Below are 122,842 nucleotides of genomic sequence, written 5' to 3'. Positions count from 1 at the left end.
TTTTGCACTGTCGGTCTGGAATTTCTAGGGACGCACAGCAGTTTCCCGCCAAAGCACAGGGGGGAGCCTATTCGAGAACTCGCAAGAACTTCTGCGGCGCCGGCTGGACTGCTTATCTTCGAAAACAACAATAGTGCGTCTGCAAGATGTCATGGAGATGGATCTAGAGTTGCTAGACATTGAAGAGGAACAGATTCTGTTAATGAAGGTTGCAAAAAGACTGATTAACCTTTCGTTGTAGTTGTCCATTGTAGTTTTTCCTCAGTTTTTAAAAATGGCGCACCCCGGCACCGAATCGAGAAGTACAACGACACAGACAGCCGGGAAAGGCATACCAAGGACCAATTACAGCTGCTTTATATCTGCGCACATCCGCTTGAGGTCTGCTCGGGTTTGCAAATGTCTGACGCAAAGTCAGGATTTTTTTTAGGTGCGGGATGACGGTTGCAGAACCTCTGCGCGGGGGGCGTGGTCACACACAGAGACAGATTTGACGATTGCAGAGGCTATGCATCAGAAGCATAATTTATCCTTTACTCTGTACTTGTCTGACTTACAGTATCTGACAGAGTCCTGTCATCTGCAGAAATACTCAGATTACTCTGCAGTCATTAGGTGCATGGTGTGGGAAAAAATCATCTGATCCTGAATGTCAACAAAGCAAGGGAGATGATTGTAGATTTCAGAAGAAACAGGAAGTAATTGAATACTGTTAATAGCATGGGAGAAGAACTGGAAGTGGTTGAGGAGAATAAATACCTTGAAGCACACCTGAAAAAACAAACTCATTTACCATCTTGACTCAACTGTGAAGCCATCTACAAGACGGAATAGAGCAAATTGTTCTTCCTAAGGAAGCGTAGGTCCTTCTGTGTTTGCAGCAAGATGCTACATATCTTCTATAGGTCTGTTGTGGAGAGAGGCATCTCTTATGCCATCATCTGCTGGAGTAACCGTATTAGAGCATGTCGTGGCCTTCTGTTCCAAAAAGCCCAACATTTCCAACTAAGACCATCGGTGGTAACAGATGGTTTTTGGATTTTTACGCAGTTCCGACTTGACTGATTCATTGTAAAAGCAGAGACAATATAATTACTAAAAAGTATTGAAACTTAGTCGAAATGAAAAATTATATCAAATTAATGTTTGAAGCTCTAAAAAAGTGGTCAAAAAATCCTTTACAAAACCTCCTGTCCACACCAGACATTTACCAAACAATCCACCTCCACCCAGCACCCGGTGCGTTCTTAATTACTGAAATTAGTGGGAGAGTCTAACAATTAACAATGTAATTGTATATAATTACATTGTTAAAATATAAGAAATGATTTACAAATTTTGGTACTAAATTAAGTATATTCTATATTCCAAAGAAGAAAACTAAATAGGTAGAAACTACAAACATTAGCAAAAATGGCCACAACAAGACCTAATGACTTAAAAAAGGCTAAACCTGAAGAAAATTCTGGACAACAGTGATCATCCTCTTCAGAAGTTTGTTAAACAACAGGGAGTCTTCAGTAAAATTTTGACAGAAAGTTAGTCCCGAGTGATTTGTTCCCAGGAAAAGAAGTGAAGAGAGAAAGCTTCAAGGTGTAAACAGAGCTTTCCTCAACAGAGGCATTCATACATTTCAACTCAAGTGGCCTTGACTTCAGACCTTTAGTTGCTTCACCTCCATAGTTACAGATGTGTGCTCTATGTGTAAATGATGCTGACAAGCCTAACATGCCTGGACTCGTCTACTGGTGACTGATTATTTAGATATTTAGTTACAGCTAAATTAGCTACTTATTAGAGCGGGTCCAGAAAACAACATCTAAGGAGGATTTTAGCTCCACTGTTGAGTCTTCTAAAGATCTGTGAAGGGGTTAATCCATATGATCCTCCAAAGGATTCTAAAATGCCCTACAGTTACTGCTGTAATGACTTAGAGAGATTTTATTTTGTCATTTTGTACACACAAGTGTAAACAAAAAGAAATGTCATTATTGTTAATTAACAATTAATTTACAAATATTTTTAATACAGTGTATTCAGACTTATGCCCTATTTTGTAATTAATGTGCCCTTGGTAGATACACTAAGTTTTTCTCTTCTAATGATTTAGCTTTAACCGTGTCAACCAGAATATATCTATGTATAGACAGACAGACAGACAGATAGTTAGAGATAGATTTGAAAAAGAAAAATATACATCTGTGCAAAGTTTTAAGTTTTGTATCTTTTCTGATACATTAGGCCTCTCCATTAAGTTTTTATACATTTCTGTGTCAAGTAACGAAGTACAAATACTTAGTTACTGTACTTAAGTACCGGTACACTTTTTAGGTATCTAATCTTTCTTCCTACTTCTACTCATTACATTTTCACACAAGTATCTGTACTTTCTATTCCTTACATATTTAAAACAAACGTTACTCATTACTCTTGGCTTCGGTTTAATGTTTATATTTTTTTCACGTTATGTGCGCCATCCAATGCAGATCATTGGTGCCATCCACATCTAGTGAAAACTAATGTAATTGGATGAGTTGTATAACGCAAACACTCATTGGTTAGCTAAAGGAAATCATCAGAAGCAAGCAGGTGTTCTTCAAACTGTAAACGTAAATTGTCTATGCCATGCTACAATGTTGGATTCAGAAAAAGATGTTAAAATGTCTGAAAGGACAGACACGGGCGAGAGCGTATCGGGAGATGGAGACCAACAAGACCTCCCTCATCCTTGGCCCTATCTCAAAGAATTTTAGAAATAGTGGAAAAATTGAGCTTTGAATTCATATAGTGGCATCTGGCTGTTTTTTTAAAGGTTACTTTGTAGTACTTTGTTTTTATAAAGAGGTCAAGTTCGTACTTCAACTTTTACCAGAGTGTTTTTAAACTACAGTATCTATACTTCTACTTAAGTAACAAATGTGTGTACTTTTGACACCACTGTTCGTTATATAAGTCTGATTATATACTTTCATATTTTTCAAGAGAAAAAATATTTCACTCATAATGTAAAAGTCTTAAAATCTTACAGGAACCCTAAACACCAACGTTTTTGATGGGAACTAAAGCTATTGACTAACCCTGTAATGCTTTGAACCCACATTGGACTTGACTTTATCCTATAAAATAGAGCTATACAATGTCCTAATAAGAATAGAGATAAAATGGGAGTCTATGTTGACTGTGTGGTGAAATAAATAGTAAAGATCATTACCCAACCACCAAGAAATCATTGGGTGGGTGTCAATGAATAAATGACTAGATAAATAAATGAAATAAGTCCCTTTGAGGAGGTAGAACGGACTGTTAGACCGATTTGTGTAAACAGAACCCGTGTGTGTTTGGATCGTCCCCCATCATTGAATGTCCGGCAGATTAATCCAAGTGTTGATGACTGATGAGACGTCCTCAGTCTGCCCTCATACCTGGAACAGATGCAGGAATAAAGGGGAACTGAAGTTGCAGCTAAACCACTGCCCTCATCAGCACACTTAACATCTAAATAATGAGATCAGCACTGTTCTACATAGCACAAATTATCTTCTCACTGGTTTTAACAAGCTTTCTTATTATTTCTGTTAAAGCTACAGTGTGGAATTTTCAGCGACGTGTCAAGGACTGCAGACTGAAGCAGCATGTATTTCCCCCAACTCTTCTTCCCTTCCAACAAACAATTCAGAGGCCTTCATGGTACAAAATGGCTTCCACAACATCTGCATATCCTTTCATGTCAAGTAATGACGTTTGTTTTCATTACAGATCCACACATCAGAACTTTGGGAATCGATTACCAAAATCACTATCTGCTGATCACCGATTTCTGTAATATTGTGTTCTCATGTACATTACCACTGTATTAATAAGTATAAAAATGAGGAGATGCAAAAGTATTATGAATTGACCAGTGTTTTAAAGAAGAGGCAGCGAAGACAAGCTTTTATTTTTATTAAAATGGAAGGAGGAGGAGATAATGTTGACAAAGAAAGAATCAGGGAATGCTCTAAGGAGGCGCTTGAGTGGCTTTTCAAAAAGCTGTTTTAATTAAGCCTTAGAAGGACTGTTCGTCTTCCTAGAACCAATGTTCTTGCAATGATTTCCCACTGCTGCATGGACCAAGCACAGGAAAAATGTATTTACATAGATAACTATATAATAATTATTTTATTAGCACATAGATTTTAAATAGGCCTAACTTGCTGCAGTCACATTTGAGCGTAATGCCAATTTCTCTATTTACTTCTTTGACAGCTCTGCGCTGCCTTAGCATAAAGATGTCTACCTCCATACAACTGCGACCTGCTCCTATGCAGTTATAGTGATTTCTAAGGCAAAGTGAACATAAATATTGAGACTTTTAGTCCACAGATAACATATAAATACTACATTTCTGTCAGTAAATCCCTGAAATTATTACACATTAGTTTGAAAAGACTGCGTTATCAGAACATGATGCTCCCACCCTCATGTTTTATTTTGAGGACATTGTTTTGTAAGTAATATGCAATGAAGCGGCCATTAGGTCCTCAGAGGTTTTGTGCCAACAGTAATGCTTGATTTATTTCATTTTTTAGATTTGGATGGTGTGGACATAAACCCAAGACAAAATTTCCTTTGAGTGTGAAACTGTAAAAAAAATAATAATTTTCAAATCAATTTATTGACATTTATGAAATTATCTTTGTGATTCTTATATTTTTGCAGTTTTGAACTTAACTTTTTAAAGCTAAAATTTGAATTTAACTGCTGTATTGCTTAAAGTTCTGCTTTTGAACAAGGGTTCTTCCAGATACTGTTCAGATATAACATCCTTTCAAATAGAAAATATTGATCAAACACCATGAAAGCATACATTATTCTGCTGATGATATGCCCAGGTTAGTTTCTTAGTTATTTGAATTATATGAAATTATATTGAATTATATATAAAATTATACTTCTTTTTAAATTCATATTCTAAACTGAAGGAAGCACTTATGTTCTCTTGCTCATTCGAGAATCACGGATACATAAATGTATTGCTGTAATGTGACAAAATGTGAAAAAGAAAAATATATATATATAAAAAAAAAATCCTAGTAATATTTCCCTCCATTTCAAAACAGTTGTCAGTGTCCACCATGTAACTAAGGGACTGGTGGTCATCTGGAGGTTACAGGAGCTGCAGTGGAATGAAACAGAAGCTGTTGCTCTATTAGCACTCCAATAGTCTTGGGTGTCTCTAAGAATAATCGCTGTGCCCATCGCTCCGTTTGTGCGGGCATGTGTCCGTGTGGCCAGGCGTGTGTTAGGGAGTGTCTGGTTTCTAATGATGGTCATCCATAATTGAGTTTTGCCTCACAGCGAGGGGTGGGGTGGCAACTGGGTTTCAGCTGCTCTCTGGGACGGCGTGTATGTGTCAGGGGGGGTCAGCGGCGCACAAAACGTCCAGCAAGACTGGACAGTAACTCGAGCCCAGGGCTGTTTTATAGATGCCACGTCTGATTAACTGTCAGTTCAGGATCAACACCAGCTAATTCATTAAAGGACGTCCTGTCCAGTTTGGGACACAGGCTGCTAAAGCTCAGCGCATGACTGCTCAAAGCACTCAACAGGCTAAAGCCCAAAACAAAAACAAGCCGTCAGTCAACGAGGATGTTTATTGTCCTTTATTCTACCAAGTTTTTAAATATATCATCTGCATCAGATGCAGGCTGGAATTAAATGGATTGAAACACAAATCCCAGGGCAGGATTCAGTACAACAAGGTACCTTGAATGAAGAGTATGATCTACTGCAAACACAGACTCTCAGAGATAACCAAGGGTTTCAATCCAGACTTTGACTAGGCCATTCTAACACACATTATTTTCCCTCCACATTAATGATTTTATTAAGTTTTAAACTGTTTGAATTATCTTTTCCCACACATTTAAGGTGTTCTTAACATGACCTGAAGCACAAGAGATTCTTATCTTGTTTTTCTTGCTACTCTGCCATGTTAAACAGATTACTGGGATGAACTTCATGCATTTTTTATGCAGTCTTCTCTAAAACCTTGCATCCTCGCTCAGCCTGCGAGTTTAGTTGGACCTCCACGCTTGGTTTGGTTTACAGTTGTGCCATACTCCTATTTTTGGATGATGGACTGAACAGTCCTCTTAGATATGGACACTGGTTTATAACTTAACCTCCATCTTTAAAACTCTCCACAGCTTTCTCTCTGACCAAACTGCCATGCTCCTTGGTCTTCATGATGCTCTTTGTTCAGTAATGCTTAATAGAGGCATAGCTAAATTTCTGCTGAGGTTGAACTTAAAGAAGGTGGACTGAATACATTTGTGTTTTATAAATTAGAGTCAGAGCATCCTGCAGTATTAGCATATTCTCTGAAAATTAAGTTATTTGCAGACCCAATGCACAAAGGAACTTCCCAGATTAAATAGAAGGGTTGGGTGATTATATAAGACGTTAATTATAGATAATCTTCAACTTTTCTCACGATTCTTCAGGTAAGTCCAACTATTTGAAGCTTATTTACCTCCACGTCAACCTTCCCCTGTTGGCCTTTCATATCTTCCCAGTGAGACTGATTTAAAGCTTTCTATGTGTGCTAATGAGGTAAACGAATAATAAAAAGATAGGAATAAGCCATTGGTGCCAGACAAGCTTGCAGGCACAAATATCTATCAATTTCTACACAGTCAGTTAAAGAGAGCTGAGCTGCATGAGTCAGAGGTGTTAAGTTCAGCACATGCTTTTCATACTGTAAAAAAAAGCCAAATGCTGCTTTATCTGTGAAGCTCATTCAGGGGAAAAACTGTGCTGAAAGGATTTTTATGGCTTCCACTTTAATAAGTGCACAGCTTTAAGAAGCAGAAAGAAGGCAGAAGTCTGCTGATCTGAGACGCCACCTCCTGGATGTTCTCCAAAGCGCAGATTTTTGGATTCTGCTTCTTTTATTTGTTTTACCCTATAAATTCTAAGTTTATTACTAGTTAATGTAATACATCATGAATAAGAACAGAAGCAAAGCAGCTTGAGAGCATTGTTTGAATGTAGCCATATGTAAGGATTCATGTACAGAGGGATTAAAAGTATGTTATTCAAATCTTATTTTGGCACTATTATGGCATTCAAAGGTTTCACATGTTAGGATATACATTTTGCATGTTTTTTTAAATCAGCAAGAGCTACAATGGAGGAAGGGTGAATTGCTTTAAAGAGTTTGTGCACCAACAGGCACCAAGACTGTGCCCTAATGAAGACTATAATGGCATAATGTACTGCCAGTGCAGAGCTGCTAAATATTTAACTTTATTGAGAAACACAGAAAAGCAAAGACTGGTATAAAAGTATAACTTTAAAAATAAACTAAAGATCTGCAGGATTATTAGCGGATATTAGCAGAGTACGAGTCTAAAACCTAAAAAAGTGAATTCTTTTTGTTTAATCCAACGTGCTGGGCTTGCTTTTGATTCAAGGAACTTTTTTTTTAACTGTCCAAGCAGGCTGTAATTAAAAAGCTGGATCAAAATGTCTTCCATGAGCTACTTGCATTATAGGACACGTCATAAGGGAAAAAAACTATAAAAATTACGAAATTATTATAAAAATGCCTCATAGATCTGAACAATGATGTCAGGAAACCTATATTAAAACCACAGACCAGTTCTTAGTAAATGAATGAACCTGATTCATTCATTGATCCCAATTTGCTAAAAAGAAAAAAACTGTTAAGTTATTAAATTACTCAAGCTGTTCCCTTTTCTCCTAAAAATACATACATGTAAAAACACAATTTGTAACACTATAAGACCTTTTGGCCATGTTCATTTTAGTCTCAAACATGCCTTAGAGTAACAACCAGCCTGGAGCCTGATCTTATACTAAGATCAAACCTTGATCAGAACATTAAGCTGCAGACTGAGGGATCCAAAGCTTATAATCGGGTGCCAAAATAAAAACCTTTTTCTTTTAGTGAAGCCATTTAAGATTTTTTTTCATAATAATGTTAAATAAAACATGCCTTAACAATACTCATCTAAAATTGAAATAAAACAATATAGATCTACTGCTGGAATAGTTTCTCATGAGGTTGGTAAATAGTTCACTGCAGCTCTCTGCTGCCCACATGTGGAGACTAAAGGTAAAACAAGCAGTATAAGGTCCATCACCTTCTGAGAAAAGATTCAATTTGTTTCGGTTTGTTTGTTTTTTTTTTAAAGAAAATTAGCTTTATTTGTGTAGGAGCGCTCCCTATCTTCACCGTTAAATACGACAACACAGAAAAAAACCCACCACGATGCTCCAGAGTGGTTTCCAGAGCTGCAGGACACCAACAGCGTAGCTGTTTTTTAGACAGAGAAGCCCAGTGAGGGGTTTCTTTATAAAACAGAAAAATTATTATCCTTAGATCGTTAAGGAGCCAGGACTGTCAGCTCAGCAGCATGAAAACTCATTCTCTTGGTTTTATTAAATGGCACAGTTGTTCTCTCCCAGGTTATACCTGATGTACAAATCCCTTACTGCATCCAGCAGTGCTTGTAGTGTTCACAAGGCAGGACGTTCCATCTACAAGTACTCAGTCTTTTGACAGAAAATCCCACTGGAAAACATAATGGATTTGATCCAAACAGACCTTAACGAGGCAAAAATGAAACAAAAACCACAGAGACAGTGTAAGTGCTGTAGACAGCTTTGTAGATTGCAGTGCTGATTGGCATGGTGTCCCAACTCACAGGAGAAATCTGCCTACCGTTTAAACACTTGGTTTAAAAATGAAGTTAAATAATAAAACAGTATTTACACAGACATTCAAACATACAGCGTATACAGTCATACTTCGCAAACAGATCTGTACACATGGAGCTGTACAAAGCGGACAGTGCATATACCCATTAGAAATCACAGCCTTTAACACATAACAACAATCATCAGTGTCCACACAGATGGGCTTTGTGAAAGGAGCTATTACAATGCAGCCACTACAGCACCTCAGTAAACCACAATGAGCCACTTAACAGATCGTAACTCACGTTAGGAAAAATGTGCAGCGTTGCTTAGTAACCATTCGTTCATCTGCAAAGCATGAGACAAATGCGTCTCCTATTCGTTTCAGATGGAGCTTTGAACTAAACAGGACCTCATTTTACCACTTGGGGAAGGCTGAAAGAAAAACAGCGTTTTCAAACTAAACTAAAGCTTTTTAAAACTAAAACATTTTTTGTTACAAACTAACAGTTTAAAGTTGTTCCTAAGAGGTCGAAAATGACTGGATTTTTTTCCCCATTTGTAATAAGCCTCTCCCCTACTGATTGCTGCACACTGCTGGTCAGCTGGCTGAATGGAATAATAAAAACGACACTCATTGTCTGGGAACAAAGTGCGCCACCTTCACTGAATAAAGTTAGCGTGGTTTACAAGTTCAGATGGGAAGCTATAAGTGACGTGGCAGTTAAACAGCCAGCTACAGGCCTTTTTCCCTGGACCATTAACCAGAAATAGCAGATTGTTATTCCCTAAAATAAAAACAAAAACTAAATGGAAACTAGGGATAGAATTTTGTGAAGTAAGCACCTAAAAACAAGCTTTAAATCAATTTCTTGTTTTAGACAAAAACATGTAAAATATGTTTTTGTTTTATAGTTTACCATCAAAATACAATATTACTCCCTCTAGGCTATAATGACATTCGTTACTCCATGGTTTAAAACAAGATGTTTAACATGATCACATTTTTATTCTTTAAAGCAAAAAGGACATCCATATGCATTCCCTTCGCTGCTTAAATAATGCAATTTATGGATAATTAGAGTTGAAACAATAACATCTTATTAATTTGTTTTTATATGGAATGTTGATACAGATTGAATACAGACATTTTTTATTAAAACATCTGATAAGGTAGGAGTGGTTTCAGGTTCTTATTTCACCAAACATCCCTTTTATTATGGAGAAAGAGATAAAAGCAGCCTGATCATTCAGGCTTTCTGTTCAGGTAGCACTTTCCAAATAGTCAAAATTTGGAGTGACAAGTTAAGAAAATTAACTGCCAGCAGTGCACAGCAACAGGTAGGGGAGGGTCAAAGCCATATTTCTCTAATAAAAACCTGGAGAACATGTATTATTCCAGGACTTTCCTGACTTAATTTGAAACTTGTTCTCAGTCTTCATTCAGTGCTTTGTAAATATTCTGACTTTGTTTATAACTGATCCTGACAGACGCACTGACTGGAGCGTCTTTAGTTCTGAGCAAGGATCCGTCTCAACAAACCTAAACCGTCCTAAAAGAACACCTTCCAAATCTGAGACAACAGATGGAAAAAATGCAACCAGACAAGATCTACGCCGGACCGTAGAAAACGAGCGAGGTAACGTCTGCGTGACGGCAAGCAGCGTGTTTTTGCGCTGTTCTGTGCGGAGGCTTGGTCCCTCAGAGTGAGTCCGCTCCACTGGCGGTTTTTGGACGCACTCTTCATTCAAGTGCTGCGCAACATAACAACTAACGCTGACACAAATATAAGTAAAAAAAAAAAATCAAACCAAAAGAACGAATCAGCATGAAAACCACGACACCTCAGAGGGAAAGGGGAGAGCTGGTACCCGGATAGAACAAAGGAAGGTTAGCAAAACCTGATTGGTTTATCCCAGTTAGTAAATAATAAAATCTGCTGTAACCACAGAGCCTCATGGAGAATTAATTAGAGTGAAAGGTCTATAATATTTTACAGGAGGAAATCCTCGTTTGAGCTTCTTTACTCAATTTTTACAAACCCCAAACAATGGTCTTAATATATATATATATATGTATATGTATATACACAAGAAGTTATTAACAATTATCACTGATGGAAGATTAAAAAAAAAAAATAATTAAATTCTGGACAAAACTAGAACCGTAGGAATCCAATGTTCTGTTTCCAGGTTTGATCGACATCACTCCTTCAGACGGGTCCCCTGAAAAGGCTCCCCCTCAGGGCACTGCTCTACATCCATAATACTATGTGGGTTCTCTGTATTTAGAGACAGCTTACCAGTATTATCTTCATTTTCAATTGTGCAAACCTGATGGAGCAGGCTGTACGGAGTTTAAGATGTTGATTCAGGACTGAGGTTAAAATTAGCTTCAGTTTGATTATTGAGGTTAGAATAATGAGGTCCTGAATGCTCTGGGTGATGAGGGCCTCCGTGGAGTGTGTCTTCTCACTGCTCAGGTCCTCACCATCGAAGCACATTTCCGTAGGAAACAATAGCACCTCATTGGCTCAAGTCAGCCAATCAGCAGTGAAGGAAGCCTGAGGCCCCGGGGCCAACCCCGTTGTTGTGAACAGAGTCTGATTAGTTGCTTTGGGAATGTGTATTTATGAGGAGGGCCACTGTCTGTTCACTCGAAGCGTCATTGTGGGGGGAGGGACGGAGGGAGGTGGGGGGTTTTAGGGTGAGGGTGAAGTGTCGAACAGAGGAGCGGTTTAAACCTCTGCTGCTGTCAGGCCGATTCGTTCCTCCTCCTGTCAGTCTCGATTGGGCTTCTTCAGCGAGAAGGCAAAGATGTTGAAATGATCACTGAGCTGCTGCACCTGGCAACAAAAAACAAAAACAAATCTATTTCTAATTCCAGATATGATTTCATGATGACTTTAACAGGGATGGACAGAGGTCTGCAAACCACCAGTGAGATACAGGCTGTTTTTCAAGCCTTCTGCTCAAATTTGTCTTATTTCTATTGGTTTCCATTTAATAAAACTCCAAAAAAACTCCTGGCATATTTTTACAGAGTAAAAAGTTATTTACTGTCAAATAGAAAGTTGATTGTTTTAAAGTAGGGATGCGGCCGTTCCAACTGTTGCATTTGTGCAAGTGAGAAAAAGTGAATGCGATTGGTCATTTATCAAGGGGGCGGGATTGTTGTGGCTGAAGGTTCACAAACAAGTTTGACTGCAGCCGGTTTATCGGAAGGATCTTGCTAACCAGTTAACCAGTTAGCAACTTAGTGCTAGTAGGTTCCCAATGGGAAATTACATTGGGACCAAGTAGCACTTAGAAACGACACTGTCAAGGAACGCTATGGACAGCAGAAACATGCAAGAGGAGGAGAGTTTTGTGTCAGAGGTCGTCGATGAGTCTCCTTCATCATACAGTTATTATTTAGAAGAGGAAAGTGGGGAAAAAGATGTTGTGGAAAAGGACGCCAGGGCGGCAGAAGCTTGGTTTGGTGTAGAAGGCTTACAGCCGTACATGTTTGAGCCCTTCCCTCACAACGCTGCCAGTTCTGTTAGCTCTACGCCTGCTGAAGACACAGACGTCCATCCACGTGAACACTGGGATGGAACTCAATAGTAAAGTAAATGATTCTTATTTCAACCGTTGCGTATATTAGGTGAAACATATTAATCAAGATGCTATGACAGAAAAAAATTGATTGACAGATGACCGTTAATATAAGATTGGCCAAATTTAGGTGTAGCAGCGGACGTATAAATATCTGGCCTGCATAAGATAACAATAAACCCCAACAGCCAGAATGATTTGACATTTTAATATAATTTCCCTACGACTTTAAATCATCGAATTTAAATGAGCATGAAAAGCCCAAACAAAGTACAGCAGCAAACATTCTCTGAGACTTAAACAGAAGAGTTCCCACAGTGAGGCGTTCAGGAACTTTCTGAAATAAAACTAATCATCTAAGAATATGTACCACGGCTAATCAGCTTTTCTCATTTATTTCACAGAAAATACACCTTGTTCTATTCTAACTGATGTCCAGGGGCGTCTTTTTAAATCAGAGTCGTACTCAGGGTGTGTTTATGGTCATCTCACAGTAATTTAGTTAACGATCTATTCTATCTTCAGTTTTAATGGTCCACTAGTTCACCCTAAATTGGTAACTTTAAAAGCTCATTTAATTCCTTGACATGTGTTTTAACAGAGTTCAGCCAGGCTCATATGGAAACCTTAGCCTGTTCTAAATTTTACACATATAGATTTTATACATAAATATACTTTATACAATAAATAATTTTGCTTTGATGGTTTAATTCTTTTTGCAGGTTTAAGCCCATTTATTTGATATAAGTTTAGATAGGCAACTTTTTTATGATACTAAATCTTCATTCTAGTATTTTCTGCTTTTTTAAAGATGTAGAAAACACACTGTGCTTTAAGGATCAGCTGTTCACTTTTATTTCTATTTATCCATTTACTGATGACCAACATAATGCCAAACAATTGGTTTTAAACTTGTTTTGTCATCAAACTAAATCACTGACAACAATTAGGTAAGTCTTTAACAGACACTATTACCTCAACAGTTCAATCTCAATCTAGTTCAACCAGGTTCCTCCCATAGAAATGAGGGCTGGTCATATTCTTTGTAGTGTTGCACCGATACCGATACCAGTATCGGACGGGCCCCCGATACTGCCCTTAAATGGTGGTATCGGCGAGTACCGACAAATAGGGCACCGATACCATTTTGAGAGCCATAAGTTTATTCAACTATTGTCACCCACTCCTGGTAGGCAATAAAAAGTTCTACTGGATTCACTTTGTATTAGATTTTTTCCTGCTTCACAAAGGTAGGCAGCAGCTCGACAAAGCCATGATGGCAATTATTTTACGTTTTTATGGTATCGGCCGATGCTGCACAGCCAGGTATCGGGTATTGGTATCGGGGCCAAAAAATGGCATCGGCGCAACACTAATTCTTTGTAAGATATGTTTATAATGTGAGCAATTTAGGAGCTCAAATAAACCTGCAGCTGAAATTTGACTTCTTGTAGCACATTTCCCTTATCATCTTTATTTTTTAAATAGACTGAACCATATGCAGAGACTACAGCTGTGCCATATATCTAACCTAAAACAGAAACTTACATTTCTTCTTCGATTGATTTATTGAGTTTTTGGAGCACATCGTAGAAACGGAAAGAAAGAGAAACATGTGCTTCATATATCATCTTATAACTGGTGGAGTTTCAAAGATCTTATATAACATCCACTATATGTCATCATTTGTTTCTATGCTTGACTTCCCGGCATACCCTAACATAAGATTAGAATTAGCTTAGCCGCAGGAAAGTACGTCATTTATTCCAATAAATACCATGTGATTTCTACAGTAGTGCATTCCTGCTATATATAATCTCCAAGCAACAGTTTCATGAAATTATCTTTTCCACACAAAAAGTTTAATCCTAGTTTAAAGGCTAATCTATGATAAAATTGTGACTGTGTGTGAGTGGGAGCTCTTACCACAGATATACCATAGTGTATGTGTGCGAGTATGACAGCGGCGGTCCACAGATAAAGCAGCAGCGTCTCGTTGGTGACGACCCCTGTGACAACTGAGCCCACAACCAAGGACATTGGCAGCAGCAGCCAGGTCAGAGGCTGGCAGCGTGTGTTACTCATCTGACACACGATGAGCTTGCACTGAAGCAGAAATGCAAAAACATTAATAAAAACAACTGAATATAATAGTTTGGTGACGAGGGGAAACAAAATAGGTGAGGTACTCACAGTGACATTTGCAAAAGCTGTTCCCACCATGAGGTAGTAAATTCTGGGCTGCAGCTCGAGGATATTGGACGGAGAGAAGACAACCCAGGTGGTGGACAAGACGAAGAGGAGGATAGGAGAAAGGAAAGGCAGGAAGGCTTCATACAGGCTGCTGTGCTTCAGAGTGTTGTTCCTGTAAGCCCTAGGAAATAAGGTAAAACTTTCTCAGTACTGTGACCTGTTTGACTTTTTCACATCGTAACATTAGACCCAGAACATTCAAGGTGCTGTGTGGAAATCTTACTTTAGAGACAAACACAAAATAGAACATAAGTGTGAAGCCAAAGGTTTTTCGGTGGCTTTATTTATATTTATATATATAAATAACAGTTGAAAAGTGTCCAGAGTCAATGCTTGCTGATGCAGTTCAGTAGTAAGCCTTTAGGGGGCGTGCTTTTACCACATTTGGAGACAGAGACATTTCTGATCAATCTTTCAAAAATAGCTCAAGGTAAGCGCAGATTGAGAGAATATTTAATATGGATTTTAATTTGGTTTAATGTCTGTCAAATTGTTTCTGTATCTGGCCACTTCAGCATCATGAATCCTTTAAATTAACTTTAGATTTTATCATTTCAGTCACAAAGAGCAAACTGCTGTGGAATTTTAACCTAACTACCATTTATTTGCAGTTTTGGCTACTTTGGACACTGTAAAGGAAGATGTACTTCTACTTTATGACATAATGTCTCTGAAGTGCGGGATAAACTGTCCCTGGTTGGAGTTAAAGTTTTCATGTGTCTGGGCATACACACTGAGCAACATCAGATGTGCATGCTAAGGCCTGTTTACAACAAGTTAAAAATCTGCTTTTACCAATATTAAACTGGTGGTAAACTGGGTATGATAGCATATTACATTGTTTATTAAAATAATAAGATTACAGCAGCAATTTCAATTACTTTACTTTTAAGTGAAAAAAACATGTTTTTCATGAGGTGTGCATTATGTGAGAGTCCAGGTTTGGCCAGGATGAGAGTGCTGCTTTGGAAGAACCAGAACATTTTGCTGACATTAAAACATTCACGTTTTGCACAATCAAATGTGTCCTGAAGCCTGAGATACGGTTTAAATTCCTCTTCCTCAGATTCTTTGTCTGTAATTTTTTTATTACAGGTTTTTAGCATTCCCGCTAACATAAATTATGTAATAGTTAAAGCATTTCACGATTATTATCAATAAATAAAAAGAAAAACTTTGTAAATGAGGACCTAGAATATTAACAAATCCGATTTAAATGTCATCCCTTTATCTGTAGAGGACTCAAAATGTCCCATAATGCACCGTGACAGGTAGTGTGCATTCATGGTGACTAGACGAGCAGATATATCCCAGAATGCTTTGCAAGAGCTGAGAATGAACAAAGATGGGACCGGCACAGAGTGGGAAGGCAGAGTCACGTGACCAAAGCAAAGTTGACAGTAGCAGAATCTGTCTGAATGGTCAGTTAACTTTTTTTTTCCTTTCACTTTTTAAAGCACTAATGGCTCTTTTTTTTTTGGACAGTAGGCTGACAGGAAAGGGGTTATGAGGGAGGGGGAGAGATATGCGGCAAAGGACCACAGGTCGGATCTGAACCCGGGTCGGCCGCGTCAAGGACTAACTCCTCTGTACATAGTGCATGCGCGCGAACCACTGTGTCACCAAAGCACGTCCTGATAGTTAACTAAATTCACTATAAAGTCCACTGTAAAGTCCCCGCTCTATATAGTGATTGAGGGGTTAGGGGACACAGGAGACCTCTGCTGCTGATGGCTAGTCTGTCCCAATTCACGGCTGATCACTTCCAGCCTTTGTTTTTTATGGAGGTCTTCCAAGGACCCGGTCTATGTAGCCTGGGTCCTTTAAAGGCTGCATTCCCTGAATTGGGTCACAGTAGGGGACAGGAGGAGCAGAAAGGGAGAGAAATAAAAGAAATAAGCATCAGCCAATGATGGAGCAAGCACTGCAGCTTCAGGCAGCCTGCCCTGCATGATCACAGCAGACAGAGACAGAAAGTGGAAGGCGGACAGAGGGATCCACTCACTCAAGACAGAGTTTGATGCTTTTTTGTGTTGTCGCCAAAGTCTCCATTGACATAGAAAACAGTCACTACATTTGGCTCTATGTGATTTTCTAAAGTCAAGCAACTACAGACATCTGAAAAGTTGCTAAATATAGCAACAAAAGCACTAAGTGGGCAACACTGTTGTGCTGCTTTAGGCTGCTAGAAATCTTTGAGGAACCAGTGAGGTTTCATCACTTGTTCCCTAAGTGTTTTCCCCGTACAAATTTACCATATGACTTTTTAGAAATTCCTTCTGATTATTATTTTAAACAAAAGACCAACTGATATATTGCTTAAATCAAGTCTGATTTATTTTCTGAGCAAAATGTGAATGTGCAACATGTTTCTCTGTAACTAAAATAGATAAGAACAGAAATTTATAATACTCACTTCCAGACGTTGTAGAGGCTCATGGGTAATGTCACAGCAAAGGAACAGGCTGGAAATCAACAGAACGCTTATTAAAATCCGCCAACGGAAGAACATAAACTCATTTTAGAGAACAAACACAACTCACATATGATCATAAAGGTAAAAAGATCTCTATAGAGAAAGGTGAAGATCACTGGCTGGTACCAGGTTTCCACTCCCACTACAGCAGTGACCAAGTAAACAAGCGAGATGGTCTAGAAGGATACAGGACAAAAGGACAAAAAGGGTTAATAAGGCAACCTACTGAAACCACGATGCCACTGCAGGTGTCATTCTGCATGGGTCCTCACCACTTGGCTCATGTCGTATCCCCAGGGCAAAAACAAGATGCCCGTGTTGTATTTCTCCCAGTGGGACAGGATGAAGGAGAACAGCACCACCCACAGGATGTAGTAGAGCACACCTACGCTTACGCCACTTTCCCCACGCCCAAATATGGAGTACACCGTGGCGACAAAGAAGATGCAGGCCCAGCTGTCGAGCCCATGGTCGAAGAGCTCCCCTAGTGGTGTTGAGGAATTGGTGCGACGAGCCTGCTTGCCATCAACACCATCTGGAACAAGCAGACATTCATTTATATGTTTACAGCTGTAGTTATAGAGACTAATAGTACAAAATGACATATCTTATACCTCAACTCAGATTCCTACATCACCACCTATGAAACTGCACACAATTTTATTTACTCAGATTCCTGCAGCAGACTTAAAAATAGAATTCCCATTAATCCAATAGCTAAGAGATTACTCTGCAAAGTCTTTGTAAAAATGTAATTCAAAAGGCTTAAATCGAAGTCAGCAGTGAAACAGCATGCTTAAAAAATACAATCGGCAGCACACAGGCTCGGGTATCATCTCAGATATTGTGTGTTCTGATTTCTGACTCCAAATGCTTTGTTCACACGTGCAGCTCATCATCCAGCTGCTGCTCAGTGGGACGCCCAAAGATGATGAAGGCAAGAGAGGTCAGGGGAGCTGCTCAGGGAACACAGTCCAATAAAATGAGAAAATCTAAGAACGAGGCGGTGAAGCCTGGGATTAAGAAGCAGACGTTTACAGAGATGTTTTAATAACAGAAAAAATGAGGATTCCTGTAATTATAACAGCAAGAGTGAACTTCATATTTCCTTATATTGATGTTGGTTGCAGGACTTATGCAACAAGGATCATTAATGCTGGATTTAATTTCATTTTGAGGCATTTACTCAATTACAAGGATTTTTTTTGCATAACTGTATAGTAGTAAAACCATAAATAAATAAATAATAACTAAAAGAAATGCCTTCTTAAGTTTTTTCATATGCTTGATTTCCTCTAATCCAAAAGACATGTAAAATTTAAACCCACTGAAATTATTGTATATTAAATGTCCTTTAGGCGGCAGCTCCGAAACCATCTGCTTTATCCAAAACGTGATTTTTGGATAGTCAAGCTGTTTGCTTTGACACAAAGTTAAAGGAATTTGAGGCAGTGCACCTTCTTCACTATCAAGCTTTGTGAACTGTACCAAAGTGGTACTGGTACAGCTCCTAAGCACTTTTTAAAGACCTTCTATGACTCTGTTGTGGCATCAGTCATATTTCATGGAGCCGTCTGTTGGAGCAGTGATCTGTATCTGAGAGAGAGCAGCTGGATAAACTCAACAGGAAGGCCAGATCTGTGACTGGATGCCCTCTGGACTCAGGAGGTGCAGAAACAAAGGATTCTAACTATATTAACATCTTTGTTGGATAATGTCTCCCACCCCATGGATGAAGCTGTTGCTGAGCAGGAAAGCTGCTTTAGTGACAGACTGCTGCACCTTAAATGCACCAGGGAGCGTTATCACAGATCCTTCCTCCCAGCAGCTGGAAGACTTTATAACCATCACTGTTCCCAACAACCTCAATAAGTTGTTACATTCATGCTGATTTTTGCAGTTTCTGTATTAGTCAGTTAAAAAACATGCTGCTGTCATTTTTGCACATCTCTGGTGTTGCTGCCATTTTTTTTACATATCCATTACTGTAGAAATGTCCACAGCTGTATATTGCTTATTTTTTCTCCAGATGCACAGTATTTGTATTGTAAAAACCCTGAACAGTACAATTTTGTTTATTTCCTTAACTCTTATCATTAATTCTGTTATTTTTATACAGTTTTCTAAGGTCCACATTTGTATGAACACTTTTGCTATAGTCTTTTGTTGCTATAAACACCAAAATTTTTCCATTGTGGGACAATAAAGGGATTTTCTATTCTATTCTTTTAAGAAAAATGGCAAAGCGTGGTACTACCACCACCATGCTTAAAGACAGGTGTGGTACACTGGAAGCCTCGCCTTAAATTCTCCCTGGTTTTTTATTTGATTGATGCCAAATAAATCAATTATTAAGCAATCTGACCATACTTTTTCCTTCAGGCCAATAGCCTGAAGATATGTGCAGCTGTGAATTTCAGTCATGCTTTAAAGAGTTTGCTTTAGAATAATATTCTTTCATGATCTGCTATCAGTCCACTACTAAAATGACTTTCATAAAGTCATTGACACAAGTGAAGATCTGCAAACTTTAGCACTAATGCTTCCTGAACAAACAGAATATTTAACCTGATATAAGCAGGGATTTGTATACATTTAACCCTGTATGTAAAATTTTGACCCTGCTAAGGTTAGGGTTAAATCGCAAACTAAGTTCAACATAATCTAATACTTTAAACAGTGTTCCCACACTTTGGTTAGCAACTAATACAACAAATAACCTTTCAAGGACTTTACAGGACCAAGTTCTTCAAATGCAAAACCCACGTGTGGAGGCATTTACCCACTGCTACTACTGAATATGTTAATAAATGGTTTTAAAATGATGGAATTCAACAGAATTGCTTAGAAGTTGTTGGATCAGAATCAATGAGAGAAAGTGGGTTGAATGTAAAGCCTACATTCATCTCCAGAACACAGAGACATGTCTATGATGGTGAGATCAGGCTTTGTTGAAGCTCTGCAGCAAATGTGCTCGAAAATGGTTTATTTACCAAAGCCTGGTTAAACCTTTAAATGCTCATGAAGGCCATATAGTTGTGAATTAATAAATATTTGACAGCAAAAGATTGACAACAGATAGACATCATGAAATGATGGACCTGGAGATAATTGCCTATTTTTTAGGATCCTTTGACAAAAGATTAGCTCAGCTAAGTATGGCAAGCCATATCTCAAGATATTTGAAAAATAGCATTTGACTGATTGACTCAACCTGAAAAGGAATTAACCAGCTCACTAACAGGGTTCCTACAGCATAAGGCAAGTTAAATTCAAGACTTTTTAAGACTTTTTAATGCCACTTGAAATAAAAATTTAAGACCAAATTCACAAGAAACACAAGAAAAACCTGCTTGGGACAACTTAACCCAAAGGTTTATTTTAACATAAACCACTGCACTAATGTTTCGAATTTTGAAAAACTTCCCACACAGGAAGAAAACTAAAAACACACAAATGACAGATATATTATTTAACTGAATTCACAAACTTTGTTTTAGCAGGGAACAAAACAAATCAGTTTTAAAGTCCCAACATAACACCACATGACTCCACTGCCTTAATTCCCATCGTTCTGAGCTTGGATGACTTCTTGCACAAAATACACTGTGCCTCATGTATGTCCCCTGGTACTGGTTTTAGCCATGCAGAAAACTCTTGGCTGGATAGACAATTTTCGTTACATTTACACTTGCTCATATTTTCCATACAAAAAGTTAATGGTGCATCTCCCAAATGTCTCGGCCGCAACAACGCTTTTATTGGTTACGCTATCGGGACAGAACCAATAATGGCGAGCCATTTTTTTTTTATATAAAAAAAAAAAGGTCAATTTTAATGTTTTATTTAGATTACAAAAATAAATCGTAATAAAAATAATCCTATTTATGATGTTTTAAAAATTAAGACCTACGAAAGACTGATTTAAGACATTTTAATACCAATTAAGGCCTTAGTTTTATTTTGAAGAATTCAATGCCTTTTAAGACTTTTTAAGGACCAGCGGGAACCCTGACTAATCCATGTCCTGCTAGACACACAGCAACTACACTGACCAGAAAACACAAGAAAAATGAAACGCCTGCAGAGGTCATTTTCTATCTAAAATCTTAATATGTGCATTTAAAATCGAAAATATGAGACTCATGCTCATGATGATTGGATGCATCTCACTGAGCGGATATTTACTGACTGCTATGCGTCACACTCAGGTTCTCAAACTGACAGCAGCTTCACATGTGACCCGTTCCCAAGTGTCTGAACCCCCACCGTCTGCACTGCTGGGTGGGACGGAGAAATAATAAACTGGCGACCAAACTGATTTTCTTAAGAGAGTGAGAGGGGGTGGAAGTAAGAAGGAGGGGAAAAAACAAGAGGGTTGGACTCACCAAGCGTGTAGGCTAAGAAGTTGAAGATCCCAGCTGCCACCCACACCCTGCTAGGCACATGCTGGTTTCCTGCAGCTGAGAAACAAGTCATGTTAGTACAAAACACAAAGACATACAATCTGAGACCCACCAACATATAAAACCACTTTATACTTTTCTTATTTGGTATAAATCCATCCAAATGGTGAGGTTATGTGTGGACAGGGTGTCCTTACAGAGGTCAGACTCATGAGCTTGTAAGGCAACGTGTGCTAAACATCTGTGTCAAGATGACACAACAGACTGATACACAACGCAGATTACTGTATTAGCCTTTGCTTCCTCATAACAGACACGCATTAACAAAACAACACTGATAAATGTCCTGTGTGTACGTGGAGGATTTAATAAGTCAACAATTATCCTGAGCAATCAAAGTCAATCTTGTTTCCATAAGAGACGGACCTTGCCCTGTATAAACAAAGAAGGAGCTTCTCTAACATTAGCCGCCATCTACGGTGTTTAAAGGCAAAATACACACAGTGGTCGTTTATGGACGGGAGGAATACAGTGATGAACCTACAAGAGGCAGTGAAGTCAAAGTCCCAGAAGGCCAACATCAAGAAGTTCAACACGAGGAACATGAAACCCGTAAATGTGATGAGGTTCGGAGCCAGCCATGTTGGTAAAAACTGTTGGTAGAGAAAAGGAGGTGAAATATAGCACCATTTTATCATCCATTTATTTTCTCTTCATCTACTGCAGTATGAAGCTTTACATTCCTTACTACCACACCACAAATATAGACGATTAAGAATGAATAAAGATGATATTTATTCTTTCATTTGAATAATTTTGGGTCAGGTTATGTATTTCTTCACTATAGTTTCCCTGCATTGTTTGCTGGATACCTAAAATCTTTCCCCCTACATCTACAGGGGGTGCAGACGTCATAAGGTGAAGAATTGATTGCTAAAGCTTTTAAAGTTTTCACAAAGTTTAACAAAACTATTCCTGATACTACACCAAGAAGCACAGTGATCCGTTTTTGTGGAAAGACAATGAATAGTGGGATATTTTTTCACAAAATGCAATGCTCCAAAGAAAGTAAAAAGGAATTAGTAAAAACTTTCCCCTTGCTACAACAGATAAAATGCCTCAAATAAAGATGATAAAAAAAAAAAAAAATGGATTTAAAGATTATAAACTCTGTATTACAACCCAAACCTGAATGGTTTGTGCTGAGGGACACAGTGATTCTGGTAAAGCAACAGTACCCACAAGAAGTGACTTTAAAATGTTTTCATGTCACCAAAGGAGTTTATTTACACCTGCCACTGTTTACCTCATGATTCAGACGGAGAATTACTTTTTTTGCGATAGTCTAAGTCCAAACAGACTCTGTTGCAGTTTCCCTCTAACCTCGATACGATCCGACTACATAAAGTACTATTTACATGCTAATTGAACCTAATGAAAAAAAACATAACACCCACTTTGGTGGAGAATAAACAATTGTGGTCCATTTAAAGTGGACCAAATATCCCAGGTCACCGTTTTCCCACTTTTAGCTTGTTAGATATTATACTAAGTACAGCTTTAACAGCTTTGAATATTTTTGTTTTGAGCTTTTATTTGTTACTTTATTCTATAATCTTTATATTTTTATTAAACTTCATTGGTAATAAAAAAAACGTCTTTAACATCTCTTTATTTCCAGCATTACTTGCTCCACCTCAGTGACACCCGCTGTAAACCTTGGAGCTGTTATCCAGCTATCTGAGGAGCTTTTGACAATAATCGGACTGCATTTAGATATCACTGTATCAGAGTTGTTTATTTTTTGTAACCATAATCACAAGGATAAAAAGATGTAGGTGGCAGAATATGTTTAAAAAATAAAGGCCTACATAGAGCAACAGAAGAAGTTTTTTTTTTTCAAAGTAAATTACTGGTTACTCCAGCGATGCACTACATACACTGGCTATCAGTAGAGGCCAGGGTTAATTTTAAAATCTTAATGTTTGTTTTTAAAATCAATTTATAGACTTGCACCTTCCTATTTATGTGAATTGAAAAAAAAGGAGTTTTCAGTGGCTGATCCTCAGCTCTGAAACACTCTTGAGTTGGGAGCCATCACTGACCTGACACTGTTTAAAGTTAGGTTAAAAATGTACCAGTTTAGATCTGTTTTTGACTGATAAGTGAACATGTGAAATGCAGTATTTTTTCTATTTATTGTGTTGAAACTGTTTTTATTGCACTTATGGAAAGCAGTTTGGTTCAGCAGGTGCTGTTGTAAAGCACTATATAAATAAAGGTTGATTGATTAAATCCAATCTGCAAACAAATTTCTAAGACTCTCAAATATAAAAAATAGTCTCCAACTGTAAGAGTGCAGCTGGAGAATGGAAACTTCATGAATGATGGAGCACTCAAACAGACAAGAGATGCTTCTAAACAGCTCTCTCTCTCTCTCTCTCTCTCTCTCTCTCTTACCTTCACTAAAAAGTTCCAGAAAGGATGCATAACATAGACAGACAGGGGGTTCGTGTCCACGGCGCTGTACTGTAAAAACAAACAAAAAACATGATTTTTACACATAAATCCAGTTTTCTACACCCATCTATGTTTGTGTTCATTTCATGGGCCATGCCGTCATTTAGGGAGCCTTGAGATCAAAACAAACCCGACTCCAGTGTCTGTAACCTTATCTAGGGATAGCAAACATGAGATCCAGTTTAGCAGGAGTGTATGGCTGCTATCTAAAGTACATGCTGTCCTCTCTTTAGTATGACATTTTGCTGTAACCTGTGCCTTACCTGGTCATTTTTTATCTATCTCTTAATCTGTCTCAGTCTTATTTTCACTTTCATTAAAGGGAATATGTTATAGCTATTTTAGTACGTTAAGGAAACACTGTGTGTGGGTCGGTAAGTAGAGGAGAAAGTGGTACTACAACAGGCCACCAATGAAACAGATTCATGTTAGTACACAGCTTTATCACGCAACTACTTGAATATGGAGAGAGATGAGCACATGGGACTCATTTGAGCTGCGAGGTAGTTAAAAGCACCTTATTATGGCCTATAGGGATAAATAAGAAAATAAGTGCTGTTAAGAGACAGTGTTACTATCTTTGCCTATCGGCGAGTTAAAATCATTGTGTTACCCCTTATCACACTGTGAGAATCTCTCACTAGCCTAGCTATCATCACATATGCAAACAAAGATCACACCTTGCACGCTTGTCTTGCTAATAAAAAGGAAGAAACTAAAGAGGACATTTGCAAACATTTTCACACCACACTTTGATGCTATGTTTTGGTGAATTCTTGGTACAAAAAGGCTAAAAATAATTAATAATAATGAGATGTTGAGTCTAAAGGAGTTAAAAGAGAATGGGTGATTTCACCAGAAGTAGCAACCTATCGGCAGAAGAAGCCAGACTGAGGATGTTGCGCATAATGGGGATTGGAAAGTGCAGTACCAAAGCTTTTAAAAGCTGTGGTTTTAAAAACAAATGAGGTTTTCCACTGTATCATTGCCCCTGGTTAACTCGTTATAAGAAATGTTGAAAAAAAGTTGGAGTGGCTGCCACCTGTCACTACAGCTGGTTAAAGGTAGGCTACTAGATTTACAATAAACCCAAAATTAGCAGTTTAAAAAATGACTCTGTTAGCAAATAAAGATGCTGTAAAGTAAAGACTGATTTAAAACTATTACCTAACCTATAATCAGCTGACTAAATCAACTAGGAGGAAATAGCCCTACCAATTAACCAGCGAGTACCAGGCTAATACACCTTTGTCACCCTCTGAGAGCATTGCATGTTTCAGAAACTAAAACTTAAGACATTTTGCTCACCTTTTGGAATAAATATCTTAACTTGAAAACCTACATGAGTTAAGACAAAGTGCTTAGGTAAATCAAGGCCATAGCTTTAACTATATACAACTTAAGCAAATTATACATAACTTTGTCAAATCAAACTGATGTTTTGGACTTTGGCTCGGGTCAACCACTTTTACGACGAAGTTTCCAAAGCTAAAAACATTTTTTTATTTATTTATTGCCCACAGTTAAATTAACTGATGTACAGTAGCTTTACTCAACTATTGCAATCCGTACCCAAAGATCAAGCCTTCATTAAATTACAGTCAATAAATAACAAAATTGCCTCAACATGGACATATGATTACCTTTAAATGTTTCCCAAGACCCTACAGAAACCCTAGCATAGTAAACTAGCCCCACCCGCCAGCAGCCAAAATCATTTTTGCCTAGGGATGGGAATCGAAAACCGGTTCCTGTTCAGAACCGGTTCCTTGTGTTCCAATTCACACCGTTTGGCAGCTCGTTTAACGATTCTCTTATTGATTCCATGCAGCACTAGAGCGTAGCGCTGGGCAGCACGACTTACGTCAGGTTTTTTTTTCGCAAGTTACGCACATGGCATTCCAATAAACAAGTATGACGTGACCATGCGTAAGTCTAGAAAAGCAAAAAAAATCAGACAGACCATCGGACAAAGTGATCGAAAGTTTGGCTTAATTTTAAGGAAAAGAAAGGTGGCAATAAGGCAATTACATCCACGGGAGGAAATACATGCAGAAACACCTGCGCAGAAAAACATGGGATACATTTTAATGAATGCCATGTTTTTGATGCTTTCCGGACAGAAGCTAAAGTTATGACCAGCATGGAAGGCAACTCTGCTGGTAAGTAGCTAGTTTTATATCACTGGCTGTGCTTAATGTGGTTCCTAGTAAATCATATGCCATTTCTGGAAATAGATTATTTTCCTACCTCTCTTTGGGGTTATTAAAAATGCTACGAAGTTGCTCCGCAGTTCAGGGAGCGAGAGAAAGGTGACGCTCGTTTATTTAAATCAGGGGGAGATGAGTTTATTTCCCAAAATTGTCCAGTAATGCTTTTTTGTTAAACTGAAGCCTTCTCCATTAGATTTAGATGACTGTAGCCTGGCTGGCTCAGAAACTGGGCGCTCCCGGTCACTCCCTTCTGTTTTCGCCGAGGCAGGCAGACATATAATGTCCTAGGCGAAGGTAGCAGAATGTCAACGTCAACTTACCAAGCTCATTCTTTCATAGAATCGATAAGAGAATCAGAATCGTGAAAATCGTATCAATTCCCAACCCTATTTTTACCTGTGAGCGAATTACACATTAAATTACATTCTCACATTTAGTCTAGATTATCAGACTACAGAAACCTAGTGCAAAGAGCTACAAAATCTGTATAATATTCTGCACCATAAGCATTTTTACATGAAGGTTTCTTCTCAATCTAGCATGCGATTTGCAGTTTTTTTTAAAAACATTTTTCTAAATTATGTATCAAAACCAAGACACATTTATTACAGTAATACGATTTTTTTTTAAATTGTTGTTGTCTGGGTTTAAAATTTTACATTTAAAATCAGATCAAATCATGTGAGTTTTGTTTTACATTTCTGTCATCAATATAGTGTAACTGTGAGCCATTATATACAGTTTTAAAACACTAATCTAATACCAGTTTGGAACTACACTCACTAGTTTAATGTAAGATTATCACATCGATATTTTCAAGAGATAAACTAACAGAAACAACCAACTGAATGCAATATTTTTCAACACTAAATTAAAAGTCTTGTGCATTTGGATGCAAATTCAAGTTCCCACCTTCATTCTGATTAATTAATTTGGGTGTTATTACAGCTCTACTACAAATAAACATATAAAAATAGATCATCTACCTACAATACATTTTTTATGAGAGATTTTAAATAATATTTTACGCAAATTGGGCTCCGGAATAGACAGAATCGTTCACCATTAACCTCTGCAGCAATGTGAAGCAGCTCACCATACTTCCGGTCAACATTAAAATGATGTTGGAGGGTTGTGTTAACACCAGGGGAGATGTTATATAAAAGAAGAGGGGTAAGAGAGTATATTATACCCTAAAACGCCCTCAAAACGCAAAGTAACGATAAAGATATTTAACATTTTAAATTAAATCTCAACTTATAACAGAAAATGGCCATGACACAAAGTATACATGTAAATTCTTTTTACGTGTAATTGATTTATATTTATCGGGGAAAGGGGGTAAATAAAAATCTGTAAGGTTTGAGGTAATTTTGTATTTTCCCAGCACCACCGTAGATAATCGCAAACAGCCCAACAGTAGGCTTCAGCGGCCATACCTTATATCTGTCGAACCCCGCCAGCTGCTCCTTCGTGACATATTCGTAGAGAGCCATGGTGGTTTGGTCTGGCTCAATGTTTCTTCAAGTGGAGGTGAAAAAATCCCTAACGCTAGCTACCAAATCGGAGTACCATCTAGCTTAACCGCCGTCGTTCTCTTCACGCCGGGTGAGGTGATGTCGAACCACCGGAGCCACTCCTACGCCAAGGAGCACTATTAGCTCATGGAGCTCACTACCGCCCCCCTCAGCTTTGGATGATTTTTTTTTCTATGAATCTGAATAAAAGGTGTATATTATGAATATCTATATAACACAATCTACATCACGTTTATTTGTGATAAAATATATTTTAAAGCTAAAATTGAAGAGGTCAAAGACAAAGTATATATATGAAAATGTTTAATCTATAAAACGTGCTTCTATGGCTCATGTACAGTAGGTGGCGGTATACACCTATAAGTAGTCTGCAATCCGCCATTTTAACAAATACGAAGAAGAGTGTTTGAATGACGTGGCTTTCAGCTTAGACGGAAGAGAGCCAGCTTCATTTGCAGGAGCCCTGGACTATCACTTAAGCGTCATTCAAAACAGAAACAACACAAACATTAAGGTAACGGGTACTATCCGTGAATTGAATAGCAATTTGATTTCGTTAACGTTTCTATTGTTTTAAGCGTATGAATCATCCCTCAATTTAGCGTTTGCGCCCCGGTTAGCCCACGAGCTAAGCTAACGTTACACTGATTTATCGGTATTTCCAACTCTAAATGTGTTCATATTTTTTCATTTTGAAACACTTAATAGAATAAACTGCAAATGTGGTGTTTATATATTTTGTTACAGCAAGAAAACGTATATAAACCCAAAACGCGTTGTGCTACAAAACCTTTAGCTTCTTACAGTCATGCTAATTTCACTGCAGCTGAAGTTTATTTTTATTATTATTAAGCCATTGACATTTACATGAAAAAAATACCCCCAGAGAGGATGGCAAAAGTGTACATGAACAGATGAAGATTAATTAAATTTGAAAAGAACGAAGTAAAACAAATAGCAGGGGATTTATCTCAACAAACATTTAAATCAAACTCAGAGCCATAGGAATATGAAAAGGAAAAAGGAGGATGCAATTAGAATAGCAGATGTTGGGAATTTTTTTGTTGTTGCAATTTGGCCTTTTTTTTTTTTAAATCTTTTTAAGAGAAGAGAAAAAAGGGGTTAAGTCAGTATTTATTTTTTAACTCAAGGCTGCACTTAAAAAAATGAAATTGTCCAGAGAGCTGTTCTAAACGAAATTTCTTTTTGTTTTACCCTTGTGTAAACAAAATGACTAATCTAAGTCTAATTAATAAACCAGTGAAAGGAATGTTTAGCATTTCTCCATTTAGTACAGTGGATATATTTACCCAATAGAAGGATGATATTAATAGTATCAGAAACAGGCTAGGGAAGATGGTCCATATGATAAATGACATCATTTAGGGCAAATGGGGGAACATCATTAATTTTCAAAGAATCCCATCTTTCATGTCTTTCCAGAAGCGATGTGTAGGAGGACACAGGTAAAACAGATGTTCAAGAGTTTCACTATTATTATTACAAAAGGAACATTGATCCACCTCAAAACCAAAATGCAGCTGAAGGTGTCCAACACTGTATTCACGTTTTCTGTTTTTGGGTTGCATCGTAAAGCTAAATGCCAGATTTTCTGTTGAAATCGCCGCATGAGTTTAAGGGTCAAGATTTGTTTGGATGTAACTGTAAAATCTGTCAAATATTGCTCTCCTTCTATTAGAAATATTTCATACATTATTCAGAATAAGAAAATATTGGTTTTATTGTATTTGTGTGGCTTCCAGCATATATTGGGGTAGAAGGAAACAAGCAGGCAGATAAAATGACAAATAAGGCTATTCAAAATCCCATTACTTTTACAGTTAAAACAAGTAAACTGAAGGGAAAGAGTATTATTAAAGAAAAACTGATGGAAAAATGCAAAAAAAAAGGGATGAAGAAGAAACAGGAAGATAAAATTCAGAAGATAGTAGGAAACAGAAGAAATGGAAAGGAGAGAGTGATAACAAGGTTAAGATTTGGGCATACACTTTTAAAAATTCAAAAGCATACTACTAGCAAATGTGATTACTGTGGAAAATATGAAACTGGAATGTCATAAATATGAAAGTGAGAAAAGATAGATGAGGAGAGAGTTTGAATGTATTAAGGAAAATATTAATTTATTAGAAAATTAGGAAGAATTTGGGGAGTAAACATACAAAGAAAATTATGTCATAGAATTTGATTAAAGAGAGGTGGAATGTGTGCATGATATAGATGGGTAGAATAAAAAGCTATGTACAAATATGTATATTTGTGTGTGTGTATATATAGTTATTACATTTTATTTTTTTCCTTAGAATTTGTTTTTTAGTAGATAGTCCATCACAAACCTCAGTCCATACAGTAAGTGGCGGTAATCCTACTAAATGTTTGTTCTTCTTTTTTTAATCCAGGATGGTGACTGATGTTCAGCTGGCAATCTTTGCCAACATGCTTGGAGTGTCGTTATTCCTGCTGGTTGTGCTCTATCATTATGTTGCTGTGAATAATCCCAAGAAGCAGGAGTAGATTTCACTACAATGACTGGAGAAGTGAGTGTATTTTAACTACATTTTCTATCAGCACAAAGTCACCCACTGATTAAAGTGTAAAGTTGTTTTCTTTATTAAATGCATGGGGGGGTAAAGCTGGATTACAACTTTTAGAATTAGAACCTTAATTTGTTTTTCCTTTTACCCCCTCAGGTGAGATAAGAGTCGGAGTCCCAATCTTCCCATCCAGTTCACCTTTAGAAGATGTTCTGTTGCACCACATTGTTTTATTTCTAATAAAAAAAAAATGTTGAATTCAGTTTTGTCACAGCCTCAGGCTTTTTCCACACTTGCGTTCTTCAATATTTGTAGGAATTATAAACAACAAAACTAACCCTTGTGTGTCTATATATGAAACTTATAGTATAGGGCTATTAGAGGTAAAATCAATAGAAATTTTATGCCTTAAAATGTTTAAAACACTGCTGCTATTTAAGATTTTGAACTGCTGAAATTTGACTGCTTTTAGTATTACTTCTGGTATAGGGAGGTCAATATCAAGTTATTTCTGTTGGCAGCCCTCCATAGACCCTTCTAGATTTTCTATAGATGCAGTTGTCCACAAGATATTAAAAGCTCAACTGCGTGGTTATATTCTTATAAAATACATTTAGATTTAATTAAGTCCAATATTATCTTAATTTAATATTGTTTTTGCACCTTTTATGTTTTCCTTCTGTCCAACCTTCCATTATTTTTCAAGCAGCACTGGGAAAAAGCCAGATAATTACCACGGATCCTTTGTAGCTTTGCTAAAACAAAGATGTCTGCAGGACAGATTTCCCCTTGATTGTCTGCACAAAAACAGCCATATTGTCATTAAATGATTTATTGATATATAAGTAACCATTTTCTAAAAAAAAAAATATATACCGTGTATATATATATATATTTATATATATATTTGAATTCATTTACTGGGATACATCTTCAGTTCTAATTTGAGATTAATTTTGCAGTGTATATATATATATATATATATATATATGTCACAGTTTCTTCAACATAGGAATGTTTATACAGCAGTGAGAACTTAGGTGGTTCATTAAAACAATACAACTCTAAATACTTCTGAAAATACCAATGTCACATTATTAACTAAAAAGTCCAAAGGAGGGAAACATCCTTTCAGAAATAGTAGCACAAAAAACCAAAACAGTCCATTTTCTAACCATGGTTTAAATGTAACAAAGGTGCTGCTGTGCTCAGGTTTGACAAACAAATGATTGATAATACATGTCTAAACAAGTGACTTAAAATTCAAGCACAATAGTGTTGGTCAATCAGAGCAAATTTCTTTGCTCAAAAGAAAACCGATTAAACAAAGTGTGAAACGGTGGTCGGAGCTGAAATGTTACAGGGATATTTCAAGTTTATTCTTCAGCTTGAAAACAATTTATGCTGCACTACTCCAGCTGCTGTTTCAGTGTCGTAAAGAAAGGCACTTGGATCTTCAATGGCTGCTCAGCCATTCAAAAGGTCACTAAATCCGTTGTATAGCATATTTAACACTTAAGAAATGACAGTTCCTCCTCTTATTTGAAATATTGGTTAATAATTTGGAATTTTAATGTGAGCTTACAGTTGGCAAAAAATAAATACTGTAGTTTAGTCTATTTGTGAGCTCCTGGACCTGGGTGCAGTGTCTAAGCTTCTCCACACAGGGTCGCTGTCTCACACATGTTGGCAGCCTCTGGCCCCAGCATAGCTGGACTCTCCTCAGCCTAAAAAAAACAACAACACTTTGTCAGGTTTTAGATATCTTATGCATTTGACTTTGCCTGAATCTTAACATGTAGATCCTCACCTGTTCTGCAGTTCTGTCCATTTCCGCTGTAGGCACAGTGATGGGTTCTGTGGTGTAAATTGGACTCTTCTCTGTGTCCTTTACTAGCAGCGTTCTGGAGGCCAGCTTTAAGGCACCATCCTTTTTGGATAAGCCTGAACAGAAGAAAAATGTTAATCAAGATTTTTATTTACATCAAAAGTTTTTACTCCAATCATGATGATACAGTTTCAACAATATGGAGATATCATCATAGTAATTGGGATGTGAATATGTGTTAAATGTAACCTTAAAAATTAAAAACATACCAGTATTTACACCAGGACATCAATTACAAAACACTACCTGGACAGTATCCCCTTTTCACCTTTTGTTAAATTACAGCAAGTAATTCTAACATTTTGCAGGTATGTGACAGAACACCACAAATTGAGGAGCAAATTTGAAAGGGTAAAATAAAACTATAAACTAAATAAAAATTATAAAAGAGGCATGTATTTGTTTCCAGATTACTGTCAGACATTATTTTGCAGATCCACCTTTAATCATTACAACTCCAAGTGTTGGATAAATCCCTACAAGCTTGATATATCCTAAGACTAATTGGCTATTCTTCTTAGCAAACTAGCTCAAGCTCACTCAAAATGGACAAAGTAAACAGATGTTCTATATACCGGCTAGGTTTCTTTTGAAGCAATTGCCTGTACTGGATTTCTTTTAAAGGTGTAGTGGAGGATGTTCTTTTTCCAGTTGGATCATCAAAATAAGTGGTCATCCTAATTATCAATCATTCTGGTCATATATTTATGTAAGGCCATCCTACGAGCTCGTCCTCATTTTCACTTACCGGTGGTGAGTCTGACATAGTCGAATAATTGCAAATCTTTTGGAAAGTAAGCTTGTATGAGCGATGCAAACAGCAACTTTTAAACAGAGCGTGCACGAGGAGAAATGAGCTCGAGCATGCTCTCACGTGTTTAATAGGCGTTCCCTTTCTGAAGCGGGTACAGGGTTGTGCATGTACATTTTTTTTTTTTTTTTTTAAGTAGAGAGGGTGGGTCTTTTAAAAAAAAAAATTGGGAAAATCCTTCACTATACCTTTAAGGGGATCAAAGCAGAGATAACTAAATACAAATTCTTTCCAATTATCAGCTTTTTTGGTGTATTTTATTTAAAATATGTTGAGGCCTGCTGTTGTGACTCAGAAAATGTTGAGGTCTGAACACTTTTGGAGACAATTCATGCATATAAAAAAAAAAAAAAAAGAATTGAGGAATTTTAGGTTATGGAAGCAAAGAAAAGCGAACATGGTACGTGCCTGACATGGCCAGATGTCTGTGGAGCCCAGGTCTGAGGAGCTTCAGGACTTTCATGCTGGAGGCCACCTCACTGTCTCCAGACGTGGAAACAGAAGCTTTAAGGTGTGGGAGGGGAGCCTCAGAGGACCCTGCTTTGCGGATGGGGATGCGGCTGGTGTGCGGCTGCAGCTCGCACCTAGGCGGGCAGGAGAGGAGTTATTAATCACACAAGGATGATTTAAACCTACAACTCTTTGACAAAAAAATCCACAAAAATTAGACTTTTTTTTTAAGATAAAACTCGTTTAGAATTTATTAATCATTTATGTTTCAAGAGTTAATTTAAATGTCTAATTCTACTATTTAATCTTGATTTAAGAAAGACATGGACAGATCATTTCCCTTCCGATTACCTTCTCCCCCAGATTTAGTGCTTCTATCTTGTTTCAAGACGCCCATTTTTTTGCAGGAAATCCCAAACTGTAAAAAACCTAGACTTACTTGCTGATTTTGAATGATGACAGGATATGTTGAGGCCGTGTGTCTTTAGACATCTGTGACATATCGACACATTGAGAGAGGACTTAGAACACAACGGAATATGGAAGCTGTACATAGCTAGCGTACAAAGCAAAGAGAACTTGCTCCTCTGGGTCAGCAAACCTCTCTACAGCTCTCAGCGGAGCGATGACTGACTGCGACACCTCGACAGCTTCGGCCAACACGGCCGGCACGCGCTGGGAATGGTGCTCTGGACCAGCCAGCCAAACTGGCTCCTTCAACCTTAAAATCTGGGCAGCTGATGCCTGTCAACAACAGGAAGGGACATAAATACAGGAAAATGTGTACGTTTAACATCTTTGGCACGTTTAAATCTCTATAGCCGTATCATAATTCATGTAAGCCTTCCAACGAGCAACCAGGTTCCTGTTTTTTGATTTTCAGGAGGTTCCATATTTTATTGTGGAAGTTGAAAGACATAACATTTAAAAATATAAAATTTGATAATTATCACATTGGTCAGAGGACTTGCACACTATTTACTTTCACAAATGGACTTTTCTTTATTCAAGAAGTTAAACAGTAACGCGATAAAAGACAGCAGCACATTCAGTAAGAGGATATTAACCAATCGTTACAAGAAAAAAAAACATCTGGTGCAGGTTTGCAACGCATTAAAGAAAATGACAATTCTCACAGAGATTATACAGCATAAACATCTAACTATGCATACAGTGTTTCCACCTAAAGCTAGTTTTCTTATTTCAAATGAAGACGGGTGCACCTTAATGTCAAAACAAGTTTGGACACAGACATCAGAATTCACAGTGCGAGTAGAAATAAACTACAATATGCTAATCCCATCCTGCGCTCATCAAACCTGGGAGCACCGGACCAACAGCTTCCCCACCCGGTTCAAATCAGTAGAAAATAGCTACATGGAAATAATCGCCTCAAAGAGAAGCACAAGAATTAAACACTGACCTGCTTCGAGCCTTTTGCTCATTTTTCTTAGAGTGGAAACTTTACTTAAAGCCACATATAGAGCATGTTTAAAACAGAACATGTTTTATATAGTGTCTGGGTTTATCACGATCAAAGATCAGTGAAAACCCATAAACCAACTCCTCTTCTATTGCAGTTGTACGATGCAAAGGAAAGAAAAATCCAACCTTAAATTTTAGCAGATGTACTCAGGGAGGTAAAGGATGTCACAATAAGGAATAATTGCTTCCTTTGACGGAAATGTTGGATCTACTAACAAAACCATCAAAATATAGTTAACTCGAATATTTTAAAAGAAGCATTTATTTTAATTTTTTCTCCTTTTAAAGTAGATTAAATTTATTCGGTAACTGCTAATTGTAAACCTCTACTTCCTGTGTTTCAGTGGCATAAACTGGATGTCAGAGAGGAGCACGTTTTATCTCTCTGCTCTCCAATAGGCTGGAGAATAACCCATTTTAAGGTTGCTACTATGCATAGTGACCATAATGTAACAAAAAAAAGCACATGGGAGCATGTTAGGGAAAACCCTTCACTCCAACATCAGTATATAAAAAATTTTGAAACCAACTGAGACCTAAAAGAAAAAATAAACTATCAAATACCTCTAAGATTAAGCTTTCTGACGACAAAAAATCAGTCTGTCTGATGTCAAAAGAGAGCCAATATGCCTTTCTGCCTACTGTTAAATATGGCGGAGAACCTCTGATCCTCTCAGCTTTTCAGAAGGATAAGGATTCAAAACACAATTAGATCATTGCAGTAAAGTGCAGTAAAATGACCATCCTGTGATCATTTACTCTGGGGATCAAAATCGTAAAGAAATCTATCCAAGGTGAAACTGAGAAGAGGAGAGCACGCCATTTATTTTTCCAACTGAATAAATCAATCTTAAAATAAAGGTTGGATTTTCCTAGAATTAAGTTAAGATTGTCTTCTTACACATCTTGTCATTGTATTGGCAGCTGCACCATTAAAAGTCTAATAAGATGTAAAATATGTTTGGAGCTTTTTATAAGATCAAATCAAACAATAGTTTAACACAAAGCAAGGCACACGACAGCTAGAATGTGTTATCAGATGGCAGCTACAGCAACAATGTTTCTGCTAAGAAACTTTTCAAACATCACAGATATTCTACGTTTTACAACTAAACACAAACCACCTTCAGGTACTAGAACGACACATAAAACCAAAGTGCAGACAATAACAATTTATTCCACAGCAGATTAATTGTTTGGATATTTTATAAAAATCCTTAATAACCATCTACTAAAAGTAGAGAAACTTTCACCAAAAAACATTTAAAGGCTGAATAGATAATGACCCATATATTTAATTTACGATAGAACTAATACTGACATCTTATAATAAATATATAAAACTTTTTTAGCGTTACCGATTGCTGGTACACCTTGCTTCTTTTCAAGCAGCTCTACAATTGCACAAACCATGAGGATATAATCCAGAGCCCACCTGGAAAACGGTTCTGGCATTAGGCTACGCAGTGAACATTATTAGGTCACAACCCATGTGGGTCCGACGCAGGAATGACACAAGATTGAACTGAACTGCACATAAACACACATATAGATAATCTTTAAATCTAATTCTCAGTTATTAAACATGAAACATAGTCAACAGAAACCTCATATTTACAAGCTATCAATGACTGTATAACTTCAGTTTGGGTATTCAGCCAGTTTTCATTTTACAAACAAAAATTAAGCAGAAAAAGTTCTACCTAACTCTGCAACTCCATTACACTAAAAGACAAAAAAATAATAATAATGCTACAGGTATAAGTGCAACATTGGGGTATATCCTCTGTTTACTGGGAGATCTCAAGAAACTCCCTATAAAACCAAACAGTAAGTCGAGTGAAGAATCTAAAAACTGATAGCTAGCTCATCAAAATTCAAATCACATGACTTCTTTTAGCTTATTATTTGTAGAGAAAACTCACTGTTATCACACCAAGATCTATTGAGGACAGAGGGACAAAAGAAAAGCTAAGCACCAAGACAAGCATCCAAAAGGAATGGTCCGGTTCAGGTAACATTTGGTAAAGATGGAGAGCAAAGGTGGAAGTGTCAATTATCAAATAAGTGGTGAACTTTATGCAGAGTGGCTGTAATCAGTAATGTCTCCATGGTTATAGATCAGGTATTGGTTCAGTTACCAGTATCAACCCATATCAAGGTTGTAAAAATGTACTTCTTTATAACAGCTTGATTTTCCCATCATCCCATTCCAACCACTTTTAGTCCTTTTAATATGATGACTTCCTAACGACGAACGCAAACTTCATTTAGATAACAGCGATGTTTATTTGGGTAAAGTTTTAGAAAGAATTGGTCCACTATTATCAGCTGTTTGTTAAACAGCTGACTAAAAGCTCTATTGGAGCAGATAACCTAACTAAATAATCAGCTGATATCAGCTTTTCACACTCTGTAGTGTTACTTTCTAAGGATAAAAGGTTAAACTTCTCTGTAATACGCTTAAGCAACTTGAACATTATTGCTAAATTAAATGAGTGTTATGAATTGGTTGTTTTATTAAAACTAGCTTTAAATTCAACTGTCTGCATAGAAGACCTATATTAAAACATTCTGTTTGTGAAACATGTAATCTTATACCTTCCCAAAATAGAAAAAAAATGTAGGTAGTTTAGTCACTAAAGAACCAAATGTTAAGCTGTAAACTGCCTAAATAGCAGCCAGGTTCAATCTAAAAATAAAGAAATAACAACCCCATAACTGGCTTTGATCTAAGGGTGAGGTATGCGATTATTTCACTGCTCTTATGGGGTCTGGAATAACTTATACCACCTCCCATGTTAAAAATGGGAAGTAATCTTAGTATAGAATTGTAGACTAAAGGTACATTCCTCGGGTTTTTAAAAATGACAGCATTGCTTTGTTTGGCAGTTTAAACTTAATAGTTAAACTAATAGTTTTGTATCTATGCTCATTGATGTAAATCAGTAAATTCAGTAAAATCATTGGATTTATGAAGACCTTTGAAACTTTGGTCCTTTACTAAAACCAACTGGCTCTTGTGTCGGGAGCCATCCTGAAGCTTTAAAAGTAAACTCCGCCCCCCACATACAGGGCAACAGCAAAAATAAAAGCAGGCCTTGTGCAAGTCTGAAAAGCAGCATATTGAAAAGATAACTCTGGAATTACTATAGAAGGTGGAGACTTTTTCTCACCATTTTAACTATTTAATGCTGCTCCTTACTACCTTTGAGCTCCAGCATTGGTGTTCCTGGTCAGAGCCATCACTGGTCCCCATGTTTTGTCTAAATCAGACCATTCCTTCTGGGCATTAAATGTTTTTTTTCTTTTTTTTTTGTACATTGGTGTATGTGCAATGTTCATTTTTCAAGGGAATGCATCTCAAATGCCCAACCTGTCCCTTTGTCAGCAAATATAGATAACTCAGTTTACTGGTCAGTCTGTGATATGCCTTAAAATCTAGCACCATTAATATTTCAGCACGCGAACACACAGTCACACTGGATGAGTTCGATTTAGTCCGACTTTGGCCCCGTTGTAGAGCTGGTGGAGGGTGGAAGGCTCTGAAGAAGCAGTGGGCTCAGTTTGGAGAGCAGCCCAGGCCGAGGCAAAGCCTGGAGGGAGGGGAGCAAGGCGGACAGGCGGGGGGGCTGAAGGGTGTACAGACCTGTTATATTGACCGGAGCCGGAAGGGGACAGGAACCTGCCGCACATACTGAAGAGGAGGAGGACGAGGAGGAGGAAGGGGGGGACAGAGGGGGGCGGGAGGGTTTGTGGCTGTTGCTGGGAGATCGGAGAACGGGACGGTTGTGGGAGGGGCGTCTCTTCTCCTGAGGCTTAGCGTCTGAGGAGAGAGAGACACACACACACGTACAGCAGGCTCAGAAACATGCAGGGACTGTGCTGAACACATTCATTCACAGAGCATTCAGGCTTTCCACATTTCTTGCATTTCAAACTAGATCTTCATTTTCTTTTCCAAATTTAGTCTGCAAACGCTACATCCTAGAGCTAGCTCTAAGGAAGCTTTTCAACGGTATAGGGGAGGGTGTTCTTTTTTCGGGTCGATCATCAAAATAAGTGGTCCTCCTAACTGTCAATCATTCTGTTCATATGTTTCTGCACATGCACACTTTCAGGTATATATGTGTGATGAGTTACGGATTCAGCCAGACATTGAAGCTAGCCTTTTCACTGCCGTTCCATGAAAATGGACGAGGGACGCAAGAGAAAAAGTGTACCGGTACACTAAGTGTATGAGAAGAAGAGAAAGGCCTCAGGAGAGAGAACCAAGACCAGAGTGTTTTTGGTCGAGCTTCCCACTGATACCTCAGTTGCAAAGTTTCTACTCGACAGGTAAAGTTTGCATGCTATTTGGAGAAATTCATTTTAGGTCACTGCTAATTAAACAAGGAGAAATGGGCTTGTGCAAGCTCTCGCACACGTTTAATAAGCATTCCCTCTCGGCAGCGGGCACAGGGTTGTGCATGCGCAGTCATTTATTTTTTTTTTAACTGGAGAGGACAGGTCTTTTCAAAAATTCTGGAAAATCCTCCTTTACTTTTAAGGTCCCTCCCTTAATATCAGTAAGAAGTTGCAAAACTGGGCAAGTTGTTATAAGGTATTTATCCACATAACCTTTGTAATAGTGTTAAAGAAACCTATCGCTTAAAATTAAAACGAGTTCAAATGCCTAAAAGGCAATAGCTTTTTAAGAAAGTCATCGGATTGCCTCGATCTTTAAACTTAGAAAACTTTTATTGTTATTTTGTATACACTCTGTGTTCCATTTTACACAGCTTTCAGAACATTCGATTAAGTTCAGCAGTGATCAAATGTAAACAGAGAGGAGAAAAGACGTGGTGCAAACCGAAAAGCGGTATAGTGTTTAAAATCAATCAGATCCTTACAGTATAGGGGACACATTCAAGTCTTTTATGATATAAGTCACATCATATCATTATAAAATGAAAGCAATACTCCATCACATTCAAATTATTAAAACAAAATCTTTTTTTTTAAACTAATACATTTATATACTGAACATTGTGACAAATGTTTCCTATTTTATCCCCTGCAAACCTGTAGAGCCTTTAAAACAGGCTCACCAGTTGGAGTTCACTCAATGTTAATGGGATGAAGTATTTTAACAAAGCCGTTTAAGGAAAAGGGCATCATATTTTTATTCCCAAGTATTCTGTACTCCAGACAGTAGCAGGTTGTGGTTTCAGGTACCCTGTGTGCTCACAGAGTCTGGAAAGATAAGTCAGGTGTTGGAATTATCTGCATGATGAGTTTATAAACCCTCATCTCTTTATCTAGTTTTACAGAAAAACTGTCAAAGATTTGCTTGAAGAGATGCTTAATTGCTTGACACCTTGTTGATGTGAATAATTTAATCATATTAATTGTGACCCTTTTTTTATTGTATAGGCTAGTTTGCACTTTGTACATTGTGCTGTATTTTTCTGATATCTGGGGCATCCTTATAAAGGAGATTAATAATGTAATGGATTTATTTTCTGTAAAGATACACATCTATCACTTCCAAAAACAAAGGAAAGGGGCTAGTTTCCACATGCTTAAAGTCTTAATGAAACGGCCGTTGCAACCGTTGCATTTACCAATTCTCTGGCTTAAGACATCCATCCCCGTGAACGCTGGGACGGAACTCAATGGTAAAGTAAATGATTCTTATTTGAACCGTTGCGTATATTAGCTGCGACATATGAATCAAGATGCTATGACCGAAAAAATTTGATTGACAGATGACTGTTGATATAAGATTGGCCAAATTTAGGTGTTGAAGCTGAAGTATACCTAACTGGCAGACATAAGATAACAAAAAAAAAAAAAAAAAAAAAAACCCTACAGATTTTAAGACAGGATTTTTTTTTTAAATAGAAATTTTCTAACTTTTGGGACAATGTGGTCTGAATACATTTACATACATGTTTAAGCCAGAATGATTTGAAATTTAAATATGACTTTTCTGCGACTTTTAAAAAGTCTTTGAAGCTAACCAGCTGCTTTGAAAAGCTTGGAAAAGCAGGAATAACTTGACTGTATTCTGAGTCTCTGAAAGTTAGTAATTTCTACCATTTTTCAAAGCTCCTCATTTTGGATGTTTTCTAAGCTCACTTAGTTGACTAATGGCGCCATCTGCTGGAGAATGTTTTAGAAGAGCTCTGATGACTGACCTCTAATAGGAGGTTTTCTGAATCCTACTTGTAGTTTATCATCAGGAAATGCTTCTTGGCATGACCAATGCATAATAGCTAATTAGCTAGCTTAGAGTTGTGCTGTTTCACTAGGTGTTATTAATTTAAATGAACTGTTTGGATTCAATATTTAATAGGCTATAATATCTGTATATAATTTTATTGGCTGATGACAAAGATGTTAAGCTCACAGAGTTGAGAGGAGTTTGGGAAAAAAGAAAAGAAAGATAAGAGAGGAAATGCGGATAATTGTGATAAATATGATCCTTAGTATGTTTGACAAACTGCAATCTGTTGCTATCTTTTAACCTTAGTTTGTATAGAGGTATGAAATAAAAGTAATTAGAAATAAAAATGGCACAATGCGGGTAAGAAACAGGGGTACGAAGTAGGAAAATGTTGATCTGATCAGGGGCCCTCTAAACATGTTAAAAAAATAAAATTGATTCTCAATTAAACTGAACATATAGGCTTAAGAGAGGTGAATGAAAGTGAATAATTCATATAATTACAGACCTGACGATGGGATTTTAAGTCTGAAACATCCCAAAATATGGAAAGCAAATGAAAAGAACCATGGATTTACTGTGGCTTAATTAACAATTGTAAAACCAAAAAAATAATTTAAAAAAAACTCTTAGGACTTGCTGGATATGAGGGGACAGTTTTAAACAGACTTAATTGTGGAAGGAGAGCATGCACTGAAAGGAGGAGGAGGAGTCATGCAAGTATTGCTTATGGGAAGTTTAAATTTGCCATCCCAGCAAACCCTAAAACCAACACACACATCAACCAGTGATAGAAAAAGAAAATCTTCCCAATTAGACGGTAAGGTCAACTCACCCCTAACAGGTCCATGTGTCCTGTTGGCTCCTCGTCCACTGGGATGTGTGCTGCTGTGCTGCGCGTGACTTCTGGGAGGGGGGCAGCCGAAGGTAAAGCTCGGGGAACTGTGCATTTTGGGAGAGGGGGTCTGGCTGCTGCTGCTCTGGCTGTTGCAGCGAACGCGGCTGATCGTGTTTTCTGATGCTGATCCGGACAAGAAGCTGCGACAGATCAAGATAAACAGAAACTAGTGATCCATCTGTAAGGAGGCCATTAAACACACTCTGGACTTCAGGCTTACACAGAACTCACTTGTTGAAACTTTTTGGTGGCGACACCTTGCTGCCGTTATGTCCTTTTGGCAGCGCGTTGATATGCATATTCAGACTTTTGGTATTGCGGACGTGCTTGAGGATCCAGGCTCGCAGGTTGGTTAGGCAGGTGTGCTCAGAAAGCACGAGGCGTGGCCACGGATTACACTCAGCCATATCCAGGGCAGAGACCGCCACAGCACGTCCCACCTGATGCACATCAACAATTAATGACATGGAAATAACACACAACTATGAGCAAGAGTCTAGAGGTATCAGCCTAGACATAACAAATTCTACAAATTAGATACGGTTTATTGGGATTCAAAGCGATGATTTTAAGTTACATTCTAATAAATGAATCAATGAAATGAATCTCTGGTTGTATGTTTAGTGCTGTTCCTGTCTCAAATCGTTCAAAGATTGTAACAGCTTTTCTTTCAAAAAAATCTCCATGTTAAGTTCTATCTTCCCACAGCCTGATACAGCCACCACTATGTCTTCACGTAAGGAGGGACGGATGGAAACTTCTTTGTCCAAAATGGGGAAATTTGTCACGGCTACGAGTCTTAAAATAAAATCAAAAATAACATAAATGCATTAAATTAAAAGATTGCAGATTTACAACATAGTAAATACACCTGACCACACACTCCACAACAAACCAGAAATCAGACAAGAGCGTGTATGACAGCGGTAGTGAATCTCTAAAGGTGTATGTCTGCCTTATTGCTTAGGCTGATGGGGGGGAAGAACAAATTAATATTTGAATCTATGATACTTGGTGTGTTAGGGAGACATACAGTTTTAGCTTTAGCAATGGAAAAATGTAATTCAAAAATGTTCCATTTCCTATCATCTTAACAAGTTATCCCCTTTTACATGTTTTCCATCTCCCACATGGCCCAAGGCAGGCGCTAATACCAATGAGTGGTTTTCTTCTAATAATGGTAAACCATAAAGGCCAGATGTGTGGAATTATTTCCCCCTTTATTTTCCGCATTAAGATCAGTGACATGACAGTAGAGGGATTTACATGCATTTCACATTTTTATTTCTACAAGGATTTGAAATGCAAGCTTTATTTTCCTTCCAGCACTCATTTGTGTTGGAGTATCACAACGAATTCCAATAAATTACATAGTAGGTTGGCAATATAAAATCTGGGGTGTGAAAACTTTTGAAAATCACTGACTAGCTGTGTCAGTGAAGGGATCAATAGTAAAAATAAGCAATTCCTCCTACCTGTTCAAATATTTCTGGAGTGTATTTAGGAGGAAATGAAGAGGGTGGAGGTGGGGTCGCCCGTCCGCTGTCATGGCAGGCGGGTGGGATGCTGTTCATGGTTTTTCCCGTGTTATAATTGCACTCCAAAGTATAACTAATGTCACCAAACAGATAAAGATGAATCCAGAAAGACAAATGTTATAAAAGCTTTCTGCTTTTTGCTATTGTGTGAATTGCTGTGGTTATTCAGATGAAGACGTCCTACCTGTGAAGCAGTCCTATCGCTTTGTGAATGGCCACTCGGCCGCTGCCTTCTTTAGACTGCCCATCCCTCTTGTCACGCGCATACATGTTTTTCTCAGAGAAGTTACAGCCAAGGAAATCAAAGTGAGCAGAATTCACAGCAATCAGCCGTGGGTAGAGCATGTTCTCCACCTAGAAAGAAAACCAACGAAAGGGGAAAACGGTGATTTGTTTACGCAATGTTGTGATTAAAATAAACTTTTTATTTCCCTCATAATCCATTTAAAACCAAACAGAATAAAAAATAAATGGGACTTCAGCCATTTAACGAAAACAATGCAAATGGAAGGAGAATATTAAGCCTTCTACCTGCTGGCTCTCATCTGGAAGGTTATTTCCATATATGAAACATCCGCGTTTAGAGGCATGGCCGTGTAAATCCACGTAATACGCCACTCCTCCCTCCTGGGGAGGCACTGCTTCACTCTCCTCTGCCACTGGATCAGTTCTATCTTCAGTTTGAGAAGCTAGCTTCTCTGAGGAATCTGAAGAGCAGTTCCGGTCTTTTTTCCCCGACTCTTCAGTGGTCCAGCTGTTCTCCATCACCATGGGAACCTCTGTTTGTGCAGAACTTCCCCCTTTCTCTGCATTGCGTTGGTTCAAGCTGATTTCAAGGGGAGTGAGGGGAGGAGACTGATGCTGATTGGTGGGCTTGTTGTTTAGAGGAGTGGGTTGCGTCTGGAGGGTGCTGTTGCTGTGTGTGGTGGGTTGTGTAATGTGTAATCTATTGTGTGTGTGGTGGTAGAGCAGTAAAGTTTTGGCTGCATAGATGGAAGGATGCAGTTCAGGGCTGGGGTTCAAATACTGTCTGTTGAGGTTCACCCCCCTGGAATCGGTTCTGTTAAAAGAGAAAAACCTCACAGTGAGATTAAACCACAGTTCCTCTCGTTAGATCCAGTATGTAACAATCAAAGAGTTGGCACTTCCTAACCTAACACACAGCTTCTTGCTAAAGCAGTGAGCATTCTCGTATTTTGTCCCTTTAAAACCAAAATCTTCCATGAATTATGCTGGAAACGTGAGTGAAGAGCCAAAACAAAGTCTTTTATAATTGTTATTAATACACTGTTTGCTAAATGTGTCCACATAAAATCATCAGTGGAGAAATCCATAAATCAGGACATTATTACTAACACATCCATTCACCCATCCATCGTTCGTTCCTTCTATCCATCCATCCATCCATCCATCCTTCCTTCCTTCCTTCCTTCCTTCCTTCCTTCCTTCCTTCCTTCCTTCCTTCCTTCCTTCCTTCCTTCCTTCCTTCCTTCCTTCCATCGTTCCTTTCTTCCATCCATCCATCCATCCATCATTCCTTCCTTCCTTCCTTCCTTCCATCGTTCCTTTCTTCCATCCATCCATCCATCCATCATTCCTTCCTTCCTTCCTTCCTTCCATCCATCGTTCCTTTCTTCCATCCTTCCATCCATCGTTCCTTCCATCCATCCATCCATCCATCATTCCTTCCTTCCTTCCTTCCTTCCATCCATCGTTCCTTTCTTCCATCCATCCATCATTCCTTCCTTCCTTCCTTCCATCCATCGTTCCTTCCTTCCTTCCTTCCATCCATCCATCGTCCTTCCTTCCTTTCTTCCATCCATCCATCCATCCATCCATCCATCATTCCTTCCTTCCTTCCTTCCATCCATCGTTCCTTTCTTCCATCCATCCATCCATCCATCATTCCTTCCTTCCTTCCTTCCTTCCATCCATCGTTCCTTTCTTCCTTCCTTCCATCCATCCATCGTTCCTTCCTTTCTTCCATCCATCCATCCATCCATCCATCCATCCATCCTTCCATCCATCCATCCATCGTTCCTTCCTTTCTTCCATCCATCCATCCATCCATCCATCCATCCATCCATCCATCCATCCATCCATCCATCCATCCATCCATCGTTCCTTCCATCCATCCATCCATCCACCCATCCATCCATCCATCCATCGTTCCTTCCATCCATCCATCCATCCATCCATTGTTCCTTCCTTCCTTCCATCCTTTTATTTTATTTTATTTTGGTCCTATGATTCTGTTTAATCTGGCTTTCTGGCTGTCTTCCTCTGTCTGTGAAAAAACAATGAAGTCTTTACGTTTTCTGCCAGTTCAAATGTTTCAGCAAAACTTTTCCGAATGGCCTTCTGTCAGGTTCCAGATTAAATAGTTACACTTTATGAACGTTTTTCCACATTTATCAGATTTCAAAACTTTATTGCAGTTCTGTTGTCTGCTAATTCTGCTGTTGGCTTCAGTTTTCTTCTACTATTTTTCTGGAGAGCACTTAACATTTCGGTTTTATGATAGTTCATTCCATTTCAGTGAAGTTCTTGCTTTCAGGATCCGCTCATTTCTGATGGCGTACAGTTTAGCATACAGCATTCAGATTTCATTTTTGCAGGAAAGGCAACATTTTCTAGTTTTATACTTATGTTGTGATAAAAAGTAGATAAGCTACAGCCCTGGAATGGGCTTCCTAAACAGAGGAATGTCTTGTTATCTATGTCTCATGAGACCTCCCTCCGTCAAGGGAAATCCAATCCACAAGTAGCAGCTAGCTAGTAGAGAAGCTACTAGAGACTTTTCAGCCGAAAACATTAAAGCAGACATACTTGGATCTGCAGATTAATATACTTAAAAAATACTTTGTTATCAGAACTGATGCAGATTTTTTTATCCTGTCTTCTAACCCAGGATAAGTTTCCAACTGGAGCTAAAACTGAAGCTAACAATGGTGCTAAAAAGCACAGAGTCAGTTAAAGTTTCAAAATTTGAAAAACCTGCAACCTTCAACTCACTTTCTAGATCAAATCACTGCTTTGTGGTTGTCTGCAACAAAGAGACAGAATGTAGGTTGTGGTTGTAATGTGGTAAAATGAAAAGGCCTTAGGGGTGTGAATACTTCTGTAAGCCACTGTTTGTGTCCCTGTTTGCTGCTAAACGCTAAAGGTTTACCTGTAGTGTCCTCGGACAACCCCGTCAGGGTTGAGCATTGGGATGAGCTTGAACACAAACATGTTGCGCAGCATGTGCGCACGTGGGTCATCTCGTCGAAGAATGAAGTTGAGGAAACCGTTAAACACAAACGAGGACGGAGTTTCTCCTGGATGCACACGGCTGCTGAGGAAGAACACCTGCAAACACACACAGGACAGGAAGGAGGAAGGATGAGCTTCCCACCATCACAGGAGCAGGATTTCTGCAAATGCACTGGATTATCAAAGCCCAGGGAGAACGTTACCCTCTTGCCCGGGAAACGATGTGGTCTGGGAGTGTTGGTGTCAGGAAACAGCTTGGGTAGACATGCTTCTCTCTCATCCTGCATGCCGCTGCAGTTGGTCACAGTGAGGAGGTCCACCCTATTGCCATCGAGAGAGTTGCACAGCAATTCCCTATGATAATACACAGTGCCTGGTGGACTGAAAGGAAGATAAAAGAGATCAGAGACAATGCAAACAAGAATTCAGCTGACACTTCCAAAATTAAGTGTTTTATCTTGTCTTTGTTTACCTGCTCGGACTGAGCTGAGCAGCATTGGGGTAGCTCTGATCCAGCTGCTGCAGCATCTCCTGACACTCATTGTAGGAGAATGGGTAGGAGAAGGAGAAGAAGGTGGTTGCTCCACGCACATCCAGCAGCCGGTGAGTGAAAGACAGAATGAACTGGTTGTTTACAATCTACAAAGAAGCAAAGGAGAGAATAAGAATGATAGGCAGTCTGACATTCCTGTGCCTCTTTGTATGTTGGTTTCCAGCAGCCTTAAAAAGTGAGCCTATACCTCTGTTGTGGGTCTGTCCCGGATTCTTTCCCAGCGGTTCTTGCCTGGTAAGGTCCGTACGAGAGGAGCCATACCCTGGCTATAAAGCTTTCTCTGGTTGTTCATGTTCATCACATTAATCTTCAGCAATTTCCCCGGCATGGCTCCCCGCACACTGAAGTAAAACCAGGATCTGAAAACAACATTTCAGAAACATTAGACAGCAGGTGAGACAATGATGTAGATGAAACAACTTTGTTTGAAGAGGAGCATTTACCTGTTTCCATTCTCGTATTCTGTGCCTGCACAGTCTGGCTGGGTCCAGACATTGAATTCGTAGTCAGGGGTGAGGTGTGGCCCTGAGAGGGAACTTCCCACAGAGGGTCCATCAGAGGGGGGGCTTGAGTTCCCTTTTTCTACCTTCTCCACTCGGGCTAGGTTCCCTGAGTCAAACTTGGAGCTAAACACGATGTTACCAAAGCGGACCTCCATGCCTCTTAGCTTTGGGCAATCTTGCCTTTCAGTTATTTAGTGCCAGTGGGACATCTGACACTGAGGGCCTGTCATAAACACAGAAACACAGCAGATATTCACACAATTAAACAAAAGTTGGATACATATTATACATCTAAATAGAGCAGAATATAAATGTATTCTCAAAAAATGTCTTTTACCTTTAATATTTCTGAGAAATAATTAATGTATAGTTAATAAGTACTGCATAAATGTGAAGTGAGAAAGGCCTTTAAAAGAAAACAAATCATAGAAACAACAGCAAATAAAAAAGCTAGAAAGCTAGAAATACATTGTTCACAGCACCAACGCCGCTCTGTGGTTGCTAAGAGAACTACAACAGCATCTACGACTAGAAAGGTGCAACGTTTCGTTTAACACATTCACAAAAAACAAACAATTAAAAATTAGTCTCATTATTTTTCTATAATGGCTAATTTGTTTTCAGCTCTTCTAATTCGAATAAAACTCTGAACAGGACGATACAGCCACGGCCTTGTTGGGGATTTAAAACACCAACAGCTGACTTACCGAGCACAGAGAAAGGGGGCGTCAAGGCAACAGCTTAGAAAACAAAACTGGCCTCGCTTGTTCATATTGTCTAAACAAACACATGAGCCAAACCACATAAACGTCCGCTGCAACTGTCGTTACAAAACCGTTAACATTTATTTTAAGCTCGTGGACGTCTCGAAGCTACTGAAGCTAACCTAGCCGTTAACCTCACAGCCACTGCTCGGAAAAGGACATTTTTTAACAAAGTGGTTTTTTTTTTACTTGCTCATTACCAGCACATTTATCACCCAACTGCTTTTATACGTGAATAAACGAACTGTTAGTCTTACCTGGTTATTTTCGGTCGGTGTCCATTTTTGTTGTCATCGTCCTCTCTAACCCTCAACGCATCATTCTCTGTGCTGCGTTCAAGTTTATCGGGAGATACGGGTTTGCCTGGAATTTTCTGTCGCCTCCCTGCAGAGATGTGCAGTCTGCTTGACCAAAACGGTCTTTTCCTCAAAAATAACAATACCAAATCAGTAATATAATTAAAAGAAACTACTCTACAAGCATAAATGAAATAACAGTTCATATCAATACATCGGAAAATAAATGAAACGAGCAGACATTGGAGAATATTAGTTTCCTTTAATTGAATGAATAACGTCTACTCTTATAAGTGCAATTAAATATTTAAATCTGTCTTTAGTGCAAAAGCTTTTTTTTTTTGCAATGAATCATGGGGTGAGCATGGATTGTGGGATGCTAGATCTGTTTATATTATATTATATTATATTATATTATATTATATTATATTATATTATATTATATTATATTATATTATATTATATTATATTATATTATATTATATTATATGGTTTATGCAGCAGGAGTCCATAAACTATATAATCCCTTTCCACCATGAAAACAAACAATAACAAAATCTGAAACAACCAGAGTTAAAAACGTCCTTAATATATAATTATAACAATTATATTTTGATTTAATTTCTGTGGTCAGACATTCACATCCAAACTCATGCATGTACACGTGTGAGTTTGTATGTAACAAAATAAGAGGTTAACTGTCCACAGACACGCATAACAAGAAACATTTGCTGACAATCAAATAGACCAATGATCCATTTCTGCTCTGGGAATGCACTTTCTATGTACATAGTTTAATATTTTTCTAAGTATCTAAATATCTTTTTATTGAAGATTCAAATTCTTCCAAGGGTTAAAAGGGTGTTTGATATTTAACATCTGAGCTTTCATAACCAGGTGTCTCCAAAACATTTTTATTAGAGGTCTCACCATTACAATAAAGATTCTGTATTCTTAGATAAAATGTCTTGTATGAATAATCACATTGTTGTAGGTACATTCTATTTTAGAATGTCTAAAGCAGTGGAACAACCAAAAAAAATGTAATGACATGACCTATAAGTGGTTTTTCCGACAATTATCATTCAATAGTACATCCATATATTAAAACCACTCCTATCTTTTCCTCTCCTGTGATTGTGTGACAAAAGGCGGCATACAGCCTTAAAGGTATAGTGGAGGATTTTCACGAATGTTTTAAAAGACCTGCCCTCTCCACTTTAAAAAAGGAAATACACATGCACAACCCTGTACCCGCTCCATAGAGGGAACGCCTATTAATCACGTGCGAGAGCTTGCAAGAGCCCATTTCTCCTCATGCACGCTCTGTTTAAAAGTTGCTGTTTGCATCTCTAATACAAGCTTACTTTCCAACAAAAGATTTGCAATTTTTTTTCTATGTCAGACTCACCACCAGCAAGTAAAAATGGGGATGAGCACGTAGGACAGCTCACAATGATTGACAATTAGGAGGACCACTTATTGTGATGAAAAGAACATCCTCCGCTATATCTTTAATTTCCCACCAATCTGTCATGGACACAAAAAGAAACTAACCACATGCACCCAGTCTAAGTTCCAAGGGTAACTGAGAGTGACTGATAAACATTAACACCTGTCTTTTCTTTCACTGAATCCAAGTGAGGACATTCAAAGGTTCGCCTCAATCGAGAATTCAGCCCAATTCAAAACAGAAACTGTAATTTCTCATGAAACTTTCAGTCTCCAAACTCTGCAGCTGTTTACTGAATACATAAATTGTCAGATTTACTCAAATTCTTTTGGATTCTATGTCAAGGCGAGAAAAGAAGTTCAGCAACAACAATCAGACTAATTATTAGAAAAAAATTTTTAAACCTGTTTAAAGTTGCCTTGATTGGAATCTATCAGCTGTGACAGGATCAAATATTGCTGTTCAATTTATAACCAAAAGAAACCATTAAATCAACAGAAAATTCTATTCTGATCACCAGTGCAGTTAAACAAAGGGGTGGATCTATCTCTGTTCTTTATATATATATACACACTGGAACCTATAGTTAGAAATATCTAGTGTCGAAGTTTATCCAAATTATGTAAATCAATATCAATTTTTAACAGTTATTATTGCTATATGTGACTCTTATTTCATACCAATCAAACATATAGTTGAGTTTCTTGAATGCTGATTGGGAAGAAAAACAATCTTTCAGAACTTGTTCTTACTTCTGGTGATTTGTTCTGCAATCAGCATTGGACTAATTTAAAAGAGGATGATCTCTTGTTTGTTGATGAGATGACTGTAGATTTGTGCCAATTTCTCTTCACCTCTGGTTGTAAATGAATATTAGTTTTTCCTATTTGTTATGATAATCAGAGCTTCAATTTCAGATCTGTTTGCTCACATAATGTAAGAGGGAGGTGAAGCGTCTGCTGGTTCTTCTCTTGATTTATGGAGTCTTGAAGTTCTGCCTCAGGCGTTTATTGGCTTCAAACTGTTTTATTTGTTTGATATAAGACATTTTGATTACTCTGCAGACTAAGTTAGAGTGGCTTTTGTTTGTAATACAAAATGTAGATTTATGCCTGATTCTTGTTTCTTTACTGAAATGTTCTGTTAAGGACTCGGCTAATATTAGAGTTCTTTAATTGTCCCTTTACTGTTTCTTCTGAATTCTTTAGTTTCCATACAGTTGTATACTTTCATCTCATCTTCATTTTGTTAAACATAGACCATAAATTAACTTTACTCTGTATTTGACTATAAAAATAAAAAAAAACTGAAAGCCTATATAGTAATATGATCATGTCCATTTTGTAGTTTTTGGCTTTAGTAAAAAGTTTCTAAGAATTAGCTTCAGATGAGTCTGTTTTAAAGGTAATACATGCCTTTACTATCGAGTTAAATGTTGGGATTCAGTCAAAAATTTTTTTCTTTAACCAATAGTTTAAAAAAAACTTAAAATTCCTGCTTTTTACCATTTATTTCATGTCTCAAAATTAAGAATTACAACCAAAACATTTTATTATCTCTCCTTTTTTAGTTAAATACAAAACAAATAAAGGTTTAGGACCTACAATGAGTTCATTGTTTCATTTTCTGTTGGGCTCAAAACTAACACTACTCTCAATGAATCTGCAGCACAGACTTTTATGCTTTTTAAATCCCTAAAATTAAAATAAAGAAATCAACTATCAACAAGGAATGTCATTAACTGAGAGTAGCATTACCTCAAAATATTGTTACTCAAATTGAAGTATAAAGTTGCCATACATAGATACACAGTCCACTGAGTAACTGTTGATTATAACATCTAATTTTGTCAAAATGACGTATTAGAAATGTGAAGGCAAATAATTATTCTGGTATCCCAAAGAACATTTAAATTGTCAGTGTAAAACCAATACCTATTGGCATAAGAAACAAACTGATGATCTAACTGACTGTCGGACTGATGATATGGACATGTGGAAGCCAATATTTACAAAGTGTATGTAAGAAAGGAAGTGATGTGTGTATAGGCTTGTGTTTCTCCAGAAAAGGCAAATCAGTTTTGACTGCTTGGCGGGAAACGCTGTTAACCAACAGCTGGCAATTTGTATCATTTTTTCGTTTTATAAGCAAGCAAAAGTAGGAATAAATCGGCTTTTAATTGTAAGAAGAGCATCAGGACATTTCCTGGTTATCATCTCACCCTAGCAAATGCACGTCAACCATAATATTCCAGTGGCTTTAAGCGTCGGCTTAGCCCCAACAAGACATTTACTGAGAATGTTGTTTAATTAATACTCCTGCTAATATGCAAACTAGTATGCAGAAATTCAAAATGGCATAAAATGATTAATTTAGGACACTGCTTAGTTTGTTTAGATTGACAAGTGCAAATCAGTTATAAATGTATTTATTCATTTTTTTGCATTACACTGCCATAGGTACAGATTTTTTGGAGATAATCCAATTCTTAATCCAAACATTATCCTGTAACTGTTGGACTCCACACGAGGCTCAGATAGATTTAAGTCCAGAATGAGAAACCACTGGTGTTTTAATCTTTCTCTAAACTTGTAACTGATATTTGTGATTATATATTTTATATAATTTACTTGTGTTTTTACGAATCTGTGTCTGTCTTTAACAAAGGTAAATATAATGAGGATGAATTTTAATATAAACATTGTAAAGTACTTATACCATTTACTATATATCTGCTTGACCCCCAAATGGCACATCAGGCTTCATGAGTTGAAGATTACATCACAACAATGACAATTTTTTAAGATGTTAGTATCACAGCAGCAGACCTTGAATTGTGTCTGTGTCTATTGGGGGTTTTAAAAGTAGTTGTTTGAGTTAAATTGTATCTTGGTAAGGGTTGCCGTCATGATCCTTACCCTGATAGCTGACCTAATTGCTCATTTCACTCACTTGTCTAACTCTCACCGGTTACCCATTTTCACTCATTTCATCCACCTGCTCGTGCTGCTTTATATATAGCTCAGTCACAACTATCAAGGCCAGATCATTGAAGTTGTTTGTTGAGTTTCAATTGGAGATAATTGCAGATTCCATAGATCACGTTCCCATTCTTGGAGGCCAGCGGTGAGAGGTATTTAGTTATCGCAGTGTTCCTGATCATGTCTGGTCTCTTATCCACTGAGCATGCTCTGTTCCTGTTCTTGGAACAGTAGAGGGAGCAAGTTTTAAAGTACCGTAGTTTTCCTGTTATCATGCCTTGTTACGCCTCTCAACTACTGAGCTTGCCATCTAGTATTCTCCCTGAACTCTCTGTTGGACTCTTGGAACCCTGAACCTGCCTGAACTATCTCTGGATTCCCGGAACCCTGAACCTGCCTGTTCTGATCAGAACCCCTTACTGGGTTACGGACTCCTGGATCTCTTAGCCTATCTGTTCTGAACTGATTCCGTGACCTTGATGCTGGTTCACTGGGGCTGCACCATCTGGTTCACTCTGGGTGGCCCCCGCTGCATCTCGTTTGGCAGTCGATAGGCTGGACCCTGCCTCGCTGTGAGAGATTGGACTGAACTGTTAAACCAGCCTCTTATGGATAAAGCTTTCCATCAGATTATCATAGTCACTTATCTGTGTTTTTTCCTAACCAGAGTGCCAGAAATGGGTTGTCCCCCCACCTCCCGCCCACTGCTGCTGCAGATCCACAGCTCAGCGACCTGCCTCACAGAATAATCTGGCCAAACATGGAACCATCAGAAAACAGATAGTGGCGGCAGGGCGTTGAACTTAGCATAAGGCAGTTAGAATCAGGTGTGCGTCATATCCTCGTTCATCTGTGTGACCAGGCATCGTCTGCCTCTGCTCCCCTACTCACTTCGCCCGTGCCTGTGCCTCCACCTGTCAGATCTATCTGTCAAGAGCTGAGCCTGTCTTCCTCAAAGTTGTTTAGGGGTGATCCCAAACAATGTTCAGTGTGAAATCCACTTTGAGCTACAGTGCTCTGCATTTCACCTGTCTACTTGAATTCTTGGTCCTACGTTATGAGCTTCTGACAAGACAATGACCACAAAATGTAAGATGGGTTCTTTACAGTGGTAAAAGTCAGTAGTCTGAAGATGGCCCAACTGAGATTTCTGATGACTTTAGTAGGGCTTCCCTAAATCGATTGCTACAAATACTAGGTGATAGGGTTCCAAGTATACCATCAGAGGGTAAGATTCCATTAAAAAAAACAAACTCTCCAAAGGTCTGTGATCCAGTAATCAAATCAATAAGCCGATCCAGGTCAGTAATCAAGAGAGAAAGAAGGTAAATTGGGTCTACTTAGAGTCAGTGAGGCTGAAATCAGAATGCAAAGACAATAGCAGAGGTCAGGTCCTCCTGGGGACTTATTCAGAGCAAACAGGCTTTACGCAATTTTAACAACATTGATCAGGTAAACATCCAGGCAACAAATTTGAAGGCTTGAAAGCTGTGGCAGAAACAGACGATCTCGCACTGAATAAGTGCAGGGCTGGAGCTTATATACAGCAGCACAGGTGAGGGCAATAGCAGTCGGAATGAACAAAGGCAAAGGTGGGAACAATAGTTAATCAGCAGCCATGAGGACAGAATGAAACAAAAACAAGACAGATCATGATAGACCCACATGAATAAACATTATTACTGTGTCAATACTCATCGAATAAAGGAGTAAGTGCAGTGATGATACTATGCAGTACCTGTTTAAAGCCAAATATCCATCTTAAAGAGAAAAAAAAACACTAGCAGCTTAAGCTAAATGTTCCCCTTTCTTTGGTTTGTCTCACCTTAGAAGGTGTTTCATTGTGTTGGACTCCTGCTGCTAAGAAGCAGCTTGAATTCTAGTAAAAACCACTTTAGACAGTTTGATCAGTAATATCAGGCAGCTTTATAACTTATTTCCTCTTTTTAGACTTCTGGGTGATTTGTATTCTCTTCACTTCTTTTCTCCAAGTGTTTAATTATCGATTGGAGACTTTTTTCTTAAATTTTAAAGTTGAATGTCTAAATCAGGAGTCACCAACATGGTGCCCAAAGGCACCAAGGGCCCTCAAGGACCAAACAGGGTGCCGTCAGAGTCTTCTGAAAATAGAACAACTTTGAAATTTTATTTTATTCTTTCGCTCTTTTTTTTAAATAGTATAGAGCATTTCAAAATGAAAGTTTCAAAATGAAAATTAGAAATGAAAAGAACAATAAAAACAATAAAAATAGGTTTATAATGCACAAAGTTTAGGTGAACGCTGACCCTTGCAGTTCATGGGTCAGTAATGGTTGACTTCCCAGAGACGTGCAGAGACCGTTGGAGAGGCAGGTGCTCAAAGTTAAAAAAAGGGGCACATGGAGCACAGATTTAAAACGCAATACAGGAACATACCTTGCAATACAACCTGTTGAATTGTACCAACCTAATCACAACACACCATAAAACACATACTCAAATGTTTGTTAGAGGTCAGTACAAGGCGTCTGTGTTTTACCTCATGGGTAGATCGAACAGCTTCTGTTGAGGGGGTTGGTGCTGCTGTGTTGCTGGAGGTGGGCTGTATTGATCTGATAGTGTAGATGCTATAAACAGCATACTGTAGGAGAGATAGTAGCTGATTAAAAAGAGTTATGTGTTCATGCAAGATGCAAGGATAACTAACATTAAAAATAGCTCACTGTGACTGACCTGCCACACTGCTGATAGTTTGGAGGAGACTACTTGTCCAGACATGGGGGTCTGTAGTACTGTCTGTTTCTGTCAGTGTCTGTCTGTGCCTGACACAGTGGCATTTTTCTTTTTTGCAGTTATAACAGCAACTTCCCGGTGTACTATTGTGCATACCAATTTCTTAGCCGCTGACAAGCGGATATAACTTGTGAGAGATCGGTGTGAGCAAATTTGTACTACTCATCTTGCAACAATACACTGTGCCAACCTAACACCACTGCAGTACTTAGTTACCAGGCCAGTTGTTTACTTTTTCTGGAATCGGGAGTCGTAGTGGTTGTCTGGAGCAGTACTTAGCTTTTAGCAGAAGGGCAGGGAGTCGGTGTTATGAGTCCATTCCAGTTTGTTATCGAAGTGAAAACCCAGGTATTTGAAACTGACCGCAGTTTCTATGTCCTGCCCCTGGATGTTCGCGGTGGAGTTAGGAGGGGATTTTCTCGATCACCATCCCCTTAGTCTTACTGGTGTTTTTTCCACACCAGTCCACAAAGTTCATGATGACCGATCTATACTCCAGCTCGTTCCCCTCAGCTCGTTAAAGACCTATCCTAATGCAGCCACTCTTCCTGAGAGATGCAATTTTATTCCCCTTTGGATAAACCAAAAAAACTTTTTTGTTTCTGTAGAAAAATGTATTCTCTCACTTATTTGTCTTTCTCACTCACAGCACATACAAAATTCACTGAAGGCCTAGTTGTTTGAGACATATTCATTTACAACACCACAAGAGGGCAGTGAAGCCTTGCAGCTCAGTCATGATGGAATATTATATTATCATTAGCACACGCACAAAGTCCAAGGGCCTGGTGACAGTGAGGAACTAGTGCAGTGTAGAGTTTGTGGGGAGGCTTTATGTTCATGGATCTTTTTATGAATCCATTCTGCTTTAAGATGGAGGCAAACATACTGAATGCTTAGACGGTTGATTTAGATTAGTCCAAACACTTTTTTTTAAATCCCTTTTAGACTATTACCTGCAGTTAAAATTTTTTTTTTTACGCTATTTTACTATTTTTCACTATTTTTGCTGATAAATATTTTATGTGCTGCAGATTATTTTTATGTTTATCGTGAAAAGCACTTGATCATCAAGGTCTTGAAAATAACTTTAAACATAAAACCTTACTGCTTGACTAACTTTTAGATATAAACACATTGCTTTTTGTTAAATTTCCTAAAAACATATTAGTAAGGATAATCATTTGCTGAACTCTTTTAACCTTTCACTGAATAACTTAAAAAAAAAAATAATCCTTTGTTTCCAAATTTCTGCGATAAATACTAACGAGGAACCAGTTTCCCTAAACATCAATATTCAATTTATTTATTCAGTTCTTATAATTATTTTTCATTGTCAACAATTGCCTCAAATCTAATGAAGCTTCATGTAACTAAAGAGCTTTACTTTAGCATCAGCTGTGTTTTTAATCCAGTTTAAACTATAAAAACTTAAATTCCTCTTTAAAACTGATATATTTTTGACTTTTTTTTATTTTTAAATTATATTCATTCTCTTTACAACTCTTACAAACATTTGAGCATTCCTGGACAGCAGTAATTAACAAACAGTTGGCTGAACCAAGAGTAAATTGTTTCACATCAAAACATTTAAGCAGGATTTTACACCATAATTAACTTAATGAGTATCTACTGTTGTTAAAATTGACTTACAGTGAATCTTATCCTTAAAAACTAGTAGGTTTGATAAAACGTTTAGTAGCTAATAATAAATCTTGAACCCGTTTTTAAAATTTTATTAGACATAGGCTCTAAATACTAAACTAGAGGAATAGTAAAACAGAACCAGTCTGAATTGAAATTACAAACTTCCGTTTATATCATTGTGATTTAAAAAGTGTTATACTTAAACAAGAAGCTCTGATTTAATAAAACAAAAGCAACATTAATGTAAGAGATAATAGTGTATGAAAGTGACTTTGCCTTATAGACTTAATTTTCTCTTTGTTGTCGTTCTTAAACCGTTCATCTGCAGTTACTGACAGAGTTTCACAATAAATTGTTCAACGGTATTTAAATTCTAGTGTATTTAAGATATTATTTTCTGATTTACCACCTTCATTTCTGGCGATTCTATAAAAATATAAAGCTGTTTACATATAAAGAGTAGATCTGGTTAAACAAACCAAGCCGGCTATTGTTCTTTTTACTGCGTTTTGAGAATGCAAAGCATGTTTTATTAGCAGAAATGTGTGCCATATTATACAAGATGATTCCCCGCCATAGGGAGCAGCCTCATAACATGGCCTAGTTAAAGGGTTCTTGTTGTTTACATCCCAAGTTGGTCAAAATTTCCCAAGATATGGCTTGTAAGAGTGTGTATGTTGTTGCTAAGGAACTGTTCCTCCTGCGTCCCCCAGTGGGGGGTTTCTTTATGAATATCATTACATATCCCCATTCAGAGGAGGCCAGACATCTTTATTCCTGGCAGAACATGTATATCAGTATCTTCACTCCTAGTGTAAGGAGGGAGTCTGGGCTCACTGTTCAGACGTTCACTGATAAATTTAGTGGCATCAGCTCAGAGGAGATGCTTAAACATTTAATTGACTGAGACTGTTTAAAAGTTTTAATATTCATCTAAAATCCAGTGTTTCCAGGTTGAAAATAAAGCTGTGATTTTACAGCAAAGGCGTAGTGACATTAGTCTCTAATTAATCATGGAGAACATTAGGATTTAATCCAGAGGTGTATCCACAGGAGGTCCAGTCTGGGCTATGGGGCACCCCTAAAGTTGTGGCCTCGCTTCCCCCTACCGTGTGCTCTCTGTGTGGGGCAGAGACTCCGGGCGTGGCCTCCTGTTGTCCTGCTGGGTCTCCATCTGCTCTGGAGGTGGTTAGGCCCTCCAATTGATGGCAGCACAATGAGTTTATGACAAGTGTGGCAGTGAGTGACAGAGGGTCCCGTCCCAGCCGGGCCTCCAGGAAGACAACTAACCTCCCATTTGTAATCGGCTCTGTGCCAGGGCTAATGGGAGGACTGATCCTCCTCAACCCGAATGGGACTTGTAGTTTACAGCTGGCTGGTGATTTAGGACAAGGAGCTAATCTCTCTGGCTTCTGTCCTGAGAGTCTATGTGGAGGAAAGCAGCGCATAGAGCCTTTCAGGCTTCTGCTCAGACTGAAAACAACAATGTGCTGAGAAACCGGCCCTCAATGTAAACCAGCGTTAATAATTACTCTGCTGCTGCTGACTCTATTGTTCCCCTGTTCAGAGATGCTTCATGTAGCCTTCTAAACTGGTTTCTGAAGTTTCCCAGTTGACCCAGCAGGACTGTCTTCACATACCTGTCAACACACTGTTTCCATCCACTTTGGTGGGCCCGAGTTAAAAAGAAATCGCTTCCTTCATCTCCTGCTTCTCTCCTTCTTGCTGAAAACAGGATGATAAAAGCTGGAGTTTCACATCTGAGTGACTGCAACAATGCTGCTGTACCTTCAAAGGGGAAGATGGCATATTGAGAGATGACAGGCTGTTGATGTGAAAGTATTGTCTCCTTCCTGGGGGAGATCAGAGGAGGCCTGGCTGATGCTCAGCAGTTTGATCTGACCAGTGTGAAGGAAAAGACACAATCATTCACACCAATGTGATTCTCAGAGTTTTTCTTTGCTGGTTGAATGTAGCACATGGGGAACAGCAACCAGCTAATAGTTTGCCTCAATAGTGTAATACTGAAATTAACTCTTAATAATCATTGGACTTAATTAGATATCTTCAGATTTTATCTAAAGATAACTCATATCTTAATTGAATGGCCTGTTTTGCTCGTTTGCTGAAACTCTGAATCAAAATAGAGAGGTGCAAATTTTGCTGTCCAGATAGTGTATCTGGGATCCCAGTTCATGGGGAATAGAGCAGCTATTGATTTTCTGAGGCATGTTAAATATAAATTTTAAAACAATGCTTACAATGGGTAATTCTCTAGATTGCCTAATGGCCTAGCAGGCTATATAGAGAGGTAAAAAAAAACAAAGCTTGTTTATAAACAAGATTTATCACTTAAATATATGAACAGCAGGTCTCTCTATGGAGCATAGCTTTCATTTAGGGAAGTTACTCAGGTAAGAGTAGCGATGCTTCTTCATATCATTCAGGTAAAGTTAAAAATTACAAATTGTAATTGCAGTAAAACTTTTCCAAAACTTACAATGTTCTTAAAAAGCTGCCAAAGTAACATTTCAGTAATTAGTGAGTCTTTTTTTTTTCCAAATTTGAATAATTTCCCAAATTTGTTGGGGTAGTTTTTTTATGCTGTTATTCTTGTAATGTCTCTGCGTGTCAGAGCTTAGGTCTTAAAAGTGATTCATAATGGTCTTAAAAGGTATCAAGTTTAGGACGTATAAAGAGAAAACACATCATGTACTGATATTGTCTATCGATGGAGTCAAGCCACACGGCTGCCAACTTGGAAAGGTCGCCCGATAAAAGCTCTTCATAAGCTGAAACTTCTGAAACAGGTTTGCTTTTGCTGAGGATTTTTCGTATGCTGCATTTATTCATTGAGGAGATGTGATTTTGGTAATGTGGTGCCGCCGTATCTTAACCACCTTTATAGCTGGATAAACACCTGAACCAAATGTTATACATAATGTAGTATAGCTAATTTTAGGAGGTTAACCTAAATAAAGAAATAATACAATCTAAGAATACAAACAATAAAGTGTTAATTTTTCTTTTGAACATTTATCTATCCAGCCCTGATATGGATAGTCTATTTGTCATGGTTTTGGTTCTGTTTAAGTTTTCTTTTTGAGTTTTCATTGGTTTCATTTCCATTTTGTGTCATTTAGTTGTTCCTCTAGCCTCCTTCTCGATGCTTCATCCACACCTGTTCCTTGTCAGCTTATAAGCCCAGTCTTTATTCTGTCTCCTATTTATACCCCTCTTTTGCAATTTCTAAGTGCTGGTTCTTCGTCGTTCCGTTGCTGCCCTGACGTCTCCTGGTTTTTGATTTTCCGTATTTTGTTTTGGACTTTGCTTCTGTTAGCCTTAGGATCACCATTAAATCTGCAAGGAACCACCTCAGCTTCAATCTCTGCATCTGGGTCCTCTAAAAATCCCCACACAACCTGACACCATGAATTTGGAAAAAAACATGCTGCACATTGTGTAGGCATCTTCTGTTTTGATTTAGCCAAGTAATTAGAATGACCACGCCAAAATGGTGGTCATATTTAATGCGCTGCAGAATGAGACCGAGTAGCTCAGTTAGAAAGACTAACAGGCCTTGGATCAAAGATCTTCAGTGGCTTCTCCTCTGTTAAGCTCTTGGCAATGTTCTCCATTTCTCTCAGCTATTTTTATGGCTCATTGTTTGGGAATAATAGCAGGAACAGTTTGATTTACCATTATTTACAGTTATTCACTGTTATTTACAGTACACTTCTCTAATTTTTTTACCTTTTTTACAATTTCAGAGGCCAGCCCTAATCCATTTCTTTTTGGGCAAATCCTACCTTAAAAAAAGAACCAGTACTTCACTTTTGACCTGAGTGCAGTGACATACAACTGAACACCGAAGAGGTCATCCACATGTAAGAAATCTAAGATGAATAATAAAAACCAAACACTTTTCCAGAGTGACAAAATGCACTCCCCTGTAGAGACAAGTATATGCATATTTAATCTCTCTTCAAGCTGTTCTATTAGTACAAATTAGATGTGAGTCAAAAATGTCCAACAAATATTTTGAGACTCTATTTTAAATTGTCCTTATAAAAAATACAAGCCGACACATAGCAGCCAAAAACAGGTGTCTGAACCAATTTTGATTTCTTAATCGGCCACATTTCAGAGGAAAAAAAAATTATGCAGTGGTTAAGCTATGCCAGCAAGGGAAGAAAATATTATTATTTGAGAAATGAGTGTACTAATTAACTGCAGGTGTGGTCTGCAAAACTAGTTCAGATGGATTTTCTAAGGAAACTTTGGAAAATGTTGCAATGTAATTCTTTCCTGAGTTATTGACAAAGTTTACATGATATTATTTCAATGGTTTCATTACCAAGTCTTTGAAATGGCTAAAGATTTAAAGCTTATGTGTTTTGCATCTATTGTTGTGAAATGTTTCAGTTTTCCTGAAGAATATTGGACTAAATATACATTTTTCACCACGTGGTACAAGGTCCTTTTGCTGCATTGGAAGCATCAAAAAATGAAGGAGAAAAACATGTAAGAAGGAGAATCCCTGCCGTTTATAGGCATCCTGATGGATATAATTGAGGCCTATGGACACCATAAGCAGGGCACGGAGGAGCACCTGTTCCTGGATGGCACCATGCCACTGATCTCTGTCTGCCTGCTGTGGAGGCTAGCTACCCACTGATGAGGAATTAGAAAGTCATTAAGGAACACAAATAGCAGGATGGCAGAGTCGAAACCAACTCCACAGTACGTTTGTGTCTTCATTATGCAATGATACAAAGATGAAGATGTAAATTATTGATCAGGTTTATTCTTCAAACCTAGATTTGGATTTTTTTTTTTGCGTAGAACTTTTTTTTATTTACTTGAAAATCTCCCTTTTCAGATTTTGAATGAAGGGTTCCTTATTTGTCAAGTAAAATGTCCTCATTAAAATATTCTAATGAACACATTAAATTAATAATTTCTTCTAAAAGAATAACTTTAATACATCAGAAATGTCAATTAAACTAAAAACAAGCAATTCATCACACTATATTGTCAAAAAAGGGCAATGTTCAGCTCTTTGATAATATCTACCTTGATATTGATGTGCCATGTCTCATTTGTGTCATGTTGAAAATGCAATTGTGCTCCCAGGTGCCATCTGTTTGGCGCTCACTCATCACATTTCCCCTCCAAATACAACTACTTGAGGGCACCTAATTAAAAGCTTCAAATAATGTTGGAAAAGGTCTCCACAGCTGGCTGGGTGGAGCAAGACTCCAGAGGTTCAGCTGAGGAGCAGAAACCCCTGGTTTCAGGTGACAAATTGAAAATGTACAATGCTAATGTATCTCCTGTATTTCAACCAAGCACTGAAATATTAGATGAACAGGTGTTTTAGTTGTGTTTAAGTTAGCAGTCATTATTCAGAGGCTTTAGGCAATTTTTATAAACTTTGAGTCTGTGGACTCAGGAATTATGTTAATGACTTCCTTCCTATCTGTTTAATTAACGTCACATTACAGCACCAAAAACGAGGCTGTGTAAATGTGTCACCGTCACTAACTCCCTGGGAATTACTTTAGTTTCATATCAGTTATTAACCTAGCAAGCAACTGAGGACCAGAATAAGAACCGATCAAAACTTTACAACCTCAACGCTATTTTTGATATTTTGAATTGAAAAACCTTCCTGGATGGGAAGCAAAACATCTTCAAACTTGGAAACTAAGTCCAGTTGATTGTTTTTTTTTTTTTTTTTTTTTACATTTTATGGATTTACAACCTTTTTGCTAAATGCCATGGGCCTGATCTTCAAAATGTCTGTGTGTGTTAAAACACATGGAAACTTGTTGACTGTCATTATCTTGGCGCTGATGGCTGAATTACTAATTTCATTCACCTGCTTAACTCCGCCCAGTTTCTCATTACAGTTCATCTGATCCACCTTCTTAAGCCTCTTTTTAACCAGACCTCTAACCGGTCATCAGTGCCAGATTATTCTTGAGCCAGTGGTGAGAGTGTTCTGCCTGTGGACCTCTGAGCCTGCCTTTCCCCATTCTGATCTGTTTGCCTGATTTGTCTCCAGACTCCTGCTGGATTCTGCCTGTTTACTAAATCTGGAATCAACTCTGCCCCATGTGTTAAAACAATAAAATACAGATGTAGAAACATTTAGCTGAATGGTAATGAAAGAAGCTACTTGTCTGTTTTCACATATAAAGTTTAGAAGTTTAATAAATATTTATGTTTAAAAACATAAACCCACACAAAGTCCAATCATTCACCCACCCGTCCGTCCGTCCGTCCATCCATCTGGTGGGACTGGTGCCTATCTCCAGCAGTCTACAGGCAAGAAGCAGGGTACACCCTGGACAGGTTGCCAGTCTGTTGCAGGGCAACACAGACACACACAGGACAAACAACCATGTGCACATTCACACACACTTAAGGACAATTGAGAGTTACCAATTAACCTAATGCTGCGTTCACACCGGGGGCAGCTGGCGCGACAGAAGCAGCGAGTTTACATGCAAAGTCAATGGTTGACGCGCGTCAAGGCGCAGCAAAAGGTCCTGCGGCGCGTTTCGAGCAGCAAGCGCAGCGCGTCTGAGCAGCTGAAGCAGCGCGTCGGGTGCGTTTTGGCATCTGACGCACGTGACGCGCCGCAAACGCGTTGCTGCTCGAGATGGAAAAATTTAATTTTTGCTGCTCGACGCGCCGCGTCAACCAATCAGAGAAGCTGATCTGGGAGCTGGCTGGGAGAGAGACACAGCGCTGATGACACAGACCGCTCTGATTACTCCTCTTAAACAGTTTATTAACGCATAATTAACTTAAAATATATAAATCTGCCGGCAGAATATGTTCGCTTTTATTATTGTGGTGCCTGCAGATCGGATTATTTAGATGAAAAACACCTACCAGCCGCCGCGGTAAACCGCGAGGAGGCGACCCGCCAGAGGCTGCTGATGAATGGATTCCTTCTGTCGGCGCACCGCCGGTATGTGGGGGTCTGAGCGGCTCCGACAGAAATAATATTGGGAGGCAGGATCGTAATCTGGATGAACTGACTGCACTGATGAAGTTTTCAGGTGTATTTTCTCACTTAAAAACATATTAAAACTACTTTATTCCCACTGATCACAGCAAATATAGCTGCAAGGCAGAGAAAGGATAGTGAAGCTCCGCCCAACGCGCGTCAGAGCCACTTTTGGACCACGCAGGCAGAGCAGCAAAGCTGCTTCAGCCGCGCGTCAGAACTAACTGGTACAAGCAGCAAAAATGAAGCAGCAGACGCGATTTTGCTGCTTTTGCTGCCCCCGGTGTGAACGCAGCATAACAGTCATGTTTTTGTACTGTGGAGGGAAGCTGGAGTACCCGGAGAGTACCCCTGCATGCATGGGGAGAACATGCAAACTCTATGCAGAAAGACCCTGGGTGAGGAATCAAACCCATAACCTTTTTGCTGCAATGCCACAGTGCTACCCAATGCCCCACCGTGCAACCCCCCCACACAAAGTCAAAGTCTTTTACCAGGTTGTTTAACGACCAAACTGCCTCAACTTAGACAGCTCTTTTAATGAATTTAATAACAGTATCGTAGCTCAACTATTGTTAATTAATTATGATAGTGACATACACAGTATCTTAAGAAAATTTGAAAAAAAATTTTGGCTAACTTCAGGAGAAAGGAAATGTGTTTTTATGTATTTATTTTTTTTAAAGAACCTCTAGCATGAACTATCTATTAAATGAGAACCGTTTTGGTGGATAAACAAAAAATTGATGTTTTTGGTCCTTTTAATAGTTGTCTAAGGGTTTTCTAAGATTTGGGTAAAAAGGTCCATAACATAAATAACACATTGTTCTCCTAAACCGGATTCGGCAACCCGCAGCTCCGGAGCCACAGGAGGCTCTTTAGCGCCCCCCTTGCGGCTCCCCGGAGCTTTTTCAAAAATGTATGAAAATAGATTTTTTGTTTTGTTTGTTTTAATATGGTGTGCAGGAGGTCAAACAAAAATTAATTATGTTTTCCAATGCTGTAAACATTTCTATAATAAATATATTTAAACATTAATTTGTGTCATAGCCATAGAGATGAGTGGTCATAACTTGCAACCAGCGTGGCGCCGTGCCAGGCAAACAAAACGGTGGGTGTGTCTCGGACCATGGATCCCAAAGGGGAAAAAAGGAATATAGTGAATGAAAAAATAAATTCAAAGAATAGATCGAATCATTTGCTTTCATTATCAATGTGGAAGGATTGCCTGCATTTTTGCTTTGTATTTAGGGGTTGTCAAAAAATAAAAATAAAAATTTGGAAAGGCATTTCCAACATGCAGCCGACCACCAAGTTGGGAATGAGAGAAAAAGTGCGATTGCAGAACTTCTGGATAAATTAAAGGAGTGCAAAGATAGATTAAAGAAGTGGATTGCATCTCCAAACTCCACTACTGCTGCCAGTTTTGTTGCAAGGATGGAAAACCATCCACAGATCAAACAGGTAGCACTCTGATGCAGGGATGGGAACTTTCATTCATTTTTTCCCCCAAATCCTAAAAATATAAATCATAGCGAGGAACAATGGTGACTAAGGAAGTTGGATTTCTGGGTTAAAGAGCTCTGCTCTGATGGATGTCAGTTCCTGCTTGGTTCCTCATGACTCAATCAACTCCTCCCAACAGAAACACGTCCATCATAGAAAGATTCCTTTATCATGTTTCTATCATTTCATCAATGCAACAAAACCTAAATGGCACTGTGAAGGGCGGTGAAGTGGTGAGTGGTGAATTCCACACAGTGAGAGCGTTCACTGCTCCTCCCTCACCTCATGCTATTATGTGACATTTGTTCCATGATAAACATTTATTCATGAATGCTTATTATATATTCAAGCCCACATAATCCTTTTCTATAGTGGGATAATACACTTAATGCCTGTGTTGCCATACGAGGCATAAATAAGACTTTTACATTTTTGTGGCTCCAGACAGATTTATTGTTTGGTTGTTAAAGTCCAATATGGCTCTTTGAGCAGTTTGGGTTGCCAACCCCTGTCCTAAACCAACCTTCTCAGGTGATTCTGCATAATCCAAAGCTTCCCTGGACCAGAAGACATGTTCAGGTCCTCAGAATCAGAATAAGAATCAAGTTAATTGGCAAGTAGGTTTGCACTTACAAGGAATTTGACTTGGTGTTCCTTGTAGGATATACTGGGTTTGCTTTCAAATCTCTTTCCAGAAGGATCAGCCAGTAAAACCTTCAAAAGAAAGGGTCCAGAATGCTCTCTTATTAACCCCCTCTGTCATGATGGGTTCACTGATGAGACCCAGCTATGCAGAACACCATGGAGACGGAAACAATAGTAAAAGTTTAACAGAGTTTATTGTTTACAAGCACATGGGAATATGACTGGAACTGGTTCAGGCCTGGGGACTGGTTCCATGGATTCTGTGTAGGTAACAGAGCAGTTAGCTTGGGAGCAATGGGGTTTGGTTTTGTGATGTTCAGATTTATACCTTGAGGGTTCCGGTTTGAACTCAGAGAGAGGAGTTGTTGGGTCCAGAGAAGGTTTGTGTCAGCAGAGTCCAGAAACTGCTTCAGCGTCTTACTTCTGATGAGGGAGCAGACCTTGGCTTTTGGTTTCCAGCTCTTAATCCTGAGCTGCATGGGAATCCAGAGAAGAGTCTTCGGGTTTGGCTCAGAGGGCAGGCTCGGCAGTCTAAGCTCCTCCAGAGCTTACGGAGAAAAACTGGTTTCCTGGAAACAGAGACAAAAGGATTAGAATCCAAGCAGGACTCAAAGAGCAATAAGATTTCTCAGAGGGTTCTTTGGCTCAGGTGCTAACCAACGAGATTCAACACTGCGGCGTCGAGGCAAGGTCTGAAGACAGCTTTTATAGTGTGGATCCTCTGATGATGGAACGAGCCACAGGTGCGTCGCAGGCTCGGCTCAGGAGGATCCACGGCGGACTCTGCTGGAGAAAGGTGGTACTTCTCCAGCTCCCAACAGTACCCCCCCCCCTCAACGACCGCCTCTTGGCGGTCCGGAAGACGTCGATGGCAGAGAGCGCTCATACTCCTCGATCAAGGAGGGATCGCCGATGTAGGAGCCAGGAACCCACTGGCGATCCTCCGGACCGTAGCCCTCCCAATCGACGAGGTACTGCCAACCGCGACCTCGCCGACGGGAGTCCACGATCCGGCGGACGGTGAAGGCTGGATGACCATCGACTTCCAGGGCGGGTGGAGGTGAGTCGGATGGTGGGCACAATGGACTTGAGATGACTGGTTTCACTTGAGAGACGTGGAACGTGGGATGGATGCGGAGAGTCGGAGGTAATTGGAGGCGTATGGCAGACGGGTTGATGACCTGGGTAATCCTGTATGGACCAATGTACCTGGGTGAAAGTTTGCGAGACATCCCCTTGAGGGGGATGTCCCGAGTGGATAGCCATACCTCCTGTCCGACTGTGTACTCGGGGGCCGGGCGTCTCCTGGAGTCAGCAAAACGCTTGGTTGTCTCGGAGGAGCGATTGAGAACAGAAATGGTTTCCCTCCAGATGCGCTGGCATCGATGGATGTGCTGGTTTACGGACTGGACTGAGATTTCTTTTTCGTCTGCGGGAAAAAGAGGTGGTTGATAGCCAAGACTGACCTGGAATGGAGATTGTCCGGTGGAGGCTGATTTGAGGGAATTGTGAGCGTACTCGATCCAGGTTATGTACTGACTCCAGTCGGTGGGGTTACTTGAAGTCAAACAGCGGAGGGTGGACTCGAGCTGCTGGTTCATACGTTCTGTTTGTCCGTTGGATTGTGGATGGTAGCCAGAGGTTAGCGAGGACTTACAATTGAGAGCAGAGCAGAAGGCCTTCCAGACTTGGGAGATGAATTGAGGTCCGCGATCTGAAAGAATCTCCTGGGGGATCCCATGTAACCGGAAGACGTGCTTGATCAGGAGCTGGGCGGTTTGAAAAGCCGTGGGAAGTTTTCTAAGAGGGATCAGATGACAAGACTTTGAAAATCGGTCAACAATGGTGAAGATTGTAGACATATCTCGGGAGATGGGTAGACCAGTGACGAAATCTATAGCGATATGGGACCAAGGGCGCGAGGGGACAGGAAGCGGATGCAGCAGACCTGAAGGTGGTTGGTGAGAGGCTTTGTTTCTGGCGCAGGTGGCACAAGCCAAGACATACTCCTTGACGTCTTTATGTAGAGTTGGCCACCAGAAACGTCTCGAGATTAAAGCTACTGTTCTGCTCACCCCCGGATGAGCGGAGAATTTGGCAGCATGCATCCACTGTATCAGGCGAGCTCTAACAGAAGATGGGACATATGTTCGATTAGCCGGACCGTTACCTGGGTCAGGTTCAGAAGCAAGGGCTGAGTTTATAAGATCGGTGATCTCCCATGTGACCACTCCAACAGTGCAGGATGCTGGTAGGACTGGTTCAGGCGTCTCGGGTTGATCAACAGAGTAAAGACGAGAGAAAGAGTCGGGTTTGACGTTCTTGGATCCGGGTCTGTAGGAAATAATGAGATTGAAGCGAGAGAAAAATAGGGACCACCTGGACTGACGAGGATTGGCTTGTTTAGCTGATTGGATGTAAGCAAGATTCTTGTGATCAGTCCAGACAAGAATCGGGTGCTCAGCTCCTTCCAACCAGTGTCTCCATTCCTCCAATGCCAATTTTATGGCCAAAAGTTCTCGGTCTCCAACGTCGTAGTTTTGCTCTGCGGAGGAAAGTCTACGAGAAAAATAGGCACAAGGATGAACCTTTTGATCTGAGTCAAGTCTTTGAGATAACACAGCACCCACTCCAGAGCCGGAAGCGTCAACCTCGAGGATAAATTGTTTAGCTGGATCGGGTTGGATTAGCACTGGGGCTCTGGAAAACAAAGTTTTTAGTTTAACAAATGCAGTTTGTGCCTCGGGGGTCCATTGGAAGGTTCTCTTGACTGATGTTAGGGAGGTTAGAGGGAGAGCTGTTTGGCTGTAATTTCTGATGAATCTCCGGTAGAAGTTGGCGAAACCCAGGAATCTCTAATTGTTTACGATTTTCGGGCACAGGCCAATCCAAGACTGCCTTTACCTTATCCTCTGAAGGTTTAATCTGCCCACCCTCGAGCACAAACCCCAAAAAGGTGACTGAAGACTGATGAAACTCGCATTTTTCGGCTTTGACGAAAAGTTTATTTTCCAGGAGTCTTTGTAACACTAGGCGGACATGTTTCTTGTGCTCGGAATGGTTCTTGGAATAAATGAGTATGTCATCAATGTAAACGAACACGAATACATTCAGGAAGTCTCTGAGAACGTCGTTAACCAGGGCTTGGAAACATGCAGGGGCATTAGTTAGACCAAAAGGCATGACCAAATATTCAAATTGGCCCAAGGGAGTCTTAAAGGCTGTTTTCCACTCATCTCCGTCACGTATTCGGAGAAGGTGATAAGCGTTCCTCAAGTGGAGTTTGGTAAAAACAGTTGCCCCTTGAACTGGTTCAAAAGCTGAAGCGAGTAGTGGGAGAGGGTACTTATTTTTAATAGTTATTTGGTTCAGGCCTCTGTAATCTATACAGGGTCTTAGAGAACCGTCCTTCTTGCCAACAAAAAAGAACCCTGCACCCAACGGAGAAGAAGATGGGCGAATTATTCCGGCAGCTAAAGACTCATTTATGTATTTTTCCATAGTTTCTCGTTCTGGTTTGGAAATATTATAAAGTCTGCTGCTGGGAAGGGGAGCTCCAGGTAATAGCTCAATCGCACAGTCATATGGTCTGTGTGGTGGAAGGGACGTAGCACTGACCTTACTGAAGACAGGAGCCAAATCATGGTACTCGGAAGGGACAGAAGAAAGGTCAGGAGAGTCCATCTCCCCCCCACCTCTAGGGGACCCCACAGCGGGAGCTGCTGAACGGAGGCATGTCTCATGACAAAGGGTGGACCAAGATTCCACGTGACGATCTGTCCAGTTAATATGGGGATTATGTTTCTCCAACCATTCAAAGCCAAGCACCAGAGGCGAACATGCGGAATGAAAAACAAAAAATGTTATGGTTTCACGATGATTACCTGAGATAAGTAGCTCAAGAGGCTGGGTTTGATGGGTGACCTGGTGGAGTTTCTTCCCATCAATAGCGGAAACACATAGAGGCTGGTTTAGAGGAACGGTTTCAATCTGAAGCTGCTGGACTAGATTAGAGTCAATTAAGTTTCGTTCACAGCCTGAATCGATGAAGGCAGAGAAAGAGAGGTTCTGGTCAGAGAAAAATAAAGTGGCTGGAAGCATCAGACGAGGAGATTTTTTAGAGTTAACATGGCCCGCCAGACTCCTCAAAACCTCTGACGGGCCCCGGCTTTTGATTTAGCTGGGCATGAAGCGATGAAGTGACCACTCTCACCACAGTAGATACACAGTTTGCTCAGAAAACGTCTTTGTCTTTCCTCAGGAGTCAGCCTTGTATGTCCAACCTGCATGGGTTCGATCTCCGTCTCACCAGTATGAGAGGCCTGAACAGGCAAAGGGAGAGACTGAGTCTTTGGTCTCAGCTTGGACAATTGTTCTGTGGGAGCAGAAAAAACAGTCACGTTATTGGAAGCGGGGGCAGAGGCAAAGGAACCCAGATTCTTATATTTAGAGCTGTTTCTGGCTCGGATTCTGTTATCCAACTTAATTGTGATGCGGATTAATTCCTCGAGTGTTGCAGGTTCGTCGAGGGTTGCTAGTTCATCCTTGATGCTTTCGTTTAAAGCCATAAAGTAAGCCCCCTTTAACGCACTTTGATTCCATCCGGAAGCTGCTGCTTTTACCCGGAAGTTAATGGAGAACTCCGCCACCGAAGCATTTCCCTGTTTGAGATTGAAAAGAGCACGAGAGTCAATAGTTTGATCTGTTTCTTGGTTGAAAACTTGCGAAAATTCTGAGACAAAATCTGAATATTGACAACTGAGGCTTTCGTCAGAGGCAAACCTTGCCTGAGCCCAATCCAGGGCTCTTCCTGTTAATTGGGACAAAATGAAAGTTATTTTCTTGAAATCCGTGGAAAAACTGCTGGGAGAGTTCTGAAAAATAAGGCGACATTGAAATAGAAAACCCTTGCAGTCCTTCATATTACCAGAAAATTTCTCTGGGAGACTTGGGCGGAACTCTGGTGATGACGTCACTGCCGGTGACCTCAGAGGTGGAACTGGACCCGGAAATGTTTGCACCGCCGGCGTGGCGTTAGCGCTGTTCATGTAGTTAGCATTGCTCTGAAGCATTTGATTTTGCATTTCAATATGGGTATTTAACTCACGAAGAGCCAGAGCGTGTCCATGGATTTGGGCTTCCTGCTCTTCCAAACGACGGCGGAGGTGATCTGCTGGGCCTTGTGTTTGGCCGCAGTGTTCTGTCATGATGGGTTCACTGATGAGACCCAGTTATGCAGAACACCACGGAGACGGAAACAATAGTAAAAGTTTAACAGAGTTTATTGTTTACAAGCACATGGGAATATGACTGGAACTGGTTCAGGCCTGGGGACTGGTTCACTGGAGTCTGTGTAGGTAACAGAGCAGTTAGCTTGGGAGCAATGGGGTTTGGTTTTGTGATGTTCAGATTTATACCTTGAGGGTTCCGGTTTGAACTCAGAGAGAGGAGTTGTTGGGTCCAGAGAAGGTTTGTTTCAGCAGAGTCCAGAAACTGCTTCAGCGTCTTACTTCTGATGAGGGAGCAGACCTTGGCTTTTGGTTTCCAGCTCTTAATCCTGAGCTGCATGGGAATCCAGAGAAGAGTCTTCGGGTTTGGCTCAGAGGGCAGGCTCGGCAGTCTAAGCTCCTCCAGAGCTTACGGAGAAAAACTGGTTTCCTGGAAACAGAGACAAAAGGATTAGAATCCAAGCAGGACTCAAAGAGCAATAAGATTTCTCAGAGGGTTCTTTGGCTCAGGTGCTAACCAACGAGATTCAACACTGCGGCGTCGAGGCAAGGTCTGAAGACAGCTTTTATAGTGTGGATCCTCTGATGATGGAACGAGCCACAGGTGCGTCGCAGGCTCGGCTCAGGAGGAGCCACGGCGGACTCTGCTGGAGAAAGGTGGTACTTCTCCAGCTCCCAACACCCTCAACTAACTCCTTTTTATGTGAAGGGGGGGCAGCTATTTGTTTAGTTTCACATGGATGTTGGAGCTTCTTGCCCTATTTCGAAGAAGTCCAGCCAGACAAAGAAGAAAGTTACTACCAGTTGGTTCCCTCCAGGAAATCCTCCTAGAAATAAATGTTTGTAAAGATTGGTAAATCGAAGGACTCAAAGTAACTTCAGAACTTCTTTCTATTTCTTTATGATACTTCTTTATCATAACAGATGTGCTACATCCTGATCCTATCAGGCCATTCCCTTAGAATGCCAGGGATATATACATCACGTATAGTATCTATTTCAAGTTTAAGAGTTTATCATCTTTTCAGTTTATCCATAGATAAATTTTTACAAAATAACTGAAACACCATGTTTGTCTTATTGTTTTTTTTTTTTAAATATCCATACAGACCGCCTGTGTGACCAGTAGTACCAACAAACTGCACCTGATTAAGTTATGTTAATTTTAATAGTGGCCCACACTAACTGTTGCAAATCAGCTGTTCAAAGAGACAGTTTACAAAAGGAACCACTGATTTGCTAAGTGAGAGAAAAGGTGTCATTCATGTGGATGGACTCAGGACTCACTCACAATCCATAATTGTTTCTCACTAGTCTGTGGGCCAACCTTAAGTTATTTCATAATCCTTCCCTCCGGAGATCAAACAGCAGAAATTATATGACACTGAGTAAATACTACAAAACTTTTGGGTAAACTACGGGCTGCATTAAAAAAAGAGTACGAGTATACCCACTTCTCCAGGGAGCACTGCACTACTGTGCCAAACCATAACACAGCAGAAAGCAATACAACAAAGCAAGGTTTCTTAACTATCTTTTTTTTAATTTTTTTATTGCTCTTAACATTCACATTAGTAGACCTCTTATTCTCTGGTCAAGATTCAAAGAAAAAAAAATTAGTGTGGATATATATAACTGAATTTAACATTGTAATGTATTTAAATTACTTTTACAAACTTGCAAAAACCACAAAAGAGAAGGAAGGAAGGAAGGAAGGAAGGAAGGAAGGAAGGAAGGAAGGAAGGAAGGAAGGAAGGAAGGAAGGAAGGAAGGAAGGAAGGAAGGAAAGAAAAAGGATCTATAAAAGGAAGGATTAACTAAGGACAAATAAAAAATTAAACAAAGGAGAAAATGGAAAAAAGATCAAAAGAAAGACAAAAAACAAAAGAAGGTAGAATAATGTAAATACATACATCATATTATCCTTACTCTATTAGCTTTTTTTAATCCTACAGGGAAATATTTAAGTTAAAATGCACACATTTCCAGGCTTTTCTGAGCGCCTCATTGCACTGAAAGATTTTAAAGTGACTACGTCCTTCATTTCTGGCAGCGTTACTCTTATTTATGTATGCAACAAAAAAGTTCGGTTAGCTCTGACTCTATGATTCTACAGCTCACTGTTCGGTCGCCCAGTTATTCATATTGACCACATGTCCAGTAACTTCAGCAGACTGTGTCAGATCGCAGCGTGATGAGTGTCTGTTTCACTGAAGCCCTCAAATGCATCAAGTGTATTACAGCCCATTTCAGGCCACAGTGCTCAAGAGGTCGGGGCGTATGGAGATCTGACAGATCCAATGAACATGACTTTAAAGCCTATCTTTTACACTTAAATTCTGCAGCCACGATGTACTGTACGCTGCGAGTTACCCCAAGGCTCAGTAACCGTGTGAGTCATTGACATACCAGTGACTCGACTGCACAGTCAATTACACATCTACCTTTCATGGGACAGCAGCACAAGGCAGGCAATAAGTTCATCCATGCATTCAACCTACAGCAGCCATGCTTTCACCAAAGGTGAAACCCATATGCAGACAAGGGAGACAAGAGGATATTAGGCTAGTTTTTTTTTGTTCTATGTGGAGAATAAAGGTTAATAACAGTCCTTTTCTGTGTCATATTTGACATGACCAGTCATCGCAGTAATTACAATCATTACACTCCAAAGGATGTCTAGTTATCCTTCTTAAACACAGGCCACACAAAGGAAATCAATTATTCAATCAGAGCTCTCCCATTCATCCCTGCCTGAGTTCACTTAATTTTGGGCCTGGGTGAATCTGCCGCAAATAAACCCCAAGACTGCCGAAGAAAAGACGAACAGGCCCCTAATTTGTACGCTTTCAGACGGTCAATCACGTTTCAAAGGAATGCAAGCTTATTCTGACAATCAGGCCGACGTGAATGGGAATGGGTTTCATCTGCTACTTTACATAAGTTATCTGGTGATAAAGAGGGCAGACGAGGAGAGGGAGGGGTGAGCTATCTGACGAGAAGTACAAGCCAGTGGGCCCCCTCCAAGCCTGCTTCACCCCACCCCTCCCCTTCCTCTCTCTTCTTTCTCTCATCCCCCTTTCACCTCATCTCTCACCCATCCTCCGCTCTTCATCTCACCCGTGCCCACTAGGATTGGCAGCATGTAATTTAAAAGCATGGGCACAAAGACCAAATGCCAAGCCCATAATGGAAGATGGTTGTGTTTGGATTTAAATGGGCTTCTCTGCTCAGGGCCCAGGGCCTGTAATTAAGATCACTGGGACAAAGGAGAGGAGACAGTCTTACAATGCAGTCAGGACCTGGTTGAAGAAGAGGGGGTGACAAATATCAACTCCTTGCACCAAAAATGGAAGAGTTTTTTTTTTTCTTTTTCAAAATGACTCCTCAGTGGTGATAAAAGGGGAGAAAAGTTGAGGTAAAGTAGAACCGTAGAATATGCAGGATTGTGATGGGACTGGTTCCTATCTCCTGCAGTCTGTGGGTAAAAGGCGGGGTACTTCACCAGTCTGTCACAGAACCTTTAAACCTTTATCATTTTTTTACTTTTGTTGTCCTTTACATAGAAATAATTGACCATTCACACAGAAAATGGAGGTTGGAAGCATTTTGCCATTAATGGTTTCCCAATGTGGAATGTTGAGAGCAGCAGATGCAAAGCAATAAAGCCATAAGTTATTTTCTAATAGTTAAACCAAACAGCATAAAGTTTAAAGCTACTGTAATAATTTCGCCATTCATATAGTACACTTTTATATCAGAAATCAAAACCTCTTCACATGTTCCATTTGCATAACATGTACTATTTCCAGCCTCCGTGTCATGGGCAAACAATCTTTAGCTTCTCTGTAGAACTGTGTAAGTAGCGAACTATTCATAGAAGAACTTTGATTTATCATGATGTAGAGTTTTTTATTACCACACCAGAAAAAGTTCCCATTTGGTTTTGATGACTTACATATAATCTTTTTTTAAATGAAGTGGTTGGATGGTTTATACATTATTTAATAGCTGCAACCCATGAAATTTAGGTAGATATACTTAAGATGAATTACATGCCCATCCGGGGTTCCACAAGGGCCTGTTCTAGATCCTTTACAGTTTTTGATACATTTTGTAATACCCTTGGGGTAAAAGTTCCTGATTCGGCTTTGTCTAGTCTAGGGTATCTCCAATAGGTCTTTAAGGAGGTTTTGATGTATAATATCAGTGAAAGTGAAGTTGAACAAAAGGGCTTTATGAACTTTTACATGTTCAGGATACTTAATTTCACCACCTGTTATGAGAAGATTCATTATTTAATAAAAATGTAAAGATTACACTGGATTTTGTTCTAGAAATATATATTTTTCTATATTTATTTTAATTAATATGGACAAAATGTTGCCTGTTATTGAAAAGAGAAGTAGTGCATCATGCTTTAAGGTGCTGATGAAGATTCTCAGTCATCCAGGTCATAGTCATTCCGTAAAAAATAAATATCCACTGGACTTGGTTTCCAAGATTTGAAGACGTTTCGCCACCTCTCCAGGAAGCTTTCTCAATTCAAATGTCTGGATCCGCAGTGAGTTTGAGTCTTATATTGCTATAAGATGCTATAAGATATTGCTTTATTGCTATACGACTCAAACTCAATGCGGATCCAGACATTTGAATTGAGAAAGCTTCCTGGAGAGGTGGCGAAACGTCTTCAAATCTTGGAAACCAAGTCCAGTGGATATTTTTTGAATTTTTACGGCATGCTTTAAGGTCTATATAATGGGACAAGTTTTATTGCAAACTGGTCAACCGTAATTACTCACCACATTAGCTATGTAAAATATCTCCTTTACATGGTGAAACAAGGAACAGTGTTTGAATAGGGGATATTTTGAAAGATTTGGTTGCAAGAGTAGGAGCTAAATTTAGAAAGAAACAAAAACTGATGTTTACAGAACCTGATGTCTGGAAGAACTTTATATGTAACCCTCATCTGCAAAACTGAATCATCCTTGAATGAATGCAAAGCCCTCCAAGAAAGAATATAACCGTACTGTAAGTATTTCTGTCCACGTAGTTCGAGTCTCTTTTGTGTAAACTCTGTATATTTGAGCTGTTTTCCTGCTGTGTTGGTTCTGCCTTTCAATTGAAACCTATGATCTAAATGGGAGAAAATGAACAATTAACCAAAATTTAATTGGAATTTCTATAACTAAATGTATATATTTATAAGATAAAGATGCCTATATACTTGATTTACCAAAATGTTAGATATTAACTGCTTACAACTTTTTAATAGAAACCCAAAAGATTAATGAACCACCCCTTCAGGATGACAATGTATCTGAAATTAGTCTTGGCCAACTTTCAAGGATCTAGCATAGAAGATGCATGCCTTTGATTCCTTATGGAGTATGTCACATTGCAAAGAGCAGCTTAACTTCAGAGAGAATTACTATCACTAGGCACCAACTCCATCAGCATTCCTGTAGGGGTATTTGATCAATCTGAATGATGAAAAGACTATGGAGAGGCCTTCAAACCCAGATAGAGGGCTGGAAGTTTCGTCCTCCAACATCCATACTCGCGCAATCACTCTCTCAAGCGTTTTTTTTTTTTTGTTCCCGAGGACACACTCTAAGCGCCTGGTGCTCTGGGTGGTTGTGTGTTCAGACCTTTTTGCCGTTTAATTAGATTTGTTAAAACAATTTTTGGAGTGCTTTATTCGGTAAAAGCTCTCAGGGGTTAATATCCGCAGAACACTTCTGTTCAGCTTCTTTTCACCAATGGAGCATAAATTATTTAAATTATTCAGAATTGTGCGACCTTTTATCTCACCCCTTTGAAGGCAGCAAATTAAAAATGCAAATGGCCTAACTAATTAATATGCAAATTCATTCATTCCCAGTTAACAATTAGCAATTAAACCTGCAGTGTCTAGAAAGAGCACTGACAAAATTAGCAACTTATTTTTTTCATTTAAATAATAGCCTATATGCAAAAAAAAGATGACTTTTGCAGACAGCCACCTGTCTTAACACAAACTAAATTAATCAGAGAGAGCAATCTGAGTGTTGTCATGTTGCAAACAGAAATATATTGCCTTTCTCTTTGTATATTTCATAACTCAATCAAGCGTTAATTGAAACATGAAAGTCTGAGAGAGATTCTCCATGAGTGTGAGGAGCTTTTGGAAGAGCAGAAAAAGCAACAGTCAAAAGCAGGCAGATAGAGAGTTTCTTCATTACATAATGCAGATTAAGAGAGTGTCCAACACTTTATTGCTATGGTCAGATATCCAGAGCAAAAAGTACAGCAGCAGCAGCACCATAAAACACAGAGAGCTGTCAGACGGCTTCCTATTTCCTTCAATGCGCTCAAATGTAATCACACCACTATCTACCATATTACACCTTATGATACCTAATGTTACAAAGCCGACATCAATCATGCATGCCAAGCCCCTGAATGTCTCTCCAGTGTGTGAATTTAACCAGATCCAGATCCTTTGAAGTGATAGCTGGAAGGTGCGGGGGCCGGGGAGGCGGCAAACGCTCTTCCTTGTAAAGGTTATCTGTGATACACAGACCCGGGGGCAACCTGCCTCCTTGCACGCCGCCGCCATTCAGCCGGGAACGTATACAGGCGATGTATGCGTGGAGATCACTGTCAGCTGCCAGGCTGTGTATGACAATGGAGGTCAGCCAGTCAGTCAAACAGGGAAAAACAGGAAGTAGTGAAGAGAGAGATTTCTTTTTTTTCCACTTTTTCATAAACCCTTAGATAAGAAAAAAAATTTTTACTTTATTGATCTCACATTGGAGAAATTTACCACTGCATTTAACCCCCTTGAGGAGCAGTGGGCTGCCATCGTGGGGCGCTTGGGGAGCAATCAGGGGTTAAAGGTCTTGCTCAGAGACCCAGAGTGGCAGGCTGTGGGAGTTACAGTAGTTTCAAACTCACAACCTTAGGATTTCAAGCTCTATGCCCTAATCACTAGGCCGCCACTTATATAATTTATATTTTTTAATTTCCAATTGCTTCCTACTCCACACATCCTTGAGTGGGTCACACTCTCTACCAATCCTCATTTATGGGAATTTCAGATTCTTAACATAGTATATGTGTCACTTCTTAAATATATTATTTAACATGGTAAAATCTAATACATGTAGGTATCAACTTCATCTGTTACCTCAGAAATTACTGCATGCCATCTAATTCAGGATTTCTTAACCCTGCTCCTCAGGGCCTCCTGTTCTACATGTTTTAAGTATTTCCTTGCCTTCACCCACCTGACCTGAATGAAAAGGTAATTAACAGGCTTTTGCAGCATTTCATGGCTACTGAAGAGGCAATGCAATCACTTCAAACATGTGTGCTTAAGTACAGACACATCTATCACATGAAGGACAGTGGCCCCTTAGAACCAGGGTTGTTTGTTTTGTAGCATGTTCCACCCACATAAAGCAAACTTAAACTGGCAAATATGATGGATGTACAGAGCTGTTTGTATGGGATGCTAAACTTGGGGTCCACTTCCTCTTACGTTCAAAATTCACCATCCACTTATGAGTTCTGATACAGATTTATTAAAAAAAAAAAAAAAAAAACATTCTACCAAAGCACTTCAAGTCTGTTAGAACCAAGTTGTAATAATGAAGCTTAAGATAAAATTCAATCAGGAAGACTCTTAACAACTTAACCTGAACCACCTGCGAAATCCCTTGTTCAGCTCCAGCCAGTGAACTTGGAGGCCACACCTTCTCTGTAGTCAATCATCTTTCAAGATCCTCTTCATCCAGCTCCTGGCCTAGCCTCCCTGTAGCAGGCCAGAAAACTTTCGCCCACCTCCACCCCATCTCCTCCCCCACTCTAAGACTATTCTCAGTCCCACTCACCCTCTGGCTTATTTCACCACCAGTGTTCGAGCCCTGGGGTGAAGATTAATCTAATTATTTTCCAAGGTTACTCATTCAAGCGAATGTTGATTCACAGCATGAAAGTTTGTTGCCGGGGCTCAAGTGCCAAAAAAGTTATTTCATTTATGTCTTTATCTGCTTCTGTCTCCTTGAATCTCAGTCGGCCTTGGAAGATGGCCACTCAAACTGAGCCTGCTTCTGCTGGAGGTGTCTTCCTGTTAAAAGGGAGTTTTCCTCTCCACTGTCGCTACATGCATGCTTATTATTAAGGGATTGCAGAGAATTAACAATCAGCTGGTTTTCCATAGATAGAAATAGGTTGAAGGATATGATTGTGTTACCTGTATTAATAAATACAATCATTTTCTAATTACAGTTTCTTTCTGTGTGAATCTCTCCAGGTTAAATTCATTATGTTTAAATGCACCAGGATGGAAAATGTCCTTTTTGCCTTATGTGAAAATCTGGTGTAATATTTTATTTGCTTTAATTATATGTTAAAAAGTCAACAGACCATTTTAAAGATAATTTTGATTGTTTTTGATAGTTTTGATAGACGTAAGACTTTAAATGGCCAAATAACTGTTTACTAAATAAATCAAAAAGTATGTTATGCTGTCAGTAACCCTGTCAGTTTCAAGTATATGATATGACAGGTCTAGTAAATTCTCATCAGTGCATACAGAACATCTACACAGTGTTATTATCAGGCTAAGTGATATTAGAAGCAATAGTGTGTAAGGGATGTGGTAGTAAATATCTTTATTTGGAGTCTGCATAACTGTGAAGTGACAAGAAACTTGGATCAAATGCAACTAATTGCGACTGATAATGTAAAACATATTTATGTAGAGTGAGATTTCAAAGGAAAGCTTGAGTCTGTTTTTCCAAGAGAATGAGAGCAGCTAACCCTGTTTGGGCTGGTTCTATTTGTAAGCCTGTTTTTTTAAAACTTGAAATAAGATATTTTGATATTGTCTGGTATTGTTAAATGGAGTTAACACCAATCTAAACTTTAAATCCCACTGGATTTTTAACACGCATTTAGTATCCACTGGCATGGGGCATCATAACTAGATTGCAGCTCAGGTTTCAAAGTCAAATCGGATGCACTATTATAATCACTGTCAGCCTCACTTCTACTGTCAGCCAGTGACTTCCACCTTGAAGCTCGACCAGCACCATCATCATCTTCTTACATATGCTCTGTGATTACCAGGGCCTTTTAAACATGATTCTTGTGTTTCCTTAACTTGCACTAAGTGCCATCGTCCCCTGACGCCTGCATGCTATATTGCCAAAGTGAGCTCATATATTATTTATTGCAGTTTAATATTGTTTTTGAATATTTGTACTGCCTATAGGCCTGGTTTGCAGATGCATTTTATGCTTTAATTTCTCCTCGGAATTGATTTTGTTTTTGCTGTGAGTGTTGGTTGATTAAAAGCATGTTATTGAATAACAAATTGAACACACAAGATAATATTATCCATATTGCCACTCTGTCCTCAAACATCTTTAGATTATTTAAATTTCATGCACTTTATTAATCAAATATGTTTTCTATGTTCTGCAAACTAAATCTGTTTCCACATACCTTGCTGACCATTACGCCACTGACACCCTGCAGCTCTAATTCACTTGCTGGTTTTCATAGACATGCTGCTAATATACTAGCTGCCGCATAATTGCTGCACTCCCCACAAGACACTCCACATGCATCTCTTTATCCGCTCATTCGTGGAATAAATAGAACTAAAACACAAGAAATGCAGCAAAGAGCCTCTTTCAAGCAAATAGGCTGGGGGTGGGGTAGATAATTAATTCTGAGATTAATGTACTGTAGCAGTGGTGTGTTATTAAAACGCTATTTTTAAATTACAGCTCAGAAAGCACCCCCTTGGGATTAAGAGTGTTAGCCACTGATCTCTGCTTAAGTTATGGATAGAAAAGAGGGGGGTTATGTTTAACATGCCCAGGTCCCATCTTATGGCTCACGCTGTGTGCTGACACTGGAAATCTTTTTGGTGTTTTTTTTTTCTTTTTCTTTCGCCTCAGTGACTCAATAAAAAGCCTAAAGTGCCTTTATCAGTGCAGCTGGAAGTTGTGCCTTCCACTAAGTATTTAGAGTGTTTGATAGGCAAGGGCCACTGCTGCCTCTTACAAGTGGCATTTGATTAATGGAGCATGCGGTGTCTATTGTAAAACAATTGTTGGCGGAACAAGGAAATGTTAGGAGGTTGTAAGATAGATGACAGATCGTCTGGTGATTTACCATTTAAAAGGTACATAGCTCAGTGTGAGACATAGTGCAACTAAAAGGCTAAAGCCATCTTAAATAAGTAGAGCATTTACTTTTACTTTTTAGGTATAGGAATGATAACTGATGACTACATAAAAGTGTTTTATGGCTGCATCACAACTACTCCACAGTGGCAAAGGAATATAACTACTTAATACATATTTCATATGCAATCTCTGTTTAAGTTCGACATTTTTCGCAATTTAGAATTGGGATATGTTACTAAAAGTTGTCATACCCCTTGAACTTTTTAAACAGTTTGCTTAATTAAAAAAACAAAACAAATAATGTTTACTCTAGTTTTATGTAGTAAACTACAATGAAGTAGAATATAGTTGTAAAGGGGAAGGAGATATTTACATAGCTTTTCAATACATGGCAAAATACATGGGGCTGGATTGAGGTTATAGCTTCCAAGCTGGAATTCATTCGAAAGAGTTTACACATGCACAGTCATCAGGATTCAAATGGCCAAGCAAAAAACCCATGCAAAACAACAGAATCCAACAACCCAGTGGAACGAGAGGTTGGTAGCTGATGTGTATCTGATTAGGAATGTATCTGGGAGGAATGGCTTCAAGGTGTTTAAAAACATCATTGTTGAAACTTTTTCAGAATAACTGAGCGAAAGTCTGATTAAATAGATTTAAGCCTGTTTTTTGGCTGCCATTGACAGTATTCACCACTTTTATTAACACTCTATAGAAGCACCTTCTGCTGCAAACAAACCTGCAGACTTTTCTGGTTCTCTGTACCAGACCTTTACATCCGGAGACTAAAAGTTCTCATAATCAATTAACCTCTTAATATCCACTTCATTTTGGGAAATTCTAGCCTATTTTGCATACCCAAATGGAAAAGAAAACTTCGGAACTGTAAGCCCAAATTACATGTGTGATACATTATTTGAAAGCTAACACCTTCTTGTTTCTGAATATATGCATGAAAATTGGGTGTTTTAATCACCCAAGCTGCATCAACCCAAGCTGCAGCAGTTCAAACAAGACTTAAAGTTTTTTTTTTTTATCTTGAAAAAAATATGTCTTTTCTGAACAGCAGCTATAAAGACATGCTTACTTGTTGTGGCTACTTTGTCATGCTTTTGACATGCTGCTATATCTGTGTTATTGTGCTTTGGTGCTCGCTATGTCCATAAAATTAACTAGGTGGTTGACTTCTAAGAATCTAAGCTTTCCAATGACGTCTAACATGTCTATAGTGGTAAACATATTACCAGTGTAATTTTCATGCATTCTTATACATGATTATTTCATGCGTTATTATTGGTAAATGCTTTAAGACTTGGTGGGTTTTGAGAGGTTAAACATAATTGGATAGAGTAAAGAGCTCCTGTGAACATCATTTTTAAGTTTTGTCACAGATGGTCTGGCACATCAAGTGGAAGATGTAACCGACGAGTCCAGTCTACAGTGTAAACATTATGTTCAGATGTGCCATTTTTGTGGCACATTTGCTTTTGCCTGTCTTTTCACATCCTATTCATTCACCCCAAATATTGTATTTATACAGTACACAAAGGCTTAAATGCCAGAATTGGAGAGAAATCCTGGACTTCATTGACTCTAAAAGTTACATTTTCTTGTCCCAAAAGATCGGACCATAAGTGCTTTTGTCATCTTACCTCTGCTGCCCAGTAGATGGTGGACAGACCGTAAATTTTATTAATGGCGTATCCTCCAAACTTCCCTAGAGTGGACTTCATGCTAGGCTATAGACAAAGAACAAAACACTCCAGATTAATTAGCTCTGCCCATTTTTCTCCCTGCTAACATAAAGGTTACGTGCAAATAAAATGGAATAGATTTAGTCAGTGATTGTCATATTTAAGATGGAAAGCTGCCAGAGGGACACCTTAAGGTGGGAGTAGTTCAAGTTACGCCATCAACATTTGATCCCAACAGCACGCTACTCTTTACATATGTGGCGAGTCAGTGGAGTGTGTGGATGGTATACATGTTCTTAGAGTTTATATTTGTTCTGACCAATCCTTAACTGAGAATACCTCCCAACAGATGAAGAACACCCAAACAGCTCTTTTTTCTATAAACATTTAAAATGCATTGGACTCTCCTTGAAACTGATAACAGACTTCTACATGGCTACAGAGAAGTCCCACAGATACACCCCCTCCCTCCTCTACAGACACCCCCACTGCCAGTAAACCAGACCATCAACTATTTTGTAAACTGGAAAGAAACTAGCTTTAAAGTATGTACATGCTACAGTTCCATGGATTGATTTGAGTATTTTTTATATACCGGATTTTTTTTCTTCAAAGGGTGTTTTATTAATTCTACAAGTGTTTTTAATTTCAGTTTTTATATTATGCATTATATTATTATTAAAATGGGAGGAATTGATACATTTTTTTATGTTTTCATACTAAAAATATAGATTTCTTGATGATGGAGTGAATGTTTGGGTAGTGCAGTAATGTAATATGGCCGTATCACCAAAAAATCCAACTTAGAAATGCTCAAAAAAACAACAACAGCAAAAAAGCTATAAAAAACAACAAAGTAGCAATTAGTGGGCTTGTGGCAGGTGATCTACAAGAATTGTGTGCGCAAGTGTAAGACAAACTAACAGTTTACGTCCACCAAAAATGTTCACCGGCATTTTTATGTCCACCCTTTTTAAATGGGCAAATTCTGCAATGTACTGACAGTTCCAAGCATTGCATCTAAATAAAGAGGAAGTTCAAGGCATGGAGGAGCATGTAATAATGATGATGATATGAAATATATAATGATAGTAATGATGAATGGTATTGTAAACACAGTTTACATAAGTATATCAGAGTGCTGCAAACAAAAGCATATCAAACAACATAAAAAAATGAAAAAAGTTCAATTTCTAAGATTTAATATTAATCAAAAAACCTGAAGCCACAGAGGAGGAGCCATGGTCAGATTTACAGCGAGATTACACTTTGAATATAGCTCCACTTGAACCACCATTGCTATCTTGGCTGCTTGTCTGATTAATTTTCCTCTTTCCTGGCCTGTCAGTTTAGTTGGAATGACGGTTTTAGTAGGTTTCCAACTATAACATAATCCTCTGCTTTTTGGGGGATGAATTTAATCATACTCGAAGAGATCTTTACCTTTTTGTTTTTGTGTTTTTCCATTATGCAGTTTGTTCATTTGTGTTTTCAAGAAATCCTTTGAGTCCTTCACAAATCAGATGGATTTATGACGAGATTGAATTACAGAGGATACATCTTTTTATTAATTACATGACTTCTGGATGCAGTTAACTGAACACTAGATTTTACTATAGGGTAAAAAAGAGTAAAAGAAGGTAAATAAAAATGCAAACCAAGTATTTTTGAAACCAATTTTAATTGTTTAAAACAAAAAATATATGACATTAATCTTATTTATTTGTATTCTACTTGACAATTATGCACTACTTTTTTTGTTGACCACATAAAATCCCATCAAAAATAAAATACAGTTTGTGATTTTAATTTCAAGAAATGTGGAAAAACTAAGGCTTGTGAATTAGCACAGCTCTGTATTTATTTTCCTGTGCTTTTAAAGGAACCTGCTACTAGGATCTCCTGTTATTGTTTGATGAAACAGATAAATGTCAAAATGAGGATAAATTAAAAGCTGTGATTCGGCTCCTCAGGCCAATGGCTCCACAGTGTACCGTCTCAGCTGAACTTTGTCAAACAAAACTAAGAATTTACCTGTAGGAAGTAATTGAACAGTAAATAAAATGTTAAGCTAACATGTTTTAAAATTGATTCGACTACAATATACTGCACAAACTCTTTGAAATCTTAATAATAAACTCAGCCTAAATATAGGTCATTTGAAACATAATTTCATTATTTAGACTCTTTGAAGTTTTAATATACTAAACAATTTAAAAATATTGTGGAGGATTTTTGCTAATTTCTTAAAACACCTGCCCTCTCCACTTTGAAAAAAAGAACATGCACAACCATGTACCCTCTCCTGAGAGGGAACGCCTATTAAAAACATGCAAGAGCATGCATGAGCTGATTTCTCCTCATGCATGCTCTGTTTAAAAGATGCTGTGCTCAAAGCTCCTACAAGCATACTGTGCCCGAACGTCCGCTCTAACCCCTAAATCCCTCAATCACTATATAGAGTGGGGACTATATAGTGAACTTTATAGTAAACTCAGTTAACTGACCGTTCGGACAGATGATCACTGCTTTTTGCTCCCTGTTAGTCATGTGACTCCTCCACCATGGCATGGTGCCTGCACCGTCTTTGCTATTAGTCGCCGTTGTCGGGTAGCGACAGCCTATGGCGACAGCGGCTGCTGTATCAGCAAATCCCATAATGCTTTGCGAGGAGAACTCTCCGCATTCTGGGATATATCTGCCTCTTCTGAGGCCTTTCTTTTCTTCTCATACACTTCATATACACCTTTTATCTTACAACCCTCTGTCATTTTCAAAGAACTGCTGTGAAAAAAGGCGAGCTTCAATGACTTAGGCCTGAAAGTGCACATGCGCAGGAAAAGATAGCTAACGGGACAAGCGGGTAGGACGGCTTAGGTAAACATACCACCAGAATGATTGACAATTAGAAGGACCACTTATTTAGATGATCCACCCGCAAATAAAAGATGGTCCTCTAGACCTTTGAACCAGGTTTTTTTTTTATGTGACTGCTCTTGTGAAGCCTAGGTGGATAAACCCAGAGATGTCTCACTTTTTCTGCTGTTCTATAAAATAACCTTTTATTAAAAAAGAGTTGTCACAATGCTAAAGTTACTCATAGAACTTTAAATTGGGTGAAGTGGCTTCTGCCAAGGTATTTTTGCTGTTGGGATGATTTGTCTGTTTGTCAGCAGTATTACAAGAAATGTTAGGGACAGGGTTGCATCATGGACCTGTTACCAGATGTGACGGAGGGCCTGAAGTGATTAGATTTCAATCTCAGTTAGAAGACAGATCTGGAATTATTTTCTCCCCCTTGTTTATACAAAATATACCTGGTGTGCATCTTATAATCCGTATGCATATATGATTATGAGATATTTTCACATGTGGACATTGAATGTTAGCATGTTGTTGGTACAGTAAGTGTTCCTCTCAAGTTGATGCAGCTCCAATGAGCGAATATTCACACAGTGCCTGAAAATTAAGACATCAGCAATAGTTTTAATTTTCAGTTGTTGTTGCAAATTAATCTGGAGATCATTTCTAAGTTAATCAGTAAAACCTGGGAAAGATTATTCACAAGTGGAAAACATTTCTGACAGCTACCACTCTTTCCAATGCATGGTAAAAGTAATTGCAAAAACCCTGCAAAACACATGAAAAAGACACTAACATGTCTTTCAGTGAAAACATTTTGAAATTAATTATCTTATAATTATAAAAAAGGTTGGGCAAGTGAGGCAACAAAGTGTTATAAGATAAAAGCCTCCTCTCTCTGAGGACAATATGGCTGCAAAATGTTGCATTTTAAATCTCTCAACCATGAGACTTCAGCAACAACATTGAAAACATGTTACCGCTCTTTATATGGAATCCCTATTTTCTTATAAGCTTACAATTTATAGGCTCAAAAATGTATTTGTTGTTGTGTACATTTTAAAAAAATCCCCCTCTGCTAGGATTCCAGAACGTGATCAGAGGACTGACTGTTATTCTGCATTTAAGCATAAATATAATAGAAAATGCATTCCGTAAAAATTCAAAAAATATCCACTGGACTTGGTTTTCAAGATTTGAAGACGTTTCGCCACCTCTCCAGGAAGCTTTCTCAATTCAAATGCTTCCTGGAGAGGTGGCGAAACGTCTTCAAATCTTGAAAACCAAGTCCAGTGGATATTTTTTGAATTTTTACGGAATGACTTTGACCTGGATGACTGAGAACCTTCATCAGCAATAGAAAATGCAGTATTCATAGAAGCCCACAGTAAACCATTTATATCCACCTGTCATTTAAACTCGAAACAGCATTAAATGGATTGTGCAGTTCCACCAAATACAGGTGCTCTAAGATATTCAGCACGTGCATTTGGCAAATGTTGAACTCAAGCATCTATTGTGTTATTTGATGAAGGCTGATAATCATTTAAATCTGAAAAATACAGTAAAATCTCTTCATGAAATGACCACAGCATGGCCTGCATGTGTGTTTGTGGGTGTAGTGTTCTGTTTTTAACTTTGGCAGAGAGCTCTGTGCACCTGTGGCTGCTGGCAGACCATCCGGTGTGTCGCAACTCCGGAGGGACCTTGAAGCCGGTCGCAGTGGGAGAGAGGATCTGTCCTGCTAACCGTAATTAGCACAGGCCTGTTGATTCACCGATAATGAGCAGGAGTTCATTAGCGCCACACTAATTGCTGTCTACTTCACCACCGTCGCAGCCATGCCAGCCCCAGAACCCCTTGCACTCTAAAAAAGTTTGCTCGTCTATCACATTATTTATGCAAAAAATAACAAATGGCTAAAAATGTGTAGCTTTTCAGCACATTGTAGTAAAAACAGATGGTTGACTTTTAAAAGTACTCAGAGCACAATTACAAGGCAAGTGAGTGCTTTGACCTTGGTATTATCACTTTTAAGATATAAACTGAAATGTTTTTTTAAATTTCAAGATAAATTTACTTACTAAACTAATTGATATCTTGAAATAAAGTTAACATAAATGCATAAAAGCTGATAAACAAGAAATAGGACTTTAAGCTATTTCTGAAAAAAATGCATTGTTGTTAAAATTAATAAACCAACAATTGGCTGATAAATAAAGCCCTAGCGCAAATTCAGTCTGGAAGGCTTTGACCTGCAACCAAGCTTCTCATCATCAGCCTCAGCTCCAGCCTATTAGCACCTCTACTTGCGCTAATATAAGCCAGTCACCATCCATATATCCTTGTTTCCTGCTTAACCACATTCTTCTTCTGCTCCCTCTTCACCGTATTACTGGAGTTCCTAAAGGTCCATCTTTATCCAGCCTCCATTCGAACATCAGTGTCAGATTCCAGGTGGATAGACTTCTAACCAAGACCCACCTGGTTATGCAAAAACTGCCCAATTTCTTAATGTCAATAAAACTACAAATAAATTTGCTGTTTTTTCTCTGCGCGAGTCTCTTCAAGTTGCAATGTCTATCGTTGACTAAATGTCAAAACTGAAAAAAAAAGAAAATAAATAAATAAGAGACCAAGAAATTCTAAAAATTTAAATTTAGAAGAAACCAGTTGGAGAATATCAGTGAGCAAATTGTATAATGAAAACCAAGGAATACATATGAAAAGTCAGTGAACAATATTTAAAGCAGTGGCACCCCTCAACTTAATCTACTTCTTAAGCCGTTGAGGCCTGAATTCATATGAATAATTTAACCTGCAGAGAATCCAACAGAGAAAAGCAGCAATTAAAAAATTTTTATTGACATGATTAAAATAAGTTCTTTGGCGCACGGGCCGTGGCAGAGGACTTTGATGCTATGAATGGCCATTCGCTTTAATGAGTAACCTAGAAAAGGATTAGTGTAATGTTTCACCAGGGCTCGGACACTGATGGTGGAATAAGCCAGGGGGTGAGTGGGACCTAGAATAGTCTGAGAACGAGGGAGGAGATGGGGCGGAGGTGGGTGAACATTAGTTTGCGTGCTACAGGGAGGCTAGGCCAGGAGCTAGATAAAGAGGATCTTGAAAGATGCCTCGGAGGAGGTGCGGTCCCGACGTTGATTGGCTGAAGCTTGAACGAGGGACTTTGCAGGTGGTTCAGGTTTGTCTGATAAGTCCTCCAGATTGTATTTTGTATAAGCTTCATATACAACATTAGGAACCAGTTTTAATGGAAACAAGGGTTTGCCAAAGGTTCCTAGGTCCACGCTGATGCAGCAATAGGCGTAATAAAATAAACCACCAATCATATACTAATATGAAATGAAATAGGTGAAATTTAGCACCTTTTGATTTTTTGTAAAGAATATAAAACTCTGCCTAAATACAATTTCAAACTCTAAAGTACAGTATGTGTAAAATCTACCTTTATAACTTACAATAATGTTTCTCTTTTACCGTTTTCTGTTTGTTTTTCTGTTAGCCTTGTCCCTCCCTTCTTGAAATAATGTTATTTTTTGCGTGTGTGTGAAAACATTGCATCTTGTTCATTTTAATTGCGACAGTACAGTCCGCACCAAATGAAAACAATTTGGAGGTGCACGTCCACGCACCGTGAACACCTTGTGGTGTATTACATTTATTTTCAATGCACTGGGTATAAACATAGCTTAGAAAGTAAAAGGCTCTGTTTGGATGAGACAAAATTGTAACTCCATGGCCTAAAGGAAATAATGTGTGGTACAAATCTAGTACAGAACACATCATTATTTCTTTCAGTGTAATATGGTGGAAGCATCATGCTGTGAGAAGGCTTTCCTTTAGAGGAATAATGTTTTGCAACCACTTTTGATAGCTAGCGCTGCTGCTAATTTATATTTTGATTGAAGTTACTGACTGCTAATAGCCACATAATACCACTTCATTAAATATGTACTTAAATATTATTTCTCTAGTTAATAATCTGAAGGCTGGATTCTGTTTTCTGTTCATACCTAGTTGTTAAAGGTTGCACAAATATTTCACTATGAAATGATGCACCTTTAAAGATTCACAATATATGGCTATGACGTTAAATGTTTTAACTTTAGTATGAATCGTTACTTTTGTTGGATGAGACACCTCTATTCATTATTACCACTTCATGCTTGTATGAAATTACAAAGGATATCATGTCAAAAAATATCAAACTAGACATTAAAATGTTTGCTGTGCCAATTAAACAGCCTGAGAGACAAGCAGCACTACTCTCTGCTTGATATTGAATATCAGTTAAGACGGTAAAAGTCTAAATCCATCAGAGTATATTACACCAGACATTCTTACAGAGAGATTCCTTGCAATTATATTTTTGTTTTTTGTGTTCCTCATGTGCTCCCTTTAATAGATGACATTTGTCAACGTCATTCTAAAATGGATAAATAAGGTAAAAAAAAAAAAAATATTGACGCATCCAAAAAATTAAGAGGGAAAAGCTGTCGTATTTCAGCCATAACAAACCAAAAAAATATTGGAAGACTGTAGGATGAAGAGTTAAACTTCCCTTTGTTAAACCAACATGCAAAGAAACCCCCAATCATAACCGCATAATGATGCACTTTAATTGTGTTACTGAATACCTTTACACTAAAACTTTTAAGAAAATGTTACTGTTTCTGACATGACATCAACTAATAATGGTTGCAGTGGTACGATTTACATTCAGAACTTTATAATTCACAAACCTATTGTGAATCCTCCATCATAAAATATATGCTGCAGAAAATCTCAAAACTCACATTTTTATTCTGGAGCATTTGGTCTGTCTTTGTAACAATGATACAAAAACTCAAGGACTTAATTTGCCTGATCACTGTGCAGACGGTGTTGTTACCGGTGTGAATTCTGAATCATTTGGGTCATGGTAAACCAGAGGGGTCAGGAAAAGTCAGCTAAACTTTTTCATACCTTTTGAAAATTGTTCAACTCTGCAGTTAAGGTGAGGTTTTCTTAAGACTCTTGTTTAATTGGTAATAACTGGGTTATGTATTTAAGGATATCCTTGTACAGAATGTCAGTGAGGTCAATGTTTCAGTTAACAGTGAAATGTTGTTTGGTTTGCAAATGAAAGGGCTCATCCTTGTAATAAAAACAATCATATATACAATCCCTTACAAAAGTATTCATACGAAACAAAATAGAGATTACACATGGTTTTCAACCTAAAATTGTTGCATGGGTTTTTTGTTTACACTTCCTTAAATAAATCATTTGTAGCTGTTGCTGAGGTAAAAGTAACATGCCTTTTCCTCCCAGGTTTTCTTCCAGGATCGTCTGTCTTTAGGTAAAACCATCTTTACATGAATCCTTATTCTTTTATTGTATACTCACAAAATTGTCTATTTATTGTGCTTATTTTAAAACATTTATTGGTCTTTATATGTGTTGATTTTATTATTTAATTATTTAACCAAATTGGAATGAGAATTTTTGTACACTGATTTGTCAGAGCCAAGAAGGGAAACACTTCCTGATTCAAACAGCTGGGCTGATTAATCAAAAGGTTTCTGTGAAAAGTACTGAAGCAAAGTTTTAAGGAAAGTTTCATCTTTTAGATTTTTATCTATAAAAATTTTTAGACCTTGTTTTTTCACCTCCACATCTGTGTTATGCTCTATTTTGCTCTAGTATATGAAATCAAATCTAAATAAAACTATTTAGGTCAACAATTTCATACATTGTGAAAAAAAAATGTTTGCATTTGATAACTGTATGACTGTATGATCTGGTGAATGGTAAAGTGCCTTAAGAGGACATGTGTTGTAAATTGGTGCTATATATAAATTAACTAAAAAGAAACTGAATTGAATAATTTGCCAGGCACTGTCCACCAAAACAATGCAAAACTTTCTGATATCATATTTGTTTCCTTAACACAATTGATTTATGTCCTACTAAGCTAACATGCAAAACATGTTTGCTAAATGCCAGAAAGGGTTGCAATATTTTTTTCAATATTCCACTTGTTTCCAAAAAAGAACATCAGCATCCATATTCTTAAGTTGAACACATAAAAAAACGGAAGAATCTACTAAAATCATGCAGCCTTATTACTTAGGAAAAATCATTTCGATTTAATTGATTTTTTTTATGTTTACATTTTGCTTAAAAGTCTTTGGTGGGTTGCCTGAGAGGAATGCAAAGGTAAAACCAATCAGCTGTACGTACATTTTTCACTTTAAAAGCCAGAAATCCATGTACAATGCAGGCAGGGCTACTATGAACTGAGATTTCTTAAAGTGTTGGAATTTTTTACTCTCAATTTGCGTATGTTGAAAAATAGATAAAAGGTAAATTTGAGGGAAGAGAAAAAGTTGTTTCAACAGTTCTAGAAGCCCGCCCCAGAGAGGTATGCCTCTAAAATGTAGAAAATCTCAGTCTAAGGACAAGCAGTTCCAAAGATAATTGCGCACACAAGAGAAACAATCTTGCAGATTCAGCAGAATAATGTCCTAACCAACACCTGGATTACATTACATCACAACTGTTTCACAACTATTTTCTTTACTTACACGTGAGAGAGAACTTGCTTTTACAAAAACGGTGAGTTAAAATTCAAAACAATTACTTTTTTTAGTTTGACTTTGAGAACATGCAAATAAAAAACCTATATTACACACTTGGAGATACATATTCGACACTCAGTAGCCTGCCGTTGTTCTCTTGTCTGTGTTCTCAGATCTTTGCTAATTGCTCCCCTCATCGGCTCACATGACTTGACAGTAAAATGTACACAACATAGGTTGAAAAAATATATAAAAAACTTTCTAAGGAGATTAGAATATATGATCACTTTCGCATAAAACTACCAAACAGCTACCGTGCTCCATAAATAAACATGCTTTTGAAAAAGAAATTGTATTAATTATGTTAATTAATCATTTTCAACCCACTTATTGCTATCTTTTCCTGTTCTTCACCATCAACACAATGTCCTCACCAGTCCTCTTTCACTTAAGTGTTTCTCTACAACATATTCAGGTATCAAGGCCAGGAACAGTGCATCCATCTGACTAAACAAAAAGTTGCAGCGATTGGCCTTTCTGGTCCCAATTTCTGAGTTTGGTCTTCACCAATTTTGGTAGATTTAGTTTTGTAAAGAACTTTAGGACAAACTGATCTAAGAAAAGGGTGCTATTTATGCTAGCCATCAAAGCAAATGGCCCTAAGTTTTATTTCTCTGTTAATCATAGTGCATGTTACACTTATTGCAATTCCTGCCTGAACGTTTTAAGAGCTCTTACTTTTGATTAATCTATTGAATATGGAGAAAAAAAATGAGATAACTTTTAAAGGAAAATGAGGTAGTTCAAAACCCAGGTTTAAAGAAACGTGATAAAAGCTAGAAAAGTTAAAAATGTTACATTTAAAAAAGAATCCAATAATTTGAGACATTGAAAAATTAAACTCATGCGTTCCTCTAGTTTAGTGAGGTAACCTAACATCAGAGATGAATGAACATTTTGTAGGTTTTGCCTCAAAAGTCATACATACAGTAAACTAAAGGTGAGCATAGACATATTTTTAAAGAAACAATTGAAAACCTAAGGAAGTTGCATTAGGAGAACAGGACATAAGATGATGATCACAAGGAACCATCAAAGGACAAAGAAAGCTTATAAACTGATGGAACAGTGGAGAATGACATGAAATACAGGTAAGTTATTCAGGGGAATCTGGGGAAGAGAGACTAATCAATAGGAATGGAGCTGAACTACAGGACACCAAAAAGAGTAAATGAGATTTAAGACAATTAAACCCAATTGTGCAAAGAAAAGAACACAAGAAGAACCTAAGAAACAAAATGCAAAGTTATGAATTAATATGGCATATCCCTAAATAACAAAAACATCAAGAGAATATGGCAAGAATACACAATAAATAAATTATCAAAAAATAGAAGAAAGCCAAAATCAGAAAGAGTCTTCTTCAGATCAGCTGTAAGACATACCCCTACAGGAGACCCTACAGAAGACTTAAAACAATTTAACAGTGAGTATATTTGAATTCAATGTTGTGTGGACAATCCAGCAACAAACGAGGCTGCTGCACAGTGTGGAGTTAGATCTAAAGAAGGGGAATAATGGCAAATATTTCGATTTTAGACATTATCCCTCAAAACAAAATTGTCTTAAAGTTGTATCAACCTTCTAGCTGTTCAGCAAGTCAATTATTAATCTATCCCCTTGGTGATAGTCTGTTGTTTAGTTTGACAAATGGTTTATTTTAGTTTCAATGTTTATTTTGAAATATGGATCTTCTGATATCCATTCATCCTTAATTATTATATTTTGCGGTGCTCTTTAAATGTTGACTCTGGAAAATAGAGCCATCAATTACTAATGCAGTCTTTATTACCATTTACCTAGGTATAAGAACTCTGGGAATCTGGAAAAAAATGTTAATATAACATATATATGTGGAAAACCTTTTTCTGTTCATTGATTAAGTTGCAGATAGGTTTTAAAATCTGAGAGAAAGCTTGTTATTAGTCAGATGATATTGCTTGCATATTCACATGAGACATCTGTTTACAGACGTGTTGGAGTAGGTCCTTTGATACAAATGGTTTTACGGTGTTTCTTCAAAGATTGGTGAATTTAAAATCTTTTCTTTAAGCTTAAGTATCTAAAGACGTTTGTAGCTTGAGAACTCTTCTTTAACCACTGGAGATGGCTATAAGAACAGATATAGGCATGAATGCAGGGATGCCAAACGACTGCCATGGTAATATCGGTTAATGTTGTGTATTTCTTCATAACAAGTGTCCATCCATGAGGCAATCTCACCTCAAGAGAGTGATCTGTCTCTTCTATCCCCCTTCTAAGAGGCTGGGGCTTTATCAGTGAGACCATGATGAATTCTCAGCAGACACCCACTCCGTATGGGCCCAGAGTGAGCATGCATTTAAATGAACCTTCTCTTCCTACTACACTAGGATTTCTAAACTCTCTTTCTCTCTTGTCAAGCACTACATCAAACACAATAACAACAACAGTCCCAGCCCTCCGTTTCCCCTCCCTACCGTTTTCTACCTTCTTCTTTAAGTCATTTTTCTCCCTGACATTTTACTTTCTTTGGTCCACATCACCAAAGACTCCTTTCATCTTTCTTTCATGATGGACTCATCTACATTTTTTTAAAAAGAACCTTACGTCACACTCGAGTTTGTTGCTGCGCCCCTTTCAAACCACAAAGTCGAAAAGCCATCACACTTAGCCACCTTGTTTCTTGTCTCTTTTTTTCATCGCTCCACGTTTCAGAACCAGAAGGTGAAAGGCAACATCTTGCTGATCAGAGCATCAAAGCTGCTAGTCTGCCCCCAGGCTGGTGCATCAATCTTTGGGTTGGATTATCGTACTACGAGAGCCTTATCCCCCATGGCCATAGCTTTTTAGGGTACAACGCGTAGATCACTCACATGAATATAACAAAAACCCTCCACCCATACCTACTCTATTGCTACAAACAGTCAAATTATAGAACAGTCACCTATGGTTAGGGCAAGCTTTGCTTAAACTACAGTATAATTAAATGTTTACATAATTCATTAGCAGTGTTTAGAAAGACTAAAACTTACAAAAAAAACAGACATCTGCAAATAATTTCACTTTTTGTTAAACCTAACAATGACCTTCTATGTATTTTGTAGTTAAATATGCAACAAGGTTATATAAAGGATTCTGAAGTTATAGCACAACAAGAGGCTGCACGGGTTTAAAAATTCTTTTAAAACAAAAGTTTGACTATTCAGAAGCTCGGCTACTGTCTTTACTCCCACAATAATCCTATTCTTCCATCTATCTTTTTATCTACTCTAAACAGCATTCCTGTCCTCACTTCCCCGCAGCATTCCGCCACAACCATGCCTAATGATGGCAATGTTGAGTTTTGGATGAATTGCAAGGAAAGTTCCTGCCACATAAGGTACTTTGCAGCTTTTTCAAAAAGTTATGTTTTTCATCTGCAGGGTTTTTGATAAATTGAAAGGAGGCAATATTTGGTGAACACATAAGTGGAAGTTATCCTTTCAACAGATCCTTCCAATTAAACTATGGATACTTGCACGTCCTTTAGAGCTATAATAGGCTTATTCATAGTTTTACATTGAACCAGAACCACTGGGAAACACCCATGTATTGAACAAAATCACTTAAATGTGTATTGTCCTCAAGCCATATTTCAACTTGTTTAAAAAAGTTTGCCTAAATCACAGTTAGCTGCATAAATCACAATGGAAGCAAGCAAGGGGAGAACTTCTAGAGTAGATTACAATACAGTAAAATAGTAAAGAAATCTTTTGTTGTCCCACAGCAGGAAAAGTCAGGTGTTATAGGATGATGAAGATTCTCAGTCATCCAGGTCATAGTCATTCCGTAAAAGTTTAAAAAACAATCCACTGGACTTGGTTTCCGAGATTTGAAGACGTTTCGCTTCCCCTCCAGGAAGCTTTCTTAATTCAAATGTGAATTGAGAAAGCTTTGAATTGAGAAAGCTTCCTGGAGGGGAAGCGAAATGTCTTCAAATCTTGGAAACCAAGTCCAGTAGATTATTTTTTTTAATTTTACGGAAAGTCGAGTGTTAAATACAGATGCACAAAATGGTGAAAAAAACCCAAAACAAAATAATTTAAGAAAAGTGCTGGTGAAGATTCTTAGTCATCCAGGTCATAGTCATTCCAAAAAAGTGACTATGTAGAATTTTGTAGATTTTTGACAGTTGGACTCAGGTTCCAACTAAAAAATCTACAACGCAGTGATATAGCTGATTACTTCCTGCTATCATCTCAACCCTCATCTCCATGCAGGGGACCGAAACACCTTTTGCCTGGTTGAACAACAATGACCCTAATGACTCACTTTTCAGAGGCAAGGGACAGTATAGGGTTTTACAGGCCAACAACGACCTCAGCAACTCCCAAATTACCAAGGGGTGGACCTTTTTTTTGTTCAATTTGCATGATTTCTAAGCCATAACAAGGCGTTTGTTTGGGCCACTCCATAAGCTTGGAACTCAATGCTACTCCAGACATTTTCATTTGAGAAAGCTTTCTAGATGAGAGGCGAAGCATCTTCAAACTTGGAAAACCAAGTCCAGAGATTTTTTTTTTTTTTTCCTTTTTAGGAATAACGTAAGAAAAATAAACTGTATAGTTAAACTAGCTATTTATCATACAGCATGTCAGTCTCTCCATATAAGGGAAAGTATAGGAGCCATTAATATTTGCTTAAAAACATTTTGTTGGTTTAAGATTTTTGTTTGGATATTTAATGCTAGGTTTTTAGTGGCATGGTTTTATCCATTAAGTCTTAGGGTTAGACTATGAAGAAATAATGGGACAATGTTGAGAACTTGATACGCTCAAGCTGCTTCAACACATCAGCTTTGGCCATTGGTGTTCGTTTGTCCAATCTTTAGGAATACTTTTCCAGCAATTATAGACAACATATTCATTCAACCTTACATTTGGGACATGACAGTAATTTGCCTAATCAATATTATGGTAACTAACTATATGAGGGAAATATGAAAGACCAGCACATACTGCTTGCATTCAAGCACAAGCTCTGATGCATTTTATTTAGCCATATTGGCTGTGTAGAAGCTCCTCTATAGACCACTGACTGTGTGACATCAAGTATTTATTGGATGGTATGTCCCAAACATTTCCCCAGCATTAAAAAGCAGAGTCATAAATGGTCATTTTTGTTTGCTGATCTAACAATCTTAAATAAGATCGCTATTTCAATTGATCTGTTTTGGGTTTGCTTGACCTCCTGTAATGCAAAAGTACATTGTTTTTGTTCTTTCATTTACTGTGTATTTCTAAGGCTCTGAGATATCCCTGCTTGCTATATAGACATTGTGTGTTTTCAGCCAAACTTGTATGGGGCAATCCTGGCAGGTTTATCTTGTAATTCAGAGATTATTTTTGTGCATTTTTGTCAAAGTAGGTGTGTTTTACTTTGTCACTGTGCCTCTCCCTGTCTGACTAATAACATTCCCATTACATTGATGCAGAGATCCAACCAAAGTAGATGACGGGTTTACCTTGGTTGGACCTACACAAGCATAATTACAGAGAATGGCGAGTGCTCTGGCCAATCCCATGCCTATGCATTGTATCCAACTATATTTGTCCAATTGAAGGCTGGATTGTGTCTCTTGTGTTCAGGCTTTAAGAATTACCTGTTGCAGTTTGTTTAACCTTAAGACAAAAAACGTTTAACCTTAGGAGAAATTTTCTTGAACTCCACCAATATCAAATTATCATATTATTTATCAATCTGGATAGTGCATACCCTATTTTTCATTCTAAAAAAAACGTTAATGGTGTAGTTTAAGTTCAGAGGTTCTTCGTAAGATACAACAAATGGGCTCTAAGAAACATCATTACCTCAATGAATATAAATAACTGCTGTGCTAAATGTGGTTCACCAATTCATGAACTGGGTTATCCTGTTAATATCAGGGTAGGTGATCAAAATAGTCTTGGCCTGATGGGGCCTGGTGGGAAGCAAACACTTTTTTCTGGTTTGATGCTAACTGACCACAATTGGAAGCCAAGACTAAGTAATTGTTTTATCTCATGGTAGTGGGCTATATGTCATGTGAAATCTATGCATTAGGTCAACAGACAAAGTATGTATTGCTGGTGTTGGACATCCTGTCTAAAACTTGTTGGAAGTCATTACAAAGGTTTTTATCTGTCAGGTAGATATAGAATTAACAGAGACGATAGATTATATGTATTTGAGAAAAAAAAATTTCTGTACTGTCTCCATGTCTACTAATACAGCAGCTTCAACCTCAAGCCTTGGAAACTCTGCAACTTGCCACTAAAACTGGGATTTTCCCCAGTAAATCCACAAAAGCTATTGTTTCACGGTAAATTGAAGAAAGTTCTAGAAAACACAGAGTAATTATTCATTATCCAAACAATTTGAGAGCAGCTACCTAATTTGGCTCTGTTATTTGGCTTTTCCTGCATACATTTGCACATTGATGTGGGCCGTTGGATGCGGAGAGGCTGCGTTTTCCTGTGTGATGTCTCACACTGTGGCGCGGCCCAGTCGGGAGGCAGGGCCAGCTGAGACACAAAGATTGGTTTTGTTCTGCTTTCGCTGTGCAGCACTTTAACATATTCAGCGTTATTGCTTTTTGTCAGTGGCGTAGTGACAGTAAACAAACACCTTTGTCGTGTGTGTGTGTCCGGGTATATATGTACCTGCATAAGCTTGGTTAGGGTGTGCTCTCTGTTACAGAGGGGTTATTTGGGTTAAGAAAAAGTATTTAAAAAAACAAAGTTGGAGAGTTTTAGAACCTATTAAACCCCTTCACACCAAGCTTTATAAAACATGGAATACACACTTAGACATTCGAGTAAATGTAACCCTAAATGCTGATATAATGTATATTCATCAGAAACCAGGAGGCTGCATTTCCTTTACTATAGCCTTCATTTTAATTCACTTCCATCTTGCCTCACATTCTGCATCTTTCATGTATTCCATGTTTTTTCGAACTATTTTTTTGAGCTGCCAGGGAGATACGGCCACCGGTGTCTGTGGCCGGCTCTGTGTTGTGCTCTGACTGTCTCCCTGAGATTTGCATAAATAAAGCACCCGGTCCCAGCATGCCCACGCTATTGCCCAGGTGCAAGGACATTTGCATATAGAGCTGTGATAGGGCTCCCCTGGGTCCCCTCTGCAACTGCTGAGCGGGTAGGGGGCCGGCAGCACCACAAATGAGTTCCGAATTGGAAGCTCGCCGCTGCCCTCCGATTTATGTATGTGTAGGCATGGAACAAGCCCAAGAATGACCAGAGACAGAACAGGGAGGGATAAAAAGGAAATAAAGAAAAAGATAGACATGAGGAGATGGGAAGCATATGGCATAAGGCACAAAAGCAGCAGAGACAGCTGCTTAGATATTGTTAACCCATATGTTTGATTGTAACTTGGTTTGCTGCTGGATTTTGACATCAGGGTGGGTCACTCCATTGTTTATGTACATCATATAATGAATCCCATAATAACTTTCAACAGCTCTCCTGATATATTACCCCATATTGTGTTGGACATCGACCAAAGCAATATGAGCCACAATATTTCTTGACTTTTTGCATTTCCCATCATGCGTTTCCATTACCATGGAGTCTCGGTGGCCTTTTGAATCAGCAGAATATGGTTTGGGAGGCAGGGAGCCGAGCCCAGTCCTGATTAGTCACATGCCGCTCCTCCCGCGGCACTCTCTCATCTGAGCACCATCGAGCCATCCCTCATTCAAGAGACAAGTTCTGATGGGACAGCAGCCAAAGGAGCCTTACGAGATCGTTGAGCAGATCTTGCCAAATTATAGAAACACTGAATCACACACAAACACAAATCTTAAAAAGAAAGGACTGGGTAGGGACATTGCTTGATAAGCTTTAAATATATCATTATCTTTCAATGTATCAGTTCCTTAAAGACACACTGTTATCCTTTTAAAATCTTCACATTTTGTGATTTGCAATCCAGAACTTTCATGTATTTTACATGATAAACCAACACAGTAGTAGATAAATGTGAAGCGGGAGGAATGACATATTGTCTATGGTTTTAGATTTTTTTTTTCTCATAAATACATGTGCATTTGTTTTTAGCTCATCTGAATGATTCATTTATATAATCACGGTATGTCTCGACCAGCTTTGAGATAATTTTCTTTTAGATTCTTCTTTGCAAAATAAGTCATTGTCAGGTTGTATGAAAAATGCCCATGATCTTCTAAAGTCTTGCCCAACATTCTTGTTTTCTTGACACTTTGACTAGGCCATTCTATGGACATGATTTGATCTAAACCTTTCCTGCAGCTTCTAACTCAGTGGTCGAAAACTTCAGCCCTCAAGGGCTTCAACTTTGAACTGTGTGTCTTCTTCAACTCATCGGACTCAAATATAAACCCCTTAGAAGGTCTCTGTAAAGCTTTACTTCTTGCTAGTGAGGCAGTTACCCATTTGATCCAGGTGTTTAGGGCAAGAGACACATCTGCCAGTTACAGAAAACAAACCCTTTAAGTTTGGAGTCTCAACAGCTGCTGTAACAGATTATGCATAAAGTTTCATACGTTTTTTCATAATTTCTTGCCAGCTTTCATGTCCCTGCTGAACTGAAGCTCACAGGTATGATGCTGCCACCTTATTTCAATTTGGAGATGCTAACCTCAAGGTAATCTGTACAAATAGCTTTGTGCAAATAAAGTTTTGCATGGTGACCTACATTGCCTAACCAGAGCACTGTTTTTCAGATTTGTTGAGGCATTCTTTCAACAGCTTCTTTCTTTCATTTTCCCATAGATGTAATTTGTGTATGATGTATACAAAACAAAACAAAAAAACAGATGTCCTTTCAAGACATTTTTCTACTTGAGCTCTTTTTCTACTTTAGCAGTGGCCTCTTACTTCTCTGACTAATGCTCTCCGTATCTGGCCTGTTGATTCCAGTCAAAATTTGTATCTCTGGAAAGTTTTAGGTTGATAACCTAATTCTTTAAATTCTTCATGTAAGTCCCTAATCTCTCCTCAGTTTCTTGTCCATCTTTAATGCACCCACTGAGTGCATTCTCAAACACGTCGGGTTAAAAGCAACCCAATTTGGGTAGTTTTCTCAGCCCAGCACTGCTTAAATATTGGATAAAGGCACGCAGAGTTAATTTACCTGAACAATTTTGGTTTGTTGACTTAATACAACATTGGGTTGTTTGTACAGCCCTAATGGGTTAATTGTAAAACCCATTTAAGGTCTCAAATTGACACTGCTGGGTTGTTGAAACCCAGCAAGTTGGGTGGTTAATATATTATTATTTTATAACCATTATATCATATTAAAATTATGATCATTATTTGAATATAACTATTACTTATTAATATTGCAATTCTAATTGTATGTTATTTTCTTCATAAAATATATTCTCACACCAATAAATACTTATTAGAATACTAAATCAACAGAATACACAAAAATATAAAAAATATATATATAAACATACAAAATTTCTATAAAATGTTCATGTAGGTTTACACTCCTTCAGATACTGTTAGTGGAAAATAAAAACCTTTTGAAGCACATATCAGCAGCAAGAGCTGTCTCAGCTTCACTAGCATCTCCCAAGATCGCAACAAAGGCTTGAGAGTAAAGAAATCTATTTGCCAGCAGCAGTACAAATGGCTGCAACCTGAAGGACCCTGCTTTCTACAACTACTCCACCATGTTACTTTAAACCTATGACGAGAAAAAAGACTAACCTTAAGGTAAAAAGGCCAAGGCAGCTTGTTGCCTTGGCAACAATAATCCACTCAACCTTTTTATGTTTAACAATTATTTAACTTACACTTTAAACAGTTGGATAAAAAAAAAAATTAAAATAAAATATTAGTCATTGATTTATTATTAACTTATTTTGTAACGCTGCTGAAAAAAATAGCTTCATCAGCTAAAGTACTAGCTGAAATGTGGCCAAAGCACACCAGGCTAGCTTAAAAAATGCAAACTCGTTACTGTGTAAGCTAACAGCTAGCTTTTCTTATTTTTTTTATTTTTGTTTTTTAACAGTGTCCTGTCTAGCAATGTGGCAATAAGAATAATTGTCTTGATGCCAAAAAGAGCCCAAAAGATTTTACTTTCACAAGTAGGCAGTACGGCTATCGCCATAGTAGCCAATTGATTCCTGAAGCAAGTACTCAACAGTGCCACACAAACTTACATCTTAGGCTACGTTCACACTGCAGCCTGAAGTGACCCAATTCCGATTTTTTTGCCCATATGTGACCTGTATCTGATCTTTTTATGACAGTCTGAACGACACATATCAGATTTTTTCAAATGCGACCCAGGCCACTTAGATATGTGGTCCTGAATCCGATACGTATCTGATCTTTTCAAATGCGACCTGTGTCTGTACGGCCAGGTCGCATTCATCCGACCTACACGTCATTGATACTTGACAAATGTTACTAAACGTTACTGATCTGCGTACTACTAAGCGGAGGCGGGAAAAACGAACAACCATGGCGGAAGATAACACAGAGAGCAGTCAATGGAGAGAAAGTGAGGTTGCTGACTTACGGATGTTGCTATTACTGCCCCACAAAACGCCATTGCAAGAAATCTGGCTCTCTTTCTTTTTGATCTTCTTAAAAAGATTTCGTTCGTAATGCGCCTGCTCCTGTTGGAGAAGAACTTAAAGAACGCAATATACGCTGCGGTATTACGAGTCATGTTTACTTCCGCAAAGACTGAGGACGCTTGCTACATGTGACGTCATCGCTTCCTCGAGTGCGCATGCAGGACACTTCGGTTGAACGCTTTCAGTTCACACAGTAGATCACATACAAGTCGCATATACGTGGAAGTGTGAACGGACACGCAAAAAAATCCGATTTCACAAAAAAATCGGAATTGAGCATTAAGGCCTGCAGTGTGAACGTAGCCTTAGTGACTAAATGAAGCTTCATATAATACTATAAAATGAACTTAATGGAAAGAAAAAAGCAAGGTATGTCACAAATTGCTTTGTGCTGAATTGAGTCTGACTGGTCTGGTGTCATCAGATATTGTCAAGGTCCAGTTAGTTGGCGGTGTGTGGTTGCATATGCTAAAACATCAACTCAAGGTGTTAGGTAGTCCAAAATAAACAAAAACAACATTATAGAAATTATAATCCAACATCTTAAAACTCCCTGCCTAACAGAAATAGCCTAGCAAATTGGGTTCTCTGAATACTCAATTCAAGGAAAATAGTCCAATTAAATCACCCAACATGCTCAACCCAGCAGATGGGTTAAAAAACAAAACAACCCAGCATTTCTTAGAGAGTATTACAGCACAAAAACACACCCAGAATTTCTATATGATAGAAATACCTGAGATTTACTGTATCACTATATTGTACATACATATAATCCATGCAGGAATATCTTGGCGGAATCTAAGCAGAACAAAAAGTCCTTCTGCAGCATAGCAATGGTCTAACAGGCTTTTGAACCTGGTAATCACCTAAGAGAGACTGAAATATAAGCAAGAAATTAACTAATTGTCAACAGCTGCTAAGACATTTTGACCTCAATTAACAAAGGAAGCTGATCTAAACAGGCGAATGAAAACTCAAGGCCAAACAGTGATGAGTTATTCTCATCTAAGATGCCAGAGGTCACTGAAAGCCCTCATTAAGAGTTTCGCTATTTAGGATTATAAATATATCGCAGATAGAAAACAGCTGCAAACGAGTGAGGATGTCTCTTTAAAATAAAATGGCAACACAAAATAACCTTTCCAAAAATGATTATAAAATATTTCAGTGGATTGTTTTTTCCATACTTTTATTGACCACATATGATTAAATTAAATGAACAGAAAAAATATAAAATTTAATTTTGTATTTCCCAGTGTTAATGGAGTGACTTCAACTGCCAGAATCTTTTTGCATCAAGTGCTAATGGCTAAATCAGTAATCTACACAGGAAGATAACTTTTTTAAGATGGTGATAAAATTAGTGTTGCAAAAGAACCCTTAAAAAATATTGAGTCCAGATTACATCCAGTGCTGTCTGTGACTACAATGTAACCACTGCCACTTCCCGATCCATGCCCTCGGCTCATGGTCGCCAAAAATAATAAAATCATGGTACTAAAAGTACTTATTTCTGAATAGGATTCCATTTCCAACAGAAACTACTTTAAAGCGTTTATATTCTCAGGAAATACATTATTAACCTTTAACACATTATAGTTTAGTATGATTACTTTATGGAGAGAAAAAACTAAATTTAGGTATTTTTTACAAATTAAGATCAAGGGTGACCCGGATGTATATCGGGTTGCGCATGCACAAATGAGCAGATGGTACTGATCGTGCTTACGGGAAGGATAAGATAGTGACAACCACCATAAGTGTGTGAATGTGTGCATAACTGGGTGAATGAATGAATGTAGGGTAAAGCAATTTGGAGTCCCCTGACTTAAAAGTGTGTTACACAAGAACAGGGCATTTACTCCAGTGTTAATTGGTCAGCACCCTGGACAGGTCTCCAGTCTTTTACAGAGTATCATAGAAACACAGGTCAAATGGTGGTGTAACAATAAATCTATACATTTTCATGTATTGATTAAATTTTCAAAATTCTATTTACACTGATGGAAAATCTTTCTATTAATCTACATCTTTAGGATATGACAGTCCTTGACAGAACGCAAACAGGAAATCTCTTTATGGTGTTTGTAAGTTTCAGTAAGTTTTTACTCAGAATGTCTTTACAACAGCCTTTTTATTTTACCCTTTAAGAATTAAACTTCATTTAATAAGCACATTGGCAGAAGTTCAGCGCAGATGTATATTTATGTATGTAGCCTATTTTTCCTGAAATACTTCGGTTTAGATGTTCCTGCTCTGCTTCTGTTTTTATAATGCCCAATGTAAGTATGACCAATAATGCAAACAATCAAAGTGTTACATTCAAGATGGATTTTGTTGATATTTTGAAATGACTGGAATCCAGCTCAACTCAGACACCAATAACAACTTCATGTAAGGTGAAAAAAAAAAGTGGCAAGTACAAGCAAGCATGAGAACAAAAAGAAAGGTGCTGCAGTTCCTTGTTTTGGCCACCGGTGGCAGTATCATTAGAATTCCTGTTTGTCAATTAAGTTTCTGTGTGGTGACATAGACATTGAAGGTATAGTGGAAGATTTTCACGAATTTTTGAAAAGACTCGCCCTCTCCACTTAAAAAAAGAGAGAATGATTAACAATTAGGAGGAACACTTATTTTGACGGAAAGCGAACATTCTTCACTATACTTTTAATGAATGTGTTACACTGGTATATAATATTGCATCATATCAATGGCAGAGTTGCCATTCAAATTATATATACAGAGTATGTTATACTGGCAATTGTCCTCTTGTCATCCAGACATAAGATAATATACCATATCATGAAAAGAGATGTGATTTACAGGGATTAAAAATCTTGTGTGCATGCACAATGATTCAAGGGCTATATAGAAATTACAGTTGATCTAGCATGCATGTTTTTGGATGACCGGAGAAAATTAGAGTGCCTGAGCAAACACTTTATTTCCAAATCTAACTCTTCTCATTTTAAGAGAACCAGTGCTAACAATAGATTGACCAAAGGAACCCTTAGTATATATACCATTCATTCACCCATCTGTCTGTCATCCATTCTTACTTAACTACTTGCTGAAAAAGAAAGTGAGAGCACCTTGAGAGCTCAAACATGCAGTGGAGAACATGCAAGCAGAATGCAGACAGCCCTCTGGCGAAGATCCAAACCCAAGACCTTTCTGCTGCAATGCTAAGAGTTATCTAGGCTACCAGCTGCGTCACCATACAACTGCAATATGTCACGTGTTGAAGAACCCCTGTCCCATCTCTTTCGTAATAACTTAGTGAATAACAGGTTTTTGCATAAATTTTTCATTTCCGTTAATAGCAGCAGCAAATACTGATAGAAAAATCAGTAAATCAGCTGAAGTAATACCTGTAGTTTTATCGCATCAAGAATTATTGACTTCCAAATACACTTGGCCTTAGCCTGACGTAGTCCGACTCAATTCTAGTCAGAATATGAGTCTGATACTGCTCCATAGAGCTGTGATTATGGGGCGTGTTTCGAACGAACCAGGAAAAAAAATGCCTCTGCACTCAATTGGATAGACCTACAACCAATAAGAGCAACGGAGTGCGTGACGTATGTTAAGCGAGGCATAGTTGTTGTCCACAAAAATCAAAGCGTGCAGTTTCGCGTTTCTCTGTTCCTCTTTTAAAATTAATTTGCTGTCTATATCTTCTAGAACAGACCTAATAGCAGAATCTACTCACCCAAACTCTCCAGCGGCAGCCATTATTGTTGTCACCCTAGCGCGCTTTGGTCACGTGGTTGATTACGTTACTGTTGATCATCTGTCCATCATCGTATAAAGTCCGCCCTGACAATTTGATTGGATCGCCTGACAGTGGGCTTTAAAGGAATAGTACACCCAAAACATGATTAGCCTTCATTTTCTACTCACCCCCATGCTGAACAAAACTCTGGAGTACTTTTTTGATATCTCAAATGCATCTGGAGATCTGGGAGGCTTCTTGCTGTCTGCTGACATTCAAATAATGGAGGTCTATGGCGCCCGAGACAGAAAGGTCTATTCCTCCATACTGCTCGTCCAATGTAATCCAAGTGTCCTGAGTGGGTAGCATCCAGAATTTACTAGAAACGAAGTCATTTAGAACGTTTTAGAGCCTAAACAGTAGTGTATAGGATTTCCTAATAGCGCCCCCATGCGCGCTCACGATTCTACGGAAGCCGGCAGACCAAACCGGAAGGAAGTGCGCATTCAGCGTCTGCTCTGCCGATAATGCAAGCGTAGAAGAAGAAATGTGCTGTTTACCTGTGCAAAGAAAGAAACAACGAAAGAAAAATGTCTGAGGACTTCAGTGTTGAGGAAGAGCATGAGTTCTTTGCCGAGCTGAATGCGCTGGTTTGGTCTGCCGGCTTCCGTAGCGTCGTGAGCGCGCATGGGGGCGCTATTAGGAAATCCTATACACTACTGTTTATGCTCTAAAAACATTCTAAATGACTTCGTTTCGAGTAAATTATGGACGCTACCCACTCAGGACACTTGGAATACATTGGACGAGCAGTATGGAGGAATATTGACACGTTTTTATGGACTTTTATGGACCTTTCTGTCTCGGGCGCCATAGACCTCCATTATTTGAATGTCAGCAGACAGCAAGAAGCCTCCCAGATCTCCAGATGCATTTGAGATATCAAAAAAGTACTCCAGAGTTTTGTTCAGCATGGGGGTGAGTAGAAAATGAAGGCTAATCATGTTTTGGGTGTACTATTCCTTTAATACTCGCGCTACTATGGAGCAGAGCCAGACCGAACTTCCCCGAACTCCAACCTTGTGGGCGGGACTAAGTTCTGACTGGCACCCAGGCTAACTTGGCCTGGTAAAAACACTAAAAGTGCATGATTCAGATAGTGATTCCCACTTAATATTTGGAAGCATTGTCCAGTAGTTACATAACTCAATTAGCTTTGATAGACTCTTATTTCATTAGCTGTAACTGTCTGTAAATTCTCTGATTTTCTTTGGAAAAGATGTCTGAACACCGAATGACCCCAGACATTTTATGTTTGCTGTTTCCTAGGCTTCAGCCAAATCAAATAATCTCCAAACAACCTTCAATGCTGGTTAGACATCATTGAAAATCATTCATTTTTAAACCATACATTCACGTGTTTAGAAATAAGGAAGTCTTTTCTAACATTATTCAGCAAGTTTTAGTACTGAATATTATGGAAGAGTCTATATTTGGTATTGCTCTAAATTAAGGCTACATAAAGCATGTAATTTTTTAATAATTTTTTATTCTGTGTAATCTCTGAATACATTCTATACAATTTTAATGACAGAACACGTACAGTTTCAAATTAATTGCTGAAAACAATCATTCGATTCAAGCAGATTGATACCGTATGTTTATTGTTTTTAATTGGTCCATGGCACCAAAAAGGCTTTAAACTGATGGTCTAAAGGACAGCAGAAGCTTTGCCACTGATATATCTCTGTGTCTGGCATGACCTCCACTCCAAGTCTATTCAGGGTTTTTTGTTCTGCTCTTTGTTTGGCTTCAAGCTCTAATGGCAATCAAAAGGGACGCCGTGGCCGCTCTCAGTCCTCTTCAGTAATGACATTGGCAATGAAGCAAACAGACACTGTTCATCCAATCCTCTGGCCTCCCAACACGGTCTCATCGCCGTACAGAGAGCTTTGCCGGAGTCTCTTCGGAGAGCTCCCATTTAGCCATTCTCTGTGATTTCCCTCTTAGGAAACAACCAAATCATTTTCTCGTAGACACGCTCATTAGCTGACAGGCCTTTCTCTGCCAATTCCAACATTTCAATATTCCCGCATGCACCTCGGCAAACATCGGAGGTCCTGTCGTTTCCAAGCAAAGCCAGAGTTGACATGCCAGCAACACACTCTAAAGAAAATGATCTAGGTGCCAAGGTAATAAGTTGAGGTAGGAAACAAATAAATGGCTGAAGTGTTATGATAGTCATAAACATGATGGGAATATGTCAGAATTTAATTAGACATTTGGGTGAGAAGAGGTGGCTTTAAAGGTAAAGCAATTAAAACAGTGAGTTTTGTGTTACAATCTGAACTGACCCAAAATTGGGATTACTACCATCATAAATGTAATTAATGGGGTAGCATATTGAACAATTAGGCTGTGCTAAACTCTTACATGCATGCCACTGGTTTCAGTGAGGTCAGACCTAGAAACTGATTTTTATTTCCCTAATATGCTGTGGAGTAAATCTGCATTGTCTGTGGCTATTGAAATACAGAGAAAGAGAGATCAATATAATGGGTTTGGCATATGGCCAAAATCATCCCCGACAATGTGCGAGGAAGGCATTTGAAATCACCGGCGCGTATCCACGTGTTTGGGGGATAAAAATAATTCCTCGCCTCTTTGCCAAGGAGAGGGAGGCACAATGCCCAGGTCTGGAGGGAAGGGTGCCACATGGGTCTGCAAATTGGCTCAGGCGATCAGACACGGGCATCTCATTTTGTAGAGGAAAAGAAGGAGGAGGGCTGGTTGGGTGGAGGAGAAGGAGGAGGAAAGGGAGATGAAGATAGTAGGCATCTGTGTGTGTGTGTGTGTGTGTGTGTGTGTGTGTGTGTGTGTGTGTGTGTGTGTGTGTGTGTGTGTGTGTGTGTGTGTGTGTGTGTTTTGGGGGTGGGGTGAGGGGGTAAACAATTGCAATGATTTCCCAAACCTGGCATGGTCCAGGATGTGGATGGCTGCACTGGAGAGGAGCTGCGTTGGGTTTATTTGGCTCTTGGTTTGTTTCTTTATTGGGAGGAGAGAAAAGAGTTGAAAGAATAAGGAGGGGAGAGGCGGAGGAGGACTTCTGTTCCCTGTCAGAGGAGTCAACTGAGGGACGACGTTCAGAGCAAATCATTTCATTCAGATAAAGTGAAAAATCACTCCTTTACATTACATTTGCCAGCATTGGCTACCGAGGACATGAGTCCTGACCGGGTGCTGAGAAAGACACACTCAAATCCTTTTTCAATTGCTGACTGATACCATTAACCCCTTCATGAACTTTAATGGAATAGTTCATTTTTTTTCTAATCGAGGCTACATCAAAATATTAAAAGCATTCAATCCTTTACATAGAGTAAATATCTCTCTTGGTGTCTATATTGTATAAATCCAGGGGCTTATGATAACCGCTAATCCTAAAGGGAACAACACCAAAGCTGACCGTTACCAGGTTAAATGAACTGTCTTTACAGCACTATAGTTGTTATTCTGAGTCATATTCATGTTGTCCTCTTGTTTGCATTCCGTAGTATTTTACAAAGAAAACTGAGATATGGAAAATGGTGACAGGACATGGTCCGCCAACAACGAGCTTCCTGTGTGAAACTCAGAATAAAACATGAAAAAATTCTGGTTAGAGTAAACTGTCAGAAAAGCAAATCAGTGAAAAAAAAACCTTAATACTGTGTTGTCACGGATTTATAAAAATGTACAATAACTCAACTTTAAATCAAGCAGCTTAGCTAAACGACAACAGTTAGGAACTTTGAAGTAAGGTTCTGTTAAATGTTTATAATTAAGTAACAATATCGATAACAATATCTGTAGTAATTACCTGCAAAATAAAAGATTAGCCATTAAAAGAAAAAAAAATTGTAGTAGTATTTCAAAAAAGTTCCAATACCAAAGCAGACTACACTCATAAAATATCGTAGTGTTTTGAGCTAACCTTTAATTCAGCATCATGCCTCTATTTGGTGGTTAGTTACAAAGATCTTGATTTACACGCAAATCGGAGGTAAGAAAGTGCCACACCACCCAATGATTTTCCTGTGCGTAAGTCATTTATAGAAAGTAACATGCAAAGCATTTCTGGTCAGCTTAGCTGATACAAAGATGAGAGACGTTTAAGAAACAAAAAAACTCTAGTTTTAGTGGTTTTTTTACACCTTCTGACTTTTCTGTTACTTTGGCCAGAAGGGTTCTGAATGTCACATTCACACTATGCGTTTCACAAAGGAAGATCGCTGATGGTGCACCGCCTCCAGGCACAATTTCTCATGTAAATAACCATCGGTTTCGTCTGATCAAAATGTGAGGATGGCTCAAAGGTTAATCAAACAGCATTCACAGAAAGAGTTATGATGTTTTTGAAACTAGGGTTGGTGGATGAAAAGGTGAGAAGAGTTATCAAGAAGATAAAATCTGCTTATAAACTACCCTGACATAACTCTAATGGGGTCAACATTAGGGTCTACTATTTTGACTTGAGGCAAGTAACTAAAATTTAAGAAAAAAAAAATTTAATCACAATCAAACACATGTATATATATGTCAGTAACGGGATCCTTTTTTTTTTCTGTACACATGTCACCTTTAATGTGCATTCAGTGACACATGCTTGGCTAACCAGAGACTCTCTCAAACAATCGTGCAGCGTGCACAAGCACACTAACGCCCACGCGCTTCACATGCAGGTATGGTTGGCCCCCCCACAGACTCGGCTGCTCCCGAAGAAGTCTCAGCGGGTGCACTAGATTAAAAATGACAATCACTCGGGGTGCACGGCAAACACCACAGGAAACGCAGGTGCCTTTGTTAAGAGACACCCAGCGCTCTAAAGGGCCTAATTATCTGCTGTTATTTTGGCAGTTATCAGGCGGAGAATAACTCCCCTGCTCAGACTCAGACTCACACAGCGAAAAATTACTCACTCGCTCACAGTGAGGTATTATATTGCACCACTGACAAGGTATGAATATAATATGCTGTGTTGGAATCTGAATAGAATTTTCACAATAGACTGTTGTGGTTTTCCTGTTTTTTTTACAGAGAGGAAACTACTAGGATCACTGTGATCATTAAAAAAAAATCTAATGTTGCGACTAAATTGCATGGAAAATCTTTTTAGACAACTGGCAGCTGTAAGATATGAGCATTTGACAAAACTTTCAATTAAACACAAAGCAAAACAACCTCCCTCCAAAAACACAGAAAACAGTCTTTCAGATCAGGTTCTTGACATTTTATATAAAATGACACAAACAGTGGAAGATCTAACAAAGTGCCTACCCTCTGCTCTCTGGGGCTAGGTGGCAGTGTTGGGCATGATTTCAGACACATCCTGCCCTCGGCTCATGAACAGATAATTGGACAGTTTTATGGAGGATATGAACTCTGAAGGGGAACTTAAGCCATCTAATCATTGGCATTCAGCATATGCTATTCATATGCATAAATACAAATAAAAGACATTCTCTATTTGTAAAAGGGGGACCTGATTGAAAAGCAGTAGCCACTCATATTACTATCAAAGTAAACCAATAATACATTGAAGAAATGCCTCAGAAAAAAGGAATAACTTAATGTTTTATTTTTTGCTGCAGTGCATGCCTGAGACACAGACTATTCTAATCGAAATAACCACAAAGACATGACATCTTCTAGTTTTATTTTACCAGTATGAAAGAAGTGAGTTTTCTCTTTTTTCCATATAATAAAATCTAAATTATTTAAAATGTCAATTTTTTCTAACTATAATTGAATTTATTTGCAAACACATACCCAGTTCCAGAGTTAAGCCTATTTCCAGGCATCACAAGCCAAGCATCTCTTTGAACTTCTCGATACGCATTTAGTACTTTTCTTTTAAATCTGGTGTTTATGTGTTTACACCATCACTCAAGCTTCTGTCTTTTTTCATCAGAGACTTCCTGCTCATTTCTCCACATGCTCTAACTGCTAATGTCAAGAGCTCCATATAATATGCAGATAATGGTTCATCAGAGTGTGTTCTCCGTGTCGCTTTTTCGCTGCGTTACGGTGGATCACACGACATGGCCGTGCCCTGCAGGAATACAAGTCCCTTGTAATTGAAACGAAGGAGGAACACGCCTACAGAGAGTCCAAACTTCTCACTCTCTCGTCAGCGTATTCAGAGGGGATCCAGCCTTTAGCTGGCACAGCCGGTCTCGGCAGCTCCGTCGTGGGGGCTGATGCTCGTCTGTACGGCTGATCGGAAGTGGCACGGTCGAGGAGGAGAGCTCTCAGCGTGGGGTGCAGGAATGGGGACAGTCCCCTACGGTCTCCTGCTACCTCTCCCCCTCTTTCTCTATCTCTCAAGTGCAAATGCACATCCATCTCTTATGATCTTTTGGTCTTCTCTTCCCTTGCTAAGATTTCCCTCTTCTTGTTTCCCTCCCACTCTTTCTTGCTTCCTCAGTTTCGTTTCTATCTTTGTTTCTCTTGCTACCGTCTTCCCAACGGCCTGTCCTTCCTTCATCTTAATCCCTCTACCTCCATGAGTTCTCGTTTAGATTTTTTTTTTTATGTGTCTCTTTTCACCCCTTCTTTTCCCAAGGTGAGTTCCTTGATTTATGAATTAGAAACAAAGGTTGGCCATACAACCTTATTACCCTTATGCACTTTGCAGAAAATAAAATGAAAATCTGTTATTGTTTATGCCCATTCTGTACTGTGACACAATAACATTGATTAAAAAAATAATATGAACTAATGATGTTCACACGTAACATGATAACAAAAAAGCAACAATCTTTCCTAATGCTGCAAAAATGCCATAAAAAAATGATAACAGTTCTAATAACCGCTTCACTAACATAAATTATTGATATGTTGCTTGTAATTCATAGATTCAATGGATAATATAGAACAACTGGTATATCTACTAGTAGGTTTTAACCCCTTAGCACTTTGCCTTGGCTATAACCTATTGGCCTCTTAAGGGCTCACGGATGGGCCTGCAGTGGTTAACGGGTTTTAAATTACATATAGTACAAAACCTTAAACCTTTTTGCTTTCTAAAAATGAATGCTGATGTCAGGACGCTAATTAGTCAGTCTGTCTCCTCTGATTATGCTACAATCAGCTGCTTAACAGTAAAGCGGTTCCCAGATTGCTTACCGCAGTTTTTAACCATTTTATCTTGATAGAGATGTAATTGAAACAACAGAGACTGGTTGCCATATTTTATTAAATATTGCCATAGCTCATGTTTATAATTATTTGTTGACTTTATCTTGTATGCGAGAAAAGAGTTTAGGATCCTTGTTAATCCAGCTGACTGGCAATGTTAAGCAATAGACGGGAGAGGGGCCGTGCAACTTTATCTGATGATCATTACAAGCAATGAAAAAAGCATAAGAAAAGTATCGCCTGTGTATATTTTGACAACACTAACCCCCCCAGGGTGTTCTGGACATGCTTTAAGCACTGGATAATCCATCCTAGATTTCTTCTTTACTGAACCTACCACACTTTTCTTTGATTTTATTCTCTACCTTATGTTCTTAAATTAACAGTAAAGTCTAAAAAAATATGCACTTCACACAGTTCTTACACCAGTGCACACATTCTCTCTACTTCTTGTGGCTGCCTGCTTCTTTACACTTTACCCATCTGCTGGGGCAATTTCATGCCCCCCTCTCATCCCAGTGCAGGCAAACACACTCAGCAAAACCACACTCATTCCTCAGTTGCACCTGCATCCCTCCTGTTTCTAACAGTCCCAGAATGCCCTCTGTCTGCTGGCCCGTACGGCGCCCCCGGGTTTCTGCGAAAGAAGATCATTGTCGTCTCTCTGTTTTTTCCCCTCTATCTGCTCCCCACTTTGGTGACATCCACGTTATTTATTTTATGACTGAGGACTCAATTTGAATCCCCTTTCCCCATCAGTCACATGCCACACAATTGCTTTCTCCTTATCTTCTGGAGTGTCCTTTTTACAACACATCAGGGCGCCATAACACGTCTATAAATTCTACTGTTTCTGTATTCTTACCTACCGAAACCCGTGCTTTAAATTCATCCAGACAGCGAAAGTGGCTATGAAAAAATTATTACAGTTTGCTCCTCCGTATGTCAGTGTGATAGTTGTAAACAAGTAGCTCCTCCTCAACTTTCATTCCTTTTTCATGCTTTGTAAGTTTTGCAAGGATTCCTGCAGGAGAGAATAAACAAGCTGATCATTTTCATCTTGTTATGAAGGCGCTCCCTCGCCGACTCCGCCACCGCAGAGGCCAGGCGAGCTTACGGAGGAGTCGGGGTGACATTGCTGACCATGTCCGGCGGCCCAATTACCTCTCTCCAAATATGGCGCGCAAAAAGCCGTGCCAGCGTATCGTGTACACATGGTGTCTGTTACTCCCCAATTATTCCTGCATAAGCAGATTGTGTGGAACATCAAACTGGGGACGTGATGGCTTGTGTGCGGGCTGCCTCCAGCAGAGTGCTCTTTCTTTCCTATCATTTGATCTCGTATTGTAATCCCAGGTGCTTTGAATAATTTATAGGATACAGCTTCTCGTTAAACAATAATTTATATGTGTCTATGAGAATTGATTCCACAGGAATGCACATCTAAATAATGAGAGAAACTGCTGCATTTCATCTACAAGGAGAGGCAGAGGGATAATAATAGCAAAACAAAGGCACCTAAGCAACAGCAGCCGCAACCAAACTAATACTAATAACCCAAATAATGATGACAGTAAAATTTATGTTAGGTGTAAAGGATTATAGAAGTCTAATAAACTACTTCAATGCTGTTCACTTTTATCTTTACACACTCAATCTTTGATAAAATTAGATCATGTGAATTTAGATGTTACACTGCTGTCCATTCTCCTGGAAAGCCCCTACTTACTTCCTTACTTACACAATCTCATTTTTACTTTCAAGCTAATATATTGCATTTTTCCCATTCAGGTCTACTTATCAATTCGCAGGTGAGGGCCACACTCATGCATGATAAATTTACTGTTAATGCAAAAGGCTTGTACCGCCCAGCGTGCAGTCTCCTGAAGAGAAATTATGCAACTGACTCCCTCTGAGGTGGAAGAATCCAAATGTTCATCAGAGGAGAAGATGCAAAATCGGTTGGGGGAATACATGGACCGTGTGGGATGAACCACACTCAGGTCACAAAGTTAATGCTTCTTTTTCTCTTTACAAAGAGCAAAAATATTAATGTGTTTAAGAGGGCTAGACTCATGAGGTTGGTATATTTAATGGACCATTTTCTTTTTCAAAGATGCTTAAAACTCTGGTTTAAAAGTTCTTCGGTTTCTGAGTTGGATCCTGGTTGAAATCTGATGAAAGAGAAAGAAAAACACTTCCTGTGCAGTTTACATTAAAAGCTTAAAAAGCAGTGTGCTGTGCATAACAATGCAAAAGAAAGTGTGGTGTTGCTTAAGGTGCAACACTGTGAAGAAAGTTTTATTGGGACCTTTGGAAAGAGAAAAAAAAACGAAAGAGGAATTTGCAGCAGGAAGTGCTGGGAACCAATTATCCAGAGGTGCGACGCTGTCAGAAGTCTCCAGGTTTTGTCAAGTCTTCTGACACCCTGCCAGTGTTGTTCTCTGGGAAATGGAACTGTTGAGAGTTTTTCTTTTTTCTAAACGGAATGAGAAAAAAAAAATCACTACCTTTGTGAGTACCCTAAGGGTCTGGATTTACCTTCTCCTGCTCGATGCATTTTTAATCATTTTCTTTCACTCTTAATATCTGATAAGCAGTCCGCGTTTGTTTGGATTCTTCCTTTTTGTTCTGAAATTTTACAGCGTCTGAAATTAAAATATCTGACATTAAAACGTGTAAACGTCTCTCATTAGCGACAAGATTTGAGATGTCATTGCGATTGCGTAAAAATCAGAAAAATAAGATGATAAAACGTAGATTAGCATTTTAGAACTGCCTGCATCTAGTGCATCATTCTGCTTCAAAGAAGAAAAAGATAAATGATGATGCCATTAAAAGTGAACTAATTAAGGAATGCTTCTTTTAAAAACTCATTAACTGCACCCTCATTTACATAATGATGCATATTAATTAAGTTTTAATGAATCTGAGCTTCCATCAAGTCTCCTCTCCTTGGCAGTGGAGCCATCTCTACAAATGAATAAACACTTCTCTTAAGTATATTTCTCCCTGCAAATGGGAAATGGGTTTTAAACAATAGCAACAAACAAACAAAAGCCTTCAATCTCTGCTCAATAGAAATGCACATAATTCAGGGTCAAACTTGAGCAGAGAAATCTGCATAACCTCTTACTGGTTAAAGGAAAAATGCTGCAGCTGTTAAACTCTAAGTCCTTGCAGTGTGGCTTATTTATCCGGGGAAAATATTTCGACAGCAGTTTCTTGACTTCTTCTTTTTTTTTTTTATGGAGAATGGGAAAAATTACTAAATTGTGTCTCCATATAGAGAAAGAGTACAGTGACAGGCCATGGGTTGCTTCTAATGAGATGCATTTTAAATTAGAGCGCACCTCTCACATTGCCAGCTGGTGTCTGCTCAGGTGCTTCTATGTTGTGAGTGATGGAATGCGCACACACCGATGGAGACACACACAAACTCCCATCATCATCATCATCATCATCAACAAACTCTATCCCCATCTGAAGGCATGAACCCTCCAAATAAAAGTGGCTCCCTCACATTTCGGAGGCTGCCTGCGGTGTCTGAGTGACTCGTGTTAATCCGAGCTTTTGCCACACTTTAATTATGTGATTCCTCTTAGTGAAATAAAAGTCATTACAGCACCCTGAGACGACTTTCTTTAACTTAATGGAATGAGTGGAGGTTTTCCTCAGAGAAAGTTTTTTTTTTTTATCCTAAAAAAAGCAGAAGGGTTCTAAGATGAGTTAAATCTAGCGTCTGTAATACTTAAAACTATGTTTCCTGGAAATAATCATCTAGCTGAAAAAAAAGCCTTAGTCTAAGTTTCCTTTTTTTCTTGCTTCCCCCGGTTTTTGTTTTTGAAAATGAGCAAATCCGATCTGATGCTTGCCAGGAATAACAACAGCCACTCGCCGGAGACAGAAGTGCCGTGTCTGCCTTCCATATGAACGCTGCCTACTTGGTTTGTTTGTTTGCGTGCCCTTGTGTCTCCCCCAGCTGGTATGCGGCAGGCAGGTATAAGCAGGGAGGAGGCGCCGGCACCAGAGGCAAGCGAGCTCGGTGGGGTTAAAGGTCGTGACGATCAGATGATTGGAACTACAGAGGGAGAGGGTGTAGCCATGTAGTGAAAATGGGGGAAGCAGATGCCCGTTAATTAGGGGAAATGCGACGGACAAGATTTGATCAGCAAGGGGTACGGCTGCCTCCCACAGCACGGCAGCTGTTGCGAGGGGGGATGCTGGTGGGGTTGGTGCCTTGTATGTGTGTGTCTGCGTGTGTGTGTCTGTGTTCCAGTCCCCACAGGGCACCGCCACACTTCACAGACATCCCAGGAACCGTCCGCAGGCCAATGCAGTGCCCTGCGGAGAGAGACTATTTACAGCACAATGCAATTCTACTCATTAAACTCTCAGTTAAAGTTGTATTTGTCAGTGTTGACTTTTAGAAGGAAACTTGATTTTTCTCTATAAAATCTTCACATCCGTTACATTGTTTAAAAAAAAAAAAAACTTTGACAGGAATTATTTTCTGAGCATACAAACCCAGCTGGCAGGCTTTTGGACTCAGTTTGAGTAATTAGCAGCATGTTCTTATGTAGAAGTAACCACGCAACATTTTGTTTCGTGCAGGTGTCGCCTCTGAATATCAAACATTTGTCTCTAATAAAATCTCCTCTTACTGAGAATTCTTTTCCGACTGCCGTGTAAGTTTCACCACAGTCATACCTATAGAAAAACTTTCTAAAAAATGTTTTCCACACTCGTTTGTTCGTACATCTGAGTCAGACCTGAATAACCACTGACCTAAAGGCTTGCTGACGACGCTCCGCCAAAGGCCTCTTTATTGTGAGGGTGGGTATCCCACGCTAGCTGTCACTGTCTTGTCCTTTCAGTTACAAAAACAGAGGAGTTTCAGTGACTAACTTCTCCACTAGTGACTGTCTGTCTGTCTTCTTGTCAGAAAGTGTCTCCTTTCTTTTTTCTCTGCCTATGGTTAAGGTGCGGTGTTTTCTGCCCGCATTCGAAAACCACTGTTTTGTGCAACCAATTAAAACATTGAAATTAATTACCGAGTTTCACCGTTTGCTTTAATTGTAAAGTGACAAATGTATTTTATTAGCTAAATATTTCTTCGAAAGACAATCTATTCTTTAGAATAATCAAAGCTTATAATTACATTCTAAATCATTGGGCTCCTTAGTGTAATGCATGCTATTTCCCTCAGATTAAAGTCTTGCACTTTAACAATGTTTTCTTGAAAGAATATAAGGTTGTTCCACCATCATGAGACATTTGCTAAAACTTTTTAAAAGGCCAACTAAAACTCCAAAAAGTTAGATCAATTAAAAGAATTTTTAAAAATGTCCAACATTTTTTGACATCACTCTAACATGTACAATATAATTTATTCATTCAGGGCTTCGCAGAACTTAAAAAAAAAAAGAATCTTTCGCTTCAATACCTTGACTTTTTGATAAGCTATTGATGTTTTTGTGGTAAATGTATTATTGCATATTTCCAAGCAGCAGAATGAGGTCTGCGAGAAAAGAAAGATAGCTGCAAAAGGTTCCCTCCCGCACTCCATCTGCTCCCCCCCTCCACCCACACCACCAACCACCTATTAAAACTTATCTTTCTTTAATCAATTGTTAAATGTCATAGACAATCATCATTTAACACCATCTTCCTGTGTGATTCTTTTTAATCTGGCTGTAAATAGGGCAGCCCTGTCTATCATTTCGGTTTGTGCCGTACACCAGAGACTTAAGGTGTTTCAACAAAAGCTCTTGAAAAAAATAAGGAAAAAAAAAAAGGAAACAGAAAAAAAAAACAAAGAAGCACTTTTTTTTTTCCACTCCTCATCTCAAATCCCTGCAGAGAACACCAAAGGTATGAAAAGTGAAGAAAGGGGGGGAAATAAATCCAGGCGATGATGAATAATTTGAATGTAGAAATGAAGCTGTTTCAGGAGTGAGTGAGATACCGCACAAGGAGCAGCCATGGGGAGCACACAATTAGGTCACCCAAAATAAAACGCTATCCTCCAGAAAGTCTTTCTTGGAGTTGTCAAATTCAATATATTTCACTGCCAACAGAATTCTTGATTTGGCTCTGAAGTGAGAAGGCGAAAGAAAGGAAGTGAGGGCCTTTTAGAAAGCTAGACGGCTCAGGACTGAGTACATTTGATAATTTATGCACAAAATTGGGAATTTTCATATAAACTCAGACTATCCTCACCGGAGGGACAAGGACACGAGCCATACGGTACAACATGTGCTGAGGAGCTGCGACATGAAGGGCGCAGAGACATTGTTTGCTTTGTGGCTTTGTTTTAGATTTAATGACACTCAAAAGAAGATGTTGGCAGTGAGCACGTGTGGCCGTCAAGCTGCTTACTGTACAAGAGCGTGGGAGCAAAACTTTGAGGGTGGTGGAAAGTTTATAAAGCATCACTACGGTGACAAAAGTCAACAAACAGCCTCAGCCAGCCGGCTTCTCTCTATCCCCACGACACAACCCAACAGGAAGGCGAGGCCTCTCCGGAGAGCACGATACGCCGCGTCTCCAGGTGACAGATATGTCACACCACCTAAAACCCTGTGGCACAATTATACCTCCGTCGCTCTGAAGGGAGTAGAGGTGGGGGGAAGGAGAGGGTAGGGGGGTGGCAGTTGGGGAGGGGACGGTGGGTACAGAGTGAGTGAGAGGAAAAGTGGAGGGTGCGAGGGGTTGGAGCAGCCGCTGGATGCTTTACTCCTGGCTTATTCAAAGAGACAGCCCAAGGGATGCCTCTCGCTCTTCTAACAAAGCACTTCTTCTTTTTTTTTTTGCCTTTTTTTTTTTCCTTGAGTATTGCTGGGTGTGCTCCAGTCAAATCCTCAGGGTCCCAGTCTCTCCCCCCCAGCCATTTGAGGATGCCTCAGAAACTTTTTCTCAGACAACGGGCCTGTTTCAGAGCTTATGTTTCAAATGAATATTACAATTCTGCAGAGGCCATGCAGAGAGGTTACTTAGGGAGTGAGGACACAAAGTGGTTGAATGTCAAACTTAGATCTGAGCGGTTCACACTTTGAGTACTTTCAAGCAATTTCAAGAAATTTCCCAATTCTTGATTACTTTTCTTTAGTTTGCACAAAAAGCAACATTTTTTTTTTCAGTTTTATCTAATATTTTTTTTGCAGTTTTGTTCAGATACACACAGAGAGTTTGTATTAGCTTCCGTATGACATGTGATGACTTGGGAGTGCCTAATACAGGCCCACGGCTTTAACAATGCATGAGTGAGGGAAGGAGAGAGGGGACGTGCTTGAGCTCCAACTAGGTCAAACTGTCTAAGGAACAAAACAGAACAGACCTCAAGTTTGCGGAAATCATTACAGGAAAACAAACTTGTCACTTGCTTGACACCCTTGACTGTTTTGCTTTCCGAAGCACAGAATGATAATAATAATGATAATAAAAAAAATCTCCAATGCAAATTAGCCTCTGTGTGTGTGAAGTTTTCTCTCGTTTGAAATGCATATCAAAAAAGCGAGCCAAAGCCACAACTTACCTTGTCGTTGACATCGGGGGACAGGAGGAGGGAGGAAAAAAACACTTTTTCTCTTCGAGAGCTGGCTTCAATTGTATACACAAGCCCCACAAAGGAAGATAAACCAGAGGCATAGAGTCATAAAATATACATTTGCTTCTTTGTCTTTTGTTAAGATCTTCAACAAATACTGCTGATGCAAGGAGGACAAAAAGACGGAAGGTTATAAGGGTGTTTGAGATATGGATTTGCAACAGAATG

At 38.7% G+C, this 122,842-nt stretch overlaps 3 protein-coding genes and 1 long non-coding RNA gene across 6 annotated transcripts; 1 reads left to right on the top strand and 3 right to left on the bottom strand.

Annotated features, from left to right (window-relative positions):
- Positions 1 to 10,031: 10,031 nt before the first annotated feature.
- Positions 10,032 to 27,816, bottom strand: selenoi (selenoprotein I). Of its 2 annotated transcripts, none has more exons than XM_038286075.1 (10): positions 27,611 to 27,816; positions 23,899 to 23,967; positions 21,983 to 22,091; positions 21,421 to 21,495; positions 17,305 to 17,567; positions 17,100 to 17,208; positions 16,973 to 17,021; positions 14,497 to 14,677; positions 14,230 to 14,409; positions 10,032 to 11,552 (listed from the first exon to the last, which is right to left on the bottom strand). In XM_038286075.1, exons 1-10 carry the CDS (start codon positions 27,665 to 27,667, stop codon positions 11,445 to 11,447), a joined length of 1,200 nt encoding a protein of 399 aa, XP_038142003.1. In that variant the 5' UTR covers positions 27,668 to 27,816; the 3' UTR covers positions 10,032 to 11,444. The 2 variants fall into 2 exon arrangements, with proteins under 2 accessions (XP_038142003.1, XP_038142004.1); XM_038286076.1 differs by having other exon boundaries at positions 11,487 to 11,552.
- A 250-nt stretch (positions 27,817 to 28,066) lies between these two features.
- Positions 28,067 to 30,523, top strand: ost4 (oligosaccharyltransferase complex subunit 4 (non-catalytic)). 2 transcript variants are annotated; one of them, XR_005280899.1, is made up of 3 exons: positions 28,067 to 28,223; positions 30,127 to 30,264; positions 30,418 to 30,523. XR_005280899.1 is itself a non-coding variant. In XM_038286101.1 (2 exons), the coding sequence occupies exon 1, from the start codon at positions 30,128 to 30,130 to the stop codon at positions 30,239 to 30,241; it is 114 nt and encodes a 37-aa protein (XP_038142029.1). In that variant the 5' UTR covers position 30,127; the 3' UTR covers positions 30,242 to 30,264; positions 30,418 to 30,523. The 2 variants fall into 2 exon arrangements, 1 of the variants encoding a protein (XP_038142029.1); XM_038286101.1 differs by lacking the exon at positions 28,067 to 28,223.
- Positions 30,524 to 31,611: 1,088 nt separating this feature from the next.
- agbl5 (ATP/GTP binding protein-like 5) lies at positions 31,612 to 49,030 on the bottom strand. The gene is made up of 17 exons (XM_038286069.1): positions 48,875 to 49,030; positions 47,794 to 48,076; positions 47,538 to 47,709; positions 47,270 to 47,436; positions 47,001 to 47,178; positions 46,715 to 46,893; positions 44,074 to 44,602; positions 43,727 to 43,896; positions 43,480 to 43,615; positions 42,236 to 42,444; positions 41,942 to 42,144; positions 38,545 to 38,721; positions 34,012 to 34,154; positions 33,850 to 33,902; positions 33,369 to 33,544; positions 32,072 to 32,205; positions 31,612 to 31,988 (listed from the first exon to the last, which is right to left on the bottom strand). Exons 2-17 carry the CDS (start codon positions 48,006 to 48,008, stop codon positions 31,911 to 31,913), a joined length of 2,919 nt encoding a protein of 972 aa, XP_038141997.1. The 5' UTR covers positions 48,009 to 48,076; positions 48,875 to 49,030; the 3' UTR covers positions 31,612 to 31,910.
- A 23,175-nt stretch (positions 49,031 to 72,205) lies between these two features.
- On the bottom strand, positions 72,206 to 72,512 carry LOC119784118. The gene is made up of 2 exons (XR_005280893.1): positions 72,359 to 72,512; positions 72,206 to 72,290 (listed from the first exon to the last, which is right to left on the bottom strand). It is a non-coding gene; the product is annotated as an uncharacterized LOC119784118 (long non-coding RNA).
- Between the last annotated feature and the right edge of the window lie 50,330 nt (positions 72,513 to 122,842).

The sequence above is a fragment of the Cyprinodon tularosa genome, unplaced genomic scaffold, assembly GCF_016077235.1.
Source record: "Cyprinodon tularosa strain WSP-4 unplaced genomic scaffold, ASM1607723v1 ctg22, whole genome shotgun sequence".
NCBI classification, from domain to species: domain Eukaryota; kingdom Metazoa; phylum Chordata; class Actinopteri; order Cyprinodontiformes; family Cyprinodontidae; genus Cyprinodon; species Cyprinodon tularosa.
The sequence above is the reverse complement of the archived record's forward strand: the minus strand, read 5'-3'. Positions and strand labels throughout refer to the sequence as shown.

What these genes read in the sequence shown, in the direction of transcription:
- selenoi (XM_038286076.1), bottom strand. Translation starts at nt 27,667, where the DNA reads ATGGCTCTCTACGAATATGTCACGAAGGAGCAGCTGGCGGGGTTCGAC. An exon ending in TCTGGAACTTTTTAGTGAAG is followed by an intron (nt 22,092 to 23,898) that starts GTAAGAGAGAGA and finishes CTCTACCAACAG; the next exon opens with TTTTTACCAACATGGCTGGC. An exon ending in CTTTGACTTCACTGCCTCTT is followed by an intron (nt 21,496 to 21,982) that starts GTAGGTTCATCA and finishes CTTGTTTCTCAG; the next exon opens with CTGCAGGAAACCAGCATGTG.
- ost4 (XM_038286101.1), top strand. Translation starts at nt 30,128, where the DNA reads ATGGTGACTGATGTTCAGCTGGCAATCTTTGCCAACATGCTTGGAGTG.
- agbl5 (XM_038286069.1), bottom strand. Translation starts at nt 48,008, where the DNA reads ATGGAGGTCCGCTTTGGTAACATCGTGTTTAGCTCCAAGTTTGACTCA. An exon ending in ATCGTTTCCCGGGCAAGAGG is followed by an intron (nt 46,894 to 47,000) that starts GTAACGTTCTCC and finishes GTGTGTTTGCAG; the next exon opens with GTGTTCTTCCTCAGCAGCCG. An exon ending in TCATCATTCAAAATCAGCAA is followed by an intron (nt 33,545 to 33,849) that starts GTAAGTCTAGGT and finishes CTGCCCGCCTAG; the next exon opens with GTGCGAGCTGCAGCCGCACA.